At 52.6% G+C, this 142,976-nt stretch overlaps 1 protein-coding gene across 6 annotated transcripts; it reads right to left on the bottom strand.

Moving 5' to 3' along the window:
* Positions 1-56,572: 56,572 nt before the first annotated feature.
* Bcl11b (BCL11 transcription factor B) lies at positions 56,573-141,790 on the bottom strand. Of its 6 annotated transcripts, none has more exons than XM_026399433.2 (4): positions 141,733-141,790; positions 128,068-128,433; positions 103,342-103,554; positions 56,573-58,620 (listed from the first exon to the last, which is right to left on the bottom strand). In XM_026399433.2, the coding sequence occupies exons 1-4, from the start codon at positions 141,788-141,790 to the stop codon at positions 56,573-56,575; spliced, it is 2,685 nt and encodes an 894-aa protein (XP_026255218.1). The 6 variants fall into 6 exon arrangements, with proteins under 6 accessions (XP_026255218.1, XP_077656068.1, XP_026255219.1 ...); XM_077799942.1 differs by having other exon boundaries at positions 103,354-103,554; XM_026399434.2 differs by having other exon boundaries at positions 128,068-128,430.
* Between the last annotated feature and the right edge of the window lie 1,186 nt (positions 141,791-142,976).

Here is a 142,976-nt window from a genome sequence, read left to right as displayed (position 1 = left end):
CACCAATCAAGAAGCACCCCATGCCAACTGTCAAACCCTTCAACCATTAAACTGTTATAACTGTCAAACCACCCCCCATCTCTATAAATATGCAGAGCTGTTCCTCAATAATCGGGCATTTTCTCTGAAGGCAGGCCTTGATGGTTCTTTCATGTGCTATTTTGCCCTCCATTTCATTCCTATGTGAAATATGGAATAAATTGTTGTTTTTATTTACACAATTATTTTCCTAAAAATATTTAATGGGTACAAAGATCTTTTGTATATCTACATATTTTCAGTTTCTGGTACCTTTCTTCTGTTTTGCACACTTGAGTTTCCACTTAGAATGATTTTCCTTCATCCTGGAAAACTTGGTTGGACATTTATGTAGTCAGTTCAGGTCTGCTGGTAACAATTTCCTTGGCTTTTGTCTGTCTAAAAATGTCTTTATTTCACCTTCCATTTTTGAAAGGTTTCTTACTGGATATAAAAAATTCTATGTAACCAACGCTGGGATTTTTTTCCTCTCCGCACTTTAAAGATGTCATTATAATATCACCTGGCTCATATTGTTTTGGAGAAGCCAGAAGACATTTTCATCTCTGTTGTCCTGTGTGTAATATGTCTTTTTCCTCGAAAGCTTTTAGAATTTTTCTTTGTCAATTGTCTTAAGGTATTATAGTGTTCTTTGGTTTAATTTAATTGTGGCATGACTTGAAGTGGTTTTCTCTTTATTAACTTTGCTTGGGGTTCATTAAAATACAGAATATTTTTCACCACATTTGGGGAAATTTTGGCTATTTCCTCTAATACTCCCCCCAACACACACACCTGATTGTCTCTTCCTCCATCCCTGGGACATCAATCATACATGTTCTAGGTTGTGCACTGCTGTGCCAAGGAGCTCTGTGGCTCTGTTCATTTTTTAGACCTCTTTCTTTCTGTTCTTCAATTTGAATCATTTTTATGACTATGTTCTCAAGTTTACTCACCTTTTCTTCTGAACTTACTAATATACTAATGAGCAGATCTGGTGTGCTTTTTTTTGCTTCATAGATTATGTTTTTCAGCTCTAAAGTAGCCATTTGTTTATTTTTTATGGTTTCTATTTCTCTTTTCACTATATTTTCCTTTAATATCTTAAACATATTCGTAGAAGCTTTTACGTAGACTTTCCCTGGCAATTCCATTACCTCTGTCATTTTTTTTAAATTTGACTCTATTTATTTTTTTTCTTCCAGATTATTTGCCACATGTTCTCTGCTTTTTCATATATCTAGTGATTATTTATTGTGTGCTAGACATTGTGTGATGCTGTCAAGTGGCTACATTTTGCTAGCTTTCTTCAAGAATTAGAGTAGGCATTTAATTTACTCCCAGATTAGCATCATCCTTTTGGGCTTACTAGAGGAAGTGTAAAAGTTGGTTTTACCCTGTGGGTGGTTCCTTCCTACTCCTAAGACATGCTGTTAGACATCCTCCTCCTGAGACATACTCCTAAGACATGAGTCTCCACTGGATGCTACCATTATTGAACAAGAGCCCTCCACTCTGGTTGGTTGGAACCTCAATAATTTACAACTCTGTGTGGGTCATGGTGGTTATTTGGCTTATCACTACACATTGATTCTTTGCCTTCTGTGGTGCTCTTTGTCCAGCCTCATAGAGTCTCCCCCTACCCATGTATAAGCCAATATTCATCCAAATACTCCTGGAAGCCCCTGAAGATTTCTGGAAGCCTTTCTCTATGCAGCTACCTTATCTCCAGTACTCTGACAGATTTCAATTCCCCCTTAAACTCTGATTCCTGTTGCCCTGGATCACAAAGCCTACTTTGCTTGCTGGAGTTCCTCCTCCCTACATCAGAGCCACAGAATTCTTCCAGGACAAAACCTGGAGTAATTGTTGGGCTTATTTGTTTGTTTCACTTCTAGTGATCACTATCTGATCTTCCTGTTGTCAAAAGTCTGAAAATATGTTTATATGTTTTATCTGGTGTTCTACTTGTCTATGGTGCAAAAGCTAATCTAATTCCTTTGTGGAAATGCCAAATAAAGGACAACTTAAAAACCAATAGAAATATTGTTCCTAGTAAATTATAGCAATTGAATAAAATCTAATATATAAATCTATTCTGCTACAAATAAAAATAAATAATTAAATAGGAAATTAAGTTTTCCCTTAAAATTCATACCAATTAATAAATGAAAAGGGATGGTAGTATTATAATATCACCATTTGGTATTCAGCATAGTAATAAGTAATTCAAACAAGAAGCATCAAAAATCGATACTTAGGATAAATATTTATGGGAATTATGATATTTACATAGTTTACAAGCATCTCCCCACAAAACATTATTGATTACAAAAGGAGAAAGAGGAACTTCATAGTGAAAAAACTTGACAGATGCCACCTAAGTAAAATCCAGTAATGGGGACAAATGGGTACACACCAAAATTGTGTACCACCCAATAATGTGCATTAAAGGCTGAAGGTCTGTATCCTCCCCAAATTTTCACTTTGAAGCCCTGATCCCCAATGTGGCTGCATTGTGGGTAGGGTCTTTGAGGAGATGGTAAAGGTTAAAATAGGTCATAAGGGTGAGGTCATAACTCAAGATGGCTGATGTCCTGATAAGAGGAGACCCTGGAATTCTATCTCCAGATTGAATGAGAGAGAGAGAGAGAGAGAGAGAGAGAGAGAGAGAGAGAGAGAATATATAACTAAATGTGGATGTAGTAAGAAGGTGACCATCTACAGGCCAAGAAGAGCACCCTTACCAGAAACTGAGTTGACTGGTGCCTTGGTCATCTGTTCTCAGCCTTTAATGTTTTTAATAAATGCATATGAGACTATTAATTTTTCTTTAAGTAAAAATTTACCTGAATCTTCCAGGTATAGTGGCACAGCCTATAATCTCAGCTACTTGGGAGGCTGTGAGAGGAGGATCGCAAATTTAAGGCCAACCTGGGCAACTTAGTGAGACCTCATCTCAAAATAAAAAGGGCTGGAGATTTGGCTCAATGGTAGAGCAGTTGACTGTGCAAGACCCACATTTCCATCCCCAATACAAAAAAAAAAAAGAGAAAGAAAGAAAAGAAAGACCTTCCCTTCATCTCCCAAGTTTTTAAATGTAATGTATTCATTGTAATTCAGTTTCATGCACTTATCATTTTCCTTGTGATTTTCTCATTAACATAGATTATTTAATATTTGCAGATGCATGGGGAATACCTATCTTTTTATTGTTTATATTTCACTTTAATTCACTGTGGTAAGAAGAAGTGATGGATCCTGTAAAGGCTATTATTTGGAATGCACTGGACTTCTTTAATGGTTCATTAAACTGACATCTTCTGTAAATATTCAATGCATGTTTGAAAAAAATATATGTTTTGTGAAGTGCATATGTGTATATATCTTCTGCCAGATCAGACTTGTTTCTTGGATTCTTATTATTCTTCACTTGGGAGATGAATATTAAAATGTATCACTGTTGCATATTGATCAATCACATCCTGTCAATGTGACAGTTGCTGATTTTTGTGTTTGGGGATTGGATAGTTATTTATATACAATTAATGGTTGTTATGTCAACTCAATGGATTGTGTTTTTTATCAACACCACAATGTGATTCATATTAAGTTCTACTTTGTCCATTATTAAGAACACTACACAGCCAGGTGCAGTGGCACATACCTGTAATCCCAATGGTTCAGGAGGCTGAGGCAGGAGGATTGTGAATTCAAAGCAGCCTCAACAACTCCGTGAGGCCCGAAGCAATTCAGTAAGACCCTGTGTCTCAATAAAATATAAAAAGGTTTGAGGATGTGACACAGTGGTTAAGTGCTCCTGGGTTCAATCTCTAATACCAAAAGAAAAAAAAATGACTTCCTTTGGTTAGTGAATGCCTAGTTTATCTTTGCTGTAAACTTTACTTTTCAAAGGGCATCATATACTCATAAATTTTTGATGTAATATGAAATTTGTGTCCTTTAATTGTGAGTTTAGCCTATTTACATTTATTGTGTTTAGCAATTCATGTGGTTCTATTTGTACTTCACATTTTCTTTTTGTTTCTCTTGGTTTTCCCATTTTACTCCTTTTTTTGGACTGGCCAAGTTTTCTATGCTCACTGATTTTCATGGCTGGTTCAGAAGTTACTTATTCCATTAGTCTGGTGTTGACTCTTACATTTTAATATTTTTGATCTTGTACCCTGCTCCTCCCTTCTTTTGTATTTTTTTCTCATTTTGGATGATAATTACATTAGGAACACCCACAAGTGCCTATTCTAAGCTCTGGTTTACCTAAGACACCTTTACATCATCCTCACTCTCAAAGTTTAGTTTGGTGGATACGGAATTATAGATTCACAATTATTTTCTCCCAACTTCAAAGACGTCCTTCCACTTCTCTCTGGCTCATGCTGCTGTTCCTGAGAATTTGGCTGGCCAACATTTTGCTGTCCTGCATAGGGTGAGCTGTTTTATTCACTGGGGGCCTTACAATTTCCTCTTTATCCTATAGGTTCTTGAGTTTCACTGAGAGTGTCTAGGTGCCGAGGGTAATGGGTCTCTTGCCATTTGGTAAGATTCCCATCTATTATTAGTTTAATATTGACTCTACCTCTTGCTCATCTCTTTCTCTGAAATGTGGGGCCTCATTTTCCGCTTCTGTCTCTCTCTGCCACAGTCTGGCTGGGCACAATTCACGAGCAACTTATCAAGCAGAAATGAAATTTATTTTTAGAACACACACGCCGCACCACATGAGCTCTTCAGGAATTCCCTCAGAGCCCAACTGCCAACACCGGCTTCCAGCGAGCCTCTCAACGCCCCCCTCCTCCCGCTCTTGAGGCTGATTGGCTGGGTTGTGTGGGCGGAGCCAAAAGAGTCCCCCAATGAGCAGCTCTGTGGTCTGAAAGGGTGAGGAAACAGCCCAATGAGCATCACTGCAGAGGAGCCAATCAGCTGGAAGTTTGCTGGGGCTGCAGTGAGCCAATCAGCTGGAATTTTGCTGGGGCCGCTTTGGCTGTGGCTCTCAACATCTCCCTCTCTCTTTTTAATTAAACAACAAGCATGTGGCTTAGGGACTGTGCCTGCCTTAGGTTGTCCAATATTACATATGGTCCTTACCTGTCATTGGATGAGCTAACCTCAAGGCGTCAGCCTCCTGTCTTAGGTTGGTACCATTGCAATTGGATCTTACCTGTCATTGACTACTGGTCCAACATACAGCCACACCTGTGGATAGGCCTTTGTACTAGTGGGAGGGTGAGGTTCTTTGCCTCACCTCTGTTGGCCCCCAAATTTTAGCTGAAAGACCATCACAAGCAGAAGGAAGGAGGATACACCAAGCCAATTAACGGCTCCTTTTGGAAAAATTGTACCACCAATGACATCATCAGCAAAAATACCCCGGCACTACTACAAGTCACTACACCAACAGATAGTTCACAATGCATACAGGTGAGTTCACAATGCATACAAGTGATACATAGTCCAGGCAAGTTCTGCAAGCAGTTCAGTGATAGCTATTGCAGAAGCTGCAGTTTAGTTTTATCTTTGTCTTCACCGGCACTGGGATGAAAATAGGAATTCTGGCAATGATGGCTAAAGAAAAAATTATGTAACATTCCAGCAGGCACTAAAAGAAAGCAATTTTCTGAGCAATTTACATTATCTGAATAGAATTATTAAATATAATGAAAAGGAAAGGTGAAAGTAAACAAACAGATCTGTTAACCTCCTTTTTTGCTCACATATGAAAACAATCCTCAACAGCTGTTTACCTAATTTAAATTAAACCATTTAAATCACGTGAATAAGAAAAAAAATATTTGGATCCATTTTTTCATGAGTGCTCATCATATATGATATATGGACATACGCACATACAAACATACAACACAAAACACAAGTGTGTACACATAATATAATACATACAACACATAACATAATGGTAAAGGCCTTGTAACTTTTTACAGGTGAAATCTCCATTGCAATGTTTAAAAACTCCATAGTCAAAAAATAGAACTGATCAGCAAAACATTAACCTAGGTCTGTATGAGCTCAAAAATCAAAATAGAACTTCATGATGTGGGAAAGGGCAATAATAAATAAATAATAAATAAATAAATAAAGCATCCTGGTTTCAATAGCCTCCAGGTGTGGGAGAACCACTGTTGCAGATGTAAGGATAGCCAGACTGGAGTTCTGGATATCAGCTATTATGGATTTGAGCCAAATCATCTTTTTTTTGGTCTGTAGAAATCGCTTTAGTTAGTCTCTCTAGAATCCAAATTGGTTGCTATTCTCTCTGTGGAAACACACAAACAGACCCCCGACTCCAGACAATCACTGGGTCAGGACCTTAGTTAATCTCTCTGGAATCCAAATCAGCTGCTGTTCTCCCTGTGGAAACACACAAACAGACCCCCAACTCCAGACAATTACTGGGTCAGGACCTTTCCATTGTCCTGTTAGAATATCCTTCCAAAGTACCTTGGGTTTATGTACATTTTTTGGACACATATGCCTTTCCACAGCACTAATCCCTGATGAATCCAAATTTTAAAAGTTTAGAGTAAAAAGGGTTATTTTAAGTTTATCTTTGGGGGATATATACCCCTTCCCAATTCCCTCTTTTTGCTTTAATAAGTACATTTTAATAGTTTGATGAGCTCTTTCAACTATGCCTTGTCCCTGTGGATTGTATGGGATTCCTGTTATATGAGTAATGCCAAATGATGAGCAAAATTGTTTTAAAAAGGTAGAAGTATAACCAGGGGCATTATCTGTTTTTAACTGTTTTGGAACGCTCACAGTGGCAAAATTTTGTAAGCAATGAGCTATAATTTCTTCAGTTTTTTCTCCAGCATGAAGGGAGCCCAACAAAAATCCAGAAGAAGTATCAACTGTAACATGCAAATATTTTAATTTTCCAAATTCTGGCAAGTGTGTGACATCCATCTGCCAAATATGGTTAGGTATCAGTCCTCTAGGATTGACTCCAAGATTAACTTGTGGTAAAAAGGTCACACAATTTTGACATTGTTTTATTATTTGTCTAGCTTGTTCCTTAGTTATTTTAAAATGCTTTTGTAAAGTATTAGCATTGACATGGAACCTTTTATGAAAATTTGTAGCTTCTTCTGGTCTAGAGAAAATATGTATGTCATGTGTAGTTTTATCTGCTAAATCATTGCCCAAACTAAGGGCTCCAGGCAATCCTGTATGTGCCCTGATATGTCCTATAAAGAATGGATCTTTTCTGTCCCAGATTAGACTTTGTATAGTGGAAAACAAAGAGAAAACAGTAGAGGAAGGGGAAATCCTACCAGCATCTTCAAGGGATACTATAGCATTAACTATATACTGACTATCGGAAAATAAATTAAATACAGAACATTTAAACATCACAAAAGCTTGTAATACTGCATTAAGCTCTACCTTTTGAGCTGATTGTTTGGGTACTAAAAATGTAAAAGCTTGATCAGAGGGAATTATTGCTGCTGTACCATTATTTGACCCATCAGTGAATATATTTGGAGCATTCATGATAGGTGTTTTTCTTGTCATTTTTGGAAAAACTATAGGATTCGAAAACCAAAAAGACAACAAAGGATTAGATGGTAAGTGGTTATCAAATGAAACATTAGATTTACACATGATTATTGCCCAAGTATTTAACTCACTAGCTAACTCATCAATTTGATCCATAGTATATGGACTAATAATTTTATTGGAAGAAATTCCAAACACTCCCTTTGCTACTTTTATTCATTTGAGTATTAATTGTCCTACAGCCTCAGGATACCTAGTAAGAATAGTGTTAGGAGAATAAGATAAATGTATCCATAATAATGGACCTTCTTGCCAAAATACTCCTGTAGGAATATTTTTTGTTGGTAGTACAATAAATAATAAAGGCAAACATATCAATTCTATCCAAATGCATATTTTCCATATATGTTTCAATGATTTTTAATGTCTTTCTTGCTTCAGGCGTTAACATGCGGGGTGAATTTGGATCTGATGGACCTTTTAGGATATCAGATAAAGGTCCCAACTCTCCTGTTGGTATGCCTAGATAAGGCCTTATCCAAATTATGTCTCCCAATAACTTTTGAAAGTCATTAAGTGATTTGAGTTGATCTACTCGTATTTGAATTTTTGGTGGATGGACCATGGATGAGGATAATCGAACTCCTAAATAATTAATTGGAAAATTTAATTGTACTTTATCTATTGCTATCTCTAGATTATAATTTTTTAATAAGTTTGTAAGTGTGGCATAACATTCTAGCAATGTGTTTTTATCTTTGTGTGCTAATAATACATCATCCATATAGTGAAATATTTGTAGTTCAGGATTTTGATTTCTAAGTGGCTTGATTGCTTTGTTAACATAAATTTGACACATAGTTGGGCTGTTAGCCATCCCTTGAGGGAGTACTTTCCATTCATACCTCTGATCAGGACCTTCATGATTCAGTGCAGGGATAGTAAATGCAAAACATGGACTATCCTCAGGATGAATTGGAATTGAAAAAAAACAATCTTTAATATCTATAGCTAAAACGTACCAGGTTTTTGGCAAAGCAGACAATTGGGGAATCCCTGATTGAGCAGGTCCCATAATAACCATCTCATTATTAATGGCTACCCATCCTCTCGCCCTGCCCTCAGGAGCGAGCAATTTACCTTATCCCTTATCCTCAGTCATTCCCCGTGCAGGCCACCAAATGCCGCAGTCTGGCTGGGCACAATTCATGAGCCACTTGTCAAGCAGAAATGAACTTTATTTTTAGAACACACATGCTGCACCACATGAGCTCTTCAGGAATTCCCTCAGAGCCCAACTGCCACCACGGGCTTCCTGGGAGCTCTCAACCCCCTCTCCTCCCACTCTTGAGGCTGACTGGCTGGGTCGCATGGGCGGAGCCAAAAGAGTCCCCCAATGAGCAGCTCCGTGGTCTGAAAGGGCAGGGAAACAGCCCAATGAGCATCACCGCAGAGGAGCCAATCAGCTGGAAGTTTGCTGGGGCTGCTTCGGCTGAGGCTCTCAACATCTCTTCTTTCATATTTTCTCTCACCCTGTTCCATAGATGTGGAGGCTTCTCATCCTTCATTCTGCGTCCCTCTGTGGCTCTCGTAATTGCTGCTCTTTCTTATTTGCCCTCTATTCCCTGGTCCCCTGTTAGTCACATGCTGAAGTGCCTCTTCTGACTCCAGATTTTCTTAAGTTCTCTTTTATGTCTTCTGTGTCTTCAACAGTTTGTCTCTTCGTCTACTAGGTCTAGAAGACTTACTCTGGGCATTTGTCTAATTACATGTCCTTTTCTCAACAGCACCTGGATGATCACTGAGTATCTATGAGAGGTTTGGGTTTTAAGCCCCAGTATCTATTTTTAGATACATTAATAATGATCCCCATTGGAAAGATTTTTGCTATCAAGTGTTTATACAGCATTAATTTTGATTGTGGGGTTTTCTTCCTCTGCATCCTGGGCCTCAACTGCCATTCCCTGTTCACCGTTTGAGAATCATCCCACAACACATAGGACACACATGCATTGTGTAATCTGAGTGGATCTGGAGCGGGTGACTCTCATTAGCCTTATTTCTGCCACCCGATGTTTCATTTCTGACCTTCTTTGCAGCTGGGTCAGGACTTATGACCACTTCTGGGCAGTGACCCTGGGGTGGAAGGGATTATGGGTAACACTGCCCTGGGAGAGAACAAGTGGGGATGTTGGCTAACACATGAGGATCGTAGGAACATCCACTTTTCTGCACACGTGCGTACCTGGCATTGGGTCTCCCTTGCCAGGGTGGTCTCCAGTCTTGACTGACCCTGGTACACATCGTGATAGGCTGTCAACCACAGCACCTTGCACTATTCTGGCCAAAGCAGAATGAGCATGTGCTTCATGGGGCCAAAAACAAGATGAAAGTGTGGGTCCCTTGTTCAACGTGATTAAGAGTTTTAAAGTGCCAACCAACGGCAGAGCATTAAACCAAGGAGGCTGTGCAGGACTGTCCAGGGGAGACACCCAGGAAAATCACTCACCCGCCCAAAACACTGCGTCTTGTCCACAATGCCACAGGCTTGGGGACATCCCAGGGTGATGCCCCTGGGAGGCCCACTGGCTTCCAGTATGTCCCAAGAGTCCTGGCTCCTGTCGTGTCCAACCAAATCTGATCCATTTGCTTCCCCTCTTCGATGCTGTCAGCCCCTGTTCCATTTCCGTCCAATTAAGCTGTTGACTTAATTTAATGAGAGGCGATTTCTAGTGGACTTACTCATGGTTTCTAGTATTAAGTCCTGTGAATCCCAGTATTTTCTCTGAAAAATAAAGTAGCATACGTCCAAGATCTCTACTTCTAAAGAGATGCATGTGAAGTGCACGGCACAACCTCTTGCATATACTAGAAACTCATTAAAAACGTTCTTTCCACCCCCACCCCTCCCACCAGACCAAAAGCAACACAATGCCGGGCTGTCTGTTAATCAGGCAGCAGATTTTCCACCTCAGAAATAGGTCTAGAAGTCAAATTGGTCACTCCATTTGGTGCTGTGAGAACTCCCCTGGGTGTACCAAGAGGCAGGCCAGCCAAGACCCCTGCCACAGAAATGGAAAGTGGAAAGAGCCCAGGGTGACTCGGTGCATATTGTGTTGGGAGCTTCCCCCAGTGGCTCCTGGGTTACTGAAGGAGAGTTCTGAGGTGAGATGGTGAGATTCCGGGAGCTGTAGCCTAATCCGTCCATCCTAGTTTGAATGGAATGACTGGGTGGTACCTACAGGCAAGAGGGACCTGGCTGGAGCGGGTAGGACAATGGGGATGTGTCCTGGGGGTGCCAGCCCTCCTGGGTCCTCTTTCCTTTCCTCTGACTTCCTGGCTCCATGAACAGGGCAGTGCCCCCCACCATGTCCTTCCACCAGGAGGCTCCGCCTCACCTTGGGCCCAGAGCAATGGAGGGGGCTGAACCTCTAAAACTGTGAGCCAGAATCAGTGTTTCCTCTCTAAGTTGTTCTGGCCAGGTATTTTGGTCACAACTGAGAACTCCTGACGCGGTGCCCCTTCATTCTCTGTCCCTCTCTGACAGCAGATCATTTAGAGCACTGGTTCCCCCCAAGAGGGTCTCTGACACAGCTTCCGGCACAGGCCTCCTACTTCCAGAGACCAGAGTCTCGGGGGAGGTGGGGACAGTCATCTAAACCCAGCCAGTCGGTGCCTGCCTTGCAAGACTTGGATCTTGAGACATCTCCTGCAGCGACAGAGGAGGGATTTCAGTGGGATGCCCAGCTGAGAAGTGGCGCCAGGGGTCTCGGGGCAGGTGCTGCCCCGGCCACCAGCACTCCCTGCTTCCTGAACCACAGCTGCAGTTCTCGCCATGTCTGCCCACCTCCAGTCTGGTCTCAGGGCTTTCCTTCCACTTCAGGGGGCAGCTGATCTCCAATGCACAAACACCCCAGGCATCCCTTCCTCAAGCCCCATGTGCTCAGCTTATGTGGATCACACTGGATTTTGAGCCAGGCAAGCAACCTCACGTTGTTATGAGGTGTGAGGGTCCACGCCCTGCAGAAGAGCCATCATCAGGAGCCAACGCTGGGTGGGTTCCAAAAGGAGAGAAGCCAGGAAGGGGACATGGAGCCTGAGTCAGCTGCTGAGTGGGTCCAGATCCGCCCCTAGTACAAGACACCCATGGCCCAACCAGTGGGCTCCCTGGGTCCTTGGGAATGGATTTGATGAGCTGCAGTTTTCAGAAAAGGAAACGAGACCCCATGGAGTCGTGTGATAGGCCACCAGTGGGAAAGCTGGGACTTGAACCAATACTTCATGAGCTATTATGTCATTTGTACAGCTGAAGGGCCAGTTCCCAGCCAAGAGCAGGTACTGCCCTCGGACTCCTATGTCCCTTGCCCAATCTCATTTAATCCAAGTAATTCAACCTCTGCTTTCTGTCATTCCAATCATTGCGCCATTGTTATTGTGTGGAATGGTCCTATCTACTGCTAAGGTACAGGAATGCCCAGTAGCCCGGGCAGCCAGTGTCAGCCTGAGCCGTTCCAGACTGTACATGCAGCAATCGTTAAGAAAGCAGAGCCGCACTGACCCTGTTTCCAGCTGCCAGGGTGAGATGGGAGCGGGGCTTGGGTGTTCGAGCTCCTGTCCCTCAGGAAAGATGCATGAGCCTCTTTGGGTCCATTACTCCATTCACAGAACAGAACTGGGCTTCGCCAGACTCAGGAAGTCAAGGGTCAAATGTTTTCTGACCTGTGTAGGAGTAGAGGGGTCTCAGGGAAAGGGAAGGGAGAACAGTGAGTGGAGGATGGGATGGGAAAGGGGAACCGCCAGTGAGCCAGGCCACAGCAGCTGTGCGCATGTTTGACTCCATGGCCATGAAGTCCACTTTAATGTGAAACCATGATGCATCAAATTAACAAAAAATACATGAATCACCAGAAAGAAGACCAATAAAGTAGAAGAAGCGGGAGGGGGGGAGGGGAGAGGGGAGGAAAGGGGGAAGTACCAGGATTGAAAGGAAGTTGTATCAGATGCATTTATGAAAATTCCAAAATGAACCCTGGAATCCTGCATAACTGGAGCACACGAATGAAAGTATGAAAAGACAAAAGGAGATGCACTGAACTTTGGATTCGGCGACGTGGAGTCCCCAGTGCGTAGTGAGGACAGCACTCCAAGCCATTCCGGCCTTGCTGGTTTCAAGACTTCAGCCACAAGACCTGGCGACTGGCTTGTCCCCCGGTCGCCGCACCTGTTCTCCCACCCGGGGTTATGCCTACTGACACAGGGACACAGGACAGGTCGGCGGGGTAGCACCAGGAGCAGGGCCCCGCACCCGGACTTGAAGGACCCCGCCGCCGCGGGCGGGGCGCGCGACCAGGCAGCGCCAAGTGTCTGCGCGTCCTCATTTACACCAGGAGCCGCTATTTAGAAAACAGGGCTGGTCCCGAGCGCGCCATCTGTGGCCGGGCTTTCCAGGCCGCCGCACCAGATTGCCGAGGCGCGGAAGGGAAGGCGGCGCACAGTGTTTGTTTGGTTTGGGGCTTTTGTTGTTTTTTTGTTATTTGTTTTTTTTAACAAATTCAAATGTAGCTTCCTCACTTCGCAAAACAGGCAGAGTGGCCCACAGAGTCGCTAGAGGGATGGATGCAGCACGGAATTTGCACGCTGGCTCTGGGCGGGGAGGGGTGGTCCCACCGACTGGCGCTGAGGGTGCGCTCTCAGGCTCCAGGCTCAGCGCCTCTGTACCATACATCAGATGTGTGAGTCTGCAGCCTGCACGACAATCTTATGTGGCAGATACTATCCTTGTCCTATAAACATGGAAACTGGAGCACAGAGAGGTTGAGCGACTTGCCCATGACCACACAGCAAGCAGTGGTAACCCTGGCAGGGAGCCAGGTGTGGTCTGCAACCTCCCAGGCTGGCTTCCCTGGCCTGCGGTTGGTTTCAGATGGTCTGCTGCATTTTTCTCTGTGTGCACCAACTGCATCTGAAATCATCTTCCTTATTAGTTCATTTGTTGTCTCTGTTCCCGTCACCAAAAATGTCATTTCCCTTCAGGCAGGGCTCCTGGCTGCCTTGCTCAGGACTAGTTCCCCGTGGTCTGGCATGGAGCCCAGCAGTCAGTGGGCATTGACAAGGCATCTGTGGGAAGGAGGTGAGACCCACGTCCATCTCAGCCAGTGACACAAGACGGAGCTGAGCCTCCACTTCCATATCTGTGAAATGGAGACCCAAGCACCTGCCCCCACCCCGGGTTTCGGGCCCTGCCTGTGAGCTCCTGAAACCCTTCCACAGTCCCAGCATTTACCCCTGTGCTCTAGACTGTGCTGTGCCCTTGCCTGAGTCCCACCCAGGGCTTGGGCAGAACCAAGGCTAACTTCTCTGCTGCCTGCACTAAATAGGCACTCAGGAAACCATGGCTGGGTAACTAGAGCTCCACACCCTCTCCCCTCTCCGGCCTCAGTCCCCGTCTGCCATAGGGCCCACTCTTGTCCAGCTCTGACACCCTCTCACTCGACTCCTCCAACAATGACAGAGCCCTGTGCCAACCTTGGTGTCCAGCCAGGACAAAGGTGGGGAGAAAGCCCAAGGAGTCCAGGCCCCGGGCGGCCACTGGGGGAGGAGGGGCCATTAGGAGCCCCTTCCTCACACCTCCCAGGGCTGCAGGAGGAAGGGGCTCAGAGAGCGGCAGGCAGCCCTGCCTCAGAAGCACTTGGGACGCTCCAGTGCCACCAGGAGGAGGGACGCACATGGTCACTGTGCTGGTCACAGAGCTGCCCGGCTCTGCGTTCCTGTCCTGGGCTGCCTCTTCCTTTACTTTTCTGTAAAGAAGGGGGGAAATGCTCTTTGGGAACTGAAGCAAAATAAAAATGCCAAGAATTAAAAATGCAAATTCATCCAAGATGTTTTCTGCCCAAGACAGCAATGGCCACATGGCTCGATAACATTTTAAATGTTAAAAAATGGGTAATTTTCAGTAAAAATCAAATTTGCCAGAGCCCGAGTTTAGACGAATCCCATCTAGCGCTCGGGCACCTGGCCAACAGCAATGAACAACAAGTCCCTTCAGAAGGCTCCCTGCTCTTCAAATGGGGAGGAAACACAAACTTCCCATCAGCACCGCTGGTCCTTGGGATCTGGGAGATGGTGACTACCCGTGGGTCCTGCTCAGCCACTGCTCTGGGCAGGTCTGCCACCCTCGCTGCACTCGGTGGCCCCATCTGTACTATGGCTACAAATAGAATCTGCCTTTGGGTTTTACTGAGATCAGCAATCATGTCATAAGACAGGGCCTAAGTCTGCGTCCTGCTGCTGTAACAGAACACCCCAAGCTCAAATTAATAAAGAAAACAGGTTTAGGTTGTCTCAAGCTTCTGGAGGTCCAAGAGCAGGGTGCTTGCTGGTGCCTGTTCAGCTTCCGGTGAGGGCCTCATGCTGCCTCAACTCACTGCAGGAAGTAGAAAAGCAAGTGGGTGCCTGCGGGAGACAGTAGGGGACAAAGTAGCTGACTGCTTTGTAACCACTGTGCTGCAGAGAGCTAGCCTGGCCTTGATCCCGCTAAGACGTTGCCCTCCTATCCCCTGCCAGCCGCACGGGCAACCGTGCATCAACATGCGTCCTGATGGGGACAGACCACATTGAAGCCATCGCAAACAACAATACGTTTTCTTAGGAAATGTGGAACAGACTTTGCCACCAAAACTAAATGGCTAAATGGAAACTTTCAGTGACAGGGACTAAAATGTCCTTCCCCGGTGATCAGGACCGCTGGGAAAGGCTCTGGCTGTTCCGCAGTGGACTCTCAGGAAGAATTCAGCAGTAACTGGGCTCAAGAGAGCTGGCCAGACAACCCGAGCACCATCATGGTTCAAGGATGAGCAGAAGCCCCACCACCCCCAGGGGCAGGTTCCAAGGACAAAACCAGCACCTCCTCTCATTCCTGCCGCTTGGTTAAGTCTCCTGGGCAGGAGTGCAAAAGCCCCAGGTCTGACGGCAGGCTCACCTGGGCTCAACCCCTCTGCCTTTTATGGGCCACAGGGCCTTGGGGATGGCGTGAAGCCACTCCATGCCTCGGTTCCCCATCTGGAAGCTGGGAATGTGGGGCCGTGGTGAAGAGGACTCAGGGGATGCTCCGGCACCTGCCCAGCTCACACCGATGTCACTCTGCTGCCGCCCCGTCTCCATGCTGCCCAGACGCTGCTGCCCATGTCCTTGGTCCAGACGCACCCTTCCTCTGACCCAGGTGCTGCCCTGAGGCCGTGTGGCTGTGGGGAGAACAGGAGCCGGGGTGCTGCAGGGTCAGCGCCTGTGCGCTCCTCCTGGTCAGGCTCCGGCCAGAGACCCCACCTCCCACCCACAACCAGACCCGCCCTCTCCTGCACTGGGAGCCCCCCTCCCTCCAGTGACTCCCCCAGACCAAAACCTGCCCTCACATGGCCCCTCAAGGCCCCAGATGCTCTGGACCCCTGGGCTGCTGACCTCCCCTCCCGCAGCCTCCCGTCTACACCCTGTTCTCCTGCAGGAGACTCATGGCCGCCCACCTCGGCCTGGGCCAGGCCCCAGTGCCGACTCTGTCCAGGTGAGAAGCGGGGCTCTCCAGCACCTCCCCAGAAGCCTCCGCGCCACGGTGAGACAGCAGCCACTGCTCACGGGCACGTCCAGCAGCCTGTTATCCTGGGCAGTGCCGCACCTATTTACTGTGAGCTCTGAGGCCGGGACCTTGGGGACCCAGGTTTCTTTGAAGGCCGAGGGTCTTAGGAGGAAGGGAAAGCAGGCAGCTCAGGCACCTGACATGAGGTGGGCCACGCCTCCGCCAGAGACAAGAGATCTGGGTCCAGGGTGGCCGGGGCTGCCCAAGGCCACACGGGGTCAGAGGCAGGATCTGTTTGTGGTTGGGGGAGGCTGGACTCATGGGCATATCCACAGGCCCCTTCATTTGGTTTCCCACGGCCCCCTTAAATGTACCCCCTGGGGAGGGCTCTGGGGGCCCAGGCTAGCTCAGGCCACCCCAGAGGCCTGACACCTCTCAGCCACCCAGGACCAGAGTGTCATTTCGTGTACAGGTGTGGCGGGCTTTTTGCTCTCAGCCTGGGACAGAGCAAAGGCCACTCTGGCCACTTCCTTGTGGAGGACGCTCCCTGACATCCCCTCAGTGAGGACAGTGTGTCCCTCTGACAGCAGGTCACTTCCCGCCCCAGGGATGGTGGTGCACCAGTTTCTCCCTACCACTGTCTTGGGCAGGGCCCATGGCCCAGCAGTAGCCCCTCACTGTGCAGGGCCAGCCCTGAGTCCCTCAGACACACACACGTCCTTGGCTGTGGCTCTGGGAGTGAGCACAGGCCCAGGTCAGCACAGGAGCTCCGCTCTGCCCCTCCAGAAGTCACTAGACGACGCCTACTTCTCTCAGACAGGGGCTGCACAGCAGGTCTCACCTGTCCACTCTGCAAGGGACCAACACAGTTCTCCCTAAACTTGAGGTGGAGCTGGGCGTGGTGGCTCACACCTGTAATCCCAGGGGCTCAGGAGGCTGAGAGGAGGATCAGGAGTTCAAAGCCAGCCTCAGCAAAACCGAGGAACTAAGCAACTCAGTGAGACCCTGTCTCTAAATAAATCCAAAATAGGGCTGGGATGTGGCTTAGTGGCCGAGTGCCCCTGAGTTCAGTCCCTGGTACCAATAAATAAACAAACTTGAAGTGAGGTCTCCTCATGCCCCTCAGGCAGTGAGGGAAGGACTGCAGACAGCTCTTCCCAAGGAAGCTTCACCCCAAATCTCCCTTGATCCCCCCAAACCCAGGATTTCATCCTTTCATTATAAGTGACATTTTTATAAGCCGGATCAATTTGGAAATGTGCATCTTATTCTGGGACTTGGCAGAGGAGAAGGAGATCTATGAGACCCTGCGTCTTCTGTTGAAGCTTCCGGTGCGACAACCTGTACTGGGTTTTTTGGTTTCTTTGGAAAAAAAAGAAAAATAGTGGAAAGTAGCAAATAGGAAGTTTATGTCACCAAAAAGAAATCCTTTTTGCAAATTTTCTGAAGTTAAGTAAAACACGATAATTTGCAGATATGGACCATCAGAGAGCCCCTCAGCCCCCACTTGGAAACGCGTCTCCCCGTGCGAGGGCCAGAGCCTCTCCATCTGCAGAGTCCCGGGAACAGAGCTGCTGCTTCCTGAGGGCCACTGGGTGTGCTGACTTTTGTGGACCCGATCCCTTCCTTTATAAGTGACCACACTGTTCTCTTGTTACAGTCAAGGAAGTCAGAATAGTCGGACTAACCCTCTGACGCAGCGCAGGGTGAACTTGAGCCTCAGGGTGGGCCTCCTACTGTGCTTTCTCCTCTCCTCCTCCGGCACCTGCAATGAGGCTCCAGTTTTCTTGCAGGTGACTCCTCCTTGGGTGCCTCAGGAGAACTGCATTGAGGAGGGGCTGCTGAGTGTCCCCTTCTTCCCTGTGTCCCCTACACAAACAAACCAACCAACCAACACCTGTAATCCCAGCAGCTCGGGAGGCTGAGACAGGAGGATCGCGAGTTCAATGCCAGCCTCAGCAAAAGCGAGGTGCTAAACAACCCAGTGAGACCCTGGGCCAGGAAGACCCAGGTGGGGATTGCCAGGTGGAGGGGGGGAAGGGCCTCCATGCAAGAGCAGCACTTCCTGAGCTTGCCCACGAGAGTCCCAGCCAAATGCAGAGGATGGCAGAGCCCCAGGATCCGCAGAGATGCCCAGAGTGGGCCACCGCCGCAGCAAGGAGCAACTCCACCCTGCGCCTGAGCTTGCTTTGCCGTAGGAATGATGCTTTGAGTTCTGCCCAGGGAGGGCCAGGGGAGGTGTGCACTCCTCTTCACAACTAGTCGGAGGTTCACTGGAGCCCCAGAGTGTGAGGCCAGCCTGGGCAGCGTAGCAAGACCATCTCTAAAGAGAAAAGGAAGCACACCTGGACGGGGCCCCTGTGTCAAGATCCAGGTGCTGGCTGGGCCCGACAGGGTCTTCCCTCCAGGCCAAGAACACAGAGCAGCCCACAAGGTCTCAGGCAGAGAAAACGTCACATTCTGGCCATTCAACACCATGGAGATGGAAACAAGGAGGTCACAGCGGAGGGCCGGGTGGAACCCCGGGAATGGGCCTGGGGCCCCTGACATCAGGACTCTGTCCCTGGGCGCCTCTTGACCTCCACCAAGTCTCAGTTGGGTTTTGCCTCCAGAGCCTTCAGGACTCCTGGCCAGGTCAGCCCAGGAGGGGCGCCTATGGCGACACACCTTTCCATGCCCGCACTCACCAGAGGGGACTTTGTCCGTTTGTAGTGTGCCTCAGTTTTCCCCAGAAAGGTAGAAAGCCCCACTGCTGGGTGTCTGGTAGGTCAGTCGGCATGTGGGTAGATAGGACGGTTGGTTTGCTGGCTAATTGGCAGGTTGGTTGATCATTGGTCAATGGGTTATTGGTTGGATATTTGGTAAGTTGGCTATCATACTAATGAGTGGGTCGATTGGTTCATTGGTAAGTTACCTGATTGGTTGGTCAGTTTGTGAGTGGGGGAGGTTCATTGGGTGGTTATTATGTTGACTGGTTGGCAGGGAGGGACGTAGGCAGGCAGGTAGGCAGGTAGGTAGGTAGGTAGGTTTGGTTGGTTGGTTGGTTAGGAGGTCTGTGTCCCTTCCTGAAAATGGAGTTGCAGTTTGTTGGTTGGTACGTGGGTTGGGTGGTTTTTAGGTATTAGCAGGTAGCTTGATGGGTTGGTTGGTTGGTTGGTTGGTGGCCTGGCTGGTTGGCTGTTTTGCTCTGAATCACCGTCATTGAGCCTTGTCACGTAATACCCTCTGGGTACTCTCCTCCATATTCCGTCACTTGATTCTTTGCACACTCGGTACCCCAGGCAGGGAGGCCAACGAAGCCTCTGCGGTCCAGATGAGGAGACCCTGGCTCAGAGGGGGCTGGCACCTTGCCCACGGCTCCACAGTCAGGCAGGGGCACAGCCCTCCTGGCCTAGGCCCTCTGAACCAACCGAGAGTTCTGTTACTCCTGTGCATCCAGCCCTGATGTCTCACATGACCCCGTAGCAGAGATTCACTGCAGGGACATGTGGCTGATGAGCAGCTCTGAATCCTGGGATCCAAGGTCCAAGCAGGCTGGGCTGCCTGTGAGCCAGTGTTCTGGGGCCAGGGTCCCCAAGACCCCGTCGTCGTCAGGGCTGCCTGGCAGCTGCACACCCCATCAGCCTCCCCAGGCGGAGACAGCACACGGGACATGGAAAATCCAGGAAGGGCTGCCGGGCCTGCAGCCAAGCAGGCGGCACACATGGTCTGCCCAACACGCACAGCCTGCTGCCAGGGGCCAGGCGCAAGGTGGGCAGGAGGGAGGCAGATCTACCCATGGCCTCCACACAGCAGCTCTGTCCACGCTGACCCCTCACCCACGGAGTGGAAGAGCCCCGGCCCCTCCCAGAGCCCCTCAGCCAGAGCCAGAGCTACAGAGTAAAGCCGGGTAGACCTACAGGCTGCGGATCCAGCCAGACCAGCCAGTCCAGACGCAGCCAGTCAGAGACAGAGCCCGCCTGGCACCCAGGAGCCCCCGGCCCTGCCCCCGCCCGCCCCGGCTGCCAGTCCAGAGCCCGAGGATGTCTGGCTGTCACAGAGCTCTTCCTCCTGATGAATGCGAGGAAACCCTTCATGGCAAAGTCAAGGAAAAAAATGAGGGAAAATAGCATGTTTGCTCCCTATTACTAATTGTGCGGCCTCTGGGTTTTCCTAGTCTATACTTTTGGTCCACGGGTTTGACATGAGCACATCACCCTCACACCACTCCACAGTTCAGCCGCCAGGGCCTCGTCCCAGGGCCCAGCCCTCTGCCGGCTGCGCAGCATGAACGATGCTGGGGGGCCACGCACCCACGTGCTGACTGATGATCGCCAGCCCCAGGAGCGTCCTCCCACCACCAGCACCTGGAAGAGTGTCCCAGGCACCCGTCCCCCATTCCTGGGCAGTTGAGCAGGCTTCAAAGGCCAGCAGTCACTGTTGTTCCCTGGGCCCACCAATGCAGAGTTAGGGAACATTCCCAGCTGAGGCCCCGTGGGAACGGGCGGGTCACCCTCTGTCCCCGTGGGAGAGCTCGCTGGCTTCAGGGAGTTTGCCTCTGCTCCTCCACCGACCAGTGGCAGCTTGGACCACGTCCTTCAGCATGCACCGTCGTCGTGGAGACAATCACGGGTTGCCCTTTGCAGCTTCTGTGGACAGAGTGTGTCTGGGAACGACTGGGCACACAACAGGGCAGGTGGCACCACTCACTGGGGCTCACGGCAGCCAGACGCTCCCCGCTTTCCATTTCTTCTCTTGTGACCACGTCCTTATGACCACGTCCTCCTGCGGTTCCCCTGGTGTGACCACCGCTGTTTTGCAGAGAACTAAGGGCTCCACAGCTGGGGACAGAAAGATCAGGCTGTTAGCCCAGGTGGCCTTGTGGGGAGACTCAGCCCTTGGCCAGACGTGGTCGACTCATTACTGCTGCTAAGGCAGCCGGCTACAGGGTGGCTGTGGGTCCCACCTGGACAGTCCCTCTGATTCTGGTGGAGGAGCTTAGGGGCCCTCCCAGGGGGAAAGGAGACTTTCTCTAGGGCACACTGCTGGGCAGCACCATCACACGTGAAAGGAAGTGAACCTTGAGCTTGCAAACCACCCGAGAGCAGTTGCCAGTGTGGAAACCATCAACAAAGACCTCCAATGGCGGCAGGCTCCCGCTGCCAGCACTGCCAAGCCCAGCCACCCAGCAAGCAGGGCGCACACGGGCACCGGGGTCGCCCTCCCTGCTGCAACTTGCCCTGGGGTTTCATTCCTGGGCGCCCCATCAGAAGACAGGAGATTCACCATCCGCCCTGTCTTCCCAGCGAAGGCTAGGAATGCAGGGCTGCCCGGGGAGGGGGCAGGCGGACTCCAGCCGGCTCCAGGATAAACACAGCTCTCGCTGCTCTTGGAAACCTGATGCATTCTCTCCTTCACACCCAGTGTGTCTTCGCCTGTGTGAGCACACGTGTGTGTGCACTGATGCGTGTGTGCGTGGAGGGCTTGCTGTGCAAGAGGGCACACGGGGCGCGTTGGTGAGAGCCTGGGGAGGGGAGGCCCTGTACAGGAATGTTCCACGTGGAATGTCACTGCCAAGGCCGGAGCCCAGATTTAAACCCAGACACCGTGAAAAGGCGCTTCCTCGAGGGAATTCCCAAGGAAAGCCTCTCCTCCCCTCCTCCTTCTCCCCATCCGGAGCCCTGAGTCCCTCCCAGATGTTTGTACAGAAGAGCAACATTTTGATGGGAACAGAGGCAGGAGACAAGGTTTTCTGTGTGATGCAGAAGACAGCACCGGCCCAGGGCCAGAATAGTCCCTTGAGCCCGTCGGCGTCCAGCAGATCACTGGAGGACACCAGCACTAGAAGGAGCTGGAGCCTGGTCATGGATGAGGACACCTAGCATAAGAGGGACAGCAAGCCTGACCTGGGTCCTGACAAGTGCCTTTCTGTGATGCCTCCCAAACCAGCAACAGTCCTATGCCATCGTTATGGATGCCACCGTTATGGACACCAACATGCACTGGAGCACACACTCTCACACACAGTCCCCCGTGTACACACACCCGCGGGTGAACACACACATGAGTACACACGAACTCACACCAGGTGCGAAAGAGAGACATGTCTGGACTTCACAGGCCGTCTGAGACCGGCCAGCGGGAGCTTGGAACAGGCGGAGTTCGTGATTCTCCTGGGCGGTGGCAGTCCTATGGCACTGTGGGGAGTATCCACTGCTCCTCATGGCACCGGCAGCCGGGCAGGTCCAGGGAGCCGCTGGGCTCTTGCTTGCTCAGGACTGGCTTCCTGACAGTGCCCTGGGCCTGGGGGAAGGGCAGGGTCAGAGAGCATGCGCTGGTTTGGTGGCTTTTGTTGTCTCCCTGTTGAGACTCGACCTGGGCATCAAAGCCTGCTGAAAGGTGGCACCCTGGCTGGCTCTCCTGGTTGGTGTGAAGCCGGGTGGTCACAGTCCGGAGCCCGGAGCCTGCTTGGGAGGCGGGTCTCTGTGCACAGCCTGGCGCTCCAGCCCCCTTGGGCTCCTCCAGGTCCTCAGCTCTGACTCCAGGACTCGCCCTCTCCAGCAGCCACCACGCTTGGAGCTCAGGGTCCTTCAAGGAGGAGACAGAGACCCCAGGGGAGGTCTTCCCAGGGTCTTCCCAGGCCTCCTCGGCCCGCCCCACCATCCTCCCTGGGGTTGCCTCTCCCTCCCGCTCCTCCAGGTGGCCTCCGCTCATCCTTGGGTTCCCTCTGCCTCCGTCGCTGCCTGTGGCTTTCTGTCTGTCTCTCCAGCCTCACGACCCTGTGAGGATCTCTCCTTTGCTCTACTGTGGAGCATGTGAGAGTCACGGGTTCAAATCCAGCCCAAGCCCTTCCCAGCCACCTGGCTAAGGTGGACCCTTCCACTCCTCAGAGCCTCCTGGTGAGTAAAATGGGTGACCACCCCGTCTCACGGGATCCTCAGGGGCTTCAAAGAGTGGACATGTGACACATGGAAGGGACAGGATGGGCAACAGCAGCAGAGGGGACTGGGGACAGCCAGCCTGCCCTCAGCCACGCCCACGCTCCCCTCCTGTCCCACTCAGCCTCTGGGCTTCTCCTCGCTACTATCTCCCCAAGAAAGAGCCGTGCTAGAGCCAGGCAGGAAGAGAAGCCCATGGAGAGTTCTAGAAATAACAGCTTTGCCACGTGGAGGCAGAGGCCCCTTCTTGCCTACAAAATTGGCAAAGTTAAAGAAGCTCTTGTAGCACCCAGCTTATGAGGGAGCCGGGGTGTGCGAGCTCGCGGGTGGTGGGTGGGAGGAGAGGGGGAGATGATGTCTTCGAGCACTCCATGTGCCCAGCGCCGGCAGACGAGCACGTGGGCAGGACAAGGACAGCAGAGGAGCACCAGAGAAGCATTTTAACAAGTACCTCAAGAAGATATTTTGATACGAATTAAAATGAATATTATGAAAAGATTTTTTTTCATTTGTTATTAAAATAAATCTTATGTTATATTTCCTCTGTCAAACGCTTCCCTAAGCACAGAAAAGTTAAGTCATTTGTCCAGAGACACACAGCTAACAAGGAGCCCAGCAGGGATGCTAGCAGATAAAGTGATTAAAAACATAAAATATACATTATGTTAATATGTCATGATTATGAAGCACATGTAAGAACATGCAACACACATACCTAGTGTTAATAAGTTTTTATATAATGTATATGTAAATTTACATATAAGAATATATAATTTATAAAATTGCATAACATCATTTATACATAAAATACTGAGATAAGCCAATGTGCAGATGAGAACATTGTAGCATGTTAACTGCTGCTGTCCTCTTGTGAAGTGGTGAGCTCCCCACCAAGGCCCATGTGCAGGCAGCGGCTGCAGGGCTGCCCGTGGGGGATGCTGGGAAGGCAGTGTTCTGGAGGGTCGTGGTTCTCGAGGCAGCTCAGGTGGCGGGTCTGGGCCAGGGAGGACAAAGGGCATGGGGCAGCGTCAGGAGCAGCCAGCCCCACCTCCCAGACTTGAGTCTGGGCTTTCATGCGGCCTGGGAACCCCTGCCAGTGTGGAAGGCTGCGGCGTCCGTGAGCAGTGTCTCTCGCTGCCAGGACATCCCCACCACAAAGTCCCTGCTCGGTGGGGTTGGCAGCAGAGAATGGGTTCATTCCCTGGGAACCAGCAGAACATCAGAGCAAATGAGGTAGGGACGTATGTGATGGCAGAGCATGGGCAGCTCCGCTGGGTGCCAGGGTCAGTCAGGAACGATGCCTAGACTGCTGTTCCCTCCCTCCATCTCTGCAGTCTGACCCGGGGAGTCGGGTCAGGAAGACAGGTTCTGAGCCCAGCTCCGAGCTTGCAGGCCTGTGTAAGTCACTTGTTCTTCTGGACCTTGCTTTTCTCCTCCAAGCCCTTTCTCACAGCGCTGTGGAGAAAAGCCATCTGTGGAGGGCCCAGCTCAGGGCTGACCAGCACAAGGGCTCAGCGGACATGAGGCTCCTTGACCTTTGTCTAGATAAGTCCCTGGCGATGTACGAGATGTGTGAGTAGCTATGGCCTTGAAGACGGACCAGAATCAGGCGACAGTCCTAATCCTGGACCCACCTCTGCCTGCCTCAGGGTCCCTTAGATCAAGTCCCTCTCTCTGGGCCTCGCTTCCCCTCTGAGAAATCAAGGTGTACATGTTAAAGTCCACCCAGGCCCATCCACGTCTGGTCCAGCCACATCAGCTGATTCTGTGATAAAAAAAAAAAATTTTAAAAATGCCCTGGGCTTCAGAATCAGGGCCTTAAAAGCAGCACAGAGAACTCTGACTCTGACGGGGACCAATATTAGAGACCCATTGCCTGAGACAGCGGCTCCTGATCCGATCTGTTTCTCTTTTATCGGGATAGCAAACCCGTGAGGCCCGGGGGCTCTGGGCGGGTTCCCATTAAAGATGGAAAAACAGAGGCAGGGGAGCATGCGCCCCCGGGGGGGTAAGCCACCTCTTTTCCTCCAGTTCAAGGCATTCCCCACCCCTGCTTTTGTCTTTTCCCCAGAAAAATAAGATAAAATGATCATAATAAGGCCGTGACCCAGACAGCTTTCTCCCGCCACGGGCGGGCTCCTAGCGCCTCTCCATGTGTCAGCTCTTTAACCTCCTCCCACGGGTCTCGTGGTCACGGCCCTCCCTCCACTCTGGGTGACAGAGGAAGACACAGCCACATCCCCACCCCCAGCTTCCAAGTTCTCCTTCCTTGACAGTCAGTGATGACGGTCCTTAGTCACTTTGTAATCAAGAGCCAGAGAACGGGGCCTTGGTCTGGTGGGGTGAGGGACCAGGGGCAGGGAAAGACCATCAGAGTGAATCCACGCTGGGCACTGTGGCTGCCCCCTGTTGCCTCCCAAGGTGGTACCTTATTTGGGAGCATCTGACATGATCAGGGCCCCATTTGCATGAGGAGCTCTGGGGAGGGAGAAGGGACGTGTCACATTGCCGCCACAGAGTGTGTTCACACCAAGAACAAGGGAGATGGCCTTGGCCATCAGCAGAGGTGGCAGCTGCGTTGAAGAATTCCTTCCCCTCGGCATATTTTCTCTGTCTCCGATGAACTGACTTCTCTCCGGGGAAAGCGGATCTCCCTGTCACGGGCGCCGCCTCCCCGCCCGCCCTCTGCGCTCTGCACTCCAGTTAAAAACATGTCCTGTCTCTGCTGCAGGTTTATGAGGCCCTGTTTCAAGGATGACACTCTCCTCTCCAGGCGAGAACAGGAGAGCCGGGGCCAACTGTTACAAAACAGACTTCTTGGAAGGAAGCCGGCGGGCGTGGGGAGGGAGACCCACAGTCAAACCAGGACATCACTTCCCAGGAGGAGCCGGGCAAGACGCCACATGATCCCGTCAAGGAAGGACACCCCGCTGTCAGCCACACCACCTCCCACCCAGGGCCAGCACGCGTCACTGGCATATCTGTCTCCCCAGGTGTCCTGCAGCTTCCCACCCAGAACCTTTCCTTGCCCCAGGATACACCTAAGATGCACTCCAACCATGCCGTCTCCAAGACCAGTTATAATTGCTCAAATCACTCACACGTGGGCATAGTTGGCAGAGTATTTGGTAGTTCCCACAGAGTTGGACACAGGGCCGTGAAACAGCATAGGCCCTCAGCTACTCCTGGGCTTCTGCTCCTTGGGGGACATTTTAGGATGTCACACAGGAAGTAGCATGTTTGTACTCACTGGGGGATGCATTTACAACCGGAAGTCCCAGCAGAAAGTCAAATAGATGCCTATTCCCTTGGTCTAGGGAAGGTTCATATGCCACTGTCGTGATCACATCAGAAAGGAGAGCTTCAGGTGAGAGAGGCAGAGAGCTGCAGCCACGCTCAGCACTGTGGCCTCCACCTGCAGTGACCCTGTGCACAGGGCAGAAGCTGAGGGGACTCAGTGAGGGGCAAAAGGCCAATATCCAAGTGCAGACCAGACCAGCAGCTGAAGCCAGAGCCACACAGGTCCACCCTGGTGGGCCTGGGGCCGTTTGTGCAGGTCGTGCCAGCTCCCCAGCAGGCATAGACAGGAGTCCCCTGTCCCTGCAGGGCATTCTGAGAGTGTAGGTCTGGGCACACTCCGCCCACCTTTGGGCCATTCTTGCTAAATTCCTAGATGAAGAGCCCACCCAATGCTACTGTCCACATGTACGTGGAGTTGGTGGGTCCCACCTGACTCAGTCACCATTCACACCACACTGGGGCAAAGCCAGGTGGGCCCACCCCTTAGAGAGCCCAGCTGAATGACCTTCAGGACACCAGCTCCATCCGAAAGCTGAATGCTCCTGCTCAGAGAACGTCCTCCCAGACACTGTCCACTCTGCACAGGTCCCATCCCATTGGTGGGCCACGCTTCTGTGGCTACTCAAAAGCAGTGTGACCATGTGACATCAGAAACTCCACTCCACTGTAGAGACTGGAGACTCTGCCTTCTGAATTCAGCCCACAGAGGGGTCCTCACAAAAATTCAGACCCAGGGCAAAGCCCAGGAATAAGCAAAGTCCAGGCTGGCACGACGCAGTCCTTTAGCCCCAGGCAAAGCCATGGCCCAAGTCTTCCTGGAAAGCCTCGGGGTGGCTCTCCCCTCAGCACGCTGAATGCAGCTTCCGTCCTGCGCTCTCTGGCCTCCCCGGCCCGCTGCCTTGCCTCCTTGCTCTCACTTCTCGCCTTCTCCTGTCCAGCTGCTCTGTAGGGCAAAGCCGGGTTCCTGGCTGCTCGGAAGCTCACCAGGCCTTAAGGCCAGGAGGCTATCCACCTGGGCCAAACAGAGCCGGTCATCTGGGACCCGTGGGGGCTTCAGAAGGGGCGAGGGGCCCTGTGTGTGATTACCCCCAGGCCCACTTCCATAGAGGGCCTTAGTCAAAGCCTCAAGAGCTCTGTCCCCAAAAGGCTCAAAACAGAAGCTGGATCTGAGTCCGAGGGGGAGGCCGAGGTGTGTGTGTGCTGGTTTGTCGCCCAGTCATCATTGCTATTTAAGGCACCATGCCGAGAGCTGGGTATTCAGTGGTGATTAAAACTGTGCAGGCAGTGCTATCAGTCAGGGTGGGTGTCAAATGTTAATGGAAGCATAGAAATCAATGTTAGACCGCAGCTCTGTGAGGAGAGGCTTGGGGAGAAGCCCAGGCGTAGCCAGAGCCTGCTACAGTGATGCAGATAGAGGACAAAGGACCAGCCACCGTCACCTCCAAGAGCCTGGAGTGACAGCTCAGGGCATGAGCTCCAGAGGGATGGTGTAAGGGAGAGTGCAAGGGGAGGCCTGGCATAACCTGTGGAAGCAGGGATGACGGCCTCCACTGACAGGTGAGAGCACGCGGGCACATGGGCCTGCTGCGCCTCCGGGTTCCACCTCCAAGATCCCCCCAGCAGGCCTGTGCAGAACTCCTGCATCCAAACAGAACTGCCTGGAACCTCTCTCCTCCAGCGAATGTGGCCTGTGAGCTCCTAGGGTGGGGCTCTGTGAGTGGAGTGCCAGCCTGTGACGGATGACGGGTAGTTGCGGGACAAAAAGCCCAGCATGGGGGTGGAGGCGAGGGCTGTGGCCCCACTGGTGACACCACAGGACCTCTTCTTACCTGGGAGCTGCAGAGTGACAGAGGGGTCAGGAGAGTGGTGAGAGAGTCAGAGAGCTGCAGCCACGCTCAGCCTCGACCTGCAGTGCCCCTGTGCCCAGGGCAGAAGCTGAGGGGACTCAGTGAGGGGCCCCAGCCCACAGGAGGCTCGGTCAACAGGCGCCAGGCGAGTCAACAGGCTGCAAAGCTGCAGACCCGGCTGCACTCAGGCAGCGTGTCCAGTGGGCCGAGGGCAGCAGAGCAGCTTTTTAGTTCAGAAAATACAGTCCCTGTCCGTCACGGGAGAGCAGTGACCATCAGAGCAACAAAACACCAGCGTGCTGCTCCGCCAGGTGAAGCGCGGACTTGCATGATTCAGAGGGGAACAGATCGCTTTAAGTATGACAGCTACAGGGCTGCGCTCCATCGGGCACCCAGGAGCCCATCTGAACAAGCACCTGCAGCGTATCCCGGTGGTCTCTGCAGAAAGACCTCCTCCCAGGTGGGAAGCCCGGCGCCAGGGCTGGGTGAGCCTGGGGTGGAGCACAGGCTGAGCCTGGGGAACGCCCTAAGCACCACCCCCAGCACCAAAGGCCAAAACTAACTCCGTGAATAAAAGCCAGGGGTCTGTGGGCACCAGGCCCCGCCCCAGGGGCCTTCCCACCCTCCCCCCACAGCAGAGCCGGGGCTCAGGGTGCCCCCTCCACATGCCCTCATCAACATCACCATCTCCCTCCCGTCTCAGCCCTCACTCAGCCTCCGGCTTCCAGAAGGAACTTGGCCACACGCAAGTACCGTCACAGCACTCGCCCAGGCTCGACGCCCTCCAAGGCCTCCGAGACCCCTCAGACGGAGTCCACAGCAGTTCCTCTACCACTGTACTGAGACTTGGGCAAACACGCCCATCCCCGGGCTCAGGTGTGACTCCTTGCACCCATGGGACAGTCTGATGCGCCTTAGAGATTCAGTGTGGCCAGGACCAAACTTGTCACCTCAAACGCCCAACCACACTCACCCTGAATGGCCTTTCTCCTGTTTCAGTAGATGACCAGCCAGGAGCCACAACCCAGTGGCCTTGGGCTCACCCTGAACATGGCCCAGGCCGCACCCATCCCTCTCTCCTTCCGCTCGGGCCTGGGTCTCATTGTTCCTCCCTCCCAACAACCTCTTAAATGATTTTCCTGCCCCTGATTTACCTTCTCCTCCCCTGGGCAGTGCCAGCTGCCATTACAGATAAAACCATAGCGTCAGAGGCTGAGAGTGGCAGAACTTCCCCACCGAGGCCCGCACCGCTGCTGCACTTCCCCGCAGGTGCCGGTGCCAGGATTCCACTTCCTTGTGGCTTGTGGCAGTGCCAGCCCCTGGGTCTCAGACTCTGCTTCAGAAAGAAAGGAGCAGTGGGAGGTGGGCTCCGAGGAGCCCGAGCTTCCTCCATCATTGCCACCTCCATCATGGCTCACACCACTGCACCTGGCTGCACCCTCTAGGAAATGCAGTTCTTCTGCAAATGACCTCCCGCAGTCCATCACCACGCAGTGGGAGAGGAGCATGAGCCCTGGGTGGACAGTCCCCTGCTCAGGGAGGCCAGTCCGGCAACCCGGGGCAGGGCATGCGTGTGGCTCACCTGCCCAGCTTGTCCCCACCACACTTTTGGCATGTGCGCCCCGCAGGCCTGACAACAAGAAGCCTGAGCCCACCAGGCCTTCTCCCTGCACCTCTGCAGAGCTTACCCACCCCAGGGACACCTCCTCGTCCTTCCAGAGACTCAGGGTAATGCCCCCTCCAGGGACCTTCTCCTGACCTTCCCAAGACCCCACCGCCTGCTGCTCCAAACACACATCACTGGGACAATTTCCCAAACCCAGGGGCCCCTGGGTGGCAGGGTCTGGACTCAGGCGTCACTTGTATGGGGGTGCTAGTTAAGGTTGGGGTGGGGTGCCCAAGGCCCCAGGTGCTGAATGAGAAAGGCTGGGATGGACATAGCCCTGGGAGCCTTGGGGGAGCACAGAGGAGCCCCAGAAGAAACAGCTCCCACTGAGGAGATGGATGTCAAAACAGCCCAAAGCTCCAGCCCAAGTAAAAGTGGCTCTGACGAGCCCAGAAGGTCCACATGCAGAGGACAGGCTGACCTCCGGGATCCACTCAGAGCTGGTGGGTGTCCCATCAGTTGGGACCCGGGTCCTCACACCCCAGGCAGTCCTTGCTCCCCTGCCACAGGACCCCGGGCTGGAGAAAGGCCACCTTCATACTCTGGCCATGTCCCCTGCCCACTCCCTGACATTCCATAGACCTGGCCTGCAACCTGGCCTTGGAGAGCAGAGGCCATATCGTATGGACGGGGAGCCTCAGGGGCAGCGCACAGAGGAGATGGGATGAGCAGGAATAAACCGAGAAGAGGAGGGTGTTCCGCACGCGGGTCAGGAGGAACGGAACCCAGGAAGGGACAGGACGTGGAGCACAGAGAACTGCTGGGGTCCAGCAAGGGCAGCCGGGGACAGGGAGGCAAGGGCGGGCAGAGTGGAGGCCTCCCCTGCCTCAGATCAGGAAGGGCCCTTCTCCAACCAGTGACGGGGCTCTGGCCAGAGCAGTGGCATGGTCATACCGAGTCTGTGAAAGAAAGCCAGGTGAAGCTGGCCACAGGGCTCCCAGCCTGCCTGGCGCCAATCAATCCCCAAGCCCCTCCCCCTCAGGAAGTGAGCCTGGGCTTGCTTGGAACAATCCCAAATCAATAATACATCTTAATCAAATAGTAGCAAATCTTTAATTGAAACCAATCACAAAATTGCATTCTCCTCCCTTCCAAAGAGCTGTGCTTTTGATTAGGCAGAGAGAAAATGGCATAATTTCCCACCCAGGGACTCGGGGTCCTACCCAGGCCCCCTCTCTGCTCTGCAGCTGGGGAAGATAAGCCCTGCAGGGGAGACTGTGGGCTCCCACACTGGCCTGCAGCCCAGGGCTGGGCTGCCGGTGTGGATTCCCTGTGTGGTCCCTAGAGGGTGGGATGCACTTGGGGGCCACCCTCCTGAGAAGCAGGGGGCCTCCTGATGAGCCTGGCTGGGGTGGCTGCCTGCAGGGAGGGGTTGCCCTCACCTGGGCTCCTGGGGCCAAGGCTGAGCGTTGAGTCTCTGCCCTCTTGGTGGCCACCTTGAAGGATGCATGGAGGAATGGTTAATGCAGGGGCTGGCGGCGCCTGAGAGTGGCTGAGAAGTGAAGACCGAGGACCTAGGCAGAGTGCCAGCAGTGGGACCCGGCCTCTGGATCTTGAGGCCACTGTCCAACTGCAGCCCTGATAAATCTGACTCCTGCTCAGCCACCGCATTCCAGCCCATGTGTCCAGGGGGGCTCCCCTGACATCTCTCCACCCGAGTGGGCAGGCTGAACCTGAGGCCCTGCTCTTCACCTGAGACCTCAGTGATCAACGTAACATGCCTCTGGCCCTGGCTGTGCCCCTAGAGACCAAAGCACCTGCCCCTGCCCAGCTTCCCAATGGGCTGCACACAGCACCCCAACACACCTCCCTGGGAAGCCTTCTGGAGTGTGACTGTGTGCACCCATACGATGCCACTTCATGGCAGAGATCTCGCCAGGTGAGTGTGCATCCTGCCCAGCATCTCCCTCAGCTGAACGCACACTTGGCACCTCTGAATCTGACCTCTGACCACCGTGGGCTTCACACAAACCCTCCCAGTAAGCAGGGTTGGCTAGGGGCTGTCCACGTCACCCTCTTTCCCTGCCCCATCCTTTGGGTGACTTGGAGGACACTCCAACTCCACACGGCACGGGCAGGATGGTCATGGAGCCTGTCCCCCAATCCCTGATGAGGCCAATCAGAATACTACCCCCTGGACATAGCAGCTTGATCAGAGATGGCCTATGAACCAGGTAAGGTCAATCAGAGGCTTCTACAAAGTCGGCTGAGCTTGAAGGACATTTCTGAGAAAGCCAACATCGTCTCACCTGCTAGATGAAGCCTGCAACCGGTGGGGAGGCGCTTCACAGCATTGCTTGAGCCCCTGGATCCAGCTGTGTCTCAAGGCGGCTAGAAACGATAAATTCCCCTTTAGTTCAAAACCATTTGAGTGGAGTTGTGTCACTGTCATCAAGCAACTCCTAACTAATATGCCACAGAGGGTCTTGATGATGATGTCACAAAGATGTGTGAGCATCCCGGTGCCCAGCTGTTGGGCTAGGAATGGCCCCTCATCACTGCATTCACAGGGAAACTGGGATCACTGGGTCTCAATCCCACAGAGGATAAGGACCCCTTTATGATGTCAAAAATCTCACAAAGCCCCACCAAATAATCCCTCTACTTCAGGGATTAAGGAAGTACACAAAGGAGTAGACTTTTAAAATAATTTTGTTTTCTCTAGTCATCAGTTATCTGCATATATCTGGGGAAAGAGTCATTCAAACACTCATGACAATGCCCTTGACCAGTCCTAGGAAATGCATGGGGACCTGAAAGGGACCTCCCAGCAGCTCCCTGCTGTCTCCAGCTCCTGGGGAGAGGCCACCATCCCCAAGCTTCAGGTCCCAGGAAACTCAAGGACACCCTCAGGCAGGTGGCCAGGTGATCACCGCTCTCTGATCCCACCTAGGCCTCTTTCCTGACCCTCTGTCCTTTGTCCTGGGGTCTGGCTGGCCCACATACCAGCAGTTCAGGGACATTATCTCTAACTATAGGATGGATGTTGGTTTGAGGCCACCTTCAGCTTCCTGACTTCAGTTGGTTTCTGGAGTGGTTTAATTCCCCACCCATCCACCCCACCCCATGGGCTCCACACCCACTTTAGTATGTGCCAGACCTCCCAGAGAGGTCACTGAAATACAGATTCCTGGACATCAGCACAGACTATGAGGAGGTCAAGAATCTGCATTTCTAATAAGCTTCGAGCTGTGGCCTTGTTCTCAGGATCTGCAGTTTGCCCTCACTAACCTGAAGATTCCTGACACCTAAGTCTTATCTTCCTCTGTGCCCTTGGTGCCTTGCTGACCATAAGGAGAGAAGAGACCCATCTAGGCTATTGAGATAGGGAAATCACTTCCTGGTTGGAGTTCAAACAGGACCTCCATGACACAGCAGCTTCCTGTAGTACTTCCTGTGTAACATCATTAACCTTCCCTGGGGAAGAGTTGGACTGTTTTCCACCCAGTACCATGAAGGAGACCTGCAGGTTCCCCTGGGTCTCCTCCACCCACCCCCAGCCCTCACCTCTAGTCCTCCATTCCTACCACTTGTTCAACCAGGCCAAAGCATTCACCTCTTGATAACCAAGTCAGACACTGGCCTCCTCAGCTGGGGACTCACACTACAGTGTGAGGCCAGGGAAGACAGAGATGGCTCTTACCTACCTCCATTACCTACTATGGTGCTTGGCCTGTGGAAGGGAATCTATGACTGTTGATTTAGGGAAACTGAGTTCACAAAGTCCTAGGCCAGGCAACTTGACCTTGAAAAGAACAAAACCTAATACCTTCATCTTTAAGATGGAGGCACAGAGTTTCAGAAAAGGGAGGGACCTGTTTACAGCTGCCCTCTGAGAAAGTGTCACCGCTGGGATTCGAACTCGATCTGAGTCCCAAGAGCTCAGGCTTTTTCTGAGGTAGCATTTTAGTGATTGAGCAACATTTCTGAATTTAGATTTGGATCTTGAGGACCCTGGAAATGGGGGATGGGTTGGTTAGAAAACTTCGAGCTGAATTTCTAGAAAGCACAAAAGAACAGGCAGCATACTAACCTCGCCCCTGCCTTCATTCTCTTTCCTTACCTTCCCCTGATTACCTCACTCACCATTATTCTTATCTTTTGTACTGTTTATTGCACTCCTTTAGATGCAAATTACAGCAAAAATAAAGTGATTGGCACAAATGGGGCTGGGGTCAGAGGCTGCTCTCCCAACCCCACTCCCCTGCTTTCTCAGAGCTCCATGCACACCCCACCCTCAAGGTGGTGGCCATCTGGGGTCTCTTGCACCACACCACGCCCTGGAGATCTTTCTAGATGGTCTCACCATGCTCCTTGCATTTTCCCCAAACTTTGGAAATTTTCTCTGAAGACCTGATTAAACATTTTCCCAGCATACAAAAAAGCAAAACCTCCCGCCCATCCATTTCACCAGTTATTCTTGGGCGGAGGAGAAGAGTTCAGGAAGAACAGAGCAGAAGTGCGCCTCATTACCATAAGAAGACACCAGGAGTGGAAGGAGGCTGCAGAGGTCACCGCGTTCCGACATGCACATTTTGCTAAACAATTACCTGTTTTGTGCATTGTCGTAAACCACAGCACCTTCCATAAAATGTCCAAATGTTACAGGGTAGAATTGGACCTCGGGGCCCTATTTTCTGCCACATTACAAGGCGGTGATTAACTCAGCGCAGAGGTCCTGTTCTTCCCTCCAGCGCTGCCTTGTGCCATCCTGCCTTCTCCAGCTCTCAGGAGGTGGCAGACCCAGAGCCCCAGGACCTGCAAAACGCCCCTGCCTTCCCCGAATATCACAGCACCCCGTGGAGAAAGGCTTAACAACCTGCGCCCAGTACCTGGCGCTGGAGTCCTTGAAGGGACCGTCTGGGAGCCCCATGGGGATTCCTGAGGAATTCCTGCTCACATGGTGATACAGGGACACCAGACCCTGTTCCTGGAGCCTCTGAGCTCCACGCCATGGTGGCTCCCTAACAAGAGCTTTGGCAGGTCTCCCAGGAGGCTGCTGGCTCCTCCTTGATCCCAGGCCATCTCAGGGTCCAAGCTCCACCTCACACAAGTTCCGGAGGGTGTCTGAAGGAGCCAGGTCCTGAACTCTGCAAGCCACCTCCCCCTGCCCCACCTCCCCAGCCCATCTTCTCCTGACGTCACCCCACCCATCCTTCAAGAATTCTGCCATCATTAGCTTTGCCAAGAGCCCCACTTGAACATCCTCAGCAAAAGTTAGCCAGGTCCTTCTCATTTCCCCATTAGCTGCAGCCGGCCAAGTCCTTGCCCAAGGTGGCGAGGGCAGCTCCAGCCAGTCTCAAGCCTGCCAAGCAGGTAGTGGACACTGGCAGGGTCCCTTTCGCTCCCACTCCCACTCATGCTGTGAGACCAACTTACAAAACGAATGTCTATGAGAAATCACACTTTCATCTATATTAGCTGTTTGGGTTCCACGTTGAATACAATTTTTTAGTGTGCTTTGTGATCTCAAATATAAATATGTGTGTAAATAGATGTATATTTAAATATAAATATGGATATTTGTGTTTGAGATCACAAAGCGCATTTCAAAATATACATATACGTGTATATATGCATCTGTATAAATAATTCAGTGTGGGCTCCCGAGGGTGCAGGGCGGTGCAGGGCGGCAGTGTGCTCCTTGTGTGGGAGGGGTCCCCATGGAGGCTGAGGGCCGAGCAGCCTCCAGGGAGAGTGCTAGGTAGGGACTGGCAGAGGCGCAGAGCTGCATTCCAAGCAAAAGAAGAGCACATGTAAGAGCCTCCCCTGGCCCATTTGTCCTTTGTGGATGGTCTCAGCTCCAGTTAGGACCCCCTGCCCATCTGCCAGTCTCCCCCGATCCCAGGAGCCCCCCGCTTGGGATTCAGGCCTGGGAAGAAGACCGCTCAGCATGGGACGGCCCTGAGGCACCGCCCCAGCCCCTGCAGGTTTCCTTCATAATGTCCTTCCCTGAGCTCTCTGCAGTCCCTCCTTTGACAGGTGTCATCTCTTCCCGGCCAGGACCCAGATCTGTAAGCTGCCACCTTGATCCGTCTCCTCAAAAAACAATATTGGGGTCTGCAGAGCGCCTCCCGTGGACCTGGCACTTTACCTGGGTCTCTGGGCGAAGGCTTGTGACATCCATCAAAACTTCTCACGGAGAGGAAACTGAGGGAAGTGGCTGACATGAGACAAGAAAGCTGGTGGAGGGCAGAGCCAGGATTCAGGCCGGGACTGGCTAACCCCCAAACTCCGCGCTTTCTTTGCTGCTCTCAGCAAGAACTCCGTGACGGGCACTGGGGAGGAGAGAGGCAGGAGGTCAAAGCTGGGGTCCTGCCTTTCCCTGAGCAAGAAGAGAAGCGGGTGCCCCCCGTCGTGCTGCTGCAGTGCGGGGCAGGCAGCTGGGCAGTGACGCGCTCCAAGCAGCTAGAATGATGGCCAGACATCTGGGAGGTAGAGTTGGGAGGAAGCTACCAGAAGCCAAGGGAAGTGGCTTTCCAAGGGGGTGTGGCCCTACACCCCAAAGCTGCTGAGAGTTCATGACATAGGGTCACAGAAAATGCCATTGGTCTTGGTGAGATGGGGGTCTCAGGGATTCTGAGAGACCTTCAAGGAAGGAGCAAAGCAGGGCAGTCAGTCAAGAAAGGGAAAGAGGGAGGGACTCCCAGGGATGCACATGGGCCATGAAGAAGGACAGTGTGGGACTGTGCCTCGTGGGACGGTGTGTTCCTGCAGAGCCAGCCTCCTCAACCAGAACTCCATGTCCCGTCTCCCGGGCCTGTCTTCTTGACTGTAACGTGGGAAGCAGGCCTAGAGGAGCCTCCAGGGCCCCCAGAGCCCCACAGGTCTTGCTTTCGGCCGCCCCCTCTGTCTCTGATCGGCCCCTGCTTCCAGTTGTTCACCCCAGAGCCGTGTACCTTGACTTGCCCTGGAGTAACTAGTCATTAGACTTTGGTGCCTCGACCCCACCCTTTGTTCTAAGTGTGTGTGAGTGTGCAAGTGTGTGTGTGTGAGTGCGTTTAGTTCTGGTGACCCAGGGAAGGTGCTGGGTGCCCTTGACAGGGAAAGGCTAAAATCCAGAAGAGAGCCAAGGCCACTCACGACCGTCCAAAGTACTCAACAACAGCAACAGGGCCCCGACCCTGCCTCTCGGCTCTGTGTCCACCCGTCCATTCCCAGTGGCCAGGAAAGAGCAACACAGCCCTCCATCTTCCCCAGGGATTCAGTCCTCATTTCTGAGCACTGAGCCTGTGCCAGACCCCATTGCTGGTTCTTGGAGATGCAGAGTCAGCCCTGGCCTACACCCAACCCTTAAGGGTGGCCTGACTCAGGAGAAGGGGCCAACATGGGAAGCCACGCGCACCTCTAACTTGAGCTCACCCTGGCCTCGCAGACAGCCTGGCATGACTCGGGACCCAGGGGGCAGGCTCTCCAGGGGTCAACTAAGTGTAAAATAGGTAGGATGGACTTCGGAGGAGTTGGAATGGGAGGAGGTACAAGAGGAAAACCTAGGGAAATCTCCTTGGATCTTTGAGGAAGTGAGCCAGGAAGGACCTCTTCGGTCCTTGGAACTCAGGTCTGAAACTCCTGAGAAAGGGGGCTGCTGCAGAGCTGGGCCCGGTGGTCTGTGCCCAGCAAGAGCAGAGAAGGGGAGAAAGGAAGTGCTGGGGAGGTGGACAGAGACTATGTTATGCAGTGGACATGGGGCAGGGGGACAGTAAAAATGCTGGGAATTTCTCATCTGGCTCAAAGTTCTCACATTCAACAACTTAATCAAAATATTTGGCATATTAATTCTAAGATGATTAAAATTTTCTGGAATATTGCAGAGTGACGTATTTCTCCCCAGCTCTCCACCTTTCCTTCTTTCTTGGGAACATAAGAAATCCAGTTTAGGCATTCTATTTTTTTTAATCATTCAACTTTAGAGAAATATCATTTATATGCAGTAAAATTCACCCATTTTAAGCATACAGTGTGGCTAGTTTTGAAAAGTGTGTACAGTCCTGTGACTACCACAAAATTCACAACCTATGTGCTTCCCTCACCCCAAGTAGTTCTCTGGTGCCCTGTTGACATCAATCTGCTCCTTCAACATCCAGCCCTCCTATCCACTAGTCTGCTTTCTATCACCACAGCTTTGCCTTTTACAGAATTTTGCAAAGACACAATAATGAAGATAAAGTCCTTAGCTTCTTTTTTAGCTTCTTTTATTTAATATAATGCAGTTGAGATTCACCCATGTTCCTGTATATGTAAGCAAGTCTGCTTATATATACAGTCTTGATCATTGTAACTTTACAGTGAGTCTAGAAATCACATTGAGTACTCCAATTGTTAAAAATTATTTAGACAATTTGAGGTCGATAGTATTTCTAGATAAATTTTAGAATCAGATTGTCAAATGATATCCCGCTGGGTTTCAATTATGTTTGCTTTAAATATATGGGGAAACACAGGGAGACACTATTGAGTATTGTAATCCATGAACATAGTATGTCTCTTTATTCATTCACATCTTTAATTTCTCTTAGCAATATTTTGCAGTATTCAGTATAGAAACTTCTATTTTTTGTTATATTGATCCCTTAAAATGTTTTTTATATAATCATACAAGATACTGCTTTTTAAGATTCCATATGAGTTGGCATATGATTAATATTTTTTTCTTAAATAGAGGATACAATTCACCACTGAAGGCAGATGAGCCGGGAGAATCTTCTGCTTTTGTTTGTGAATAAAGTTTTCTACAAATTCAATTGTTTAAATGCAATTAGAATTATTCTGGCTGTCTATTTCTCCTTGCGAGGGCTTTGTGTATTTCAAGAAACATGTCCTTCTAAGTTGTAGGATTTATTAGCATAAAAGCATTCATATCATTCTCTTATTATTGTTCAAATATCCGCAGGGTATGTGGTGATGTCCCCTCTTTCGTTATTGATATTTTTAATTTGTGTCTTTCTCTTTTCTCTATCAGTTCAGCTAAAGACCTGTGAATTTTATCAATATTTTCAAAGTACAAGGTTTTAGTCGTATTAATTTCCTAATAGAGAAAATTGGTTTACAAAATTATTTAGAAAGTAGAAAATTGTTTTTCTATTTCAATGTTTTCTGGTTTTGCTTTTTTTGTTCCTCCTATCCAATTATTTTTTGTTTCATTTTCTCTACTTTTTCTAGTTTTTTTTTAAATTAAAGATAAGATCATTGACTTGAGAATCTCTTTTCTATATAAGGATTAAATGCTACAAATTTCTCTGTAAGCACTGTTTTATCTATGTCCCACAAATTTTGATATATTTAGTTGATAATCTCATTCACTTCAAATTATTTTTTTAATTTTCCTTATGATTTGGTCTTTGACCTACGAATTATCAAAAAGTATGATATTTACTTTTTAATTTTTTGAGGATATTTTGGATATCTTTTTATTGACTTCTAGTTCAGGTCAACTGTGACCCCCAAATATATATATATATATATATATATATATATATATATATATATATACACATACAGACACACACACAAAAAAACATATTCATTGATTTCCAGTTACTTAAATTTATTAAGACAATTTATAAACTCAAATATGGCCCATCTTGGTAAATGTTCCTTGTTTTCTTTAAAAGAATGTTTATTTTGACTTCGTTGATTGAGTCCTATAAATAGCAATTCAGTCAAATGAATTTGCTAATGTTGGTTGATAATGATGTCTTCTACATCCTTACTTATTTTCTGTATTTGCTTCACCTAGTATTAAGAAAGGAATATTGAAATCTCCAACTGAAAGTGTGACTCTTTTTAATTTTATCAGTTTTTGTTGCATGGGGATTGAAGTTATTTTCAGATGCCTGTGCATTTAGGATTATTACATTCTTTTTGTGAGCGTGTTTTTGTTGGTAAGCTACTGTGACTTTTTGTGGTTGCTCCTATAAATGATTCTCAACTCTTTTGAACGAGGTCCACTTAGGTGGAGCAAATGATCTTCATTTTCCAAGGCAAATTACTGAGAGAAAAAAAAACAACAAGATTAACAAAATTAAAATCTACAAGCTCTCTACCAATATATGTTCCAATGTAACATTAGAAACAATTTAATATCACATGCATTCAAGATCACATCGATAATGTAGTAAAAACAAAGTGTGATTACTGAAAATGAAGGACATTTCAATTCTTGGCCTACATACTTGGCGAAGAGTTTTTTTGCCGAGGAGGATCACCAGGAATTTAACAATATTACCAGGAATTCAGACTTCTCAATGGAATGCTAAAATAGGGTCCCTGGGTGTGACTCCACATCATGGACAGCCACAAAAATGGGATCCTAATTGGAATGGGTTGCACTCCCTGTAGTATAATATGTCAAAATATACTCTACTGTCATATATAGCTAAAAAACAACAAATAATTTTTTTAAAAAAAATTGAAAATAAAATAAATAGAGTCCTTTACAAATTCTAGAGGTGCATTGGGCTTAATTCCTGAGGACTGGACTAGGTGATCTTCGTAACTGAGTCACTGCAAAGCAGACAGAAGTTATACATGGCGAAGATAAATAGGATTGTGGCCATTTGGCGCAGGAACTGGCCTCTCAGTGGGTACTGTGCCTCAGTCTGTGGCTCCGCAGGAGCTCCCACCAGTGGGCCCTGGACCACATTGAGGAGCACAATGCCAGCTGAGGACCCATCAGAGAAACTGCTTTCAGACTCATATGCCAGGAACACGTGGCATCTACTGAGGAGTAGATGCTGATGACCAGGATGATCCTGATGACCATCATCCTTTTATCCATTTTTCCATCAACAGCTAGGAAGCTCAGAGCCAGACCTGCCAATCAGGCTTTAGAATCCTATTCCTTGGGTGGTTTCATCTCTCTTCTTGTTTCAAACTGGTGTTTGCCTTAATCTTACTATTTGTATTGTTGTGATTTATTAAATATATTTTTATCAGCCATCTCCTGTGTATATGCATGCACACACATACAGGTGGAACAAATGAATAAATGTGATTCTGTCTGAGGGTCCCACAGATGCTTCTCCAATTCATGGAAGCTAAATTCCTGACCGTGACTTTGCACTCTGTTAGACCCCTTCTAAGTGGCTGAAGATACCTCTGCATATTCACAAGCCTAACCCTTCCAAGGAAAGTTAGTGGCCACCAGCCTTCCAGACCTTGCAACACCTGGGGATCCCAGAGGCAGCCAGGGTCTGGTGGGCACCAAGTGGCTGAGGACGAGAAGCCATCCTGAGCATACACATCAGAGGGACCTGGGCTGCCAGGGGGTGTTTTGTGCATTCTGCTAGAGCGGTTACCAGGGTCTGGAGTCCCGGAGAACATGACATTGTAATCTCAGTTATGTTTTATTTATGGGGAGTGGTGCTGCAGCTAGGGTGTGTTAACAAACAAAGATGATTGCTTCTGAGGCACTCTCCCGTCCTGAGGTAATTAACACAAAGTAATGCACCAGTTGGGGGATTCAAAGAGTCGACAGCCTTTTCCGTAGGAAAATGATCTGCGGCACCCAGGCCAAAAGGGTGGGATCGAGGGAAGCAAGGACGCGTTTTATCTTTGGTTAAAGGTGCATCATTAAAAGGCACTGGCATAAATTATTCTTTCTTTTTAAAAAAATCCATACAACATTAAGAAAACTACAGAGTATAAAATGTCAGGGGCAGAGATGTGTGGATTTGCAGCTGTTGGCAAAGTGGGCCGGGGGCTCCCTGTGTATCTCCAACAGCATAAATTAAAAATATTGACTGTAACCAAAATAGCATTTGCAATCAGCTCAATGTTGCAATGTGTTATACAGACCATTTGCTTTTAAAAAAATTAAAATATGAATCAAACTTGGATGACAAAGAAGTTCAACTTCTCGGGAAAAATCAAATACATCATCAAAAGGTCACAATTCATAGACAAATTGCTGTTAAAATTTATTACTTGTTTGCAAAATGTACTGTTGATCATTGGTAACTACTAAATGCTTGGGCGCCTCTGACAAAATAAATAAATAAAGCACTCTGCATTCATTAGGGAGGGAACGGGAAAGGTACCTGGACACTAAGACCCAGCTGGGGGAGGAGAGGAGAAGCCAGGGCGGCTAGCCAGGAAGCAGAGGAAGAGGGACCAGGGAGCTCAGGATGAAAAAGAAAAGAGAAATAGGCGTGGCAGAGCAGACTCCTTCTCGCTCCTGCGGATGCTGTCTGACATGACCGTAATCTAAAAAACACAAAAGTCTGAGCATGTCGACATTAACCGCAAGGGTCACATGGCTCTGTGCATGGCATGGTGCTGGCAGATTCTGCCCAGTTCAGCAAGCAACCCCAGGGCCTTGTGCTCAGACCCACCTATTTACAGGTAAGGACGCTCTGAAATCCCTGCAGGCAGAGACCACGCTAAGACCAGGCCCTGTCCTCCAGAGCCCTGCAGAGCGCCAGGCACCAAGCAGGGCATTGTGCAGGGCTTCCTGGTTTGCTCCCATCCTCTCTGACTCCTGCCCACCTCGGGCGGCAGCCATGGCCGGTTGGCACATGGGGTTCTTCTGGGTAAGAATTAGTTCAGGAATAGCCACTGTTCAGGCCAATGAGATGTGAGGGGAAGTGAGCCAGAAACTCTGGAAAGTGGGTTTTGTGGTCTTCTGAGAGGACTCCAAGCATCCTCTGGTGCTCTCTCTCTCCTCCAGGACCACGTGGGGTGAGAAAGGGAGGGTGGCCGGGGTCACAGATGGAATGGAAGGGACTGGACACCTTGAATCCAGAGGTGAAGGACATGAATGTGGTGCTGAAGCACTCCACAGCCTCCTCTGGAGTCAGGACAGGGCTGTGTCACCGTCTCCTGGCCAGGGAGACAAGGACAGAAGTGACATTCACCACTCCCAAGCCTGACCCATGAGGACCCCCCTGCATGGGACCCTCCTTATCTTCAATCATAAACGGCTCCATTCAGAGGATCAGGCAAAGACCCTCGATCAGCACCATCCAATAGAACTTTCCGGATGACACGAATCTTCTCGTCTATGCTGTACAGTATGACAGCCAGTGGCCACCTGTGGCTATGAAGCACTGGGAATGTGGCAGGAGCAAGAGAGAGACCCAATTATTAATTTTGTTGAGTTTTAATTGATTTAAACGTAAATTATTGCTGCAGCTACCATGTTGGACCACAGGACTCTGGAAGATGCAACAAAACAAGAAGGAAGGAGCTGGAATCCCTGAGCAGCCACTTAGGAAGCAGCTCGCTCTTCTCCATATGGGACTGTAACGTTAGCCAGAAACCAACCTTTATTAGGTCAAGTCATTGGGACCTGGAGATTGTTTGTTACAACAGGGAGCATAAAGTACCCTGACTAACACACTGATGCTAATTGAGTGCTTGCTATGTGCACTATGCTCAGCACTTGACCTACCATATTTTATTTAATTATCTCAACAGTTAAAGTAGTAGGTACTATTATTATTCACATTTCACCGAAACTGAGACATGGAGTGGTCATGCAGATTTGGAGGATCCTGAATAGGATGCTACCCTGGGTCATCAAGGGTTCCACCAAAGAAGCTCTTGAAGGAACCCAGAATGGAGGAGGGGGCTAGGTTGAAGATGAACCCCAGGATTCTAGCATCTTAGGGGTCTCAGAGAGGGTGGGTTCTCAGCAGGAGGGGGCCAAGCCTCCTGCACAGTCCTGGGTCAGCCCTTGGGTGCTTGTTTCCTGGTGCCAACTCCCTTCCTGCCCTTCTGTGAGGAGAGAGCAGCTGATTCTCCAGGACTCTGCCACCCAGCGGGTAGTGTTCCTTCTACCAGGCACCACAGGACACCTCCTCCTTCCTAAGTCCTCCAAGACCTTTGTGCAAAAGGGGCAGGTGTCCCTGGGGCGAGAAGACCACCCATCCTAGGTGATGGGAAATCCAGGAGATGGGGCAGAGGGGAACGACCTTGAACCAGGGGCCATGGGGCGTGAATGGAAGGGTCAGACATTCCCAGGGGATGGGGCCAGCAAGGGAAGGAGCCTACAGGGCTCATCCAGGGGTGCCTCACGCCCCATGAGGTGGACTGGAAATTTCCATCGTTTCGGGGTGTCTATTTAATATAGCCATCATTTTCTGATGTACGTGCAGGAACTTAAGCTCTTCACTGCCTCTCCGTGGGCATTAAGTCTCCATCAGTCCTGCTAACCATGCTGTGGAGATGGCTTGTCCACCCACCCGATTTACAGAGAAGGGGACAGAACTTCCCAGGTACCCAGGGCATGGGCAGAGCTGGGACTCAGGAGGCTGAAGATCTAAGTTCCACTTACCACACCACAGCTGCCCCTCCCGCTGCCTGAGCGGCCAGTTCTTCTCCCCCCTCCGGAGAGCCAGGGCCAGACCAGGAAGATCAGCAGCCATCTCTGGAGCTGGCCGCCTCCCGCAGGCCACCCCTGCCCAGCTGCCAGGCTCTCAGAGCTGTGCCAAGTGGGCACCCCCATGACTGTGCCAGGCAGATCCCCCAGGCGCACACGGGGTGGGGCAGGAGGAGTGAGCCCAACACCAGCAGCCACTCGCGGCAGGGGAGAGGCTGGGGAGGCAGGGGGTTGGAGAGGGGTGCTCGGGAACTTTCTAGAAGCAACAGGAATCACAACCTGGAAAGAAAAGGGAGGGTGAATGGACCTTTGCCAGGCACCTCCCACCTGCCCGTTGCCTGCCCTCCAGTTGCTCTGGGCAGAGACCCCCCTGCCCCAATTGCTGGTAGGAAAACTGAGCCTGAGGTGACAGACCCCAGGCATTCAGCCGGTGAGAGGCAGAGTGAGTGTCCTGCTCAGACTAAGCTCTGAGTTCCATGATCCTCCTGCTCCACAAGAGTTTCTCTGTTCTCGAAAATACCAAGAACAACACACACGATGAAAAAAAAAGAAAGGAAGAAAAGAAAAGACCTTCCATTTAGCTCTGCCAGAGTTATCACCAGGCAGTGGTGAGAGGTCACAGCCAGAGGTTCACACAATACATGCAGCAGCAATCTGGAGGAGAACCGCGTGGGCAGTGCCCTGGGATCACTTTGAGAAAGGCAGAGAATTATCACTTTGGTGATAGAAAATCATTGAGGACATTCAGGTGGATGAAATGCCCCAAACATTTGTCATTTTATTTACATAAACATGTATGTATATGAGATATGAATATATTATATAATTATATGTGTGTCTCTGTATGCACTCACACAAAAAATCACGTGTGGGTGTGTGCATAACAGTACACCTGTGTGTGCGCACCACACCCAAAAGGAGAAGCCCTGGGAGTGGTAAAAATGACACCGGAGAGGTAAGAAGTGGCTCCCGCAGCTCACGTTTCAGACCCAGAAATGGAACTAGGAGGAGACTTCAGGGGGCGTCGGTCCATGTCTTCTTGGACACCAGATGGAACCGACCCCCTGCACAGAGCCTGGACTTCGAAGAGCTAGTCCGTCATCAAAACCAGGACAAGAAAATCTCCCAGGAAGCCGTGGGAGACACCACCTCCCTGTCCCTGAGCAGGAACAAAAGCACAGGGGGACCAGGAGCGTGGGGAACCCACAGAAGCTTCTTGCAGTCCAACCACAGGCCCCCGGCGCCCACAGGCACAGGTGGGAGAGGGTCTGAAGCTCCAAAGGATGTTCCTGTAATCAGGACACGTCAGAGGAACCCAGGAGACACCCACCAAGATGAGCTCGCAACCAGAAACGCCACACGGAGGAATCAAGAGTCCTCACAGGCAAAACGCAAGGGACGCGGATGACAACAGGAGCAGCCTGATGTCTTTAGCGCTATTCTTCTTTGTCCCCTTGTTGGAGACAACTGCTATGTGAGCATGACCCTTTTGTAACCAGTGCTAGGAGTGACCTCACTGGCAGATGAAATGTGACATCATAACTAATCTCATCCTGGATGCTCATGTGGGTGGAGCAGAGGTCAGGTGCGCCCCAGTGCAGCCGTCGGGTGTTCTGCCTGGAAATCAGAAGGAAACTTGAAGTTCAGACGGAACCAGATTCCCCAGGCTCTCAAGTCACACTCTGACCAGAGCCCTGACCTCGCTGGGAAAGGGGACAGACTCTGAACCCAGCCATAGATGTTCAGAGCTTTCCAGGTCTCTGCTTCACTGGATACAAAGGGCACTTGCAAGTCACAGTTAACAGAATCCTCACCATGTCCCCATGAGGTGGGCACAATACTGGGCCCATTTTGACAGACCAGGAAATGGAGGGACTACAGGTTTGCATAACTGAATTGAGATCCCACAGTTTGTGACAGTCAGCATTCAACGGGTCGGCACCTCTAGCTTCCTGGGCTGGAGAGAACCCTCCATCCCCTCCCCCTCCCCTCTCCTCACCCTGCTCACTCTGGTCTTCCCAAGGTGGGGACCTGGCCGCTCCTCCCGTTGCTCATTGTGTGGCCCTTGATGCCCTCTCCTTCATGCCGATACCCTATGCAGGTCCCCAAGGAGATCCCGAATCACAGCTCTCTCACCACCTCCACCTCTTTATGGTTGAGTGCAGGCTGCTGTCCTCTCCTTGGAGGCCCAGCTTGACCTCCTATGTGGCCATCTGTCCTCCACATGCAGCCAGAGGGGTCCTGCTACAAGGTCATCTGGAGACGGCCACCGCTGCCTCCCTGTGCCTTTCCTCCCAGCTTGCTTCTCAGTTCATGCCTTGTCACCAGATCCCAAGCACAGGACAGACTGCCACGTGCTCACTTTAACACCTAACACTCCATCAGGAACGTCTCCAATGCCATTTAAATTGTCCCAACAACATCATTTTTAAAAACGGCCTAAGGTTCCATTGAATGGACAGCCCATCACCTGCTCATCCAATCCCTAACATGGAGCATTTTCTCTATTTCTCTATTTTGTTGTAAACATCTTTGTGGCTAAATCTTTGGCCAGATTTTAGCTTCCTCAGGATGATTTCCTAGAAGAGAAATTATTTCAAAGATTAAGCAAAAATGACATGCTTACTTCTCCTGGCATGAGAGCCAGGTGATGGAAAGAGGAAGGCACTTCCACACTGTCCGGGGTGATTCTGCCCAGGGGCTTCAGGAATCCTGCAAAGTCATTTTAGGTGGAGCAATGGTTCTGAGAGATGGCAAAGACAGGCGAGACACGGAGAGCCAATTCACCACCCACTCGACCAGTCTCAGTTGCAAAGGCAGCAAGACTGACTTCCTGCAAATCTGAGCATGTGGCAAGCCTTTTCCCTGGCCGCCTGCACCTGGTACACATCAGTATCCACACAGTGGCCTGGGTCACTGAGAATCACAGCACACAACATTTTCTATCTTTCAAAAGGTTCACATTACCCCACATACAGTTTTCCTGTTACTACCAGAGTCTCCAACCCCTCCCCTAGATAGATGGAAATATTCTATGATAGACAAGTTCTTCTTCATGCCTTCTTCTATGGCTGAACACGAGGCTGCTCCTAATGACATCACCCATGTCATTCGCTGCCTGAGTAATACGCAGTGTATCTTTGTGTCTGTTTCCTTCTTTCTCTTTGGCTACCAGGAAGCCTAGATTCAGACACATGATTTGAGTCCAGAAACGTACGGCCTTCTTCTCTTGGCTCAGTTTTTACCTGGATGTACACAGGTTACTTTATCTTTTAATCTTTCTGGTTCTGATGTTTTGCTGCTTATTTATATTTTATCATGCTTCCTCTTGGCCTGCTCAAAGCCTTGTAGAACAAGGAAGGACACCCATAATTAATAAAGACTGCAATGAAATGTGGAAGTGACCATCTACAGGTGCCCGGCTTTCCTCTCTCTAGGAATCGCTAATCAGTATCCCCTAGTGTGACTTTCAAGAATGACATCACCAGATCAAACACTCAGAATATCATGTGGGCCCTGATACACACTACCCAGAGCTTTCCAAAGGGAAGAGGGAAATGTGGTTGAAACATGATACAGGTAAGAAAACTGATCCCTCAATTATATCTTCAAACAAAGGCAAAAGGGCTGGGGCAGGAGAGAGCTGGAGGTGGCCGGGAGTGTGGCTGTCACCTGCTGGCTCCCTTTGACTTCCTCCTTCCACTCACCAAATCATTGGTGCTGCAGAGTTACCTGTGCTGCCCCACGGGAGATGGCAGGCGCTGAGTTCAGTTGGTGGAAAGGAGGAAGAAGGAGGGCTAGGAAAAGAGCGGGGGAGGCACCCTGGCTCCTGCCCCAGTGCTCCTGGCTTTGCTGAGATGCCAGTCCTTGCGAGTGGCTCCTGAAGTGCACTTTGAGCCAATGTCTGGCCTTTGGGTGAAAGTCAGCATCACTATCATGCCTTTGGATCTGGACAGGTAAGTGACCACTCACATTCTCCAGACAGGACCTCTGGGCTAACATCCTGGGGTGTGACTGGACACTTTCTAGTTTTTAAGCATCCTATTATAAAAGATTGCAGAAGTGCAATTTCATTTTCATCGTGGTCTTTGAGGAATAAACTATATTAGAGGGAGACAGGGTGGGCTGTGGCAGGGTGCAGAGGGACATTTCCCCCTCTGAAATGAAGGGCAGGGACATTTCTTCCAGCCCCCTGCCACACCCCATGCTCCCCTGAAACAGACTGAGCCTAGATTGTCTCTCCCCAGCTAAGTGGGAGTTATTCCAGGGCAGGGGCTGCATTGAAGGTCTGGAAATTGGGGGACTCAGGAGGAACTCCAGGAGAGTGAAGGATATTAGAGACGATCCCATCCTGCCACCTGAAAGGTTAACTCCTGGAAGGCAGGGTGGGGAGAGTCTTATTTGCCCCTACCTTCCCATCAGGGTGTGCAACACAGCCTTCAATAACTGTTTATTAATGAACAAACTTGTATGTGGGTGGAAGGATGAATGGGTGGATGGATGGATGGATAGATTGATGGGTAGATGGATGGATGGATGGATAAATGGATGGGTAAATGGATGGATGGATAGATGGATGGATGAGTGAATAGATGGATGGGTAGATGGATAGATGGATGGGTGGATGGATGGATGGATGGTTGGATGGATGGATGGGTTGTTAGATGGATGGGTAGATGGATGGATGAATGGATAGATGGATGGGTAGATGGATAGATGGATGGGTGGATGGATGATGCATTCATAGATGGATGGGTGGATGGATGGATGGATGGATGATGGATGGATGGGTAGATGGATGGATGAATGGATCGATGGATGGGTAGATGAATAGATGAATGGATCGATGGATAGATGGATGGATGGATGGATGGATGGATGGATAGATAGATGGATAAATGGATGAATGGATGGATGGATGGATGGAAGGATGGATGGATAGATGGATGGATAAATGGATGAATGGATGAATGGATGGATGGATGGAAGGATGGATGGATGGATAAATAAGTGATCCAGTGGTAAAGTATAGGATATGCTGTACATAGGATTTGGGAGAGGATCCCACGTTACATGGGGTTTTACTAAAGATCCCAGCCAGTCTCCTCCAGGATGCTGCTTTCCTGGGCTTCCCCAACCTCCAAGAATTTTCCAGTGTCAAACACTCTGCAAGCCACACCATTTTCCCCTCATGTGTCTTCCTGGTGAATTCTTACTGGCCTTTCCAGGAACAGCACAATTTCCCTAATCCTTCTTTCTGACTGACTTGTTTCTCCCTCTTCCTAGCCTGTTTCCCTGCCCACCTTACCTTCTCATATAGTCCTGTTCCATAACACGTTTCTCTCCTTATGGGCAAGACCAGGTCAGAGTCAGAGACCTCCTTGTGTGCCCAGTTCTAACATCCAGTAGTCTTTGCTTTGTGAATTAATTGACTTCCAAGTTCAGCTTTTTTTGATTTCTTCCAACCATCCTGGATGATCTATAATCAGAATCCTATAAAACTAAAGACTGTGCAGGGTAGGCAATTGGTGTGGGCTTCACCTGCACACAGAAAGAATTTTCATCCTCCCTGGCTGAAAAGTTACATGAGACTCGTCACCTATCGCCATCATATTGACCTAAAGTTCTGCTCAGGGCTGGGGTGTAGCTCAGTGGTGGAGCACTTCCCTAGCTTGTACAAGGCTCTGGGTTCCATCCCAGTACCAAAACGAAAAAGAGAGACAGAGAGACAAAGTTCTACTCCTAGTGTTAGCTCAAAAGCAGACAAAATCATTGTTTGGTTGTAACTACTGGATCTAGAGCTCATTGTGAGCTGCCCACTGTCCACAGAGCTGACCCAAACTATGACTGAACAATACAAAGATGACTGCAGTGTGGCAGAAGTCACAACCAACAACCACATGGAATTTTCGGTCCTAGAGATGCACTCTCCTCCCAGGGGTAACCTAGATTGGGAAGCCTCTGCCTTCCCATCAAATTTTGTTATTCTGTGTCAGACAACGTCATCAGGGTCCATCTGCCCGAAGGCAGAACGGATCCTTCCTGCACCTTCACCCTTCATTTTACAGATGGGGAAACAGAGGCCCAGGCGAAGAAGGGGATTAACCAGAGGTCACGACGCTAGTTACCAAGGAATCAGGTGAGAGCCAGATGGAGCCTTCTCTTTGCCCCAAATTTGGCCAGGCCAATAAGTGTGAATACCAGGTGTTCATAAGTGCTCACCTACTCATTGAAGCAATGTCTGGGACTTAGAAAAAAAAAAAAAAAACCCTGCAGTGAAAAGTCTCCCCCCAAAGAGCACATGTTACTGTGAATTTCTAATCAGAAATTAACTGAGCTATTTGCACAGTTTTGGGGGTAGAAACCTAAAGGCTCAAATACCTGCATTTTTGAACCAACTGGGGAACAGGTGATTATTTCCCTCTGGGAAGTTTTATTCTTACATCCCTGGAAAGCAGGGCAGGCCCTGCCTGAATCACTGTGGATCCACTTCCATTTCAGTGGCAGAATGAAAACTTGCTTGGGGTGAAGACAGGACATCCCATGCCACTCTTGTTCATATTGTCACCTCCAGAACCCACAAAGCACCTTAGCAAGCACAGCTTGCTGCTTCCATGCTCTGTAGTCTCCTTAGGGAGACTTGGGGTGCTGGCTCGGAGCCTGGTTTGCATCTGGTGCCCAGTGAGAGGGATTGCAGAAGAGGAGTGAGTGGAAGGTTCTTCGTCCCTTTAAGAGAAGGAAACAGGAAGAGAATGCTCCAGAAGTGGTGGGTCCTTAATCCCCTCACACTTAGGGGGCTCTGGCTCTCACTCACATGGGGAAGACGGGAGGTCCCTTCCTGCTCACGGGGCTGGAACCCTGCAGAACCCTCTTTCTTCCTCCCCATCTTGTTGGTTGCACTGGGAAGGCCAAGTTAAAACCACTCATTCTGCAACACCCACCTGGTTACTCCCAAAAAAGTTGCCACAACTGTATTAACAACCAGAACAGGGAAGGGAAGGGAGTCCTCCCGTGTGGTTTGGTTAAAACTCACAGATGCTCAGAGACTTCATTTTATAAACAGGAAAACCAAGTGGCCCTGCCCAAGTGCACACAGCCATTGGTGCCCTCAGGGACAGGCCTCCTCCTCTGGTTTCTGATTCCTAGGTGGCTCCCTAGGTGTTCAGGAAAGGTTGGCCGAATTAAGCTTGACCTGAATGGCAATTCCCAGCCAGGTTTTCAACCACTTTTTCGTTTAAACCACTTGTTCTCAAACTTGACTGTATCAGAGAGTTACCCAAAACTGTGGGTGCCGGGTCCCACCTCCAGCAATTCTGATGGAACTAGTTCCAGTGCTGCCCCAGCATGGAGATTTTTTTTTTTTTTTTTTAAGCTCTAGAAGATTCCTGTGTGCACTCAGGGCACACTGTTCTGAACCACACCGCTTCCCCAGGGCAGAGAATTGTTGGTCCCTCAGGGCCATTTTTCCCTCCCCTCCAAGATATTGGCATAAGGGTTTGGGTCAGCAGGAAAATGGAGAAGGACCTTCGGTTCACCCTTGGAAATAAGCTGTCCACTCCCCACCTTTAAAAGACACAGAAAAGGACAAGGTTTGGAGATCAAGTTAAATGTCCAATTTATTTTTATAACTTGAAACCAGAACAAACTTGGTTTTGAACAAGCGTACAAATGAAATGGCAGACACATGCTGAACTCAACATTGTGACATTAAGGGAAAAAGAGGCCCAAAATCTTGTACAGAGAATAAAAGGAACAATAAATATTTTACTAAGCCATATTGAAATGACCTCCTGTCATCTCAACATTTTATCCATAATTAAAAAAAAAAGAGTGCCCGTTTTTTAAACAGAGCACAAATACCAAGCAATAATAAATAGTTCCAAACTTGTAGTAAAAGACAAAACCTCCAAGTAAACACAAAAGCTCATACAATAAGTAATAGAAAAGGTAATAAAAATATTTCGCCTTGCCGGTACAAATGCAAACGACTGAAATCAATGTAACTTTGCTTTGCAGGGCTGAGGTACAAAGAGCACCAAAATCACGGATTTGCCTGTGTTCAACAAAACCTTCAGCTGACGGACCGGGATGAAGGGCTGATGTCCTTGCTTTTCACATTTTGCTTAGAGTAATTCAGTCTCCTCTCCCCATGAAAGACCCTCCAATGGCAAGTGGCAGGTTCCGATTGGGGGCAACTTTGGGCAAAGTTGTGGCAGTGTGGAACCCGGCCTGAGGTCGGCTGGGTCACCCAGGCTGGAGGCCTCTCACTGGGTCACCTGCTTAACCACCAAAGAGAAGCAAAGCTCTCTTATCTCTGCGGTCGGCAGAGACACAACCCTTGTGCTTTAGGATGGCTTAGTCCTGGCATTCTGGTGACTGGGTTGAGCTGGTGAGCGCTGGCTAGCTTTGAGAGCCACAGGAGAACCACGGTGGAGCTCCCGGCAGCTAGGAGGGCGGTGGGAGGAGGGAAGGGCAGCTCTGGGTTTTGGCTCAAGCAGGTAGGAAACTGAAATCTCAGCTTTATGGCCCTCTCCCTCCCCCTCTTTTAACCTTGCAAAGGTAAATGGCAGGGGGGGGGGGGGGACAGCGCAAACAGAAAGCTCCCAGAAGAAAGATTTCTGCATTTGGTAAAGATTTGCCCAGAAGGATGCTTGGTTATCTTTTTATAACCTGCAATAATGGTTTCTTACATTTCCTGAAATAAAAAATGGCTTCCTGATATAGGTATTTGTTAAAAATGTTTTATTCCCTCATCCAAAAAACCACCATTTTATTATTATCTTAAAGCTACTTGGCTTTACAAAAAAAAGAGAGAGAGAGAGAGAGAGGGGGGAAGAAGAAGAAGAAAAGAAAGAAGAAAAAGAGGAGTGGAAGGGACAGAGAGGGAGAAAGAAAAGAAATTCCATCAACAGGAAATGAACAGGTAAAGGACCAACAGAGGCTGGAGGGTGGGGAAACGCAGAGGGAGAGATACGAAAGGCACCGAATTCATTCATCCCAGGCCCTCGGCATCCGGAAACGGACAGATGTAGGTTGGAGACAGAAGCAGCGAAGCAGGGGAGAAAAACTGGCCACCACTCGGTGGAACGGAAGGTCCTGGTGCGAGGGTCCCCTTCCTCAGTCCCACCTGCGGGGCCCCTCCACGGGACCCCATGGACACAGCTCCTGCTGCTACACGTTCTGTCTGCCTCCTGTTTTCTCAAGGACTAAAGCAGCTCGGTCTGCGATTCTCTCTGCTCTCGAGAGCGGGCCAGGTGGTGGGGAGCGCCATGCAGCGACAGCAGAGAAGGAAGGCCACCCTGCTGGCTCCCCTCTGCAGCTGCCACCTTGCAAAACGGCCTCCTGGAGACGGGAGGACTGGGTGGAACGTCACCCACATTTTGACAAAACTGATTTTTCCACTCAACACAAATAAAGCATTTCCCATCCGGCCTGCCGCGGCCACACCAAGGCGCCTTGATGTCAGGGCGGGCGTCCACATGGAAGCCCGAAGCCAACAGTTCTCTGTGCAGGCCAGTTCTGACAAAAATATATACAACTAAAATGATCTGTGACCCAAAGCATTTAACTACTTCCTTTTGATTCTTTTTCTCAAAGGTTGTCAAACAACCCTTCTTCTCCTGTACAATAGGACTTAACATACAAATTTTTTTTTTTGCAATATTTTATCCTGCCAAATTAAAAAAATATATTATGGCAGCCTGTTTGTTTTTGTTTTTTTTTCTTTTTATTTCCAAATTCACTAACAAAAAGGTACATTAAATCCCTTTAAAAGGACAAGCTTACAGTTAAAAAATTACAAGCTCCAGTAAAAATACAGCAAGTGCCTACATCATATGAACCAACCAATATATCCATTCCAGAGGGAGGTGGGGAGAGAAAAATAAGTACAGGTCAGAAATGTGATTTTTTTTTTCTGCAAAGCAATGACAATATTAAGCACTTTTTTTTTCTACATACTTTTTCTACATGGTGTAGCAATCCCCTTTTAATCCCCAAATACAAGTTTCTATACATTTTTTTTGAAATAAAAATTCAACACCCAAGGCAGAAAAAAATTTACTAAAACTCCGACTTTACAGTTACTGTGACAAGAACAAATTTATAGACCCACCATTTAAATTTTACTGCAACATTTTCAAGGAAAAGAAAAAAGTTTTTTTTTTCTTGTTTTGTAAAATGCCCAGGCATTCTCGATTATTACAAATACTGGTCCACTTTTACAGTAATCAAGAAATTTTAATATATATAATATATACTAAAACCCCGTCACCAAAAGAAAACAATATACACGTAGCCATTGTGGCATTTTTGTATAGCCTATTAAGCAAACTCTGAAAAAAAATGATCGCTCCAACACACATACACACATTTTTTTTTTTACCCTTGTATGTATCCAATACTGTAAACGTATTTTTAAGACAGAGTGCACTAAATTTAACTTTAGAAAAAAATTAGCCATTGTTCCTGAATTGTTTTGTCATTTTTTTTCATTCAACGATATCAACTTGTGTCACTTGAGTTTTAATTCAGCAGTAAGTCACCTCTACTCCACATCTAAGCAGCGTTGTCCCAAAAACAAAAGGGGCTGAGGATAACCGAGCTAATGGATGGCCAAGGTTGTGCTGGGGTTTTTTTCTCACTTCATTGGGTCTTATGGCATTTTCATGTCCTGTATCTTCAACCAGGATTTTATTTTTAATTCAAAGTAAATGTGGCTTTGCTTCTAAAGAATGTACTTTTCTTGTTTTACTTTTTTAAAAAGTCTTTTCATTTAAAAAAAAAAAAAGTTTTGCATTTGTCTCAAGAGACTCAAATAGGAAGATCAGTTTTCAAGGCACTCACATCAAATTGAATGGCAGTAGAAAAACTGTCCAATAAATTATTATTTTATTTTGTTCTTTATAGTGCCAGTATTGTGAATGCCACGCTTAGCAACACCGACACTCAATCTCAGCTGTCCCTTACAGTTTAACCCACCTCTGGGCCAAAGAAAATATGCTGCAATTTCTTGTTTAGAAGCCATTTAATTTTAAATGCAAACAAAAGCTTTAAAGTGCGGGTCAACAGAATTCAAATGTCTAATATCAACAGTCCAATGTTAGTACCTTCCAACCTAATCCGAGAAAAAAACAACTGGGAAGTAGCGCTGGGCACCTTTGCCGGATGGAGCTCTTCCTCTGCTTCTCCAGGGAGAGGGAACAGAAATCTGTAAGATGTTCCCCTGTCCCTACAATGTCATCAGAGTGCACTGAATAAGAGGGCACTAACTTCCTCAATTCACCATCAAGGCGTCTGTCTGCTTGAGAAATGATCAGTCATCACGGGTAGCAACATGCGCTTGGGATTTATAGAATGGGGGTGAGAAAAAGAGAAGTCGTCAAGTCAGAAGAAGCCTGAAAGAACTCTGCTGGTTCCTTCCTTTCTGTGTCACTGTAGACCACCACCGTCTACCCCATAAAAAATAGCCTCAGCCCACTTTCTCCAGCCAAAACTACAGCAGAGGGCAGAGATGGCATCCCAGGGCACCCCCACATTCCAAGAAAAGGGTGCTGTCTGCTGGTAATGCACCACCTCAGAATGCTCGGGGCCTCTTCCCAGGGTAGCCCTCGAAATCGGTTTTTCTAGTGGTACTTTGTGGGTGTCTCCCCCACCACCCCACTAAAAGTTTTCCCGATACCAGGTGAAAATTGATATCAACACAGAAAAGGCCTCTGGGACTCAGGACATCATCAGTGCTCCATCTCCATTCCAATTCTGAAACAAAGTGCTACAATTTTAAAGATTGTTATCCGCTGTACATCCCTCCCCCCCAAAAAATAAAATAAAATAAAATAAAAAGCCTAAAAATGCATGCCACTTTTTATTTCAGGACCAAAAAAAAAAGGGGGGGGGATAAAAAAGTAAACAACTTTAAAAGTCATTTAAGTGTTGGCTTCTTCACAAGAAATTACACATGCTTAGCTTAAATTTCAAAAAAGCAGCGCCCCCCCCCCAAATTATAATTTAAAAGATATGCTTCCCCTCTACATTGCTGACGAGTCATTGCTCAGACCACTATAGGGTTAAAAAAATGAAGAAGGGATGAATACCCAACAAAATCTTTTAAAGGAATTTAAACAGAAGGAATAATAATAAAAAGTACCTGCACATGCCAAAAAAAATTACAAAACCCAATAAATACAGAAATTATTGCACAGTTAAAAGGCTCCACAATTTTTTACTTCCTTAATCAACCCTCGGGTTTCCATAGGACTTCGCAGACACAGGTTAGGTTGGGGTACCGCCTCCCCGGGGACACACGGGGCGCTAAGTGGCGGTGACGCGGAGGCAAGTCAGGTCGGCATTCTCGCAGTTGGCAAGGGTTCCACTGTACAGGTGAGGGGCGCCCGGCCCGAGTGCTTAGCTCCTCTCGGCCTGCTCGATTTTGACGTCGTTAGTCAGCAAGTGCTCGCCATGCCACTTTTTCATGTGTTTCTCCAGGGTGCTGTAGACGCTGAAGGGCATCTGGCAGATGTCGCAGCGGTACACCTCCTTGCCGATCTGCCCGTGCGTCTTCATGTGGCGCGTGAGCTTGCTGCTCTGCGCGCACGCGTAGTTGCACAGCTCGCACTTGTAAGGCCGCTCGCCGGTGTGGCTCCGCCGGTGCACCGTCAGGTTGCTGCAGTTCTTGAACACCTTGCCGCAGTACTCGCACGTGTCGCTGCGGCGGCCCTCCTTGGAGCTGGGCCGCCCAGGGCCCGGGCCGCCCAGATGCGGCGTGCTGCCCCCGCTGGCGGTGCCACTACGGCCCGACAGGCCGCCGTCCAGCAGGTCCCCGGGGGGCGTGGAGAAGCGCAGGCTGCCGTTCTCGGACGAGTGCTCAGAGGACGTGGCGAAGGGCGACTGGCGCGCGTCCGTGAAGCCCAGGAACGGGTCCTTCATGAAGTGCCGCGACGCCGCATAGCCCACGAGCCACTGCGAGTACACGTTCTCCGACGGGATGAGCGCGGCGGGGGGCAGCTCCAGGTCCTTCTCCACCTTGATGCGCTTGGCCGCGCTGTTGAGCCCGGGGCTGGGCAGCGGTGCCGGCTTGCGGGGAAAGAGGCCAGGGAAAGGCTCAGCGCCGGGCGCGAAGCCACCGCCCCGCCCGTTCACCGCGCCACCCGCACCCGCATCACCGCAGCCTCCCGCGTCGTCTTCGTCGCCCGTGTCACCAGCAGCCGTACGTTTCAGGAAGGCGCCACGCTTCTGCTTGTCGGCCAGCAGCTCGCTGTACTGGGGCAGCGCGCCCAGGCCCACGTTCTCCATGACCTTGCCCAGCACCAGCGCCTTCTCGTCGGCCAGAGCCTTGGCCGCACCGCCCACGCCGCCCCCCGCGCCGGGCACCCCGGCCACACCGCCACCGTTCTCGCGGTTGCGGCTCAGCTCCGAGTCCATGCTGAAGCTCGACTCTGGTCGGCTCTCGTTCTCCAGCAGCAGCTCCTCCTCTTCCTCCTCCTCTTCCTCGTCCTCCTCCTCGGGCTCGTGGCCCAGTGACGGGTCGCTCTCGTGGTGGCGGAAGTCGCCGTCGGACGCCTTGAGGCCCTCGCCGGCCAGCTCGCTGGTGCCAGGCTCCGGGGAGCTGGCGGCCGAGAGTCCGTCGTCGGAGCGACCAGCCAGGGAGCCGGCCTTGTGCATGTGCGTCTTCATGTGGCGCTTGAGCTTGCTCGCCTGCGAGCACGCGTGGTCGCACAGCTGACACTTGTAGGGCTTCTCGCCCGTGTGGCTGCGCCGGTGCACGATGAGATTGCTCTGGAACTTGAAGGTCTTGCCGCAGAATTCGCACGACTTGCTCTTGGCCGGGGGCTGTGGCGGAGGGGTGCTGCCAGGGGGCATGGCGGGCAGCGGTGGCGTGCTCAGGAAAGGGGACTTGGGGCTGGGCTGGAAAGGGTTCAGGAGCCGGTGCATAGGGTTGCCGCGGCCTGGCGACACGGGTGGCGGCGTGGAACTGTTGCCTGCCAGCTCGCGAAGCCGCCGCGAGAAGTCCATGGCAGGTGAGTCGATGGCCATGGGGTTCAGGCGCATGACTCGGTCAAAGGCACTGGGGTGCTGGGCGACGAGCCCCATCTCCTCGGCACTGAGGCGGTGCGGGTCCAGGTGGTGGCGTGGCGGCGGGCTGAAGAGCGGCGGCGTACCGGGCAGGCGGCCCTCACCAAAGCCCGGGTGGTCCCGCAGGATGGGGCCCGTCATGCGCAGCAGGTTGAAGGGGCTGCTGTCGCCCAGGAAATTCATGAGTGGGGACTGTGCCACAGCCTCGGGCCCCAGCGGCGGCGGGATGGTGAGCCGGGGCGTGAGTGAGCTGCTGGCCGGCCCGGGCTCCAGGTAGATCCGGAAGCCATGCGTGTTCTGCGCGTGCTGCAGCAGGAACCACGCGCTGTTGAAGGGCTGCTTGCATGTTGTGCAAATGTAGCTGGAAGGCTCATCTTTACCTGGGGAGACACACGGACAGAAAGGCAGAGAGAGCATGAGAAGTGGCAGGGGGCATGGGCACCAAGGGGCCACTAACCTGGAGGCACTCAGCAGACCAAGAGCCCTGTGCTCCCACCGGAGGCTGCAGGGCCACTTCTGGGCAGGCCTGGCTTTGCTCTTCCCACCTGGAGGGGCACTGAAGAAGTCAGATCTGTGCACAGGGCGCCCTGGTAACTGGATCTCAACAAGTTCCTTCCACTCTGTAGGCCTGGCTTTTGCCTGTCCTCAAGGTGCTTTCCTCCTTATCTCAGAGACCAGATGAGAGTGTGCCCAGAAGAAAGCCTTATTTTAATGGAATCAGCAAAGAGTGGACTGGGAAAAACAGCCAGGCCAAAGCTCAATCATATAAGGCAATCTAGACTGGGGTTTCTTAACCCAAACCCTATTGACATTAGACCCCAATGATTCTTTGTTGGGGTGGGAGCAGGGCAGTCTTGGTATTGTGGGGTCTCTACCTACTAGATGTCAGGAGCACCCCTCCTTTGGAGTGGAGACCAAAAGTATCTCCAGACACACCATTTGTCCCCTGCAGAGCAAAATCACCTCTCCACCTTGCCATGGGAAACACTGATTCAGACAATATTTGATTCAAGGTAATTCTACAGAAACAAACTATTGCCTTGCAAAGAAATTTTTTTTTTTTTTTCGAGGAGAGATGGTTGTGATACCTTTGCAACGTTTGCCATTTAGCCATAGGAAATCCCTGTGCACCAGTGTCCCTGCAGAAAGCACTGTGCAGTTGAAACAGCCTATATAAACTGCTGCAGAGACCCAACAGCTGTCCCTGCCTAGTGTCCTCACGCACAGGCCAGGCCCCAGATGTGGGGTGGAATTCAGCTTCCATGGGCCCCTTCAGGACACTGACCTCGAGGAGTACCAGAATACTAAGGAATGAAAGGCCATGCCATGCCCGACAGGCCGTCAGGATGAACCGCAGTAAAGGCTGATTTGTCAGAATTGGTTCCAGTGATATGGGTAGCAAACTGTAAGTGGACTCTGGTGGCACTGAGCCAAAATGTCACCGTCTTTGTCCATCATTGAGGCAGTCACAAAATGGAGGCTAAACCTTTCATCTGGAACCTTCTCACAGCCGGCCTCCTCGACCTCTGCTGAATCTGGCTGCTCTGCCGACCGGAGCCCCTGTTAACGCTTTACACAAGTGAGACAGGCGCGGACAGGCCATCTTCCATCATCAGATGCACCAGCCGGGAAGGAAAAAAGAACAGGAATCCCATCCCAGACCAGGTACAAGACGTCGCCCAATGCAGTCTTGAAAAGCTCCTTTTGTTTTATTCAAACTTTCCTGAACCTGGAAAATCTAACGCAAATTTTAAAGTCAGGCACGCTGGTGAGGCCAAACATGCTCGTTGTCATCACGCCCACATCAGGAAGGCCACACGGGGGGAGTAGACAAAGCCATCCCCATCTTGGCTGCTCCACCCCTCGACTTAAGGACTCTGAAATCCCGCGCAGAGCGTGTTTTTGTTTTACACCCACTAATTATGTTCCTGGAGGGAGCAGCCTTAGCAGAGCTTGTAGCTGCCTTAACTATCCTTCAGAAACCATCTTTAAAAGGCACAAGGCACATGGCCCTGAATTCCACCAGAGGGATTCGGTCTTGAGTGTGCCTCTCTCACAAATTAGCCTTGCCAGTATCCAAGGGTCGAGGACCTCCCGACACACCCCACATGGGCAGTGTTGCAAAGCTGCCCAACGGGCTGGGCACAGACTCCCCAGACTGCAGAACCAACCCGATGGGACACCTGGCACTGGAAACCGGGATGTGCTTTTACGTGCCCGCTGTACTCGGGGATTATGCCACAGTGCACTCTCACTTTGTGTCTGTTTGGTGGAGAGAAGACCAGAGGCAGGGAGGGGCAGGACAGAATTCTGAGGCTCAGCCTCGCCTCGCCTTTAAAATAGCTCAGGGAGAACTTCCAAGGCTATTTTCTTCTCCAGGGCGTTGGGGCCTTTTCCCTCTCCCAGAGTATCTGAGTGACTCTGTCCCTATCACACCCCCTAAGGGAATGTCCCCCACCTGGAAGAGGGCAGAGAGGCCCGAATGGCCATGATGCTCATTGTCGGGCTACAGACACCCCCACCCTTTCTGCAGGCCACTAGCAGAGGGGGCATCGGCTTCTCTGGGGCACGTCTCCTGTCCTCAGTTTCTTGGGAAGTGGACATCATACCTCAGACAGCTCATGAGACAGACAGCCAGAAACCATGACTTAGGGGACTCTTCTAAGTAAGCAATAAATGAGAAGATAAATGAAAGTCCTTTTCAAACCCAGGAGCTAATAACACAAATGAAGTACCACGTCCACCGAGGTCACAGATCTTCAAATTAAAAGGCGAGTCAGAACCCTTCCCCAGCTTCGTCCAATCTAACTCAAGGGTTGATGGCCCACGGCCACTGTGGTTCTGCCTGGTTTTCATCTGGACCTCCCTCCCCACATCTCTTCTCCATCATCTCCGCTTCCTTAGGTAGCTCCAAAGCACTTCCTTTTTTCTTGATCTGGTGGCTACGCATTTCCTAGAAAGTTCTGTGGCTAGTGGGGAATTTCAGAGGAAAATGCAGAGGTCCTAGGCAGGGCGATGAAGACTACCTGGAGGCCGAAATGGCCGATTACATATTTTTCAAACTCAAAATGGCAACTGCTGAGAAACATGTAGCTGCATGTTCGAAAAAGCTCAGATGTTTCCAGTTCTTGTTTAAAAAAAAAAAAAAATGGACACTTCTAAAACTCCAGCTTCAGGAGGAATTTACCTGTCCATAATTCACCGTGAGGTAGCAAAGCGCTCTGTTTACAAGTGGGATCTCGGGTCATCTGTCATGCCAGGGTAAGTGCTTTCTTACCAGAGCCCCCTGACCCACTCTGGTTGGAAGACCCCCTGTGTGAACAGCCAGGCTGACCACAGGCAGTGGCCTCCCTGGGATCTGACAGCACCTGACCGTCTGAGGCTCTCCCAGCCCTTGAGGCCCTCCCTAGACAACTCCTTTGACACCCTCATTCTTTTTTTTTTAATAAAATGACTTCCTGGTTATCTCCATCTCTCAGACCTTCCTAGTGCCCTCTGGCAGAAGCCCTCCCTGGATCTTCTTGGTTCTACTGACTCTAAAGTGATCCCCTTGGCATCTCTCTCAAATGCCAAACCCTCCCCGTGACCTCTTGGTTACCAGAGCCCCGGACAGCAGCGTTTGCTTAAGACCTCTGCCCTCTTCCCAGACAGGCGCTGCCAAGCAAGTCACCTAACCCCTCTGAGCCTTGATTTCCTCATCAGTAGAACACAAATCCCACACCTGCCTCGCTAGAGGGCTGGGGCATGAACGAGATGCTGTCCCTGTGAAGCACGCGTCACCGCGCAGCGGGTGCGGGGAGGGGTTCACTCGTTGGGGTTTTGTTTTCCATCCTGTGCCTGGTGGCGCGTGGTTCAGGGATGGCTTTCAGTGCGGCTCTGGCAGTAATAAAACCCTGGAGGAATTTTAATGCAGCCTGTCTCATGGAGTAGAGGTTCCCGGGAAGCAGAAACTTGCAAACGCCGAGGAAACGGGATTTTTTATGGTGACGTTGGGAACCAACAGGCAACTGGACTCCTGCATTGGAATGCTGCTCTCCCTCGGCTCCCAGGCTCTGTTTTATGTGCATTGAAATAATGGTTCCTCCTCATGATGCCAGCTACTCCAGTAAGACCAATAAAGTTATCAGGGTTTTCCATAAAAAGCCTACCTTTAATTGAATTATTATTCAATGAATAGGCCATAATTGAGGGCCCTGGCCCTCAAGGTCAACTGATACCAAATGGAAGGGCATTTGCCCTGCGAGAGATTCAGTGGCCCAGGCTGCTGGAGAGGATCGGTTCTGGGCCTTGTGGCCCCTCTACAGGCTACAGAGCATTCTGCACCTGATGGGGCCTTTCCACCGCATTAGCTCATCACTGCTCACCACCATCTCAGAGGGAGGCCAGGCAAGGACCTGGCCCTGCTGGCACGAGGACACGGAAGCTAGCAAAGCAAGTTCATGCAGCCAGAATGCAGCCAGGCCACAGTCCCCTTCAGGGGCCCCCAGCAGGACCCCCTTGCCTCCAGCACACAGGACCTGCCACCGGAAGGATTTCCTGTCCTGTATCACATAGAGGTCAGGACAGGGGTCCACCACTGTACTGTGTGAAGGCCACTGATTACCCTTGGATGGACCCCAGTCAAGTCCACCACAGGCCTTGACCCCAGAGAGAAGAAGTGGAGTCACTTCTCAGAGCCAGAAAGCCCACTGGGTGCCGCATGCCACTTGGGGGACAGACAGGGGAGAGGGTCATAAGATACTGAGGTGGCTGAGTCTAGGGCCAAGAAGCCAGGCCCCAGAAGGCCCAGAGGCAGCTCCCTTCCTTCTCTGGCCTTCAGGATGACCAGGATACAGGACCAAAGACAAGGCTGGTTTTGCAAGCTGAGTGCTTAATCTAGAATCTACAGCTGCTCATGAAAGGTGTGGCTCAGTGGGAGAGCACAGGCCGATGCAGGAGGCCCAGAGTTCAATCCCTAACTCCGCAAAAAAACAAACAAAAAATGAAAACCATCTGTCAGAAAGAAAACATCGACTGAGCGCATCAGAGTCTACGAAGTTTCACGTTTGCACTATTCCTGGGCCTTGTCATCCATAGAATCGACAGGCACCGCTGCTCACCCCGAATGCGTCCCGTCCAATCTCTGCCCTCCTCAGCAGAAGGTGGAGCTGCAGTGATGAGTACAATAAACCCACTCCTGAGCTGTCCCCAAGCTGAGCACACAGAGGACCTCACCCCCGTGGCCTCTGAAGCTGGGGGCTGGAAGAGATGAGGGTCCAACCAAGGCCACACTCCTGGCCAGAGGAGCTCCTGCCGTTACACTGCTGAGATAAAAGGCGGGTCCAGAGTTCTCTCTGTGCAGACTCGGAGCCCTCGGAGCCGGGGGATCGGGGCAAGGGACTGTATGCCTTGGTGTTTTACCTCTCATTCCAGCTCAGGTGCTAACCAAAGTGTCAAGATGTGCTGTTTGGGAGTTAGAACTACAATAACTCATGAAATCATGCTGACTGACTCATGGGAAAGTAATTGTGGCAGCTATTTTAGAAGAAAAAAAAAATCTTTCACAAGTGGTCCCGAGAGGGTGCTGGTGCTGGGGTGGCAGCAACTGTGGGACTAGGACTGAGAGTTCCTGTTCCCTGATGAGAGAACAGACCCACTCCTCAAAGCCAGTGCCTGTGGCAGACATCACCAATCCATCCCCGCACTCTCCTTCCAGGCCTGGAATCCTCTGGATCCCCATGCTCTAGACAGCCATCACCAAATCAAGTGCGCCTGAGCCGCTCTACTGTTCATGGACACCAGCACACCTAATTCCATTGATCACACAGACAAGGCCAGTACACTCAGTAGCGCTGTGTCCTGCTGAGTCAGTGACTACACCTGCCTGTCATTCTCTCATGGGACAAGCGGGAGCCGAGTCTGCTGTGTGTGTGAGGTGCCTGGCTGGGGATGCACCTTGTAGTTCAGGGCAGACAGGGAGCACCTAATAACTAGCTCATTTGGGGTGGTACTAGGGGAAGCTCAGCATGCAGAGAGGAGAGATTCAAGGGCTCGGCTAGATTGGGGGCTTGGAGCCTGTACTACGCTGGGCTTCTGACTACACATACTGTCGCCATTTATAAAAGAAACAAAGGAAATGCAAGAAGACCTTATTGGCCTTGGATTATTCATCTAGAATTCATCTTCTAGCTGGATTCCAAGCTCCTTGAGGACAGGACTGAGCTGGTTTTATCGACGGCTAGCACCCTCCCCAGTGTGGTGGGTGACTGAGGCCCAAGTGCTGCATAACTGGCCTACGGTAATGAGAGTCCTGCAGCTTGGTGTGCTCCTCGGATTTGCCTGCGGGACCCCACGTTCCCTCCAGATTCACTTTGAAGCCAGGACACTCTGGCCACATGGCTGGACTGAAGGAGCTCCAGGGTCCCCGTCTGTACGGTGAAGGCAACATGGGGGCTTATTTGTTGTGGGATACGGAATCATCCTGGTGAAGACCTTGCAATGGGGTCCCCAGGCAGTGGACCCTGGGTGTGCAGGAGGCCACACAGGGAGATGTAGGAAACACCTGCACTTTGTGTTCCGTGTGTTTTCCGTGGTCAGTGTCATTGAAGGCATCACCACCAGGACAAGGGCACCCGCCCAGGCACAGTGAACCCCGAGTCCACAGTCAGCCCTGCCCTCCACACCAGGCCAGCCCCAGGCACGGCTCAGTTCAGCCCTCTCAGCAAACGGCCCCTCTTCCTGGGCACCAAGGCACGGGACCTGCCTAGCACCACGCAGCCTCTGGGCAGCTGCATTCCAACCACAGGAGCACACCAGGATCCCAAGTGACCCTGACCAGAACAAGAAAAAATGCCCCCACCTCTGCCACTACCCCTGCAGAGGAGCCAGCTAGCTCCCCGAGCCCCAGAGCTGACGCAGCCCCGCTGCCCCGACGCCATCCTGTGGGCCTCCACCCACCACACCCTGGCCACGCCCTCTAAGGCCCCTCTCTTTGGGCTGTCCATTTTCATCCCTCCAAGCCCTTGCCAGTTCCTGCTGCCTGAAATACCTGTCTTCTATTCTCTACCTGCAAAACCTCCTTCCAGATCCAGCTCAAGCACACACCCCTGTCTATTCCCAGAGCGCTGTGTCCAGACCCCCTTCATGCGGATCACAAGGCAGCACTGGGCTTCTGAAATGGCCTGAGCGTCGGATGGCACTCCAGGGAGTGCGAATCCACACTTTCCAAGAAAAGGAAATGAAGTCTCATCAGAGACAAGGCGAGGGGCACAGGGTGTCATGGCTTGAGTGGCAGAACAGCACTCATACCCAGCCAGATGGACCTGGGGCCAGTACTGCATCTGGACACACAGCTGGCTGCCCCCTCGCACAGGGACTGACAACTCTGCTGTCACTAGCCTTGAGAGGAGCCCAGCTTAGCCATGCCCCATCATTCCACCTGCACCCATGGACACCAGAGAGAGCAGGACAGGGAGGCCCAGCCACAGGACCAAGACAGTGGGACAGGGGCCCAGCTAAGGATCTGGAGAACAGGACAGGGAGGCCCAGGCCCAGGGTCAGGAGAGCAGGACAGGGAGCCCAGCCACAGGATCAAGGGCCGAGAAGGAAGAGGTCTTACGCACGAGGAACCGCGGTCAGCCCCACAGTGCTTCGCGATGCCCATTTGCCTGGACAGGACCTGCTTGGCAGGGCTGACCTGCGTGGCTTCACCTGCCTGGAGTTAACTGAGGCTGGAAGAAAAGCCCTCAACTAACAGCCTCCAACCAAGAGCCTGGCATCGCCAGGTATGCCCAGGTGTGCCTGAAGCAAGTCCTTCTCGCCTCCCCTCCAGGAGGCCACAGGTGGGGGTCAGGCTAAGCAGTGGACGGGACACAGAACCCCAAGATAGAACCAGAGCTGCAGCAGGACTTCAGGGCACCCAGGGAGGAGGCAGCAGGCAACGGCACAGAGTTGATGTCCAAGCTGTGCACCCCGAAGAGGAAGGAGAGGCCCCAAGGTAGAGGCTGCCTGAGCCCACAACTGCAGGACACCCTGCTGCACAAAGGATGAGACAAAGACGGGGCACACAGCAGCTGCTCCATGCAGTTCTGAAGGGCTTCCCTCCAGTGCTGGCCAGGCCACCACAGGGCCTCAGTGCAGGGCTGTCCTCGACCCCCAAGCTCACAGTCCTAATGTAGGCTACATGTGCAGGTGCATCCTGCTCCCAGGGTTCTTCCCTGGGGAGGAGTAGGAGGACAGCTCGAGGCCACACTTCCTCTTGCCATCGAGGTACCACTATGGAAATAAATGGTGACAGCAAATTCTCAGCATCTTTTACTCACGTGCAGCTCTTTCTCTCCCTCCCTCTGCAGATGCTGGCACCCTCTGTGCAGCGGGCCCCAGAAACTCAGGGCTGCCCCCATGCAGCCCGAAGCCTAGTACAGAAGCTCAGGATTTGGGGCACATGTATCTAGGAAGGGTTGAAGCCACTTGGTCACAAACCAGGGGTGCAATATGCAGTGGACCCAGGAGGGAGAGACTAACATCGTGGAGGACCAGATGCCCCAAGGGGGGACTCTGAGCCCAGCTCAGCAGGAACGAGTCCATCATGCAGGGCAGGAAGGGAAAGGGCATACGGGGCAGAGAAAAACACCACACAGAGGCCTGGAGGGAGGAGCCTAGATTCAAAGAGAGGCCCTGGAATCAGTCTGAGGGTCTGGAGACGGGTTAAGAAACTTAGCTGGATATGGGGAAAAAAAAAATTCCAATAGCTGTAAATTCCATTCCAGTGAAAACTTCCACATTAAAAATGAAAAAAATAAAAAATAAAGATGTTCAAGCCCACCTTCAAGACCTCCCTGAGTCTCACAAAATCTCAGCACGACAGAAGAATGCTGGTGAAGCCTTCAGAACTCTGCTTCCAACCAGACCCACTCTGTGCAAACAGTGAAGCCATGCGACATAAACCAATGAAACACAGTCTGTGAAGACCATGATCCTAGGCAGCGGCTTTTCTATCGTCCTCTCGAGCAGGAGTTCAACAATTCCAGCCAGCTTCTCATCTGAATACCAGAGGACTGTGAATCCACCTTCAGGAATGGTGCGGTCGGTCCAGGCTCTTCGTGGAACACAGAAGGATTCAAACTGAACCACAGCTGCAGTCCCCCGTGCACCCCAGGTTTCCCAAAACAGTCTTTACTTCAACCGCTCAATTCTGTGGTCAGACCAGGTGTGCAGTTTCAGGCTCAGGAAATAGACACCCAACCCCAAAACAAAGCGAAATTGCTGACCGTGGGGCATCTCAGCCCCGGGAGGAAAACGGCAGAGTTTGTCAGTGAGATGGGACAGCAGTGGGCAGGTCCGGGGGCCCAGGGCGGCCCCACATGTGGTTACTCAACTGAAGCCCTCAGAGAGCTCCAGCCCATCTCTCAAGCCTTCAGAGCCCCTCCTCCGGCTGCACACGGGGCTCAGATTCACCAGAAGAAGTCTCCGGAAGAGATGGCATTCCCCTGAAATCTGCTTCGCTGCAAGGGCCGACACTCTCCCAGGGGCTTGGGGGGTTGGCAGATGAACTCATTGGGTGGTTTGGCTCCCCCACCCCACCCCACCCCACATGGAATGTTCAGAGATGTTTCTAGAACTCTGGGGACAGAATGGCCCCCAGATGCGACCGAGAAGCATGCAGCCAACCACCCTTATCACTGAATGGACAAAACGGGGAGAATCAGGAGATGATGAGCAGAGGACGGGGAGTGGACACCTCGAACGCGGGCGCACACACACGTGTGTCTTGGCCTCACGTGGGAGCTCAGCCTCCTCCCCGGCCACACAGGAAGTCCCCCTTCTCCGTCATCTACCACTTCCTTCGCAGGCCGGCCTGCAGCCCTCCTCTCCTTAAATCCACAAAAATCTCCACTTTCCACCCCGAGAAGTACGGCCGGGGCAGTAAATCTGGTTTTAATGGAGCGTACGTTTAGCTGTGAGGAGATAATTGACGTTATGGAGAGCCTCGACGCCGAGTTATATAGGTTAGCGAATGCAGAGGGGACTCATTACCGACTCACTACAAACAAGTGGTAATATATGTATATGGTTCGGAGTGGTGTTATAGCAAAAGTGTTCCGGTCCGCAGGGATTGATAAAGCACAAGAAAACAGCAGATATGCACTTGTAAATTTGTCTCATTTGTCTCTGAAGTTAAAGGTTATTCCCTTGTTCTGAATTTGTAATAAAAACACGCTAGCCCAGGGTTTGTGCAGGATGTTTGAATATTTAAATTGTGTATAATGATAGGCAATTATAGGGTAAAAACTGGACCTCGCGAATGGGGGGAGCGCTGTTTGCTCCACCAGGTGTTTACGCCCGACGGCTCGCATCTCTAAAGCATCCTGCGAGCACCTTCCCCCAGAAGGCTTCAGGGAGCATCACCAGGTCCATGGCCACCCTGCAGTGACCAGTCAAGCTTGGCTTTGCCTACCTACCCCTCCCTCCCCCTCCCTCTCTCTCTCTCTCTCTCTCTCTCTCTCTCTCTCTCTCTCTCCCTCTCTCTCCCATGTCTCTTTTTGTTTCCTTGAGCATGCACAGTGCATCTGTCCAGCCAGAGGCTGGGGCAACGGCCCTCTTTCCACAGCTGGCCCATGCTCCTGCCTTGCTGGGAGATGACGAAGCCGGACACGGGGAGGCGCCTGCAGGGTACAGCATGAATTTCCTTGCCCCCAAAGGGGAGCCCGCCCTCCACCCTCAAGTCCCTCCAGGAGAGCAGGGGGCTGGCAGGGAGCCCCAGCTGTGCCTGCGCCCGCCCTGGGCGGGGGCAGGGGGTGGCGCTGCAGCTTCAGCCTGGAGCCCAGGTGCCTGCCGGGCCTTGGCGGCCCGTCTGCCCAGGTTAACCAACCGCAGTGTTAGAGTGACTCCGGCCAGCTTGTCACCAAGCACAAAAGTCATCAGCCAGTGAATGTTCTTTTCTGCACCACAATTAAGACGAATCAATACGACGTGCCACAAATGGTATTTTACTCTCAATAAGAACTCGAGCTGAGTTTATTCAGAATATTTTAGCGCTTCCCCGGGGGATTTGGGGCCGACGCAGATGGCAAATAAAGTACTCAGCCTAAGGCTACAGCACATTATGGTAATTCTAATGTCAGATGTACTTTAATATACAGCTCTATTTAATCACCCCATTATTTCACATTTCCATATGAAAAACCTGCGGCACTTCTGCGGCACTTTGCCTCTGCCACGGTGCCAAGCTTCCTCCAGCCCGCTGCCGGCAGCCGGGCCGTGGTCATCCTCGCCAGGCACAGCCTGCTGCTGTGCAAGTTTCCGGGTGCCCGGATGCACGGTTCCAGAATCAGGACTCGGAGGTGTGCCAACAGCACCATGGAGGGTGCGGAGGAGGATGAACACAGGTCCACGCAAAAACGCAGCGTGTGTGTGTGTGGCACCTCATGGTGGGGGGGGTGACACGGGGCAGCCGGTGATGGCAGCCAGGCCCGCTCACAGCGCCCCTGCAAGCACCACCAGCCGGCTCTGAGGCTGGACAGTCCAGTGGTTAGACCCCACCATGGCCCCAGCTCTGGCTTGGGACCCACAGCAGCTGAGACAGGGGATCCTCCCGGCACTGTCCACCACCCCACAAGACCTCATGGGTGGCACTGGAGGGCAGGAGGGAATGAGCACGGGCCATGGGTGCCCAGCTGCTGACAAAGGAGGCGTGGCACGGGGTGGGGATGCAGCCAGGAGGCTCCAGGCGGGCGCTGTCGGGGCTGCTCCAGAGAACCTGAAGCCCAGCAGCCCAGGGAGGGGGAGCCCCATGAATTCCAAACGTCTGCAGTGCCTGGAGCCTGGCATGGCTGGCCAGCTGGCGGAGCGCAGCCAGCAGAGGCCTGGGTTTTGGCTGAGCCCGGGAATCACTCACATTCAGTCACATGGTGTTCCAAGGAAGCAGGACACAACCTGCTGACCACCAGAGGGGTGCAGTGACCTCTGGCACCCGCCCTTCCTAGGTGCCCCCAGAATGAGTCGACATCGAAACCACACAACTCGATGCCTGTAAATGGCCCCAGCACGTGTCACTGAAGAGGCGCTTGCCCCGGGGGATAGGCTGGGTCCCACGCCCGACACTGAGCAATCAATCAATCAATCAATCAGTCAATCAGTCAGTCAGTCTCCACAGAAGGAAGGAAGCAGGAGGAAGGAAGGAAAGAGGGGAGGGTGGCCATGACCCAGTCTCCTGGCCAACTCCTCAGAAGTGTCCATCACCATAACCAGCCAAAACCAGTGCGGCAGAGCTGCCCCCGGAGCCCAGCATGGGGGACGTGTTAGAGGAAAAGTACTGGATTATCTGAAGGTACAGTCACCCGCCCCCCAGGGACAGCATGTCACACAGGTCACATGGAGGCCACCCTCCCAACAGGGACGTCCTGTAATGTCCTCTTAAAACATGCTTTGGAGGTAAAATCTGAGGGTGGACTTCATTCTCCAATCCCAGGTCTTGCTGTCATTGCTCTTTCCTACACATAACCATGGAACACCCAGACCACAGGGTCTCGGTGGAACCCTCTAAGGGACTCTGATTGATGTCTGGAGACATTTTCGATTGTCACAAGTGGGGGGCTCCTAGCATGGACTGGGTAGAGGCCAGAGAGCTGCTTTACATGGCCCAATGAGCAGGACACCCCCCCACAGCCCCAAGTGTCCCCAGCCCAGGGGGTGAGCTGCCCTGGGCTAGGAGTTCCCCTTCAATCCTGGTCTCCTTGTGGACACTGCCCTTGAGCCCAGCAAAAGAGACCGAAAGAGAAAGCAAGACTGGGGAGTGAGGGGAGTGGGAGGAGAGAGGAGGAGGAGGAGAGGGGAAAGGGAGGTGAGCACTGAGGGGGCCAGCTGGGCCCACACCTCCACTTTGGCCAATGGAGGCACTGTGGCACCTAGGCATTAGGGGGCAGAGGTCCTCTGCATTCCAGAGTGGCCCAGGACTCTGGGCTCTGGGGCTCCCAGGGAGGGAGTGTTGCAAAGAAGGGGAGCCCAACAGGCGAAGGGAGCAGACCAGTCCATCGGTGGGCACCCCTGCCCCGGCCCACCGCCACCCAGATCCTCTGGGTGTGAAGGCCAGAGACGTCAGGGCTGCCCTAGATTCAGCTCGCAACGTGGCTGCAGGACACCAAACCCAAACACACTTCCTGAAGTCAAAGAGATAAACACCCCATTTCTGCTGCGTGCGCCACTCTCAGAGGCCACAGCCACACTGTGAGTGGGGTTGGGGTGGGGCGCGGCGGGGATGACCATGCAGACTTAAGCGACTGGAAAAAACACAAAGCACACACCATCCAGGGAGATTACATAAAAAGCACAATTAAGGGTTGCCGAGCGTCCCGAGGCCTCGGAGAACGTGCTGCCTCTGGAATATTTTTAGAACAATCGCTGGAGTGAGTCTTCCTAGTTGTAGAAACACTCCAAATCAGAAAGTCAATTTTTCCCCTATTTGCAGAAGGGAGCCGGCTGCTCTGGACGGAGCGCGTGTTTTGCTTGGCGGCTGCTCATGATACCGTCTTGGCAGCGTCTCCTTGGAGTGCGCGCGGTGAACCTGGCTCTCCACACAGTAGCACTTTCATTTTAAGCGCCCCAGCCACGCTTCCCTAATAACAGCCTGGGAACTGCAAAACCCCTGTAAGCCCAGCCCTTTAAATGGGGAACAGAGCAGGGCCCTGGGGCCGCTCACCACAATAGGGCCTGGAAACCAGGGCTGGGGCTCTAAGACAGAAACGTGGCTCTCGTTAACAGCAGAAAATGAAACAAAGCCGGCATGTTCTGGGGACAGCAGCATGCCACCTTTCGCCCACTCTGCTACACACACAGGCCCAGCCCGGCCGGCTCCTTCCCCGCTCTTGTGGGCCTGACTGGTACCAGGTGTCTGCGATCCCTTTGAAAGTGAGATGGGAAGGGACACAGTGGCCTCAGAACCCCACTGGGCTGGGACTGGGGCTGGGGTAGATCCATTCAGCTCCCCAAACTTGGCTAAACTTGAAGGCGTGAGTTCCACTCTGACCTCCAGTGTCTTTATCCACAAATGGGATAATACCTGTCTTGAGCACGGAGGGAAGACTCCAGACCAGGCATGGAGAGACTGGTCAGTGCTCGATAGAGGAAGTGATTTAACTGTCCAAGGACATGAGTGAGTAAGTGAGCGAATGAGTGGGTGGGACTGCAAGGGTCCAGTCTCAGGACCACTGCTGAGCAAACCCGGCTTCATTGCTGGTCAGCAGGGCCGCTCGGCCCTGCCCCGGGAGTCGTTATTCACCCAGGGGACTTCCAGGTACAGTTTCTGCCCCTCCCTGGCACGGAGCAATGTAGTTATTTCGGCCTCTGAGAACTGGCTCCTCACCACTGTCTCTATTTCACACATTCGCCTTTCTTTCCTCTCTCTGTGTTGTTTACAAAGGTTTCATTATGTTTTCAACTAATCAGAAAGGCCCCGCTAATACACAATTAACATGTGATTATAAAAAAAAAATTAAAATAGCTTCCAGAAGAAGGAAATGTAATTAAGTAGAGAATGCTTTTCAATAAGTGCTTGCTTTAACCCATTGTCAGGACGCAGACTCGCTCGTCCACAATGCCTGGAGCAGATGCCAAGGGCAGAATGTTAAAAAGCCAGGAAGAAAAGGGACGTGCTTTTCTGGGGAACAATAACCATCGCAGGCGCCACGTGCTGGAGAACTCAGATTCCGGCTGCAGAGCCTGACCTCCCCACGCTCACCCCACTCTTTTCTAGAAAAAATGTCTCCCTTCTAAAAGCCTAAAATAAACGACCCTAGCCAAGGTAAGATGAAACGTGGGGGAAGGCACAGCGGTCAGGAGCGAGTCCAGGCCACGAGGGGCATTCGACAGCACCACGGCTTCGTGGATGCTCATCAAATGTTTTAATCCATTTGGGGCCAAATTTCAGAAGAGATCTGCCTCTCCAACCTCCCGGGTCAAAATGGGTGTTTGATCTCCTGCCCCAAAGCCAGCTGACACCTGGAGATGGTGTCCACCACTACTGCCTGAGTCGTCCCAAACCCTCCTTCCAGCCCATGAGATCCAGCTGTTTCCTTGGCCTCGATGCTGGTCAACTGGAATTCAGGCGCTGGGTTTGCACGATTCCTGCCATTCAACACCCCCCACCTCCACCCACTCCACCCCCCCCACACACACACCCCCGCAGCAACCTGAAGCGCAGCCACTTCCCAGGGTGCACGTGCCACCAGGGAAGGGCGGACCCTCGCCATGGTTCTCCCCGCAACAGGAGGGAGAAGTGGAATCCAGAAGCCCAGGGGGTGGCAGGGCACTGTCCGGGACCATCTGCCCTCTGCAGGGCTGAGCAGCACAGCAATCCTGACCCCAGACAGATCTGTTAGGACAGTCGGCCAAAGAACTGGGCTCCCAGACAAACATCCACAGGGTTGGCAGTGCCAGAAGGCCTGGTGGGCACGGCAAGCACCCTGCCCCTTCCCAGCTTCTGCCCCCTGGGTCATTCAGAGCCCCGTCCAGTGTGCCCCAAAGGGTGTCTGCAGTTATTAGCTGGGTGACCCCAGGCAGGGTGCTCAGTGTCTCTGAACCCATCCCTCCGTGTGAAATTCTTGTCATGCTAGGGAGAAGAGAGATTCCAAGGGTGCGGGTGGCTGGTCCTGCAGACAGGGAGGAGCTAGGCCTCGGGCCTGGAGACAGGCTCAAGAGCTGCCTTCCTCACCAGGGCACAGACTGCCCGCCACAATGACAACCCCACCGGAGCTGGCAGCCCTGCAGACGGGCACCTGTCACATCCCCACAGCAAGTCCATCGACTGCGGCTCCCGTGGGAGGAGCCAGGGCCCAGGAGCGTCACTGCCTGAAGTCACCCAAATCATGGAAAACAAGGCCACCAGTAAAGTCAGGCCCAGCAGGCCCAGGCTCTCCACCAGGGAGCCCTCGTGATCCAGAGCCCTCTCCCAAGAGTGGACGAAGGGGAAACGGAGGCCACCCCATGCAAGAAAGGTCACACAGGTCAAGGACTCGGGTCCTCAGACTCCAGCTGCACTCAGGTGAGGGACGGGAGGACGAAAAATCCCCTGAAGCAAAACCAAGCTGTGCTCCAGGAAAACCAGCTGAGCACCACTGTGGGCCACTCTGACCCCGGGATCCTCTAGAGGAAAGGAAGGACACCAGTGGCACCCCACTACTCCCCAGGCCTCCTCTCTGGGGCTCCCCAGGACTCCTGCCTCACAGAGACTAGACCTCAAGCCAAATGGCACTGCAGTGTCCTGCCCTTACCCTACTCCAACCCACACCCACAACCAGGACCCTTTGTGCGTGTCACCCACAAAACGACAGCCCACCCTCAGTGCGCACCTGCCAAGTGTCTCAGTGTATCCCGTAACCCCTAAAAGCTTGTCCACCCTGGATCCAAGATACAGGGTCCCAGACTCAGAGAGGTGGAGCGATCTGCCTGAGGCCACAGAGCTCCCACGCAGCCCCAGGCCTGTAGTACAGTAGCCCTCAAATTCACCATTCATCCCTGCCTGCCGTCACCTCAAACCACCGTCTGACACTTAGTAGGTGCTCAACCAACGCCTGCCGGAGTCTCCTGAGACAGCCCTCCTGCCTGCTGCCCAGAAGAGCCGTTAAAATTCTGCACTCGGTGCCTGCCCCTCGCGTCTGTGGGGCGCAGCAAGAACTGACAATTCTTCCTAGATAAATATCTGGAAAGAAGTCGCGAAACAATTAAAACTAGAAGCTAATAAATGATGAAGAAGCCCAGGAGCCAAGTCCTGGCCCACTTCCCAGTCTTCATTCAAGCATCAAAAAAGCCCCAGCGGTCCGAGGCTTCGAGGGCAGCTGGGCAGTGAGGCTGTCCGGTGCAATATAAATGGGGATTTGATAGGATCGAATGTACTCGCTGCTTTCCCCACAGCAGACACTATCTCCCGGCGCCCCCACCCGCGACTGCATCGCCCCGGCCAAACCCCCTTCTCGGGGAACACGTGACGGATCATCTTGTAACCAGGCAACCGGGGAGGAAAGGCTCCAAAGTTCCTCTGCAGGAGCCCGCGAGATCCGTGGCATCCTGCGCCTGGGGGTCGCCGGCCGCCATACCCTCCTCTGCACCCTAAAAACTGGGGGGAGGGGAGGTGGCCTGATCCCCAGCACCGAGGCCTCGATGTCCTGCCTTCTCCCTTCCCACTGCACCAAGCGGGCCAGCCATTCTGCAGGGAGACCACTCCACACCCTCTCAACAACCACCATGGCCCAGCGTGGCCCCCAACGAGCTTCCAAGGAAGCAGAGGTCCCGGCCCTGGCCTTCCCACAGTTCAGCTTCCCTGATGGTGCCCTGTCTGCCCTGTCCCCAGCTGGAAGGACAAGTGCTCTCAAGCCCCAGGGAGGTCAGCTGCGCTCCAGGAGACATGGGCCTGGTCAGAGGGCCTGCCTGCCTTCCAGGACAGGGAAATGAACAGGGGTCTCGAGTTGCCTGCAAATAAACAGGAGCCCCGTCGGGGGTGACGCTCTCTAAGGCCACGGGAGATGCCTCAAGAGCCAGACTTCCATTTGGTCATCTCCCAGCTGTCTCCCCTCCAAGGTTGCTTAGCTCCTCCCTAATGGGGAGGGTCTTACGGCCACCAAGAGAACCTTAGCAGAACCGAGGCTGGCTCGGACAGGGTAGCAGGAGGACTTGTCCTGGGAAGCTGGCCTGAGGGTCCAGGGCTTTGCCTGCAGAAGCTCAGGAATTTACAGGTGAATGAACCAAGACCTAAAACCAGAACCAGAAGCCAAAGGCCGGTCCTCCTGCGCCCTAGCCCGTGCCCTTCTCAGGAGTTTTTGCTGATAAGCACCTGGTTTTAGGGCACAGTCATGGGATACAGCAGGTGGTGGCAGGTCGGAAGCAAGGAAGTGGTCAGATGAGAGGTCCCTGGGGCAGAAGGACACCTGGACAGGGGCCCAGCTGCGCCAGGAACCACCCTGGAGCCCAAAGACCCCTGGTCTCCCCTCTCTTGCTCATCCGCTGAACTCACTATGCAAAGCAGGGTCCCACGCTCTGAATTCAGGGCGGAACTGTCGTTTTCTTTCTTTCTCTCCAATATCCACAGTGCACTTCATAAAGAAATGAGTGAAGTTGGAAAATTAAAAATTGGAAAGAGCAATTTTTTTTTTCCAGAAGGCAAGCCTCCAGCCCGTCTGGGTGTCAGAGGGTGGCGAGGGCCTCTCCAGGGAGGAAATGAAGACCTTGCTGGGGGGCAGGGGGGAGAATTATCTGCGTATCTAATGAGGTCCTTCTGACAACACCAAGATACACGCCCCACTCCCGCTCTCCCTAGCTGCATGAATAGAATATGATTATTCCTAACATCTCTATCTGAATGGAAATGACCAGAAGCAGAGACGGGCGGACAGCCAGAGTGGAGGAGGCTCAGAGACCAGGGCCATGGGTTCAACAGTGGGCGTGGGGGGCCCATCCTCAGCAAGTGTCCCCACTCCTGGCCATGCACCCGGGCCCAGAAGAGGAGGCAGACTCCCCATTTGGAGCTCCCAGCAGGGTATGGAAATAATACCAATAAGCAGAAGATACCTCCCAATGCACAGAGGTGCTTAGCAGCGCTGAGAAGCCATCCATCACAGCCCGCTGACACGGGTGTCTTTAGAGCATATCCCCTGTTACCTCTAAGGCTGAAGGGTTTTCTGGGAAGAGGAAGAAGGAGCTGATGAAATGCAGGCTTGGCAGAGGCTGACGGTGCAGTGCAGTGCACCCCTCTGGAAACCGCCCTCCCACTGGCAAAAGTCACCTCCAAAGGTCAATGTCACTGCACTTTCTGATTTTCAAGGATCACTTCCTTCTTGCAGAAACAGATACAGATGAGGATTCAGAGGAAGAAGCAAATGACCAAAGTAATGTCTGTTAAAGTGTTGAGGTTCCCTTTTGATCCCTCTCCTCTGGATTCAGACAGGTCCACTCAGACCTCACACACTTTCATTTGTTCTATTCTCTGCTGATACTTCCCCCCATCAAGCTGCTACATCATTCTTTTTCCCTGCTGTGTAATGTTCCCTCCCGTGTCCTGCACATGGTCCGTTCCACATTCTCTTCCTGCTGGAATCTACTAGCGTCCAGTTTTCCACTCTTAAAGACAATGCGGTGGGTGCATGTTTTTATGCATCTCCCTGGTTAGTGTTCCTGGCATCCTGGGAGTAGAATTCCTGGGTCAACGTATACAAAAGCTCTCGCCTCTTGTTCCCAGCCATATCCCAGCCCTCCCAACACTGCGTTGGCTCACAGTCACCTTGGGGCCAGTTTGGGGCTACCCCTAACATCCTGAGGACACCTCCTTCCCCCACCCATGGCCAGCACATCAGGAAATCTTTCCATGCACCCGTCGTTTGACGAAAACCTTGCCCGGCTGGGGCCGGCGGGTGCCGACTCTCCTCGTTCCTCCCAGGATGGCTGTGATGCCGAGTCCCTGGGCGCGCCCCAAAAGCACGCCGGCCCTGATGACATGCCAGCCCACCTCACTCTGCCCCCCAAGCCACCGAATGATGCTTCGCACGGGGCCACTGTCCACAAACCATCATCTTTTAAAAAACAAACAGAGCATCGCTGATACTTTTGCGATACTTGTCTGCTTCCTGAAAATGTGAGATAATGAATAAAAATGTTCATTACTGAATTATTCACTTTTCCTCCCCGATTCACGTCCTGGTAATTACCGTGACCAGCCTAATAAAAACTGCTACAAACCGAAGGTCAACTGGCAGTTAGAAGTGTTCATTTTCATTTCAATGTATTCATCTCTGGCTCCTAATGGCCTCATTTTCTCCCATGCTCCTTAATAAATACCACTGAATTACAGGTTAAATAGCTAAATTAAATTATTGCAATTATAGCGTGCAGAGCCCTGAATCTAGGTTTACCTTTCCCAGTTCAATTAGAGGCGAAGTTTCAACAGCCGAGGAATATCTGATCGCTGTCAATATTCTCAGTGGCTGAGAGTCTCGCCCAGATATTTGGTGAGGGCCTTTCCCCCGTCTGGTAGCTCAGGGGCTGGCGGGAGCGCTCTCCAGTGAAACGAAATCACACCATCAAAAGTGGTTTTTGGAAATCGACCACAAGGCATAATTGATTCTCTTCCACTGGAAAGGGAGAGAGGACTTAAGCAGGGTTCTGGCTGGTGCTGTGTGTGTCTGGGTGTGTGTGTGTGTGTGTGTGTGTGTGTGTGTGTGTGTGTGCACACAAAAGAAAACCCCATCTTCCGAAGGGGAAAAGTCCATTTCAATAAATACAGACCGTCTCTTTCTCGTGCCACCAGCCCACAATTATTTTACGGGTCCACATTAAAGAACTTCCTCATTATTTAAATATATTCGAACGCTTGTTGCTGCTGCCTCGCCACAGGATTAATTATCCAGCATCCCTTATAAGACAGAGTGTCTTAATAATACGGAGTGCCTGGGAAGGAAGGAAAAAACCCTGCCGGTTCTGTCTCCCCAAACCCCAGCCTCTGAGTGCGGATTTCTGGTGGAAGAGCTCCCCCTGACTTCGCCAGCCCTCGGCTGGGAACGGCACCCAATGCCGTCAACGGGCATCTCGCCTTTTTTTTTTTGGAAAAAAGGCCAAAATAATCATCATCACAACAATGGTGACAGTGACACCCTGAGGCCGCCACCCACGAGACGCTGGAGGTCCAGGCTGCTGCAGGGTCCGTGGTGGGGCAGAGCCCACTGCCCTGCCTAGGGCAGCTCAGCCCTAAGGACAGCAGATGCCACCTGGAAGGCAGCAGGGGGACCCACCTGAAATCCCCTGTCCTCGTCACCTCCACTCACCAGGCCCACAGCTGAGTCACTGCCAAGACCAGGAGCCAGGGCCAGGGATGTGGGCGGCCCTGACAGCCTTGTGGCCCAGGGTCCTGCTGGCTGGGGACCGACATCCGAAGCCCGACATCCAGGACAGGACTTCTTCCCCGGGCCCAGGCATCTGTCCCCCAAAGGGGCAACCTCTGCCAGGCCCAGGGGCACCCAGCCATGAGGCAGGGTGTCTGCATTTGCGTGGCCCACCCTCAGGCCTGGCTCAGAGCCAGCCCTGCAGACGCCTGTCCTGATACCTGGCCCACGGCCCCCCACAGCCCTCGGCAGCCACATGGCCCTGGCCTGGGCGGGAGGCTGTCACGGCGCAGCTGCTGGGGCCAACCCTGAACAGGTCAGAACCCACAGGTCGTGGGCCAGGACTCGCAGAGGGCACAGCCGGCACGTGGCTCCCCTCCAGGACCCGGGGGCCTCCCCCCGGCCGGGCACACAGCAGTCCTCGGTCAATATTTGCTGACCGGAACTGAATGTGAAGCAGCCTTCAGGGGCCACTGGGCCAGAGAAGCCGGGCTCCCGTCCCTCCCTCTGGGACCAAACTCTGCCGCGCAGGGAAGGGAACCCCGCCAGACCAGCCCAGAGGGGAGCAGCCGGCACTGGGGCAGGTCACAGTGGACACACACCATCCCAACCTTCCAGGCCTCCAGCACTGAACCAAGAGTGGCTTCGGGCCCCGGGGAAGCCAGTTCCCAGGAAGGGGCAGCGGCCCCCGCAAGCAGTCTCCAGGCGCAAAGCAGCGGCAGCCAGGAGTTCTGCCCAGGGGCAAAGCCAAGGTCAAGAACCCCGGAGGAACACCCCTCTCTGCTCACTAGTGGTCCGCAGCTGATAAGCTGTCACACACAGGAAACAAATGCTGTGTGGAGGCAGGGAGGGACAGCAGCCCCCACATATAGGCATGTTCACATCTAGACTGAGGCCTGGCAGCCACCTGGGGCAGGCCATCGAGGCCATCCTCATCCCTGTGGATGAGGAACCTAAGGCTCAGAGAGGTAAAGTGACGGATCCAGGGTCACACAGCTGGAGGCCCCCGTCCTCCAGAGCTCTCATTACCAAGTTGCTCCCTGGGGACAACAGACCTCCTCCAGCCCCAGTCTTGGCCCTGTGTTCACCTTGATTGACTGCCAGCAGCCACCTCGGCCTCCCCCCTCACACCCTCTGCTGGGGTGTCCCCTCTGTCTGTGGCCTCCCGTCCAGGGGCCTGCTGGTGCGTGTCCTGCCTCCCTCCGGGTGTTCCCTCACACCTCCTGTGACCGCCCGGGGTCAGCGCATAGCTCCCTGTCCTACCCTGCGTCCTCCAAGCTGCACCTATGGACTGTGTCCCCTGGGGCCTAGAGCAGCGTGGGCACAGGTCCTCAGACACAAGGTCCTCCAGGCAGGAAGGGGGACAGCCCAGTCACACGTACTAGCCCCTTCACGGCCCTGTGGCTTGCGGAACTTCTGCACGAGGTGGGAGCTGGCCTCCGCCTAGGCATGTCCACCCAGGAGCAGTGGGCACTGTCCCCTCAGCGGGCCGAGCCGCTGGCGCCCATCCGAGAAGATGGCGATGTGGCAACCCACTGACGGCCACGGCGCAGGCCTGGCTGAGCTCACAGGACAACTGTCCTTCTGAAGCCCAGGATGGGCACAGGGAGACGAGACTGGGGAGAAAGGGACAGTCCCTTCCAGGCCCACACGACTCCAAAGCCCCAGGGAGGGACAGAGGTCACCTCTTGGCCATGAAAGCCCACGTCCAACGGTACCTGTGGTGTGGACGGCCAGACCCTTGGCCTGGGCTTGCTCAGGCAGCTCAGGAGCGGGCAGCAAGGCGGGTCTGGAGCAGGCAGGACGAGCCTGCTGTGCCCTGCTGAGTGCCCGGGAGAGCCCTTCCCTGTTGTTGGCCTGGGCTCTGGGCAGGGAGCAGGGCAGGCTGGACAGACGCCTAGTGCCAACCTCCACCAAGAGCCAAGGCCTCGCAGCGCCAGTGCTCCGGGAAAGGGGCAGCCTCCGAAAAACCCAGCTCCAGCAGAGCTGCCCAGTCCCTCAGCAGTTCCACTCCTCCCCCAGCTGGGCAGAATAGACGGCGGCGGTCTTCTCCAAGCGCCCCTGGTGCCCGGGCACAAGGCAGTGTCCTTCCACTCATTATCTCTCTTACCTCCCACTTCCTGGAGGAGGCCGGGACTGGGGCCCAGAAGGGGCTTCCAGCACAGAGCAAGAAGGCAGCGGCCACTCCAGTCCACCTGGCCCTCTCTCCTCCCCGCAGCCTCAGTGGGCAGGGCAGGTGGTGCTGAACACAGCGTCCCCCAGGCTCAGGTGCCATCGAAGGCACAAGGGGAAGGTGCAAGGCCAAGGGGGCTCTGAGGGGACACCTCACTCCTCACGGAGCCCTGCTGGCCAGGGGCTGACCTGCGTGTCCATGACAGACAACTCAGACGTCGCACCCACCATTTCAATTTCTGGAGTTGGGTTCAGAGAGTGTGAAGGGAGGAGACGGCACTGCTCCATCCGTAAGGACGAAATAAGGAGAGGGGGTCTTGGTGGCCCGCTCCTGTGTGCAGGCACTGAGGCTCTGGGACACGGCGGGGTCACTGCAGCCCAACAGAGAGCAGGGCACCCTGGGGACGCCGAAGGAAGCAGCCCCTTCTCCTCTCCACTGACCCCTGGCAGGCCCCCGGCCTTGGGGCTGGTGGGCCTCACAAGGCCTCAGTGTCTGGGGAAGGTCCTGTCCCTCCCTCTCCCGGCCACTGCGGGGGGAAGGGTCCCCTCCCTGAGGTCTTCCAGCCACTGCTTGCCCTGACCACACAGGCTCTGCCCAACCCCGGGGCACAGCTTCTGGGACCCTGTCCAGACGGGGCCTGGCCTGGGCGTCCATCCCAAGGCCCAGCCACCTGGCGCAGCATTGAGGACAGGACCCGCACAGCAGCTGCCCTGGGACCTCGTGACCTTCCAGGGGTCTGGGGTGAGAAGCCGAGGCAAAGGTTAGACAAAGCCAAGCCCCACACTCCCATTCTGTCCCTAGGGCTCTGAAGGCTGCTGGAATGGGCTCCCCTTATTCAGAAATGTTTAAAACCCAAAGAAACCTGCCAACTTGCCTACGAGCAGCCTCATGGACAAAGCAAAACCGCCACTTGGGCCCCGGGTCACCCATCATGAAGGGTTCTTGGACAGGACAGGCAGCGAGGCCCTGGTCCCCTTCCAGAAAGTCAGGGCGCACCCCCACTAGACTCCTTTTGTACGCAGGGTGAAAGGACAGTACTGAGTGGCATGGGGTCTTTGACAGCAGGGTCAGGGTCAGGGTCAGGGTCAGGGTCAGGGTGCTGAAATGAAACAGGGCTTCCGAGGAGCTGTAGGACCCCTCCCAGGCGGGCGAGAGAGAATTTCAGAACTGGCAGCGACAGAACTTCTGTCCTCGGCCATTTCCTCATGATGGGGTGGAGGGTCTCAGACCCTAAAAATGAGCATGTGGGACACTGAGACAGCCCGGCCAGCAGCCCTGGAGAGCTCACTCAGGGGCCCTCCATGTTCCGGGGCCTGGGGGCTCCAGGGCTCTCCCAGCTGCCTCCCACCTCTGACCAGGGAGAGGTGAGAGCAGGTGAGAGCAGGAGCTGGTCCTACAGCCAGGGCCCCGGGCAGTGCACCCCGAGCCCTCCAGGGGGTACAGCCCCCCCCCGGGCACTAGAGGAACCCCAAGCAGACCTGGGCTGGGCTGAGAAGCAGCTGGACTTTGCCAAGGAGCTGCCTGGCACCCTCGCCCCCACAGCCTTCACTGCATGACGTCAGGAAGAAGGAAACACACTGTGAGTGCAGGAGCAGAATTCCCTGTCCCCACTGCAGCTCTCAACCACGGCAGAGCCACGTCCCAGCCAGTCCCAATGCCACCCCTAGGTCCCCCGTCAAGTCTCTCCAAAGAAACAAGGGTTGACCCTGAAGGGCAGCCCTGCACAAGAGGTCCTGCAGAGGGAACACCTGAGCAGGCACGGCTCACCTGGTCCAGCCAGGGCCAGCAGCCCCCTTGACCCCCAGATCCTTCTCTCCAGGGACAGAGCAGAACAAGAGAGCCAGGCCCTCGGTTGACTCACTTCCATCGGGGTCAGTATGAGAAGGCCTCTCAAATGCTTGACTGATAATGAGGTCATCTGTCACGTGCTGGTCACTAGTCTCTGTTGGGGAGGGTCATGTGTCAGGCTACTGTTCACTGTTATTTACTGGGGCGGGGGCACAAACACCAGGCCATGGACTGGTGGGTTGTTTTGGCAAATACAGTCATACTGAAACAGTGGCCGTGTCCATTCTTTAACTGCCCAGGAGAGGTGGCAAGAGAGAACATTTAGTCCACACAGCTGAAGTATTTACTCTCTGCTCCTTTGCTTTAGATAATAGCACTGCCTTTTCTTTTAAAAAAGGTTAGTGTGTGTGTGTGTGTGTGTGTGTGTGTGTATGTGTGTGTGTGTGTGAAGTCTCCCAGGCTTGAGGTGGATCCAAAACTCTTTCTAACCTGAACTGTCACTCTTACAAGCTCCTCAGAACTCACACTGCTTCTCTTTTTGCCAAGGCTGCCAGGAAGCTCAGAACTAAATGCTATGCCCTGCTGCAGTACAGATGACTGGGACAACCTGTCCCACCCCTGGACCAGTGGCCTCTGTTCCTCCACCATTATTTGAAAGCTTCTCCTACTGTTTGACTTAATGCTTGGGATTCCTTTCATTATGGAGGCAGCTGTGGGACAAATAATAAAGAGACAAAGAGGGAGAGGGAGGGTGACAAGGGGACAGCTCACGGGGACAAGCCTTTGCAGACCCATTCTCAGCGCCTCCCTGGCCAAGGGCCCTCACGGCTTCCTTTCCTGTCTACACCACTCCCGCTGGATCCCCCGACGGGGACCCCCACACTGGTCTGGGGGAGCTCCGCCCACTCAGGTCACTACTAACCCCTTCCTGCTTCTGGTGGGCAGGAGGGACCCACAGACAGATGAACAGGGGACAGTGTGCCCAGACCCGGAGATGACCCTCCCACTGGGTGACCTGGAAGGACCGCAGACCTGGCGGCTCTCCTGCAGGACGCGGCAGCCAGGGCTCCAGGACCGCCCAGAGCAGGCGTTACTGCGCAGCAGCATCCCCACAGCCCGCTGGGCCAGCAGGACACCACCGGGCAGCACTGGCCTCTAGAAGGTCCAGAGGCTACGAAGGCCCAGGGAGGAGCTGACTTTCCCAGGACCCCGAGAGCCCCCCTTTGGGAGCAGGAGCAGACTAACCTAGTTCCTTGTCACCCTGTGGTACAGTCGGGACTGAGTCTCCCTTGGGCCTGGCATCTGTCCCCCTGTGGAAAGCCTGGTGGTCAGCCAGGGCCACAGTCACAGGGCCCCAGACTTCACTGGGCCCTCAATTCCAGAGGCCTGTCCTCAGGAAGCGGCCCTGAGTTGGAGTTTACCAGGCAGTCACGACCCAGGCCCTCAGCAGGCCCTCACATGGACACCCAGCTCTCTCGAAGTCCCCGCAGCACCAGGGTCATAAAGAGCCATTTCTTCTTGCCACAGACAGGGACACCAACCCAAGCCAGACCAGAGCAGGACCGAGTTTTGTTTTGTTTTGTTGGTACTGGGGATCGAACCCAGGGGCGCTTGAACACTGAGCCCCATCCCCAGCCCATTTTATTTTAAGACAGGATCAAAGTTGCTTGGGGCCTCATCAAGTTGCTATAGCTGGCCTCAGACTTTTGATCCTCCTGCCTCGGCCTCCTGAGCTGCCGGGATTACAGGTGTGCCTAGCCAGAGGCATGTTTAGTAAGAGGAGAGGGGTTCTGGGGATTCGTTCGGCTTAGGACTTCATGATTCTGGTTCAGAAGGCTCACCTGGGCAGCGACATCCCCAGCTGCCCCCACCCCGTCCAGGGAGGCTGGGGGCAGGGCCCGTGTTTGAAGCATTGCTAGCCCAGGACCCCACAGAGTTCACACTGTGGTCAGCCACTTACCCACCAGTGGGCACTCTCAGGCTTCGGTGGCCCAGGAACATGTGGTATCAGAGACACAGAGGTCGAGAGCCACACACCCTGCTCAGCGCATCGGGTCTAGAGGGGACCGTGCAGACAGCCACATCGCCTCCCCACACGGGGCCAGGGCCACATGGACATGGGAACCCAGAGCCCCAGGAGAGGGGGCAGCAGCTCCACCAGAGCCCGACACGCGTGGGGAGGCAGAGCACGAAGGCAGAGCAGGTTCCAACCCCCGCAGAGAAGCGCCTGGCTGCAAAGCAGGGCCAGGAGAGGGAGAGCTGCAGTCTGGGAGCCAGTCACAGTCCCACTGCGCAGCCCATGGTCCTCTGGGAGGGCCTGGCCCTTCTCAGGCTCAGTTTCCTGATCAGTGACATGGGGGGCCATCCCACCTCAGAGATCCCAGACCCAGATTCAGGAGGTAAAAGGGCACCCCTCGGTGGCAACACAGGAGGCCCCCACCTGGCCCATGTCTGGCTCCTGCTGGGTCCCCAAACTCTGCTTCTTGTTGATCAAAACACACAGCCTCTGCTGACATCAGCAGGGAATTCTTGGGCGATCGGAGAGCAGGCCACGGCCCTGGGGTGGAAACCCATGGAGACCATGGAGGCCATGTGACAGAACAAGCCACGGCTGGGACCAGGTCAGTGCCAGGGCCAACCCCGCCGAGGGCTGTGCATGCAACAGCATTGCAGGTGACACCTGAGGCCCCCGGAAGGGAAGCTGAGCCACGGTCTCAGCATCACGTCCAAAAGGACCAGGTCTTGGTCCCCAGGGAGCCTGGCCATGGGCAGGGGGACCCTCAGCCTGGGTGGCCAGAGCCCACATCTCCAAGTAGCCAAGAACAACCTGGTGGGAGACAGGACAGAAAGTACCCCAAAGGGTACAGGCAGGTGACAGGGAGAGCCCTGGAGGCGGATGGCCAGGCCCACTGTCCTCCCTGCGTCTCTGAGACCTCAGGCCAAGTCCTCTCCCACTGCACCCAGGGTGCAGAGCCACAAAACTGCATGGCACCTGGGAGGCAGGCCGAGCCTGGCGCTCCATGCCCTCAACAAGGAAGCCACCATCTCTCCATCTGCAGCACCTAAGCAGAGGCCTCCGGCTACATGGCCAGCAAAGACCCTGGAATGCCCAGGGCTCTCCTTAAGGGCCAAGAAATGAAACCAGGTCGTGTCCCCTCCCATCAGCCCCTCATGGGAAAGTCCTGCCAGGACAGAAATGCAGTTTCAACTCCTGGGCGAGCATGATGCACTGGTAGGGCGCCTGCCTAGCACCCTGAAGCAACCAGGCAGGGCCCAGGAGGAGAAGATGTGTGACCATCAAGTGATGCCACCGCAGGCCGGGGGGAGGTGAGTGTGTGTGTGTGTGTGTGTGTGTGTGTGTGTGTGTGCACGCGTGCGCGCCTGCTGTCCTGCCTAATCATGCCCTCGCGCGGCCCCAGTCTGATCCTCCAGGAGAAACGAACAGAGTAGGAACAGGGCTGCAGAAGACAGCAAGGCTGGAGAGCTGTCCCAAAAGATGGCCAAACCCCAGGGAAGAGGAGGTGCCCCGTGCCCTGAATCCCTGGGCTCCACCAGCCCCAGCAGACAGGAGGCCGCAGCTTCCCAGCCACCCCGCACGCAGGCTGTTCACCCGCAGGCCCTCCCCAGGGAGAAAGCCCTGTGTGCGCTCTGGCTCCAGCCCTTTGCTCTGGGCCTGAAGAGGCTCCCAAAAGAGCCCAAGCAACTCCAGCCGGAGGACTGAGGAACCAACGCCTGAGGCCTGGCTAAGCCAGGAGTCTCCCTGCGGGTGCGGACAGCCACTGCGGAAAGAGAGCCTCGCAAAACCGGGAAGCCAACTTAGGGCTGGGGCTCCCCACTGGGGGACAGGGATGTCCCCAGGGCTGGTCCAGGCAAACACTGCAGCCCCACAGAGCAGCTGGCACTGTCCTAACAGGGGGAGGGCTTTGACACTCTACCCCTCGGGAATCCAGGGCCTCTGTACCTGGGCATCAGACACAGGGCACCAGGTGCTGCAGACCTGGGGGTCATGTGGATAAGACCCTTCCCCACCTGCAGTGGTCATCATCACAATAACAAGGGCCATAACAGCCCACCTTGCCGAGGCCCGCACTCACCTCTAGGAAACATCACATCTCCGTGGAGCAACTGAGGCTGGAAGATGGATGTCAAGTGAGTCTCCCAGCCAAGCAGGGAAGGGCTGGTCAAGCCCAGGCCTCTCCCACACCCCATCAGGCTCTCTGCCCCCAGCTCTGCCTCGGGAGGCTCTGAGGGCAGCAGAGGCCTGCTCCCACCCCAGGAACCGCGCCAGCTGCAGCCGGCCCCACTGAGCCCAGGCCAGTCCCACCAGGGAGTTGCTCCTGCCCCGCTCCCTCACGTGCCCTTTGCTGCTCTGTCCTCTTCTCAGAGTGTCACAGCAGCTGGTTGGAGTACCTGCCTAGGTGGGTGGGGGGAGCCCTTGATACACACATGTGCACCTACACACCTCACATGGATGGACATACATGTGAGCACAGTTTGTACACTCAGTACATGCAGCAGGCACACTCCTGTGTACACATGCATACTCACAGGCAGGCACAGATAAGTGCTTACATGCATATGCCTGTGACCACATTTCTGCACATGCTTACACACGCATGTGCACACCACATGCTTACATACGCATGCCTGCATGGGTGCACGTGTATACACACACACCTCTCCTCTGGCCACCTAGGCCACCGACCCCTACTTCCTGGGGCTGTGCCTGTCCTCTCTGATACAAGTGCACGGCCTTGACCCACTGGCCCGATTCCCACCCCGAGGGAAACACCCCACTCTCCTCAGCCCCCACTGTGGGGTCCTTTCTAATTCTTTATTTATTTTATGGGAAATTTAATGAGTAAACAAATGGCTTTTCCAGCCTGTGTTTCTCATCATCTTCACGGGCTTTTTCTTCTTACTCATAAAAAGAGGAAACTTCAACTTAATACAAGTAAATGAACTTGAACTCCTGCCCATCCCCACCCCCCCACACATCCCAAAAGAGAAACGTTAGTTCCAAACTCAGAAACCACACTCGGGATCCCATTCCAAAGCGGAAGACTTCCCCCACCCCAGCAGCTGACTTCCACTCACCCTCATCCTCCCACGATTGTCTGTGTCCCCAGAGATGCCTCTGTCCCCAGGACCCACCATCCCACCCAGCATTCACCTGAGCAGCAGGTGGGCTGCAGAGACCTGCTGAATGAGGAGAAGCAAAAGCACAAGGAGCCCCATATCTCCAAAGTCAAATCGGGCACCCAGGGCCAGAGAGATGCAATTCAGGGCTGGTCCAACAGCTGCCCCCTGCACAGCTCAAGACCTGTTTCTAGAAGGTGCGAACCTGCAGTTTCCCCTGGGCCTGAGCAAGCAGGCAGCCAGCAGTGCAGGAAACAGGCCCCAGAGTGCACCTGCCCAGGTCTCTGCCACCCTGGGCTTCTGCTTTCACCCAGGCTCAGGCACAGCCTCCTGAGGGTCAGGCCTCATCCTGGACATATGGGAACAAATCAAGACCCAGACTAACCACTGTCTGCTGTCATGATGGAGAAGTGCAGGGACCCGTGTGGGAGGGCAGAGGTGGCACTGACCTCAGCCCCAGGATCAGTGAAGACTTCCCAGAGGACATCTCCATCCCTGGGACCTGAATCTGGGGCAGGACGTGGACCAGATTTCCATGGACCAAGCCCTGTGGGGGCGAAGGTCAGAGACAAAGCTGAGGGAGGCAGATCCCAGGCCCATGTGGTTCCCCAACCTCCATCACTGCTTTTCCCCAAAGCAGGAAGTCTCTGAGTCCATCCCCAGACCCCAGGGACACCTCCCTGCTGAGGTCCCTTTGATCATTATAATGCCACCAAATCTGCAGACCAGTTCACTGGGGGAGCAGACATGAGCCTGTCTCCACCCCCACCTGCACAGGAAACGCACTAGGAGAGAAGGGACCCCAGATTCTGTAGCAAGGCCAAGCTCAGAGCAGGGGACCTACCCTCATCTATCTGCTTAGAATTCACATGAGCAGCCAGACACCAAAGCTTTTCAACCAGACATTAATCATTTGCAGCAATTAGGTACCCGGGACCATGCAGAGGGAATCGGAGGAACCCCAAGCACAGTGCCTGAAGCACTAAACAGAAAGGCCGCCCGGGTGTGCATCGGCAGAGGAAAGGCAGCCCTAAACTTGCCCCTCATGGGTGCCATGCACAGAGCCCTGACTGCAGTCGATGGCAGAGGGCGGCGATACCGAGCGCCCTGCGGATTATTCAGAAAGGAGGTATAATTGAAAGGATTAACATGAATGCGATGTTTCCCTTCCAAAAATTCGAGGAACGCCAAAACAACTCTCATCTGGGCTGGTATGACTCATGTTTTTAATAGAAGAACTTAATTTTCACTTGTGAGGAATCTGGGCTCAGGGAAACATTGTCTAAGAAATGTTCATTTTACTCCACGGACAGCAGTAAGAGCCACCACCCCAAAAGTAAAAATAAAGGCTCCCCCAACCAGTGCCTGGTCTCCCAAGCTGGGCCACGAGCCACAGGGTGTGTCCACCATCAGCTGGGACAGACTGCAGGATTCCAAAGGGGAAGTATAGGCTCTGAAGTCAGCTGGACAGGTCCTTGCTCAGCGTGCTGGCCTGACACAAGCCTCATGTCCTCTCTGGGGCACACTTGGGCTGCACCCCACCAGGCACACACCCACACCAGGCATAGGGGGGCACTTTCTCCTGATCCCGGAAGGCCCCAGATGACGCAGCTCCTGGTGCCAGTTGAAGAGAGACCCTCCAGCGCTCCTCTCCCCAGCAGGGCTGGCTGGAGAGGGAACAGGGCCCAGGAGACTGAGCCCCAGGACGTCAGGTCCTCCCTCTTGCCAAGGCCTGTTCCCCAGACCCAGCAGAGGCAGGTGGAACCTGGGCTCAGGAGTCGCCACTTATCAGCTGCCTAATTGACGGAGATAACTTTACCTGCCTGGGTTACCTGCAGAGGAGATAAAATGTCACAGACGCTCCCCCATGTCCCATCCCACCCCGCCGCCTGTTCCTAGCTCACCCTGCAGAGACTCTGCCTCCCAGGGCCTTCAGCCCGCCTCTTCCCACTCAGGGCTCCAATGAATGGGAGTTTCACATAAAAACTAAACCCTGGGACCAGGCTTCCTGCAAGCCCAGGACCTGGCAAGATGCTATTTTTCTGCCTCTTGCTCGTATTGACACAGGCCCCCAGCAGGTCCCAGGTGCTGAGCTTCCAGCCCCCCTAAAGCAGGGAGGGATCATGGGTGCCAAGCATCAAGTGCTGGCTGGAGCCTGCAGGACCCGGGGAACCCCATCACGTGCCTGAAGAGCTCTGTGAGGGAGTTTCCGTGGGTCACCCAGGGATAGAGGATGCTCGAGATACCTGTTTCCTGGAGCCACGGCGGGAAATCTCTTCTGAGCACCGGGGACCATTCACCAAGGCCTCCAATCAGACCCTCTGTCCCCAGCACAGCCCCAACCACCCCCCAGCCCCCACCCTGCAATTAAGAACAAATATCCCAATTCCCCCTCCCTCATTCTCCCCCACCCCTGCCCCGGCCAAGGGAGAGGCACTAATTTATAAGTTGCAGATAATGTCACCCACCATTCATCCAAATGTGTCACTAACATCCCATTAGACTGTAATTATTTTTTAATTAAAACTAAGAAAACTGGCATGCCTGAGCCGACTTTATGCATCTGTTATGGGTTAAAATAGCTTTTAAAAAATGTTTCAGAGACCGCAGTCTATTGTGGCCGCGGCCTCTGCCAAAGGAAACGCAAGCTTGCTTATTTTCTCCGTGGGGCGCAACAGAGCCTGTGTGTGTCGGCACAGAATCGGCTGGCCGTGAAAAGAATTCTAAATAAAACACAAACATGGAATTTGGCAACGCCACAGAAGCAAGCTTAAGACTAATTCCAGCAAGCGGACGACTCTCACATAGTAAGTCTGGCTCCGGCGTAAATGAAACCAGGCACTGTAAAATACCAAGGCAAGTCGGAGTTTCAACTTAAAGAGACAGGACGCGGATTCCAGGTATCAAAGCTTATTAAGCCGGCTCGCCCGGCTCCATAAATCCATAGGTTATTAGCTGTTTGCTCTCAGCCAATCCCTTCGTAAAGAGATGTATGGTAAGAGAGAGGAGGCAGAGGGGCAGAGGGGAACGACAAATGAAAACCACCACTTTGCACTTGACTTTTAGTGCAGCCGTCCTGGAAAAACTGTGTTCATTATCTCAATTACAGGAGAAAGACCCTCTGAGACCTCAGGATACAAACCCCAAACAGGAGAGGGGGCGAGGGACGTGAGAGCAGCACAGGAAGGACAGATAGGACCCCCAGGAGCCGGGGCTGTCAGAGGCGGCAACAGAGGGCGGGGCCGCGGGAAGGCTGCAGTACCCCCCACCTGACGGCGAGGGCCAGAGGGCACATCAACATCACAGTGGGGAGGGGACCAGCCACCCACATCCATGGTCCTCACACACCCTCCTGGGCTGGCCACATGCTGGACTGGCCACAATCTGCAAGACTGGGCTCCCTGAGACTGGGGTGCAGTGGGGGCTCAGTCTCCTCCAGAAGGGGATTCCTCTCCAGAGACAGACCTGCCCCCAAAGGCTTCCATAGGCCTCATTGCAAAAATAAGGGCAGGCCACAATCCCAGAAAAGTCACCAGACTGGGGCCAGCTGATCAAAAGTGGACACCCAGCAGCAGGCAGTGGTGGGAGGGACCCGCAAGGGGCTGAGGGTTCCCCTCAACACTCTTTGCAGGGTACACACGTGAGCACACACATACCCCAGCATCAGTACACACACACACACCAACATAAATACACACACACACCAGCATAAAAATACACAGACGTATACATACACACAAATACGTGTCCACATACATACATGCACAGACCCACACACGCACACACACCAGCATAAATACACACACACATCATAAATACATGTCCATGTACATACATGCACAGACATGCACACACACCAGCATAAATACGCACGTATGCATACACATTCATACACACACACCAGCATAAATACACACAGCCATGCACACACACACACACACACACACACACACATACACACAAGCACCCGCCTCCCCCCCACAAATGCACACATGCACAGATGAACACACAGGGCCTTTTATTTTGGGGTCTGTGCCAGGCCTGAGGACTCTGGCAGAGGCAATGGGAAAAGCCAGGGAGAAGGTCACAGGAGGCAACGTTTCCCTGGACGAGCCTGGGACCCCCCCCCCTCATCCTGGTTATTCCCCGAAGCTCTGCTCAGCCCCAGATCATCCTGGGGTGGTCAGGTCAGACTCACCCCAGGAAACCCTCCACCCCCTGCCCAGAGATGAGCCTGCTGCCACTCTCCGACGTTACCAGCTACCTGCCCAGGCATGGCCAGGACATCCCAGGCCACCAGCATGCACGAAGGCCACAGTCAGGCCACTCATGAATGGTCTCATCACACAGACACTCGGCAAACTGGGACCAAAGACTGGGCTCCCTAACCTTGGGCCCTGCTACTAGCCACTCCTACTCTGCAGGCCCCGGGCGAGCTCTGTCACCCAACATGGTGACATCACCACACACCGGTGGGCTCCAGGCTGCTCTTCCTGAGATGAGGCATAACGAACGTCTTAGAAGATGCAGGCTATAAATACCCCCAGCTTCTCAGAACTGGTTTACAAAAATAATTGTGTTTTCTTAAAAAAAAAAAAAAAAAAAAAAAAAGATTATAGGCAAGTATGGGTCTAGCTATTTTTAGCTTCTATTCAACTCTGTTAATTTTTCTCATAACAACCATTTTTTTTAAACCATCCCCCTCTTGTTTGTAACTGCACTCCCACTTGGCACAGGGACAGGGCTGGGGGGCCAGATGTGACCACACAGCCTTCTGTGACTATGGTGCTTGAGGGCTGGCCAGAAGTGCCAGGTATCTGAGAATCACCACGTTCCTGAGCAAAAAGGCACATGTGGCCGCCTCATCGGAGATCGATTCTGGGTTCCATGCAGGAGACATCTGGGGGGTGTCTGAACCTGTCCCAGTCCTGAACCTGTCCCAGACTGCAGGAGCTCCAGAGGAGACCAAACTGGGGTTCCTGGCCTGCGGGGCCTATGAGCCAGCAAGGGCACGCACAGGGCTGATTGGTGGCCCCTGAAATGATACGTGCACACCTGATCGGGGGACCTGTGATGTGAGCTTGCTGGAAAAGGGGCCTTTGCAGCTCTAATTAGGCTAAAGATTAAATCCCCCTGGATGATCTAGGGGGGTCCCCGTTCACTTCATCATCCAGAAGAGAAGACAACCCTGCAGAGGGTGCCAGGTGACCACGGAGGCAGGGATGGGGCATGGTGGACACCAGCCAAGGACACCTGCAGCCACCAGATGCTGGACGCAGCCAGAAGGACCCTCCCAGGAGCTCTGAAGTGGGCCAACACTTTGATCTTGAACCTGTGGCTCCTCTACTGTGAGAGAACAGATTTTGTAGGTAAAAGCCACCTGGTTTGTGTTCATTTGCTACAGGCAGGCCACTGCCTGGGCCCTTCACAGAGGGCGACAGAAATCACAGCCCAAATCATCAGCCTCACAACTACCTTCTCCCATCGACGAAGGACCCAGGGCCACACCCGGGAACCCCACTCTCCAGTCCTCGTGCATAGCCAGGAAAGCCAGGCCAGCAGGAGGATTCCACTGAGACAGAGACCCCCTCCCGAGAGGCTCAAAGAGGAGCAGAGCGTGCCTTGGGACACCTGGAGAGCCTTCCCAGCCCCCAGGGGCACTGCTTCTAAATACAGGGCTCTTTCTCTCTGCTAAGCCACTCTGTCAGATCCTTGCCCTGAGGACCAGGCAGAAGGGAACTTGCCCATTCGCAGAATTTTCTTCCCCAAACTCTCAAGTTAGGTAAAGGTTTAGCTGACTGCTAAAACCTTGTCCTGGGAGACAAGGCTGTCCTGGGGAACAGTACGTGAAACTGGGGTGCTACACTCAAAACAGTGAAGGAGGCAGCCCAGGGCAGCAGCTGCAGGAGCCAAGTCCGGGCCAGAGGGGCCCGGGTGCCAGTCCACACTTTCAGGCTTATTACCACGAAGCTTGGTCCAGCTGTTGCCCACAACCTTGAGAGACAGTGTCCTCAGGGCTAAAGTCCAGCAACCAGAACCCTGTGCACCCTGGGGTGGGGTGTAAAATGGCATAGCCATGTGGGAACAGTTTGACTCGTCCTCAGAAAGGAAAACCCATCCCCATATGATCCAGCAATCATAATGACGGAGATTTTAGTCCAAAAGATCCGAAAAGTGGGGCCTCAGAGAGACATTCAGACACGCAGAGGAGCATCGTCCACTGTACTCAAGAAGCAGCGATGGCCCGAGCGCTCCCTGACGGGCAAATAGAGGAGAAAACATGGTCCATCCGCCCAGGGACAGGATTCAGCCTTACATAGGAAGGAAATCCTGTCACCTGCTGCCACGTGGCTGACCCTTGAGGACATGATGGTGGGTGCAGTGAGCCATCCACATAAGGACAAAGGCCATGTGATTCCACTTTTGTGAGGTCCCTGGAGCAGTCACTCTCATAGAAACAGGAAGTAACATGGAAGATGCAAGGGCAGAGCTGGAGCTTAAGGGGGGCAGAGTTCTGTTTGGGCCGGACGGTAGTGACAGTTGGGTAACAACGGCAGTGTACCTCAGGCCACTCAACTGCACCCTGGAGATGGTTAGAACTGTAAGTCCTCTGTATATTTTAAAAAGCCCCAATCCCACAATGCCATACTAGTATCAGACTCAAGGGAGATACCGCCCATCTCGCCTATGGCACATAGTGGGTCCTCCATCACTGGTTTCGTTCATGGGTAAATCGAGAGTCAATGAGCTGGTTAATGACACAGGAGAAATTCAGAGCAAAACAACCTGAGTCAGAAAGAACTGGCTAAACACAGCACCCAGAGCAGAGAGGTACCCCGGGAGGTGGGGAGGGGCAGACCTCGCCTACCAGTCATCATCCCTCACCTCTTATTAACAAAGGCAATCATTTAAAATGTCCAGTTTCATGGAAAGATTCTAACTGCCCCTGTTCCTGCAGAGAGCGACTCTGTTTTTGCATTAACCTCTGTGGAGAAGTCCCGTGTCCTCTGACCCTCTGTTGAAACCATAAAACGCAGGCGTTCGTACTACCCAGGGTGCGGCCGGCTGGCCCTTGGCAGCTCCATGACTCACTGGCTCAAACCTCTCCCTCGGCCGCCCCGACTCATACCTGCCAGGTGAAGTCCAGCGGGAGGGGCAGCAGGCCCCAGGCCCAAAGTGCCCCGGGCGGCAACCCCAGCTCTGCTGCCTACCAGCCACACTTCACCGAGCAAACAGGGACACCTGGGGACATCGGTCTCCTCACCTGTGGAGTACAGAAGAGGCTGCCCCCGAAAAGAGGAGACCTAGGTTCAGAGCTCAGAAGGCTGCTGCCCAGGGCCTGACACAGAGTGGGCTTGTAGAAAAGGCCTGGCTACAACCTGGGAGCCCCATTGCCAAGTGCCAGAAGGACCTGGATGGGAAAGAAAATCAAGGCTGATGCTTCACCTGCCTCTGACCACACACTGAGGTCACCGCCACCCATTCTTAGCCATTATTAAATAAAGTCCTCAGAGGTGGCCGCAGTGAGGGTCAGGCTATGATCCTCCTGAGGCCTAATGGGGTCTTTGGAGCCCCCTCACAGAGGGGCCCCTGCCCACCATGGTTTCTTCCTGCTGCTTTGTGGAGGACATTGGCCTACCTGGATTATGTTTGGATCAACTCTATTTCACGGTTAAAACTATTTGGATTGGATTGTGAAATGTGGACAGCACACAGCCCCTCCACCCCTACCCTGCCCTCGGGGTTTGCAAAGTCAAGGACATACTGTTCCCCGCACCAAAAACACGCAAAGAACACCTCAAGCTTCTTCAGGACATGAACCTGGCTCCTCTCGGGTGCAGAGAAGTCGATTCTACTACGACAGGGAGGTGGGTCCTCTGTCTCCCTGGACACCCATCAGTACAGCCCAGGCACCCACAGGCCCCAGCCCCAATGCACCCTGGGGGAAGGGTGCTGAGCCAGCCCATGCAGGCTGGTAGGACCCATGGCCGAGGCCCTGACTCCCACTCCAATCCCAGAAGCCCACTTTGAGGGCACTTTGATGGAGTCCCAGGCTTCACCTCTGAGTCCAAAGTTCCTCCTGGTGGTCTCAGGGTCCGTGACTCTGTTTCCCCCTAAGTCCAGCCAGGCAGAGATGGAGGTGACTCGGGCCACAGGGAGCCTTCCAGTAAGACATCCTGGACCAGGACATCTGTCCCTGACCACACTGGACCAGAGGACACTCCCCCTGCCCCAGCTCACCTTCCAGACACAGCTGTCTCCTGGAACCTCCCCACTCCCTCCCATGAACTTGGTCCATTTGTTTATTCTTTTTAGATAGAGAAAGGCACCAGGGAGCACGTATCTCACATCACGGCACAACAAGGCTCCAGAGAGGCGCTCTCCCCACTGTGGGCCCCTCCAGGGCAAGGGCCTGGCAAAGACCCCCTCTCACTTCTGCATCCCCCACTTCTAGCCAGGGGTCAGGCACAGGCATGACCAGCGAAATGAAGGAAACTTGGGTCCGCCCAGGATGTTCTTGTGTGATCCGGTTTCCCGCTGGCCAGTTCCATATCTATCGTCCATGTCCAAGTGGCCCGTGCAGCCCCCAGGAAGTGGGAAGGGACAGCCAGGAGCACACTGAGGTGAAGCTGACCTGAGTTGGAATCTCGGTTCTACCCTTCGTGTGCTCTGTGACCTCAAGTAGGTTGTTTGGCCTCTCTGAGCTCAGTATCCTCCTGGGCAAAGTAGGGGGCTCTCTCTTCTTAGGGGCAAGATGAGAACAGGATACGGTGTCCAGGGCAATAAGGACACATAGTAGGTTCCTTAGGAAACAGCAGCAAGCCCTAGGAAGACGGATAACAGTGGCCCTTCCTTCCCCACTAAGAAAGTGCAGGCAAGGGACTCAGTTGGCAGACTTGTCATCAGGGGGCAGGTCCCCGAGGTCACAGTATGGCCCTGCTTCTCCACACTGCTTGCCCTCTCCCACTCCTTCACCCTGGCAACAGCTGAGGCCACAACCCCACGGTTTCTATTCAGGGGACCTCCTAACACAGGAATGACGAGCAGATACTTCGGGTGTCCCCGTTCTGCAGGTGAGAAAACTGGGGCTTAGAGACAGCGAGTGGCTGGCTCGCATCCCACACTCACCCCCATTCGCTCTGAGAACCGAGACCAAGGACGGGCCCACCTCTAGAGCTTCCCACTCCCTGGAGCGCTCCCCCTAACACAGGTGCATGACCACCCTGGCATGACACTCACGCCACAGAGCCCTGAGGACACGGCAGCCAGCAACCAAGGCACACACACCGGATGCAGAGAGGACCTTCCCACGCCAGACAGCAAAGCTGAGCCCCAGGGGCCACACCTGGGGCTCCTCACTGTCACATGTCCACCTGCCACGTCCAGTCGCAGGCTTCACACGGAGAAGGTAGGAAGCAGTTTTTCCACAGCTTCCCCTAGTGACAGATGTCCTTTGTGGTTTTCAATGTGAACTCAAAAGAGGCAGTGTTGCCTGGTGGGTGGCGCCCGAGGGACCTAGGCCTGAGTCAGCCTGACCACCCACATCTTGTGGCATGTGTCCCCCTGTGTGCCTCAGCTTCCCCCATCTATCCAATGACGGGCCTGCATGAGGCCACCTCGCCTGATGTGGGATGGTTGAAGACTGCAGCCTCGGGTCACCCAGGGCAAAGCCACTTCTGGCCAGTCAGCTACACATGGAGAGCAGCGCCCAGGCTCCTCTGCCACTTTCAAATCCCCTGCAAGGGAGCAGCGGCCGCCTTGCTCCGAGGTCTCTCGTGTCGGGCCAGTGCTGCTTCTTCACATCCACTAACTGCTTGAAAGCACTGCATCCAGCGCTGCATTAAAAATTAATTACACATGCTATTTTATTGCCAGTGCATAATGTAATGAGCACCAGCTGTGCTAAACAGCCAAACTCCTTTTTAAGACAGCTATAAAAAAAAAAAAAAAAGGAAGAAAGATAGAAAGAAACTGCACTTCCAAATGCCTCTCCCATCAGAGCAGAAAAACAGCAACATCTTGTACGGATTTGAACAGAATTCTTTGATTTAGCTCTGCCTGCAGATCATCGTAAGGGCCAGCGCGGGGACTGAGACCGTCTGTGTCAGGCTGTGACAGTGGGTCTCCTCTGGGCGCGGCTAGGACCTTTTATCTAAGGATGGTCACCCCTGTAGGAGTCCTTCGGCTGGCCCCACTCCTGGCCCCTTTGGCCCCTGGAGACGTGATTTTCCAGCTACACTGGACGGGGGACTTTTCAGGAGTCCACTAAAGCCCCTTGTCACCCTCGGCCACCTACAAGGCTCCGGAGAATGGGCTTCCTGCAGCTCTCCGTGGCGCTCCAGGCACTTCCTCCAGTGGCCGAGGGTGGCGCCTGGTTGCCAGGCAGGCGGTGGAGGAAGACCTCTCAGCAGAGCATCCCAAGAGGACACACGCCAGCGCGGAATCCAGGAACTGGCAGGAAGGACTCTCCGGGGACGTGGTGAATGCTGGGTCCTGAGTGCTGGGAGCAGCAGCCCCTTAGGCAACGTAGGTGTGCAGATGACTCTGAATCTGTACTAACTCCCGGAGAGCGCTTTATCTACCAGAAGCCAACCCCACTGACCCTGGGACCTGGACGACCCTAAAGACGGCTACTGTGCAAGGGAGCCAGTCTCAGGGCACCAACCGGAAGGAGGTCTATCCACAGCCTCCCTTCTCTTCTTCACCCCGTACTCACCCCTCCCTCCAGAGTCCCAAAGGAGGCCCTAGTGCCCACTGCAGCCCTGCTGAGCATCAGCGGGGGCTCAGGGAGGTGGCCGTCTGTCCGCAACGCTGCTGGGCTGCACATGGATCCTCCGCTGTTAATCAAACCCAGTTCAGAAAGCAACTCCAGCTTGCTTCTTGTTCTGGTATGAAATGTGCAAAGCGCAGACCATATCATTAACATAAAACTTCCAGAAATAAGGCCACTTTCCAGACAGACTGTATTAATTGCATCAGGCCTTTGCAGCGAGGGTGGTCTAATCCACGGCCTCCCATTGGACGGCTCCGGTTATAAAACCGACACAGAAGGAACGCTGGGATATAATTGAAGGAGGAGAAAACGATAGATTCTACTGTTCAACCCTACTATTTACTTACAGGTATTCTTTTATCTTTATTGTCCCTTTAACCCATGCCAAGAAACCCCAGACTAGTTAAATAACACAGCAAGCACAATTTCAGTAGAAAAGTAAATTGAATTTAACTTTACAAGATTGCCCTGTGATTTCAGCATATACTAATGACTGCAACTGACTCCCTCTATTAAATCCAAACACTTCCACTTCCCTGAGCCGGGATCCTGTGTGTTCTTGCATGAGACCTTGAACTTCTCCAAGCGCATGTATTAATCACTGTGGCTGATGACCATTTGCAGCCTTTAAATATGCAATGAAGTGTCTACATTCCTTTTTCGCCTCCTAAGGCTGGTGCATGATCTGCGGCAGCCAAGGCGCTCAATACCTTTAAGTGTGATGCCAGGCACGCAGCTTGAGAGGACCTCCGCACAGTGCCAGGCACCCAGCACGGCCAAGTAGGAAGCCCTTCTTCTGCTCCTGTGGGTCCGCTCAGCACAAGGCACTGTTCTCACACTCAGCACCTGGCCTATGTGACCCCAAGCAATCCTAGGATCAACCCCAGGAGCTAATAGTACCCCCAATTCACAGATGGGGAGATGGAGGAAAGGGGAAGGACCCTGGCCCATCTGAGGCCACCCAGTTCACACTGCAACCCCCAGAAATCTGATAACGCTCTATGACCACCTTCCAATCACAGAAACCTCAGAACAAGAAGCGCTGGGGGAAGGGGAAGCCCAGCAATCTTCAGGTGCCTCCTGAGTCCTGGGGAGGAGACTATAGTGGGCAGTCCCCCTGGACCTCTCCAGGAGCCACTTCTGAGGGGCTTACTCTCACTTCCCACCCTCTGTCCCCATATCCATCGTGGAACCCCCACCAAGCCCCATGCAGCCCCCAGTGATCTGCTTCAGAAAACAACATGAAAATGTCTCTGTGAATGTGCATGTGTGTGTGTGTGTGTTGGGGGGGTGTATTTAAAAAAAACCCAAGGCTCAAAGAGGAGCAATGACATCTTCAAGTCCACTGACCAAACAGGACCACAGGCACCCCGCAGCCTTCACCTGGAATTTCTCAGGGAAGGTTTTTGAGCCCCAGCAGGGCCTCAGCTCAGAGCCCCACATTACAACAGCAGAGTCCACAGGAAACAGACCCAGAGTCCCTGCTTCCCGCTGTGACCACCGTAGGAGGCCCGGGGTGGGGGACTGAGCTTCTGGGACCCTGGGATGGAGGTGAACCACACCTGTATGCTTCCCCCCCCCCAGACTCACACCTTCTATAAATAACCGAGAGTGCATTTACGGCACACAGTTAACCTGTGTACGACACATTTGCACAGGGGCTTGCCCTGTGAACTTCAAGAGATGGGTTCAATGCATCCTCATCCAAAAAGGGACAAAACAAAGTGAGAATGGCAGCCCCACTCCATTGGTACAGTGGACTGCTTCCTCCTAACCGTTACTGGGAATTGAACGACTCCATTCCAGCTACTAATTAAACAGGCACTAAAAACACTTAAACAAACAGCCCAGTCACAGGGACAGAAACCACAAAGGGACAAGAACCACTGGAATGGGATATTTTCAGGTATTGAAATTGATCAGCAAATATGACAGTCCACTCTAGTGCAGGCTAATATGACAGTCCACTCTAGTGCAGGCTAATAAGCAGGGACCAAAGGAAGAACGAGAAAAGCATTGAGTGTGGAGCAGAGGGTGGGAAGCAAGAGCAGGCCCCTTAGGGGTGGCTCCCGAAAGGCCCAGGAGCTGACCACTGTGGTCCCAACCTCAGGAACAGTGCCTCACCCTTGCCCACTCTTCTCCCCAAGCATGGCATTGCTCGCAGGCCAGAGCCCTGGAACTTCTGAAGCCCTAAAATCCAGAGATGCGCCCAGGCCACTGACGAGGCGGGTGCTGGACAAGGGCGACTTCCTCGCTGCCTGCTCTCCCACCTTCCCACCCCATACCTTCAGCAGAATGCAAGCTGCAGGTGGGCAGAAGCCCACACTCTGTTTGCAGGGTGCCTAAAAGCAGGTGCCCAAGAGATGGCTTTTGGCTGAAGAATGAGCGGGTGCATGTGAGCCGTGAGACCACCACGTCTCCAAGGCTCATCCATAAAGTGGGGGAGTAAAGTGTGAGTCTGCTGTGAGGACTGCGTTCAAGAACGCACGCAAATGTCTGGTGTCAGGCAGTGCCCACGCTAGGCATGGCCCTTATCAGGAGCCCAGTAGAGTACGTGGGGACGATGATGGCAGAGTTCACTGGGAGTCAGGCAGGGCAAACCTTGCTCATCCTCACTGCACAGAGGCAGAGACAGTGTGGCTCCCTGGGAAGAGAGGTGGCCTGCTCAGGAGGCCTCCCAGAGACAAATCCCAGTCCTGCAGCCTTGGCCCAGCCACATGCCCTCCCAGACTTTGCCCCCACCTCCACCCCCATCTGCACAACTGGACTGCAGTGGCTCTTGCCTGGCACTCCACAAAGCTGCCAGGAAAGCCCACCCTGCCAGGGAGGTGCCCCGTCCCATGGCTAACTCTCCTCCACTCTGGCAGCTTCTAAGGAGAGACAGAGCCAACAGAGGGTTAAGCAAACTCGGGTGCGCCTCTGGCGAGGAGATCGTGTTTCTACATGCAGAACTTGACCGAGTCCGGTCGTAAACACTCAGGCTGATCTTTGATAGCGTGGCCCCCCCAGTGGCTGCAGGGCTGCTGCACTAATTACAGGAAGCCATGAGAGTGGGGCAGCCACCCAGACAGAGCAGACAACCCTCGCTGGGCAAAAAGGTCCTCCCCAGACTCACAGAGCAATCGACAACCAAGCCAGTACAGGAGCCCCAACCACCCTGGGGAGCAGGCAGCCCCAGACAGGCAGCCAGCTTCTTTACAAGTAGTTCCAACTCCTTCCCGGGTGATTCTGATCTTTGAGCATTTAAGGCACAAGCCCAGTAAAAAAACAGAACTTCCCCCTGGAAGCCAGATCCTATGATGTCATCACCCGTCATAGCAGGGTGGCACTGAAGGCTGCCGGCCACCCCACCAGCAGGAAGGCCAGGAGTTCCTGCCCTGGAGCAGAGGCTAGCAGGGGCCATTTGCAAAGCTCATGCTCCACCAAGGACTGTCCCTTGGGACAGCATCAATGAAAAGCAAAACCTGCTCAATACAAAGTCTTCCTTTGACATCTTGAGTCAAGAGAAAGCCTGCAGTGTGCCGGGTGAGCAGCCACCCTCTCCTTTCCTAGCCCCTGCCACGGAAACCAGGCCACAGCCATGGCCACGTGAGTCTGTGTCAGCATCCTGGCTCACGCAGCCACCGCGCACTGCACACCAGGCCTGCTTGAGCTGCAGTGAGCTCCTGGGGAACCCAGGCCACAGGACTTTGGGTTCTCTTTGGGGACAGAGTGGGGAGGAGGTGGAGGCCGAGCGTCACCTTGCTGCCCTGCCTGCCCGTCTGTGTTATAGGCAGCCACATGGCCTCCCAGGGGAGCAGGGGGAGCGAGGGCAAGCACAGATGTGAGGGTCTGAGGTCCGCCCAGAGCCAGGCCCCTGTCTCTGCCCACCCACCCCCACCCCAGAATGTTTCACTCCCTCCCGTGGCCACAGCTTTTTAAAAGGCTCCTTTTGAGCAACTTTTTTTTTTTTCCCTCTAAGTTAATGGGCAACACATTGTCCCAAAGAGAAACTCAGCATTTCGGATGGCTCCGGCGATGCACACAGACAACCAAGGAATCTCCCAGCCTCGTCAGGGCGGCAGGGGAGCAGGGGCAGAAGAAAACCTCAGATGTTAAGCGTTATCCAATTAAGCTTTAGCTAAACAGCCCAAAGAGATGAAATTTGGAGGCTGGGCAATGCATTCTGGGAGTGGGGGGGTCAGGGGTGGAGGGACCTCCTGACCCATGGGGACCAGTCACGGGTTTACAGTTCTGTGGACATCCTTCACCGCTTCCCAGAGCACCCCAAAAATGCCTTTTGGGTGAGGGTTGCTCTTCCTCCCTGGGTCCCACCTTAGGTCCCCTGCTCTGCCCGGGCACATCCCGCCATCCCCGGGAGCCCACCCCCCCATCGCGGCGGCCTCGTTACCTGACAACTGACACTGGCATCCAAAGGGAGCCTCCGTCTGACCCTCACCCTGAGTCCCGTCGCCCGAGACCGGGCGTGCGCTGCAGCAGGGCAGCGGGAAGCAGGGCGGGAGAGCGCCCAGGGCGCGCAGAGGTGGAGTGATCACGGATGTGTGAGGGTGGGAGGAGGCAGCTATGGGGGCCATCGCTGGCAGCTGGGCAGGCCTGCATGGCCCTGGAGAAAAAACAATAGAAAAGACTGGTCAGTCGGGCCCTGGACTGCACAAGGGGCTTAGGGCATGGGAGGGGGCCCAGGGTGCAGGGCTGCAGCCAGCCTTCAAGGACCGGAGGCCCCAGGGGTGCCAAGCCCTGCAGGGAGGGTGACCAGGGCACAGGCAGGGGAGAGGGGGTCAGGGAAGTGGGCAGGGGGCACTGGAGAGAGTCCTATATCCACAGCTGCCAGGTCTAGGGACTGACACCCCACTTCTGGGGGCCTTGTGTAGGGGGCTAAGGCACATAGGGACTGTCAGGGCCCCACTCCCAGGAAAGACCCTTCCAGGAAGGGTCTTCTGTAGCAAACTGGAGCAGGCTCCAATTGGGGATTTCTTCCCCCAGATCTGGGCTACCCCGGGAAGTACTGGGAAGCTCGGAGCCGCCACCGTCTGACACCGCGATGGGCTCTTGGGACAGGCCTGGGCTCCTCAAGTCCACCTCCAGGGGGCTGGGCACTGAGGAGCGAGCTGCCTAGCTAACTACTAGCTGAGGCCCCTCTCCAGTCCCCCGCAAGCAGCACCCAAGCCCGGGTTGCTTTCCCTCCTCCCTCCACCCCAAGGAAAACCTGGCACGGCCCAGACCCCTCTTCATGTCTCAGCCCTGGCTTGGGAGTCCCTGCTTCCCCCACTCGCCACCCCCAGTGTCTGACAGCAACTCGGAGGGCCAGGCCAGGGCCCGCCTCGCCTCGGCCCAGCCCTACAGCTCGCCTGGGCTGCCGGCAAGGCCTGCGTTTGATTTGGCCGTTTATCTTACATGGCTAAGAGACCACCAGGGCAAAACATTTGTGTGAAGCCCTTGCCAAAACCACAAGTGAAGAAGCCCAAATTCCCTGGGTAAATAATTGAGCAGGGAAGCATCAGAGAGACAAAAAGAAAACATCAACGAGATGATGGGCAGCTGAGCCCAGTCAGCTCGCCAGAGAGGCTACAGCACCTCACCTCCCAGCACAGGTCTGCATGAGGGGAACTGGCCCACTCCACAGCCACCATGCGTGACTCCCCCATCCCAGGAAGAGCCACTGTGCTCAGCAAACCCACTGCAAACCAGGAACCTGTCTGTCTTCATGTGACTGAGCTTCCTAATATGCCACGGTGGGCATGGACCTAGGACACCCATTGCACAGACCAGGAAACAGAGGCCATGACTCAGAAAACTGCAGATCCCAGCAACCGACCCCATCAAACCCTGCTGCCTGGCTCTAAAACCAGAGCTCTTTTTTGACATGCTCTGTTTCTCTAAAATGTGAATCCAGGATCAGGGTCTTCGTGGCATGTGAGAAGAACCCCAGCTTGAAGCTTGGGAACTCTGAATATGTCCTGCCAAGAAGCTACAAACAAAGCTAGTGCCAACACTGCCCAGGCCCATGAAGACTTTGCACTAGGCTAGCCCAAGCCCCCGGCTGTCTCAGAACTGGCCACAGCCCCAGAAGGGCGTGGCCAAGGAACCCCAGAGGCTGACAGGAAGGTCAAGCCCCAGATTTAGTGTAGGCACCGAAAAAGGTCTGCATCTGAGGCCAGTGTCACCTGCCTCCTTCCGGAAGTCTGCCCTGGACAGCTCTTGCCTGAACCCCCAGCCTGGAACTGGACATTGTACATCTGACCCTGCCCACTACAGGCCTCAAAGACCTACATGGAACCTCCCTCAGACCATGGTGGGCTCTGGACCCTCTGTGGCCCTGACAGTGGCTTTGTGCTGAGTATACCCTAACCACCTATTCAGCAAGTGGGAATAAGTGGGGCCTGAGGCTTGGGGAGCTCTGGACCATGAGTCCAGCTATATCTTCTGTTTCCCTCTATGGCTGCAATTGGGGTGGAGGGACCAGGACACCTGGTATCCTGACAGCAAAGGAAGGGCAGGGAAGCCTAAGAGTCCTTGACCTCAATCCAGCCATCAATAGCTGTAAAGAGCCAAGTCCAGACTCTGGCTCCTGGGCTCTGGGCAAGATGGCAACACAGCCAGCAGCATTGACCCCAGCTGTGCAGCACCTCACAGCCTGGAGTCAGCTGTCCCAGATAACATCCACTTCACTCCATTCCCCTGATGAGCAGAAGAGCCAAGGAGCAGGAAGCAAAGGGCAGCAGTGGGCTAGACCAGAGTCTGTCAGCGCAGGTCACATACCATAACACAAAGCTCTGCACGGGATTGGGGCTGCACCCCAGGGCCTCCTTAGGAATGCTGACCACACTGAAGTCCCCTGCTTCAGGAGTGGCTCAGAAGAAGCAAAAGAGCGGACTGCAGAGTGAGGGCCTCTGGGACTCTTAGGCTACCCTCTGCCATGCAGGAGGATGTCCCTGGGGGCGGCTTAGACTGCTGCTCTCCCCAAAGGTGGGATTCAAGAAGCCCCCTCTGCAGCTACAGCACAAGTTAAGTGATGCAAGAAACCATCCATCATATGATTCCATGGATAGGAGACATCCAGAACAGGCAAATGAATGGAGATGGAAGGTCCAGGTTGCCAGGGGCTGGGAGCTAATGGGTGCAGGGTTTCTGTGTAGGAGTATAAATTAGATTATCTGCAATCAGACAGTGGTAACGGCTGCACACACTGTAAATATAATCAAAACCACTGACAGACGAAATGGTGAATTCTACATTTAGAGAATCTTAAAAAAAAAATCAAAGGTGAGGACATTGTCTCTAGGCCTCAATACCTGTCCCAGGCCATCCCCCAGCCCTGCCCTTCCACAGGGAGGAGTGTTTGCCTTTAAAAGTGCAGCCAGGAAATCTGGAGTTGTGGGTAAAGAGCACCTGAGAGCCAGGAAGCCCAGAGGCAGCGGCCTTGGGGGTGGGCCAGGAGAGAGCCTGGGTTCACATCCTTCCTCTGCCATCCCCTGGCCATGTGACCTAAGGTGATCACTTTCTCAGAGCCTCAGCTTCCTCATTTTGAAAGGGTCAGGACAACATGAACCAAAGTTAGACATCTGGTAAACTTAGTCACCGTCTTAGTGACCACTAAATGATCAGATCCCTTTCTAGTTTTCCATTTTGGAACTTTCCCTACTCCCAAGGGTGCTTCTCACAGCACTGGAGCTGCCTGGTGGAGGGAGCCTACAAAGCCTGCAAGTCACTGTTTTAAAAAGAAAGCTTTCAGGGACTAGAGATGTGGCTCAGGGATAGTGGGCCTGCCCAGCAACCTAGAAGCCCTGGAGTCCAACCCCAGCATTACGAGAGTAAATAAAAATGTAAAATGATTTATTTTGCAGTCCATGGGTTCCGTTTGGAATCTGAACAGACCCCATGCACCTAGGGATGCCAAGCCACCGTCTCAGTTTTAGGTTGGATCCAGGGGGCTTATAAATAAAATCGTGGCTGGCTTGATTTTTTTTTTAATCATGGAAGTTCACTTTAATTAAGGAAAAATAAATAAACGATTAATACCTGAGTTATCTCAAGCAAGCCCAGAGCCTTCCTATGGGGTAGCATGTCCCACTCTCACAAAAGAGGAAACTGAGGCTGAGAAAGACTGAAGAAGGCGCCCAGACGCACTGGGCTTAGGAAGGCCAGAAACTGCCACAGGGCTCTCTGTATCTGGTACAAAAAGATACCCCAAAAAGTCTCCCTAAAATGCTTCCGAAGCTCCAGCATTATCGGGCGCGAGCTCATTTCAATGCCTTCCCGGCCCGAAGCATTCCAAGGGGTCTGCAGCCCTCCTCCCTCCCGGGGCCCTGCAGATGCTCCGCTCCAAGCCTCACACATGCGCACTAGCGGCGACACGCCCACCTTGAGCGTGCAGACACAAAACGCCTGGAAACGCCCCACCCCGGCGAGAGGGGAGCCAGCCCGGCCCAGCGCCCGCGTCCCGTGGCAGCAGCCTGCAGATGCCGCGTCCCCAGCCAGAGAGGTGGCCCGGAATACACTGCGCGGGAGAGGTCTATTTTTCTCCCTACTGGTGCCTTTCAACGGATACATTTTTTTAAGGCGAGAACTCCTACTGATAGTGCAGAAATGAGTCATAGATCAGCGAAGGAGACAGACAGGGAGCCAGGCATGTGAGCGAGGGACACTGGCAAGGGAACCTGACAGTCCCCGCGCCCCCTCCCCCCCATGCCAAGACATTAATTCTCACAAGTCGGAGAAAATTACTATGCATGAATGCAAAAAGCATGATCAGGAGTAATTAACATGGCTTCATATGCAAATTTTATTAATGCAGAAGTACAAAGTCATTATGCAAATGAAACTTACGTCAACTCTCTTGACAAATATTCATCTCTGAGGCTCAAGTTTCTCCCTTTTTATTTATTTATTTAATTTTCTCTCTCTTCCCTCTCCCTTTTTTCCCTAGGTTTTTTTTTTGGGGGGGAGGGGGTAAGAGGGAAGGGTGGAGGCGCTGGTGGCTGATAAGGCGGCAGCAAGCCACAGGACTGTATGACAAGTTTGCAAAGTTGATTTTCAACCAGAAGAATTTATTCTTGCATTGTTGATTTTTTTTTTTTTTTTTTTTTTTTGGTGTGGTTGTTGGCAGGTACAAGACAGCTCATAGGAGAAGGAGAAAATTTAAAAAAAAAAAAAAAAAAGCTCTGGGCAGCAGGCAGCCAATCAAAACGCCAGAGCCTGTAATGAGGGCGATTGATGGCTGTTTGGCTTTTACTGCAGGGTAATGAACTAGAATCCAGTCTGAGGAGGGGGGAAAATATGAATATTCATGAGACTGTGCTCCTGCCTTTGATGATTAAAGAAATTTTTAATATTCAAATAAGCGCTTGCCAAGTGATTAACAAAGAACAAGCACGCAGAAATATGGAAATGGGAGCCGGGAAAGATTTGAGAGGCGAACATACTGTGCTGGAAAGGCAGCCCCAAATTTCATAAACAAGATAGGCAGATAACCCAATTCACACGCGGGCAAATAAAAACATTTCTTCCTGATCACTTAAATATTTTGCCAGCTACTTTGTCTTAAAGATGATAAAAATGCTGTGTATTAAGGGGGGAGGGAGAAATAACATGAAGTCAAATACACTGCTCATATTTAAGAATCATTATCCCAATCCTAGCCCGCCTCCTCCCACCCCGAAGGGAAATTAGGATTCTTTTTCCGGTTTGCTAGAGAGAAAAGATGGAGGTGAAACCAGCTCAGCTTGTAACCCATGTCGAGATGCAGGTCTGCCTACTTTGGTACTGTGTTCTGGGGACTCAGCCTAGATTGGCACAGCCATGACATAACCTGTGGTCATTTGTTGCCCCTAGCCAGGTCCAGAGGCCCAAAGACTGGGGGGCAGGGGGGAGGGCAGCTAAGTCTACAGAGCTGTGGGTGACCGCTGGTGTCCACAATCTGGAATCTCAGGGCCTCCTCAGACTCAGGCCCTGCTCTAAGCATAGAAAGAAAGTGGACATCAGTAAAGCCTGGCTCATCTGAGAGGTTAAAAAGACTCAGACCTTCAGCACAAGGCCTGACCCAGGCATCTTTAGGTCCAAAAATAGACTGTCACTAGCCATCACCAAGGGGAAGTGCCTCCACAGACCCTGCAGCCTCCATTAGCTGTCTGCTAAGGCCTCGTGCTCATATTGTAACAGCTCCACCATGGGTTCACACTGAAGCACATAATAACAGTATTAGCTGGTAAAATGATCCTGCAGTTAAAATACATCTAATTAGCAGCCGATGACATCCATTTTGGCAATTTCCTATTCGAAAGAAGTGGAGTGCCACCTTAAATGAGACAGGCACAGGGTCTCACCCGACAAGACCCGACCTTCCCATCATTATGTCTTTCTCCCTTTCTTTGCAGGAGGGGGGGGGGTAGATAGAGGGTGGAAGAGGAGCCCAAACAGCAGGAATAGAGAATAATTCTAAGGAACTTTCTTTGTTGCTCAATTTCAGACCTACAGGAGTCTGGGGGTGGGGGGCATACAACCAAGTAAATTTCTCTGCTCCTTAAGTGGGATTACCCCAAAGTGCAGGAACCAGAAAACACTGGAACTTGATTTCATGTCATTGTAAAAAATAATAACAACATCATCATCATCATCATCATCAAACATGAAAACCTCAACTCCAGGGCAGGTCTCCAAGACAGGAGCAGAGGGCAAATGGGCATGTGCATGGCCCACTCACTGCCCCACAGCAATTGGGAGACCTAGGAATTCTACCCACGAAGCCAGGGCTCCCCAAGTCCCACCTCTCCCCACTGGATTCTCATTCTAAGTCAAATATGACTGTTTTGCCCGAGTGCCCAGTGGCCAGCCCAGGTCTCCAGTCCCTGGCTGTCAGAGATTATGGTTTCGGGGGTGAATGTGGACGTGTCCTTTGGAAGGATAACAAAAAAGTGAGGTTTCACAAGGGTTTGCACAGCTGTGCTTACAGAGCTCCTCCCTCCAGGGTCATCACTCAGGAGACATAGAAATCACAGTTCAAACCCACGATTGGCCTCTACAGGCTGAAGGACAGCAGCCCTTACAGGTGGCTGGGGAGGGTGGGAATTTGGATGCAACTGAAAGAGCCCTATGAACTTCATCCACAGTCAGCCCAGCTGGACTCAGAGAGGGCCACTGCCAGTGCAGGGCAGCAGGTCATGGCCTCCAGGAACACACATCTGTTCAACTCTGGACTTGAGGCCATCTCTCCCATCACTTCTCAAATGACCACTCTGAGACACCACCAACCATCCACAGCCCTGTGTGGACACCTGCCATGAGAAGATCTGGCCACCCAGAAGAGGCAAGAAGCAGGTCTCTTGGACAGGAAGCGAGGCCGTCTCCTCGTAGCTCCTCCCTCCTCCAGCACTGCTGAAATCTGTCGTGGTGAATCACCACTTCAACTATTTCCTCTCCCCAACATGCTGCCCATTTAGTGCATCCAAGGAAGGAGACAGGAGAGGCAAAGGACCGATCATGCCCCCCAAAACACTACCAAAACCTGTTTTCTTCCTTCCACAAGGGTTTGGAAAAGGAACCATCAGCCAGGGCAGCTGCTTCTTGCAATTAGAATCAGCCACGCCCCTTTCCCGGGTCCAAAAGCACCTGCTTTAATGGCTGCCAACCCCAATTTCCTCAAGATGCAAGCTGCTGAAATCCTCTGGGGCAGCAGAGACCCTTTCTGCACCCTGAGCCTAGAATTGGTAAAGCTGTATCGCCGTGGCCCTTCCAAAAGAGCCCCCCAAGGGAGAGAACAGAGGAAATTCCAGGGGGTGCTGGGTAGGAAGGGTGCCCCCAGACCATCTACGCAGAACCAACCACTCAGGGTGAGGCAGAGGAGGTGACCAGCTATTTGGGGCTCACCTTCCAACCCCTAAACTGGAATCTGCAGGGAGGAAATTTGCAGCTTGGACTCCTTTCATTCACATCTCTCCAGGGGGAAACCCCTGGAGCTCTCTGGGCAGCTGGAATGCAAATAAACTCCAACCAGGCTGAGGCCTGTGTAGCACCGCTTTAGGATGCACATGGAAAAAAGAACAGGACCCCTCTGGGGTGACCGTGGCAGGCAGGGTCCACCAACCTGGGCCCAAGATCCTGGAATTGGTAGGCCCGGGGACAACAGAGGGTGAGGCCATGTGTTTGCCAAGTTAGAAAAATGTGTGCATGCGCATCTATAGTATACAGAGAGATTACACATATATGTGCACACAACAAACACATCTATATCAGCAACAGGGACATGTGGAAGTGTCTGCAGGCATCACCTGGAGTCTGTAGGGGCCAAGGACAAAACTGGGGTGGATAGGTTCTCTGAATCTACCCAGTATCTAGCAGAGGAATTTCCCCTTCTTCCCCTGATTTGGGCCTTCTGGTCAGAAGCTGAGTAGCTGCTTCATTCGATCTTTAGCAGCTCCTACCCTCGATCCCTCAAACAAAACTCATCCAAAAGCCTTTGTGAATTTTACCTCCACATGTGTCCAGAGCAACCAACGGTGTACTACAAGTATCTGCAAGAAGCAGGGCTGGATGAAGATGCAGTCTACACACTGAACTTAAACGCTGGCTGCATCGTTTGCGTTCTAAGATGAAGAATTTGGGACTTGAGGTCAGGCCCCCACACCACTTTCTCAAATGGAGCTTAGAGACCAGTCTCCAGTGACAAACTTGCCAGGCATCTCTCAGATGTTTCCCTTATTTAGAGCTAGAAGAAAAATCCACAGTGAAGACAGAAGTCACATGTCACACAAGGGAACTAAACCAGGAAAGGAATCTTCAGATTCAATGCCAACCGTGAGTTTTCATCTGAGGACACCTTTTGCTTTCCCACCAGCAGCCACTGTGCCTGATGGGAATAACGTGGAAACACGAGCCTGACTCTGTTAAGAATCGGGTCCTTCGTGAAACAGGCCTTAGAACGGGTGTGCTCCGGAAGTCATTGTGGTTCCAAGGTCCCACAGAATCCAATACTGGCTTTAACTCAAGCACCGCACGAAGGAGGCAAGAGAATAAATAGAAGGGGGAAGGAAGTCGGGTCTGTGAGAATCCCGGGGAATTAAGAATGAAAATATCTCAGTCCAGCCAATAAAAAGAACATCAAGGAAACAGAGTGCCCGGCAAGGAGGCCTCCGAGTGACCCGGGCAGCCAGGGCAGAGGGCTGCTGAGGGCGCAGGTGCAGAGCAGCCCTGGGCTTGAGGAATGCAAACGCCACTGGCCCTTTTAAAAAGAGGGGTCATAAAATCCTACCTGGGCAGGAAGAGGCCAGGGGGTTCTTGTTTTTAAACAGCATAGAAAGGAACTTGGTTAATAGAAAGTTGGGGGGGGGGGGGAGAAAAGAAGCCAAATTGTAAACATAGGGAGCTGCTAGGCTAAATGCACATGTTGTTCTTACTTGTATTTATTAGTCAGAAGCAACTGATCTCCACTACCACTTTAAAAAAAAAAAAAAAATCTAGCTCTCCCTGGATTTTGTTGACGATTGAGTCTTTTTTTTCCCCCTTTCATTTCCTTTTACCTTTTCCTAATGGACACGTAGAATCCCGAGGCCCTGACGCCCTGCATCACGTAAGCACAAAATCTTTCTATGGTCTCTTTCTGTTTCTAAGCCAAGTCTGAAATGTCACTCACTAAAAAATTGTACAGGCCTGTAATTACTTTCAACCAAGTAGTTCCTTTAACTGAGTTTTCTGTATGTAGATGGCATTTAATATACATATTATGAGCCTTCTTTTCAGTACGGTAGCATTTGACGGCAAAAAAAAAAAAAATCACAAATTTCCTTCTAAGGGCGCAGCCTGACAGCCGCCCCTTCTTACTTATTTTTTGACGTGAAATCCATTTTCATCTCCTAACACACCAGAGGTGACGTGCAGTGTGTGCACAACAAAATTTGTAAAAATTAACACTTCGCGGGATTAATTTAATAAAGATTGTTAGCACATTAACACTGTAACATTGCTCCTTACGATTCAATCCAGCCTCGCTCGCCACGCGGCTGTAACAGGGGTTTACGTTCTGCTGAGGTTTATACCGCTATTTAATGTAATTAAAGAAACCGGCAGCGCAGTCCTCAATGGAAATATCATTTCTATTGCAGAGTATTCCCATTAGAAATTGGGGAAATCATGGCCCGCCGACTTTGATTTTGTTGTATTTTTTTTTCCCTTGGCTGTCTTTGAAACCGAGCTGAGGGCTGGACCTGAGACAGAAGCCTGTACAGCTCATCTCGCGACCGGAGTCCCAGTGTTTATTTTTCACTTACTTGTTTTTGAAATTGTTTTTTTAAAAAATACATTTTTTTTAATCTGCAAGTCTATATTTGGCTGTAATTACCCAGGAAGTCCTCTGCCCCGCCAATAGCATCCCATCACAAAAATGATTTCTAGATGCCCCCCCCCCAAAATGTCGTGGAAGGAGCTCAGAGGAAGGGGGGGTCACCGTCTTCGCAGATCTCAGGCATAAACAGTGACAGAGCAGCCAGGATCTCCCCCCACCCATCCCAGATCAGGGCGAAATTCCCCACTGTAACCTCAGAGGAAGAATGCAGCAAGTACTGCTCAGGGGCCTCAGAAACTAAACAGACACAAAACCAAACAGGAAAAAAAAAAGGATCCTTGCATAACATCACCAAAATGGCACAGAAAATGAAGTCTTGGGGCTGAAATAAAGGAACCCTGACTCAGCTCTCCGGGCCCAGAGCAGCCTCTCCGCCTCCAGCAGCCAAGTACACACAGAATGGAGACCTTTCTTCTCTATCCCTGCTCTCTACAAGCCCCTGAGCGGCAGGGGTGACTAGGTAGCTTTCCCCCCTCTTCCCTAAGTGCATTTTAATACCCTTATTCTACATCCTAATTTCTTTGGGGAAAAAAAAAAATCAGTGTCACTAAAAAAACGTCACTCTGTTTTGCAAAATCCAGCAGCTTCCTTGGCAGCAAGAAAGGCTGGCTGGCATTATCCCCTCATTTGACAAAACTACTATTTCTGGGCATGTGCTCAAAAACAGGTAGGAAGCAAATGCTGAGAAATAAGGAAGTAGAAACGGCCAACAGATTTTTCACTACCGAGAACGCCAAGCGTAAACATGATTTATTTAGCTGTGTTTAACGTGCCCGCCCCCCAGTCAGCTACAAGCCCACTTGGGTTTAAGGGAAGGGTGGGTAGGAGGGGACAGGAAGGGGGAGCAGGGAGGACAAGCGGGAGGGAAGAGGCGGCAGCACTGTAGGGAGACTTCCTGAAAGGTGCGGATCAGAGTTTTGGGAGACCAAGCATCTTCTACCCCAAAATATATGCATGTGTCAAAGGAAGGCGGGTGGCACGAGTCTGCTGGTTAATTAACGAGCTGTCACTAACAAAAGATGGAAGAACCCGTTCACACAAACAACGTCTACACGGGCGTCCTGGAACTCCTGGGCAACCTCCCTACCTTTCTGCACAACGTGTGGGCCAGATGGATGGCCCGGGAGGCTCCTGGGATTGGGAGGTTATGAGCTGCTTCCCCGTCCAGCCACAGGGAGACAGGAGCATCACCGCCTCCCTCGGCCACCCTTGCCTGCCCACGTGGAATTTACTCAAATCTGTATTCAATTAAGAAGCACCAGACACCCTCCTGGCCACAAGCCTGCAACAACAGACTCGGGTATCCACCCCACTCGGGCTCAGATGCCGGAACAAGGGCTCCATCAAGGACCCCACGGGGAAGGGAGAGGGCATGCTCACCCACCCCCACCCCAAAACCCAAGCCCAGGGCCTGGGCCCTGTGGCGGGGGGCAAGTGTGCAAAGACAGCATCTGTATTCCTAAAGAGCAAGACTAACCCAGAGGTTTGGGTCCTTGCCAGAGGTTACCCTTGTTAAAAATCCAATTCAGGTCACCCAGGATTGCTGGAAAAAGAAACCAAGCCTCTTGGAAAGGAAAACAACAAAAAGTAAAATGGAACCCCAACAGGCCACTGGAGGCTTCCATTTCCCCAGTGCAGGTACCATTTCGCGACAGCCAGCTGTGTACTCCGTGGATGTAAATGCCAATTTCTGTTAGCTCAGAGAGGCGGCAGCAAAAAGAAAACAGGAATTTCCTCCCGAGTCTGCATGGCGTTCCTTCCTCACCTGCATGGAGCACGACTGTGCACTTAAAGGCTGCCTGCTGTATGCATTCCTCCCCCACCCAAGTCTCTACTGCGCCTGTCCTGCTCTCCTCCTTCTGGGGCCCAAAACCCAGCAAAAACACCTCTTCTGGGGTATCCTGGTCAAGGACAACAGCAACACCCCTGTTATTAAGAGTCTGAATCACATGACAGTCCTCTGGAGGAATACGGAGCTGGGGAGAGAGGGAGTGGGAAGGTCCTCTAAAATGAATGGGGACAGAGAAGGAGTGTTTCCTATGCGTATTAGGTTACTAAATTGAACATCTAAGTCCTCCCTCCCAAACCCTTCTCCCAAGCCCCTAATTCTTCTTCCTTGAATTAAAAATGACACCCCGTACAAGCAGCTATGTGATTCTTTTCCCCTTTGCAAATTAGTCACCCCGCCCCCACAGACTGAACAATAACAGCCTCTACTTTTATGATGTCTTCTAAATCAGCAACTGCTTTGCTCCACAGACTGGTTTGTGTTCATATCTGGACGGTGACAGGAAAGCAAACAACTGCACATCCCCATTTTATGGACAAGGACACTAACACAGGAACTGGTTTGCCTTGGGCTGTTTGAGAAGTAAATACCTGAGAGGCTGTGCAAGGCTCCATGCCAGAGTCTCCACTCTGGGGCTCTCACCTTAAGATGGGCCCTGACGTTCCAGCAAGTATTTATCAAACGTCTAACTGGGACTCAGGTGCCACCGTGGGAAACCACAATCGTAGGAAATCCTCTAAGAAAATCTAGGTTTCTCCAAGCAATAAAATTGAAGGTGCTCAAGAAAGAACGGCTGCAAGGGCAGCCTCCTCCCAGCCCTGTGGCTCCCAGTTCCACCAGTGGAATTTCAACTGGATCCAGCTGACAAAATCCCCCATGGCCAAGCAAATCCCCTTGCCACACACTGTTCCTGAACAAAACAAGGCAAATCCACCTGTGCCTGCAGACCCAGCCTAGAGCGCAGAGAGAAACACAGCAAGATGTGTGCCCCCAAGGAAGGCGAGCACCCTGGACTGTGAATGACAACCTTCTGCCACTGTGCACAAAGCCTTAACCCAAACCTAAAAAGAGAAATCACACCTAATTTTTTTTTTGAGTGTTGAGTCGTCAAAATAAGGAAAACAGATGATAAATTGGCCTCCTCCCCGGGTAATAGCCATTAAGTCGACCAACCACAGGATACCTGTCTTTCAAGCAAAACATGAACAATTACCCACACACACGCACCTGGTCTGCAAAAATCCAAAAATGTACATCTCTCTAAATGAACTGCAGAGACCTAGGATGAGGCCCCCTCAAACACACACACAATTAGTGTTTCATCTTTTCTTCTGTAAAGGAATCCGGTAACATAAATATTAATCAAACAGGAGAATCTGCCTTTTCGTCTTGGCCCATTATGAGCCTGGATTGTGATCTTTACCCGTATTTACAGATATTCAAAGGCAGATTCTATCTTGTTGGAACTGTTATAAATGGACGTCTGAGAAATCAACGAGCAAGTTCAGGCAGATATGAAAATCTTCCTGTCCAGGACTGGCAGCAGCTTTGGGTTGCCAAGTGTTGAATTGGTTCCCTTCTCCTCAGGCCTTTCAACAAATAAATTGACAAATACCTCTGACTCCTCCACCAGAGGAGCCTGCTGCTCAAACTTTGGATTAGCTAAATCGGGGATTTGAAGGGGGTTTTTTTGTACTCAAAATGCCAGGAAGACACTATTTACCCAGTACCTGGAGAGCTCAGAGGGTGCAATGAACGCTGTTCATGACCCAAATCCCAAATATTTATCTATATACCTATGCTTAAAACATTCTTGCCTGTTATAGCAGATGTGTTCTGTCTGGTTCAGACTTATTTCTGAATAATGGAGAATAGAGATGTAGATCCAACCCTGGGCTGGAAAAGCTGTCACAGGGAAGGCAAACTTTCCATCTTCCATAGGCAAACAGCATACATTTTTATTTCCAGAATAACAGCTTTGGGAAAATGTTTGAGCATTTTCTTAAGAGCTTTTCCTAGAGAGATCCACTGGAGGCCCAACCCTTGCTGGTGGTGATCTTTAAGGGTCTGTAGGTGCTTCCAACAATCAGAGGCCAATTTTTAAGAAGCAAAAATAAAGACCTGCTCACCGGCTCCTAGCAAGGTGACCATTTGCATACAGATAAGAGAGTGATAAGAGAGTCAGGGCAGAGAAGGACTAACATTAATTCCCTGTAATTCCAGGAGGCTAATTCCAGGTGTCTCCTTCCAGAGAGGGTTCCATTCCCACACAATTGGGAAAACACTTTCTTCCCTCTGTGTTTTTAAGTCCCAGCCCTAGGATTTCCCTCTATGAAAACTGGCTCCCTCTTTTTCTTCGAGGGGTAGGGGTGGGGGGAGTTTCCAAAGAAAGTCACTTTGAAAAGGCCTGTTTCCCCAGCGTGATCACAAACCGTGCTAGGGAACTCTGAGGCTCCTTTCTTCTGGGCCTCACCTGCCTCAGGACCTGGCGGGCTGAAGGCCGCGCGACCCTTCCGGGAGATGGCGGCGGGCGGAGAGGGGGTCCCCGGGCGTCCCCGGGATCCTGGACAAATGTCACTGTGGAGAGGAAGCCCGCCCCTCGTGCCTGGTGGTTTCGGGGAGGGAGCCACTGGCAGTTTCCAGGGGTCCAGAAATGCAATTCGCCTTGCCCGACAAGGTCACCCTCCGGGGCGCACGCACGGGGGCCAAGCAGAGAGCAACCGGTGGAGGAGGGGCGGCCGGCGAGCACAAAGGGGCCCTGGGCCCCCGGACTCCCCGCCCTTGACCTTGGGTCTCCGCCTCCATCCATCTCCGCCGGCAGCCCGGGAAGGGGGCTGGCCCCGGGCCAGGGGCGTGCTTGCAGGGCTGCGGCTGGACGGGGGCCGCCAGGGGGAAGGGGCACGGAAAACAGACTCCAGGGCTGCAGAGGGCCGAGAGGAAACCTGTATTCCAGCTCCCACGGGAGCCGGTCCCGAGGCGGCTTCGATCGCTGCACGCCCCAGCCCCCCAAACAAAAGTTACGCGGAAGCACTAAGGACGCCCCCTCCCTACGGTTAGCCCTTCGACTCGCCCACCCCGCGCCTTCCTCGGACCCGGGCCGAGAGGGGGAGGGGAGCTGTCATGGGAGGAAGAAAGGAGCGCGCCTTCCCGGCAGGGCCAGACGCGGGCAGGGTTCGCTGCGCCTCCGCCCGCCCCTCGCCGCCCCGCTTGGGCAGCTGGCCCATTAAGCCCCCGAATTATGCATGGGCCTGAAGCCCCCCAGCCCTCCCACCCAGGAAGGCACAATCAACGTGCGCGGAGAGACCCAGGAGGGGAAAGCGGGAAGAGGATGGCCTATGGGCATAGAGCAGCGCGCCCTGGGCGCAGGCTGGAGAGGCCAGGGGCAGGGAGAGGACCAGGCTCGTCCCGAGGCACGGTGAAACGCGGGCCAGGCGCAGAGAAACACCGCCGCAGGGAAAGCCCCTGGCACAGTCTCGAAGTTGCCCGATTGTCTGCGTGGTGCGGTCCGGGAGGTGCGGGTCAGTTCCGCGCCCCCGCCAGGGCTCACCCATCCGCCTGTTGGAAGGCCATTAGGTACTCTGCCTGGGCGTAAAAGGGGCGCTAACGGACCCCAACCTCGCAGCCCCGGGAGGGCGGGGCCTAACTCCCACGCCTGCAGGGCAGGAGCTGCTCGGGCCGCTCTCGCACGTGGCGAGGGTTGGCATGGGCATGGGGAGCGCTAGGGTCCGAGTGTAAGAAGTGGGTGCCGCAGGCGGGGGCGACCAGAGTCTTGCAAGTTGCGATCGTCGGGGAACTTGGGAAATTGCACTGGTGGCGCCTGGTTTCCTGGGAGCGGGAGCAAAGGTTCAGTGGCAGGGTCGGGAGGACTTTGATGCCCCCGCCCCACCGCCACCACTCCCCCACAGGCACCCCACGGCAGAGCGCTCCGCGCTGACCCGCCTCCCCGCCGCTCGCCGCTTTCCGCGTTCCAGCCCGCCTCGCTGCGGTCCGCATGCCCCGACACCGGAGTGTGGACCTCGTTTGTGGCCTCCGGGCTTGTCTGTTTATGGAAATGATTTCTCTGTCTTTCCTCGTCTCCCCAAAGCAAAGGCCAGGTCAGGAAAATTACATACTTCTGTTTCCCAGCGAATAAAGAAGCCTCGTTTGCAGGGAAAGTTTTACAAGCCAGTGATGCAGGGTGAAGACCGCACTGTTTAGGTTTCTTAATTGGCTGGCTTTGAACTCGTAGTGGGAGGGGGGAAAGAACCCGCTCAGACTCCAAGGGAGAACCCAAGTTGTGAGGGTCTACAACCCCAATGTTTTTAGGTTGCTGGAGGTGGGAAGGGGTCTTGGAATGTTTGTTCTACTTCCTCCTTCAGGGAGAAGAATCCACACTGGGGTCACACTGAGTCCAAGACAAGCAGTCCCTGGCCCCCCCAAGAGAGGACCCCTGGATCCCTGGGAGGCTGTACCCTTGGGAAAGCATGGTCTGTCCTGAGCAAGGACTTTCCAGGATGACTTTGGCTTCTGAAGTCATCAGGGGGTTAGGGTTCTTTGGCTGCCATGTGGGATTGGACAGATGTCTATCTGTGCTCCATCACTTGGGGCACAATCCAGGCCCTGGGGCTGTCAGCTTGCAGGTCTCTGTGCCTTTAGGGTCATCTTGGGTGGGTGCTGACCCATGCACCTGAATGCCTGCACCTTTGAGGCGATGTTGTGGCTGACAGAGACTGACAGCCCAGAAGTCCTGGAAGCTACCTTTCCCCAAGGACAAAAGCCAGGATCAAACACCCCTGGCTTGGAGGAGAGGGCTGCCCTGAGATGGTGCCTCTGAAGAGCTGCCTTCTCTCTACACCAGGAGTGCTATTTTTCACCCAAAGGTGCCTAGGACCCAGCTTCCATGTTGCCCATGTGGTTGGCAAAAGCTTTCCCAGATCTGTGGCTCCCCACGTGGTCCTACTCCCTGTTCCTCGGCCCCTCTCCACATCCTGTCACCCTCAGCATGGACTCCTTTCTGAGCACCCAGGGACCTCAGACCAGAACCAGCAGACCAGCAAGAAACCCACTTAAAAATAAAAGAAGCCCCTGGCAGCTGGCCTTCTGCAGCTGGCCTCTGCTCTGCCTCCGGAGCTCCGGCTCCCTGCCCTCCTGCAGGTCACCAGCCTCAGCCTAGCAGCATCTGGGCCAGGGTGGGCCCAGGTTTTGCAGAGCCTGAGGTTTAAATGATTCTGGGGACCCTTTTACCAAAATGAAAACAAAACAAAACCACACAACTGCAGCATGGCCCAGAGGGGCCTTGAGCTAACTCCAACCTCCGGGGAGTACAGAAATCCTCCCAGGTGACCTGACCGCATGGGCAGAGGACGCTGTGGAGTCTTTCTTCTGACAGTTTTCACTGCCAGCCATGCTTCTTCAGAGAAAACGTACTTCCTGCACCCCACATGTGACAGCGGAGTCGCGTCAGGGTTGCTGGATGGGAGGGGATTTAGGTGGGAAGCTGTGGTCTCCCACCCCCGCCCCCCAGCCTGGCTCTTGCAGCTGTTGGAAGCCACTGGTGGTTCCTTAGCACATTCTCAGCTCAGGAGCTCAGGCCCAGAAGGGGAGAGGGCCCACTCAAGGCCACACAGCTTGTCAGCCACAGGATGAGGCCTCAGGCCAGAGTCTACCATGCCTGCCCCTCCCCGAACGCAGTGCAGCAGACCACCTGCCAATTGCTACCCAGCTGGTCAGGGGCAGCTCTTCACAAGAGGCACAGTCCACAGTGGCACAGTCCACAGTCGGCGGTCCACACAGAGTCCACAGGCATGTAGAGGACAGGTTCTTTCACACCCTCTAGGGCCCAGCTACCATGATGGAGATCCATCCTTAGAAGACTGGCCGTCATTCCTCATCACCCAGCTAGGAGCAGAGGTTCTGCACCAGGAGCATTAAAAGACCACAGGATCCCCCAGGGCCTAGGCTGCTGGGAGATGGTGATGGCCCAGTGAAGACCCAGGGTGACCCTGGGGAGCCAGGAGCCTGGTTCTTGCCACCAGCGACTCCTGGGGTGGCTATGACAGCACTTAGCCACCCTTAGACTCAGCTGCCTCCTTTACAAAATGAAAGCAATTTCTGCTTCACCATCTTTGTAGAGTTGATGGGAACGCAGGACGAAATGTGACCACGGGCAGCCCTGGTTTCTATAGTGAAGAGCTGACTGCTGGAGTTGACACCTTGGGCCCTAACTCACCACTGTGTGACCTTGGGCAAATGACTTAACATCTCTGTGCTTCAGTTTCCTCTTCTGTGAAGTGGGGTTCACATTAGCACCTATGTCATGAGGTTGTAGGGAGGATGAAATCAGTTACTCTTTGCAAAGCCCTTCAAATAGCACATACTAAGCTCCAAAAATCCAAGATCTCTTTGTTTCCCCAGTGAAAAGGTGACCCCAAGGGCACAAAGGTGACAGCCAGGCTGCCTGTTTTTACAGATCACCAACATACAGCCCACTCCTAACAGATTCTAGAGGTAGTGGCCATGCATTAGCCAGGCGTGAACATTAGCAACAAGGACAAAAACAGAACTGTCAAGTGCCTAATAAAAAATTTAAGTCAACTGCTAACTATTTATTGTCAAATAAAAACCCTAACAATAATAATAACTGAGGCTGAGTGTTGGTTAAGTTCTCCCTGCAGGAGCCCAGTTGTCCTTCTCTGCTCTCTTCCTTCTTTCCTGACCCGCTGCTGGGAGTGTGGAACCACCTGTATAAATCCCCAAAGGGGGGAAAGAAACCATCCTTCTAGTGACCCGTATTTTTGTCCTTGTTTGTTGAAATTAAAAAAAAAATTCCACTACAACCCAGGGCTAAAGTCAAAGTGGCGCTGTTGATGTCCTCTGCTCTGGTTTGTAGTTTGTGAGTAGCCTCTGCCCCCTGCCCCCACCTTGCAGGGCCAGCAGAACAGGCATTGCTTGCTGCATCTACAGGTGAAGACCCTGGAACTCCACCCCCCGTGGATGGCCTGCCTCAAGGCCCTGCGCTCAGGGAAGGATGGGAGAGTGGCAGCAAGCAGCTCCCGGCTCAGATCAGGAGGCCAGAACCTTCCTTTGGATCCCACCAATGGCTCTTTATTATTAAAAATAGTTCAAAGCCCACAGGGACCTATGTTATGCCCACGTTGTCCAAATCAGACCTTCTAGCAAGCCTGGAGATGAGAAAGAGAGCTCTAGCCTTCTAGGGGCTCCGCTTTGGGGAGGTGAAGGAGTAACTGGAAGTCATACAAGCAAGCCTCCTGCAAACCCAAAATTCCACAAAATAAAGCAGTTTGTATTTATGCGGTGGGGGGTGCTGTGTGACAATGAATATAGCCTAAAACACATTTGCATGTATGAAAAAAAACCCAGCCCAGGCCCGTGTGAATTAATATTTTATTGATTTTTGTGCTGCCACCTGCCTCTCCAAAACCTTCACCAAACAGGAAAGGAGATGACGGTGCCTCAGACTCAGGCAAGGTTTCCAGGGACCTGCAGACTCTCGGCTGTATCCACCAAGGCCATGTCTGTGATGGGCTGCAAGGGCCACCCCACATAAGGTCCTGGAGTAGTGCCTGTCACCACTGGCTCTGCCAACGAGAGAGGCAAAACTCCTCTCCCTAAAAGCCTCCTGTCTCCAGTCACCCAAGGAAGCCAGGCCAGCCCAGGTCTGACTCCCTTTGCTCTGTGGCCTTGCGCAAGTCCCTTAACCTCTCAAAGCCCAAATTCCACGTAGGGCTAGAAATATCTATTTCAAGGTTAGAAAATTCAGTGAGATAACTCAGGAAACACACGTAGCACAGCGAGGAGTACCAAGTAGAACCCCTGGCTCCTCCAATCACCCCTGCCTGCCTGAGCGGCGAGGTCAACCTGCCAACACCTGCACCCAGCCCCCAGCCTACGCCCAGGGCCATGTCCCTCAACAGACAGCGCACTGTTCCTCGGTGCAGACAGAACTAATAATTAGCTGTCATGATTCAATAATAAAAAGAGATAATCCATGCCACAACGCACATGGATTTAACTAATCTTAATTTGGAAGGAAAATAACAACTCCAAATAGATCAAATGCAAGTTTCTCAAGACAACCTGTGAGTGGGGTTTATCTCCAGTTTCCAGCACAAGCAAGTTATTTAGTTTCTTCCACTGGCCAAGCTAATAATTTTTCGCATTTATTTTATTTATTTATTTTTAAAGTCTGAAGCAAATATTCCCAGAGCAGCAATGTAAATCCTGAGACTCATCAGAAGCCCTTCTCTCCAATACGTCTTGGTCACTGGGCCCCAAACTGAAGTCCCTTCTGTACCTTGCCTGCTGTAACAACCCCCCAAGCTCCTCCCTGGCCACTCCCAGGTTCCAGAAGAAGACAGACAAAGCTGGCAAGGACATCCCAGCAGGGAGTGCCTGCCACCTCCCAGCCCAGGGGGATGTGCTACCTCCTGTCACTTGCTGCCTATCTTAGCACTTCTCCAGAAAACTTATGTTCTGGGTTTGTGGGGACGGAGGGAAAGCAAACTGATGAGTGACGGCCAGTACCCTCCCCGCTGCAGCTTCTTTGGGCTAAGGAAGGGGTGATACCCCGGAAACCTGAATGACCAGTGACCAGGCCCCTCGCCCCAGTGCTATTAATGGTGATGCTAGGGAAGCGTCTGGAAGAAACCGCTTAGAAATCCCAGGTCGGTACGCAAACGTTTTGCCTGAGAAAAGCAAGCCCCCTGAATGCTGCCAAGCGGCGTCCACACTTTCCTCGGCTCGGCTTTCTAGAAGCGTCTTGGTAGCTGCCTGTGGCTCCCCTGCAGGCTGGTGGGGTGTTTCCCAGCCCCATCTCATCTCGCCCTCGGTTTACCACTGCAAAGTAGGTGTGGAGGAGGAGACGGGCCAGGAAAGTGAGGCACCTCGCCTGGACGGCCAGCAGGTAAGGACACTAGGGCTCAACCCAGGAGACGCCCAGGCCCCAGCCCCTCCCCAGGGTGAGTCCAGCATAGAGCTGTCACTGTGTGACATCACGTGACAAAAGACACAGGGCAGACACGAACCGACCGCAGTGGATTCGCTCTGACAGCGTTTGTGATGGTGAAATCCTCAGACCCAAAGGACTTTTCCCCCAACTCTCAATGGGGAGCCCCATTCCAAAGAGACCTCTGCCGGTAACTCCAACATCCCAAAGTGTGTCAGAGCTGGGAACAGCAAAGCACCAAGAAGCAGCTCCTGCGTGCACATGGCTACGTCCACGTGTACCAGGCACAGACACGTCAGACATACCCAACCGTCGCCGGGTGTGGCGGCTCACAACTGTGACCCCAGCCACTTGAGAATCAACTGAGGCAGGAGAATCACAAATGCAAAGCCTGCCTGGGCAACTTAGGGAGACCCTGCCTCAAAATAATAATTTAAAAAATAGGTCTGCGAGTGTGGCTCATGGGTAGAGCACCCCTGGCTTCAACCCCCAGTACCCCCCCAACACACACACCAAAAAAAAAGAAAAAAAACCACCCAATCATCATTAAGTACCCTCACAGACAAGGAAACTGAGGCTAAGAGGTCGAGTCAAGGCCGCAGACTGGCGGGAGCAGGGGAGGCTCCTGCTTGGGCTGCGTTCTTTCCCAAGCTGCACAAGGCCTTCAAACGCCAAATACCAGGTCCCCTCCTCCCCAGTCCTCCTCAGAGCACCTCCCAGATAACTGCTCAGTGATTTCTGCTCTTTGCCACACCTAGAACCTCTCTCGTCTCCCCTCCCAGGGTCCAGGGAGCTCTGCCCCCCACACATGGACCTGTGCTCCAGCAGAACCTCAACAGGGGCAGGGAGAGGCCACAGGAAGGGACCTCGGGACACCCCCGACTCACCTCCAGGCCAAAGACAGAGCCACCCGCCCCCAGGTGGGCCTGGAGACACACAGCCAGGAAGCCCGTCTGCCCACAGCAGATGCTGGAGGTCTGGCCTTGGACCAACATCACACGAGTCAAGGACAGGACTGCCACCAGCTCACACCCGGCCACGGTCCCCACAGAGACCTCCTCTCCCTCCCCTGGGGGCTCTCCTCTCAGCCTAGGCGCCCAGGACAGGAAAGGGTCACAGGTGCTCAGAGAATGAATGGAGGCATGTCCTGCGGAAGACGAAGCTCCAGAAAACGCCTCCCCTCACCTTCCTATTTATCACGAGAGAAGGAAGGAAGGAAAGGACAGAAGGTGGACACGGGGCCCACACCCCCATGCAATGACCGACCCCGTTCCCACAGTGGTCCGCACCCTGGGGACTGAAGAACTTAGGCCAGCCCTCCCATCCATCTCTGGGGTCCCCGCTTCTAGAAGCACCTGCTAAGAGAAAAGCCTAGGTCCTGGCGGGGAAAGCAGAGGCATGGGATCAGCACGGGGGGACCCTCATGGCCACCTGGCCTTGGGCTCAGCCACACCAGCAGCCAAAGCCAGAGGTAGGGTCCCAACGTTTGCCAGCGACTGACCAGGGCCAACGAGGCCATAGGGACAACAGCAGCCCATGAAGCAGCTGAAGGACCCTTGGAGCCGTGGCCTGAAGGCAGGAGTCGAGGGGCCCAGCCAGGCCAGCCGTGCCAAGGGCCTGGGCAGCAGCTGTGCGGGTTTCCGGAAGCCCAGGCAGAGAAGCACCCATGATTCCTAGTTCCCCTCTTAAAATATAAAGACTCAATTATCTTTGAGCAGCTTGCTTTACACATGAATTGACACATTTATTTTACAATAAATAACTGAAAGTTATCTGTGTTTCCTTTACTGTTAATCTACACAGAGAAATAATAAACAGGGCTTGTCTTCAAAAACTGCAACGACGGCAGTCCTCAGAATTCAATTAAGCTAAAATAATTAATGCTCCCACCATATTAAATTACTTTATACATTTGAGCCACTGAAGTTTTATTCTTTAATCTTTCCTTTTTTATTAAATAAAAAAAAAAAGGAACGAAAAGAAAAGTTGGTACCAAAGTAGGGAGGGAAATGGGAAGAACGGGGACAAGAAAGGAGCCCGTGATAGGCTGTTAAAATGGAAGGGTCGTCCGCCGCTGACACAGCGTGTAGACTGTGGTGTGTCTTTGATTAAAATAACATTTTAAATGCTTTGAACAAACATATCTCTTTAGACTTCTGAGGGATTATTTTACATATTTCTTCTAAAATGAAGAAATCCATTCGTCCTGTTGCCGAACAGAAAGGCCAAGAATATCTTTCGTCACACATAAAATAAAAATACTGGAGCCTGCTGCAGTATTACTACCCAAAAAAGGGGAAAAGAAAAAAAAAAAAAAAAAACAGGGTGTAAGAGGGACCGAGGGTAAGGACAAAGCAGCCTCGGAGATCAGCCTTTCCTGGTATAAAATCATGTTGAGTCACTTTCTTAAACTCGCCATGGGGACCCAAAGACTCTCCTTGGAAACACCTTCAATGTGACATGAGAATTCAGGTGTTTGGGGGAAAAGCTGTGGGTCTGTGCATTGAGAAATAAATGGGGATCTCACCAGAGGCCACCCCTGAAAAATCTGTGGACAGTGACAGCGGGTGTTCATCCACTGCTGGAAACTGTCCCTTGGGTGGTAGGCACACAGTCACAGGACCCAGCACCCCTCTCTCCTGATGGCTGGGTCCCAACCATGCAGCATCACCCCTTGCTTTTGGGAAGGAGGATATGATCTCAAGCTGGGCACCCACCAAAAAAGCAAGGTGTGAGGGCCAGGCTGGTGCACCGGGTCTCCCACTGCCCAGCACGGGCCGCAGGAACCTCCAACGACCTCCTGGACACCATTGGCCACCTCATCCCAGGTGGGCAGAGCGAGGCCCCAAGTCACAAAGCTGCCACGTGCTGGAGATGGGCTTGCTGAATTACCCCTCCTGGGTCACAGGCGGGCCCTGCCACACCCACCTCTATCACCTCCAGTCCCTCCAGTGCCCTGTTCGGCCTCCAGGACCCACACGGTGGGGTCCAGCCACACAGTTTCCCAGCAGGCCACCTACTGGCATGCTGCAGAGCCACAGGGGACCCCTGGGAGAAAAGCTGCACTGGCAAAGGACTTGGGGACTCCCCCTGCATTAAACCCTCATCCTAGGCCTGCAGGGGACATCGTGCCTTGTTGACAAATGGGGAAACTTAGGCTCATGAGGTGACCAGCCCCAAGTCAACCAGCAGGATTCCAACTCCTCTCTGCCTGAGCTCTGATTCCTGTGGCACTCCAGGACAGGCTGCAGTTTCAGGGAACACGGCCAGGCCAGGGGCCCCTGTCTCCCACAGACCTCCCGGGCTCAGAAGTATGAACAGTCTGGTTTGCACGCAGAGCAGTGGCTCCCCGGGGGGGACCAGCATGCCATGGTGTGGCCAGGAGGTAGGACTCACTGCAAAGGAACCTTGCTGGGGGGTGCAGGCAAAGCCCCACACCTGTTCTGAAGGTGGTTAGACACGCTGTGCAGGTTAGCCAGGTGGCATGTCCAACCTCCTGAAGGGACACAGTGCTCCCTTCCCCCAGACCTACCCTGGGGATCAGGCAACGTGAGAAGTGCCCCCGCTCGGGGAGGCCTACCAGTCATGGCCATGCTCACCGTCTCCTCAGTCCTCACAAGAGTCCTCAGAGACCAGGGTCCCCTAGCCCACTTCACGGCAGGGCAGACTGATGGATCCCAGTTGTAAAGAACAGACTCCAACCCCAGACTGTCCAGCTCCAAAGCCAGGGACTGAGCCAAGATCACCAGCAGAGAGTGCACCACACAGACTCCCAGATCTCCACTCTGTGTTCCTGGCCACCTCTGGGTTAGGCCCCACCATTGAGTCCCCTCGCCAAAAGCAAAGCGCCCTACCAGGCCCAAGGGCATCCCTGAGCCTCAGGCCTGTCTCCTCCAGAGGGTCACCCTGATGGTGGGCCCTCGGAAAGGGGGAGCCCCAGAGGCCATGCTGGAAGCCCCCAGACCTCCCGCAGCACCAGCACTCTCAGACCAAGGGCGCGGGACCCGGGAGGCGGCCTCAGCAGCGGCCAGGTGAGCGCCACGTTCCATACCTGCAATGTTCTCCTGCTTGGGGCAGATGCCTTTCGTGGGCGAGAGCAAGTGGTCGTCTTCATCGGGCGTGACCTGGATCCCGATCTCTACCGGCTCCGACACCTTCCTGGGCTCGGGGCGCGAGGGTGGCGGGCTGCCCTGGTCCAGGCCTTTGCCGTAGCAGGCACCCAGGCCGCCGCCACACTGCTTCTTCTTGTGCTCTATAAAAACCAGGATGTCCCCCAGGGGGAAGTTCATCTGACACTGGCCACAGGTGAGCAGGTCAGGGTCGGGGCCACCCACCATCAGCCCCAGGCCGCTCGGCTCCTCTATCTCCAGACCCTCATCTTCCTCGAGGATGGCGGCCTCCACGTGGTCAGCCTCTGCTGGAGACAGGGGAGGGGCAGAGAAGACAGAGATGGGCTTAGGCGATCACAGGCACCCGGCGCTCCTTCCCCACCTTCCCTCCAAGAAGCAGACACCCTCTGCTGCCGGCTGCTGGGGCTCAGGGTGCCCTCCCCAGGACCAGGGGTTGCCAGCCCCCCAACCGGGCACTCTGAGGCCCCGGGAGAGACATCCGAACTCCCAGAGGGTACCACATGGGTGGTGCTGGTTTTACTGCTTCCTGGCGTGTTTTCTGCCAGTTTCTCCCCAACACAGCATCCGAACACACATGTACACACGCCCGTCACACCCGTCCTGGCGGTGAACAGTACCAGCTGGAGACGTCTCTCTCAAGCCTCACGGTATCTGAGCATCACCTGGGGAGCTTCGAAATATTCTGATGCCCAGGCAGCCGCACCCCGGCTCCATCACCGTAGGACTGAACATGAGCATTGTGCGAGGCTCCCCAGGTGACGGGTTGGGCAGCCAGGGCTGGGAAGCAGGGAGCCAGAGCCCAGTCCCCCTGCTTGGGCAGACCTGCCAGCCCTCCCTTCCCTGGGACGCTTCCATTCATGTTCCTGTCCTCCCATTCATACCCATCCTCCTCACATTCCTCTACCTGAGCCCTGGCCTCACACCAAACTAGGAAACAGAAACCCAGACGGGCGTGGAGGGCCGGTCCTTGTGAGAGAAAGAAGCCCACACGCTCAGAAAGCGACAAGTGAGTGTCAGGTTCCAAAAGCCACGGAAGGGAGACAGGATTGCTGCAGAAGGGCGCAGGGGCCAGGCGGTCGGCGCAGGGGAACAGGCTGGCCTGCTCCCCAGCACCCCTCAGCGCCCCTCAGCGCCCCATCCGCTCCTCTCTGCCCCTTTTTGTTGGTTGGTTTTACTTTCATGCTCAGAAATAGAAAAGAAAAAGAAAAAAAAAAAATTCTTCAGACTCCAAAAGCATTTCTTGGCAAATACCTAAGCACGTGTCCGATGGGCTGTATGTTTTCCTGTTTCTTTAGCCACCAGTATATTGCCTCTGGTGGTTGTCTTCGCAGGGACGATGCTGGGAAGGAGCACGGGACCTGGATATTCTGAAGCTAATGGATGCCTCAAAACTCAGCACCCTCTCAAGGGGAAACTGCAGAAGTCCACAGCCAAAAGTGTCCTCAATAGGGGGAAGTGGGTGACAGCAGGGTTCAGAGTCCCTGAGGCCTGAGCAGACTCGGCCTGGAATGTTCTGAGAGCAGGCGTCAGTGGGGTTGTAGGCAGGGCAAGTGGCAGGACCTTCAGAGGAGCCTGGGGTGTAAGGCCAAGGAGGCAGGTAGATCTGCAGCCTCCAGCCATGTGGTATTTAGGGAAGGATAATGAGAACCACAGAAGGACGGGGAGAAGGACTGGGAGGGAGGGAAATGCATTCCGTGGCAGTGAAGTTACCAAAAGGACGGAGCCAAAGAACAGATAATTTAAGGAAAAAATTCTGTGGCATCTTCCATCCGACATAGAAATCACTGCTCTGTGCTTTCTGAAGGCAGACTTTTGCTCAGGGCCCCGGAGAGCCCGTGGGGAAAACTCAGCACAGAAGCTGGGGCTGGTGACGTAGACCGTCAAGTCCGAACTGTGCGTGGACAGGGAGAGGAACAGGTATCGCTGAGAAGGGAAATCGCGACTGGAGATCCTGCCTGTGGTTACAGCAGGGCAGACAGGGCCCTTGATGAATTAAACGTAGAAATGCGTCAGAAAAGTGGCAGCACAAAAACACCCCGCAGATGAGGAAATCCTACATCTGCCGTCTGCAAACCTCGAACAAAAAGATCCGACAAGGTAAAGAAACAGTCCTCACAAAGCCGGTCCCACAGACCATTAATTACACTTTAAAAAGAAATCGGAGTTTACTTAAAAAGGAGTTTGGAGACAATGCTACATAATTAATTTACCAATTTATTTTATGAAAAGATGCTTTGCTATGGTTCAAATGTAATCACAAGCTTCCCGCTGAACAGTGGTTGGAGGGAGAGCCTAGAAGCCTGTGAACGGTTTGTCAGGACGTAAAAGGTAATTATTCGGTGCCTCTTTTCCCTTTAATGATCTAACATTGAGCAATACTGTTTATATTGAAAAGCTCGCACCTTTAATTACCAATTACATATACATAATTTCAGAGCCAAAGGAGAGGGCTGTGAAAACAGTTCTTTAGAAATATAAGGATGTATTGTGCGCCATTTCTAGAGAAGGAGCGCTAATAAATGGGAGGAGGATGTCAAAATATTGTTTTGTTAAAAAAAAAAAAGAGAGAGAGAGAGAGAGAAGCACAAAGGAAATGAGCTGAAAAGAGAAAAAAAGAAAAAAAAAAAAAGGACAAAATGAAATTGAGAATTCAAACGGAACAGGGGCAAGGTAGGTACCTGGTTCCCTTCTAAAGGCCACCCCTGAGCAGCCTGGCCCGCTGCCTCCTGCACAGCACTGATAAAAACAACGTGGCCTCCACACTCCCGACTTGGTCGCCCTTGCTAAGTGCCAGGAGCTCTTTCTGTCTTCTAATTGACTCTTCAGCTGACTTTTTTATTGGTTTTTTTTTTTTCTGAACATTTACAGCCACGTGCACCCTCCTGGGTAGACGTTCTAGCCAGCCGAGAGACCTCCTCTCTGCTAGGAAGTGTTAAGCTACAGATGCATTTCCTAATTCAAAAGAAACACAGATAGATTTTGAAATTAGCAAAGGTCACACAGGCCTGGCCACCAGCATCCCTCGGTCTCCAGGCCTCCTTGGCCAAGACTCTGTACCAGTTCTTCTTCTCTCTCTCTCTCTCTCTCTCTCTCTCTCTCTCTCTCTCTCTCTCTCTCGGGGTAACATCTGGTGCTCCCTCCCTCTGTGTTCTGGTGTTCCCTGTCTTTCACCGCCCTCGTGAAGCAAGCCCTGTGAGCCCCAGTCATTGAGTTTGAAGGTCCCCAGTGCCAGTGCCATTGACGGTGCCACAGACCCGATTTCAGTGTCAAGTCCCTTCACAGCCAACCAGCCTGGGGAGCCAGGCCCTGCCAGCCTCCCTCAGGCAGCCCAAGACTAGCCAGGGCTCCAGGCTCAGCTCTGAACTTGGGTCTCCATGCCCAGACCTGGACCCAACTCACTGCCTCTGAGGGAGTTGGGAGGAAAAGAAATGAGGCCAAAAAAACCCCTCCCTCCTTCCCCTCCAACTTCCAGCCTTAAAAAATAAAACTCCCAAGAATTCAGCATGTCCACCCTGTCAACTCCACAGACTGGGGATTCCTCTCCCCACCCCCAGGCTGCAGAGCACTGAGCTCTGACCTGCTCCATGTGACACCTGGAGGGAAGGTTGCCCTCGGCGCCAGGCAGCAGAGTCCCCTGAACCCCAAACCACTCTACTTCTGGGTCAAAGCAGGTGGGCCAAGGCAGCTCAGGCCTGAAGCTCAGGGCCTGCAACGACACCCCAAAGACTGTGGTTTCATTTCCGCTGGCAGGCGGATACCGGGCTGGGCCTGTTGGGTGTGTGTCAGTGTTCGTGCATGTGTGTGTGTGTGTGTGTGTGTGTGTGTGTGTGTGTGTGGTGCAGCGTGCGTGTGTTCCTTCTTAGAACTGTACCGATAATGAAAGAAAGAAAGGGAGAAAGAACCACTCAGCCAAGTCCTGAGAAGAGGCAGGTGAGAAGGTGCTCCGTCCTCAGGAGCCCCTCCTCTACCCTGTGGACACCTGGTTTATACGTGACCCCAACTCTGCACCGCCTCGGAGGTCCAAACTGCCACCAGAGAGGAGAAAGCCCCAGGAAAGAGAAGAGACAAATTAAAGCTGCCCTTCAAATCCCCAAGCCCCACAAACCAGTCCTCCTACAGCCACACCCAGCAAAGCTGGGCCTTAAATAATAGGGCAAAAGATATGGTGAGAGGTGCTTTTATGAAACTTCCCCAGTGTCAGGCGGCCCTGCAAAATAGCTCTGCTCTCTGTATACTATCAGCGAGCCAGCGATGGCAACAATGTTTGACTCATTAAGAGGAAAAATGAATGGACACAGCAGGCAACTGGCTCAAATGTCAGAAATCAGAGGGCTGAGGAGGCTTCTGAAATGTTCAGCCCTAAAGTGTATGAACAAATATATATTTCCTCAGGCACATGCATGTGTGTGTGTGTGTGTGTGTGTGTGTGCGCGCGCACACACACACACACACACATAGTTTTCTTTTACAACAAAACCACATTTTATTTACAAGGCTAGGCCTCCTCCCAGCTGGTAAACGCGTTTAGAAGCAATGAAATCAAGCTTCACAAATAATAATGGGCATCGTTGTTAAGTGGAGGGGGAGCACTTGATCCCAAGACATACTTCCCCATGTCGCAGCTCTGCTGGGAAGGAATTTGGGGCAGAAGGCAGAAACGGAGAGACAAGGTTAACAGGGGCCCTGCGAGGGCTCAGCAAGGCCTCACCTGGCGAGTTCTTTCCCCCACATGCTGGGCTCCTGGGGCCCCGCCCGACCGGGTCCATCTCTAACCACCACCCCTGTACCTGCCCTACGGGGAATTCCAGCCAAGAGGTCGGTCACCTGCTGTCCCCAGAGTACAGGGCATGTGCACCGCTCCATATATGTGGGCACACCACACACACACACACACACACACACACACACACACACACACACAGGTGCCCTGCCACATATACAGCACATAGGCTCCTGTTCCCCTTCACTCTGTGTCAATTCAAATCCAAATCTCTATCTTTAATGGCTAACAGTACAGAAGAAATCCAGGCAGAATTATTGTTTTGGTGATGGGGGGTGGGAGGGAGGGGTGAGGAGAGATGCACCAGGCTCTTAAACCCGGATGCCGCCAACGTCACAGCCGCCATCGTGATGTGTACTCGTGTTTACAAGAGATGTAGAGCATCCGTCGCCCGAGCTCTGCACCGAGGAGACTTTGCACCTGCTTCCTACGAAGTCGCAGCCTCTGCTCGCAAGCCCTTGCTTACCAGTAATCTGCAAAGGGATCTTTTTATTCTCTTCGATGTGAACGTTCAGGGAGGGACTGAGACTCCAGGCGACACTGAAACGCCACCGAGGCGCGCACGCGACAGAGCACAACACTTTCTGAGCTGCCATCAATTTTTAATTTATTGGATCCAAGGGAAAATAACAACCATGGGGAGGGGCAAGGAGTGGGTGGATGGGAGAGAGCAGGAATCAGTTCTTGGTGTAAAATATAATCTATGACCAGACGATGCTCAAGAGGCAAGACAAGAGATTTCATGAAGTTCTCCCAGCTGAGGGGATGCTGAAGCCTGGCAGAGGCCGAGACGGAGGCAGAGCGAGACGTGCTGGGAAGGATGTCCACGCAAGGCCGCGCAGGGTTAGGACATGAGGAAGGGAGGAGGGGAGCAGCCAGGGGGCACGGCCAGGCAGGGTCTGAAGCAGGAAGCATTATGTGGAGGAGCCCTCTGCGCCCTGACCATGCTCAGTGAACCGCAGAGTCCAACCTGTTCTGGGTGTCAAAGCCCTGCACCTTCCCAGACCCTCCAATGACCATATCCATGGAGGGACAGCTGCATACCAAGGCCACCACCCCGTCCACTCTAAGCCAACCACAGCACAGGCCTTGAAGTAAAATTTTCACCATGATGACATCTGGGAAGAAGATACACAGCCAGTGCAAAACATGGTCACCAACTTGGGTCAGGCTCCCCCCTCTGGAAGGATGACCAGGCTCCTGCTCACATAGCCAGTGGGGAAAGGTGTGGGCCAAGCCCCCAGTCCAGGAAACAAGGAACTCCTGATCAGTGAAGAGGTTCTGGCTACAGGGAAAAAGAGCCTCACTCACATTGTCAATAAACTTGAGTGGAACATTGAGTGGTGCAAGGGAGAAGCCCGTGCACACAGACAGTCCTGGGAAACACCAGCCTAGTTTTGGACAGATGAAGAACAGTTCCTTACAAAATACCCAGGGGCATTCCACAGGCTGAGTCCAGCCTCCTCCCCTCCCCACTGCACTTACTTGTCTAGAACCTCAAAAACTGAGCTCAGGAATCTGGGTCTCATCAACCCTAAATCAGAAAAAAAAGGAACAAACCAATAAGGAAGCCACATCCCGAATATGCACAGATCCTTACTAAAAGGCTACAAATGAAAGATTAAATCCTCAACACCAAAGAATGAAGTGTCCCATGTTTTGAGTAAAACACTTCCTTAAAGGAGGGTAGAAAAAAAAAAAAAAAACAATTTCCTACTATAGAACACCTTCTTAACACATTCTTCTACAAAACTGCAAATTCCTTAATCTCAGAGCCACAATGGGGCTCATAATGATGTGACACAAAAGCATTCTTTGTGGCCAAATGAAGAGATTTGTTTTATTTAACATCATGCTTTTTCAAAGGTGCCAGCAGTAAAAAGGACTTCCATAAGGGCCCCTGGACCACGAGGCTTGGACTGGAAGAATTCAGATTCTCAGAGGCCGACAGCAACATCACGAGGGCAAGAGCTGCTTCCAACATCTCGTTTCCAAGGTAGAAATTTCAACATGACCCCATTTCTAAAAAAATTCTAAACAGTGCATCCATTTGCGGCACATGTTAATCACAATAACATTGGCATTGGACTTTCTTGAGTCAGCCTTGCATGTTACAAGACTCATTAGAATGTTTCACAAATGGATTTGTATTTCAGCAGTTCAGTGGAAGGGGGTCATAAAAAAGTTATGGAAAAACAGAGGATTTTTCCCCCTCTTTTTACTTTGAAGTTACTTAATTTTGTGTGGTCTGGGATTTCATTACAGTAAAATAGCTCGGGCTGGCTAATTCAACACCCAGGCAAATTATCAGCTGCCATAGAGGGAAAAAAAAAAAAAAAAAAAAAACAATGAATTTCTTGAATTTCAGCAACTAAACAGAACACTTGCATATGTCAAAATGCCGGACCCAAGTCCCCATGAATCTAGCACTATTTATCAAACCCCGATCTAGTGTCACTTTTACCAGTAAGAGCGAGGCCACTCTGCTCACCCCCTCCACCAGCTCATGAAGAAGACAGACACAAGAAGTGTGTCTCTGTGCTTTCGCGCGTCTCCAAATAGCTTGCTCTCGGGCTTTGCATACACATCCTGGGAAAACCTACTGCTCAAGGGAGGCAGGCGGTGAACAAACGGTTGTTCCCGAGGAGCAGGGAGAAAAAATGTGAACGATATCACCAACGTTTGGCTCCCTGGGGCCGGAAGGCAGATTTGCGGGATCAGGGAGCAGGGAAAAGACAGAACACACAAGACCCCAGGTTGGATCATGTGAGTAAATAAACCGTACTCGAAAGTGACAAAGCCAGTCGGCAGCTGGAAGACACTGATGTTCATCCCTGGGTCAGTACCTCCCCACACATTCTTCCATACCTCTGTCCCATTAAAATGTACATGAGTGTGCCTACAACTAGCTCCGTCTTCAGAGAGGGTCCCTCGGCCAGTATCAGTAACTTGGCCGTGCCGTGCCGTGCCGTGCAGAGCATGGTCCCCTGAGAGCATTTATTTTCCCCTTGTCCTCCCCAGATGTGACACCAGAAGCCAAAGTCCTTAGAGAGTTTCAGCTTAAGGTGAGGCCCAATCAGGCAGCCAGACGGTCCTCCTTTCCAGCCCCTGGAGATGAGTGGAGAGAGTCCTCAAAGGACAAGACCCTGACCCATCCCTCCAGTCCTCCTTATTGTCTTATGTGCACTGTCATGCCTGTGGTCGGGGCTCAGCCACAGCCTGCGAGCTCCCCAGGTTCCAGCAAAGGACTGGGGATTCCTAAACTGAATTTTCTTAACAGTCTTCTGCAGGCCAGAGGCCACTGCTGGGCCGGAGCCTTCCGGAGGTGATGGTGGCTCTTCCTCCCTAAGTTGTCCAGAGAGCTTGCTGTCGCTATATGCTTACAACCGGCTCCATTCGAACATTAACTGAAGTAGAGAAATCATCAGATAAACGGCTGGCCCTCTTTCTCCAGCCGATGACAGCACTCGGCTTTTGTCTGACCTAATTTATCTCTCTTTCAGGTTAGAATAAAGCACTCTTTCCTGTCACAGGGCAACCTCTTCTGCTCACGTACTGAATTCGAGCATCAGATTCGGGCTGACTGAGCTGTCTGCAGATTTGTCCAGCTTGGTAAAGAAGACGGCATAGACCTAAAAATCCCGTGACCAAAGCATGCATCTTCCCCAGCACTAAATGACATGTTGTAGGGGGGGGACGGTCTCATTACATGCCATCCATGAAGGGCATTGCCTGGGGTGAAAGGTCTCCATCAGGGGCCCTGGCAAGCACATGCTCCTTCTAAACAAAGTTTAGCACATTATTTGAGTTGGCATCTTTGTGGAATAGTGCTATTTCCTCCAGTACAGGGGGAGCATTACCTAATAAGCAGAATTGAGAACCCAAGTGTTATAAACTCTGAGCTAAAAGGATTTCCATTCATCAAGCTGTTTTAGGTACAAAACTCCCCAATGCAGCGATTCTCTGTATCCCCAGATCTGTAACATGCAACCCAGAAAGTGACGGTGCACCTTACCCAAAATGATGAACCCTCTTCCCGACCCCCCAGCTGGATCACAGATGCCTTAACAGAGTGTCATTTTCAGAATGTCAAGACCACAGATAAATCAGGAAAACACACTCATCCAAAACTAAAAATTTTAATTGTTAAAAAAAAATGCAAGAAAGAAAGAAAAGAAGAAAAAGAAAATTAAAGAAAAAGAAAATACCTCCATCTGCCAAGGAAAGGCTTGTAAATCAATGGCGATGGCTTGAAAATAGATTTCTCAAACTTATATTCTCATTTTGTCCTGCACGAATCTCTACAGGAAAATCAATATTACAACTTCACACTTAAGACATTTTGCAGCAACGTAAACTGCCGGCTGCTGATGGAAGCCCATTCCTAGCCATTGTAGCAGGGGCGCCACCAGCCATGACACGGGCACCGAGCTCCCCCTAGCTGCCGAGCGGCGCCAGGCGAAGCTCAGTAATTTCAGGCTTGCCATGAACCAAAAGCCAATTCCACTGAAAGTTTATTTTGGAAAGTATTTTATCACAACAAACAACAGAGAATGCAAAGCAATCGGGATAGGAGATGAATAGGGCGAAGGGAAGGCACGGTACAAGCCGTGTGGCCTGTAAGACAGAGCCAGGAGTTCCCTGCTGATAAGGCCCTGGAAACTGGTATGCTCACTCCTCAGTCGGAAACCGGGATCCGCAATCGGACTGTTTACATGCTTCATTTCCCCTGAGACATCATTCTAATTACTGTCAAATGCACCCAAAATTGGCCCCTTGTTCGATCAAGGAAAACCCCCTGGGTCTACACGGTGGTCACCAGTGCATCTCACCCAACCCTCTGATCCCAGCCCCCTTGGATGCTTCTAAGGCCCGCTTCCAAACACAACCATGTTTGCCCTAGAACTGGAGAAATGGTTTCTTTTCGGGTATAAAATATTCTGAAGGCCAAGCAAAACCACCAACATCAAGGCTGAGGCAGATAACAACACTCCCCCCCCCCAAAAAAAAAAAAAAGAAATATGCCTAAGTACAAAATCTTCAGGTAGGAAAAAAATACCCTTTAAAAATATTAGGAGTTGTTAAAATATGCTCACGACTGTTTTCTCTCAGGTGTGAATTACAAATGAATAAAACCAGCCTGGCATAACACCTTGCATGAGCACGTTCTTATTCTCCCGTGGAATCGAAGCAGCTGACATATCACACTTCTAATGATATGGGGTTCCCTTCTGTGCAGAAGGGAGACAAACTTCACTGTCCCCACCCAACTACCAAAAAAGAAAATAATAATAATAATAATAATAATAACAGAAGAAAAGGAGGGCCCATGTCTTATGAAATTTATCAGAGGCCCAGTTTTGAAAGATAGGTGGACCATTGTAGATACACCATCCTCTAGGGAGTTAGGGTAATTGTAAGCACAGCCACCTTCAAAACATACAGTTAGTGCAAAAGCTAATTTAAAAGGCGACCATGGAATTAAAACAGTTAGCCTAACTTCCCTGTCAAATCCTGGGTCTCCGTTTGTTTTGCAAAATCATGAATTCATACCGAAAATTATTGATCTTCCAAGGAAACCTGTTGGTGGGTTGCTGAAAATTCACCTTAATTGAGGTCACATAATTTATCATGGACATCTTGGTTTATTCAGTTTCTTCAGACAGCCTCCAGCCCCTCCAAGGATTTGAGTACATTTCCCTTCACCCTGGCCCTGTCTAGCACGGCCGGCTCTGGGTCCTTCTCGCTGCCTGGTCAGCCGCTCCCCCCTTTCGTCCTCTTTCACTATTGTTACTGTATTGTTTTGTGTTTGTTTTTATTCATGGCTGTGACTGTCCTCCAGTTTTAAAAGCTATATTCATCTAGGTCAAACATTTGAAACAAACCAGAAGCCCAGGTTTTCATTTCCAGCTGTCTCCCTCACTCTCTCCTACCTTGCTCTTCTCCCCACCAGCCCTGTCTGTAAATTGAACTAACTCATTATGGAGCCCCTCTCCTGACCCCTGACCAAGAACACGGATGCTATTTGTGTGCTTTTCTGGTTTCCCAGGACATCAGTTAGCCCAAGTTGCATCATCCCTAAAGAACCTAAGGCTGCTGCCCCACAGGCCCGCAGGCTGCCGCCCAACTGATCAGGCTACGTTTTAGGTGGTTTCTTTCATATTTAAAAATCTCAAATGTGAACACCAGGTGGGAGGGCACCTGCTTTGCTAGCCTGAGCTCCAGAGCACCCGAAGTCTAGGGCTCCTGTACAGTCTGGAGAAAGGCAAATCCCCAGGCCAGGCAGCCTCAACTGCCTCTGATTGTCGCCTTCCCTGCTAGCTCCCACCTCCAGGGTGACACAGGACAGGCAGAAAAGCCAGCTGCTTTTGGATAATAAGTAGCCTTGTCTGAGAACTGGTTGGACCACTCTCCCTGCTTAAACCCCTGCTCAAACCAGGACTCCCTGTGCCCCTGGAAAGCAGGCAGATTGCTTCACGCCCTCATCTCCGTCCCCTCTTTCTCCCCATCACCCTTCTTTGCTTCTCTTTCCCTCGCTGCCCCTGCTCCAGTATCATCAGTGGCTTTCCCCAGATGGAAGGATGTTGCACCAGGCACCCCTCGCCCCCATGCCCAGCTGCCACCAGTCCTCCTGCCCAGGGTTTTCTCCTGATGTCCCAGGAATGCCAGGAGAGTGGAGAGCAAAAGCAGGCAAACCTACCTGCCTCTTTCCCCTCACACACAACTGCAAAGGCTCCTGGTTCCTGTCTCGGCTGCCAGCTCGGCAATGCACCCCCAACATCTCCCCCTTCCCCACCCCCCTACTCCCCCTCCTCAAAAACAACCCTTGCAATTATACAGAGGCTCCGTGGGGCAAATTGCCTCCTGGAGAAATTAGGCGTCTGCAAGTATAGACGTTTTAACAACCACCCCATCTAAAGGGGGGGAGTGTAGAATAAGCATAAGCAATTGCTGCTGCGGCTTGGTGAAGGAACGAAATGTCAACTGGCGAAAAGGACCTTGATCAAACCACGCTCAAATCTGGTTGCAAAACATTTTGTTTTAAATGCAACCAGCGACTCTTCTTTGATGTTACAATAGCGAAAAATAAAAGAGAAGTCCTCTTCCCTCCCTCCAAAAAGGCATTCCTCTCCCAAGAAGCTCACATTAATATCTATTCCTCCCCCCCAAAATAATAATAATAAATCCACAAATTCTTACTAATGTATCTGCTGTAACAAAGGAGAGATGGCAACAGCAATTGCTCCGAGCAGATGGCTCCTATGCTGGGTTTTCAGGGGAGGGGAGAACCCCTTTATATATTTATTTATTTATTTAAATTTTTTAAAATATAACATAAATATTCGGCTCTCGGCCGCCCGGCAGCCAGTCCTCGGCGGCGGCTGAGCGCGCAGCCCTCTCCAGCTCTGAGCCGGAGCCCGGCCCCAGCCTGGCGAGGTGAGCGGAGGACTGCAGGAATACAACTCGTCTCCGGTCTCGATGACACCCAGAGGATGTTTTATTTCCATTGCAATAAAAAATAAATAAAAAAAAGCCACGGCGACCCAGGCACTGCGACAGAAAGGAACGGCGGGGAAATGTTCGCGCGCCGGGAGGAAGAGTCCCCGGCGGGCTGCGGCGGGCTGCGAGCGACGCGAGCGGACCTTCCCCGTGCAACAGAGCGGGAACCCGGGAGGGCTCCCCTTGAAACGTCGTACCTGGGCCGCTCGCGCTCGCGATTTTTCTTTTCTAAATAAACCCAGCTGGAGCGTTGGAAACTGCTGCGTGTCTGACCCGCTGCCTGACTCTGCACGCCCCGCCACTTGCTTGAAATCCACACGATTTCATTCGGTGGATTTCCGCTGCGACCTGCCTTGTTTATTTAGATAGGGAAGATGAAAGATACTGAGATAGATGGATAAGAGATTGATAGGCCTCTTTTTTTTCTTCTTCCTTTTTAATTTTTTTTTAATTTTACTATTTTACAGGCGCATCCCTCTCTTCCCACTCCTGACAACCTTTTTTTTTTTTTTTCACCGTGGCGGGGATTTTTCACCAACCCCAATTCCCACCCCCACCACCATTTTTTTCCCCTTTTGGAGTGGGGGAAATCGGGCAAGATCATCCCAGGAGACGGAGGTGGGGAAATGGGGAGGGGGGCGCTGGTGCCAGGCAAACAGCCGCGCAGCTGGATTCTTTTGCAAATAGCCAGCGGAGGGGAGGGAAAGGCGACTACGGAATCCTAGGACCGGCGTGGCCGGCGCCCTGCCGGCCTGGGCTCAGCGACAGAGAACCGGGAGCCGGCGGCCACCCCTCGCTCAGCGGTTCCTCCAGGCCGGAGCGCACCCCAGTCTCCTCCGCCCGCGCCGTCAGCGCGGACCCACGCGCTCGCCAACTTTTCCCCACTTCCCGGCTCCCCCCTCCCCCTCCGCTCCCCCAGCCCCCTCCCCCTCCTCTCCAAACCCCGCCACCAGCGCCGCCGCCGCCACACACGCCGCTCGGAGGGGCTAGCGTCCAGCCGGGCTCGGCGAGCACACACACACCTCCTCCAGCCTGCGCGCCCCCTCCCCGGCCCGGAGCCGGCTCCGCAGGCCCCCGACCCCGAGGCGCGTGTGGCTGCGCAGCGCCCCGGCTTCCCCGGCTGCAAAGAAACTTTCCTTTGGCCCCCCGCCCCCCACCAGGCTGCGGGAGGATACCACTGGCTCTGCCAGCCAGAGAGCGGCCCCGGCGCCCGGCCGGGCCTGGCTGCGCCGGGCTCGGTGTCCCCCGCTCCGGGCGCCCAGAGCCCCATTCTTCGGCCCCTCTCGCGCACGCCGCAGACACTTACGGGTGATGAGCTCCCTCTGGGACAAGTGCTGCGGGTTGCCCTGTTTGCGGCGGGACATTGCCCCGGCATCTATTCTGGCATCGCCCGGAGAGCTGCACTGATGGGGGCCGGGGAGGGGGTCTGAGCCGCCGCCGCCGCCGCCGCCGCTGCCGCTGCCGCCGCGCCGCCGCGCCTCCTCCTCTGCCCGGGTTGGTTTTTTTTTTTTTCCCTTCCTCTCTTGCCCTCTCTTTCTCCTCTTCTTCTTTATTTTGCTCTTTCTTCTATGATGTTTTTTGTTTTGTTTGCAAAAAGAAAATAATAAAACAAGAAAGACCTCTCGATCTAAAATGAGAAAAAGAGGCAAAAAAAAAAAAAAAGAAGAAGAAGAAGAAGAAGAACTGTAGCTTGCCGCGGACCGGCTGGTCTCTGTAAAATATATATTCTTTCGAAGGAAAAAAGATCTGTTACACTTCTTCAAACTGCTTGGCCTCTTGGACTTCTAAATGTCTTCTTGAACTTAAACCGGATTTTGCACCGGCTCCTGACACTTTCTTTCAGGGTCTGGTAGGTGGAACGCGCACTTCCACCAGAAAGGGAGAAAGAAAAAAATGCAAACAAATAAAAAAAAAAAAGAAGAAGAAGAAGAAAAAGAAAAAGCAAAGAAAACTTGGGGACTTGTCTCGTACCCCCTTACCCCGCCCCCTCAAAAAACCCAAAGCAATGTAAAACTGCCGCGGTTCGGTTGTTTCTGGGTTTTCTGCGGGCTGCCTGTTTTTTTCTCGGAGATTGACCCTTCCGAGGCTCTGGGGGGACTCCAAGAGCGGCTGCTTCCCAGTTCACCTGGCAGGCTGGCGCCGGCCGGAGGGGCTGCCGAGTCCCCGCGAGCGCTCCCCAGCGCTCCCCCGGCGCCGCGGGCCCAGGGGGAGCGGGGCTGAGGGGCGGCTCGCCCAGTGCGCCTGGGTCGGTGCGGGCGCGGACTGGGAGCTATAGATTGCAACGTGAAGATGGCGGAGTCCGGGTTCTCTGGGAGCTCTCGGTCTCTCTATGGCTGGGGCTGCCTCTGTACAATGGGATAAAATTCAAGTTCAAGTGCGGACGTGACGTTTAATCTGCACTAGAGACAAAAAGACCCAGAGAGTCGGAGCACTGGGGGCGACTAGCGGTGGCTTTTTAACATTGTACCCTGTAAGAGAACAAGAAAGCACACAGAGACACACGCGCGCGCACACACATACACACATACACACTCGCCCGTGCGCACACCC

This window comes from Urocitellus parryii, chromosome 6, assembly GCF_045843805.1.
Source record: "Urocitellus parryii isolate mUroPar1 chromosome 6, mUroPar1.hap1, whole genome shotgun sequence".
Lineage (NCBI taxonomy): Eukaryota > Metazoa > Chordata > Mammalia > Rodentia > Sciuridae > Urocitellus > Urocitellus parryii.
The sequence above is the reverse complement of the archived record's forward strand: the minus strand, read 5'-3'. Positions and strand labels throughout refer to the sequence as shown.

What these genes read in the sequence shown, in the direction of transcription:
- Bcl11b (XM_026399433.2), bottom strand. Translation starts at nt 141,790, where the DNA reads ATGTCCCGCCGCAAACAGGGCAACCCGCAGCACTTGTCCCAGAGGGAG. An exon ending in CCAGAGGGAGCTCATCACCC is followed by an intron (nt 128,434 to 141,732) that starts GTAAGTGTCTGC and finishes CCCTGTCTCCAG; the next exon opens with CAGAGGCTGACCACGTGGAG. An exon ending in ATGCCAGTGTCAGTTGTCAG is followed by an intron (nt 58,621 to 103,341) that starts GTAACGAGGCCG and finishes GTGTCTCCCCAG; the next exon opens with GTAAAGATGAGCCTTCCAGC.